The 144,179-nt window shown below is 42.1% G+C and overlaps 3 protein-coding genes across 5 annotated transcripts; 1 reads left to right on the plus strand and 2 right to left on the minus strand.

Annotated features, from left to right (window-relative positions):
- Window positions 1-3,216: 3,216 nt before the first annotated feature.
- LOC120999200 (coiled-coil domain-containing protein 162-like) lies at window positions 3,217-74,508 on the plus strand. Its single transcript, XM_040430074.1, has 23 exons — window positions 3,217-3,302; window positions 3,976-4,146; window positions 5,646-5,763; window positions 8,496-8,658; window positions 12,002-12,140; window positions 14,242-14,395; window positions 16,077-16,172; window positions 27,213-27,356; window positions 36,179-36,402; window positions 38,410-38,548; window positions 38,632-38,752; window positions 39,880-39,989; window positions 40,391-40,540; window positions 41,166-41,219; window positions 43,746-43,913; window positions 45,003-45,155; window positions 51,888-52,022; window positions 52,653-52,805; window positions 60,948-61,157; window positions 63,385-63,505; window positions 63,971-64,027; window positions 74,019-74,146; window positions 74,416-74,508. Exons 1-23 carry the CDS (start codon window positions 3,217-3,219, stop codon window positions 74,506-74,508), a joined length of 3,087 nt encoding a protein of 1,028 aa, XP_040286008.1.
- A 10,047-nt stretch (window positions 74,509-84,555) lies between these two features.
- Window positions 84,556-102,709, minus strand: CD164 (CD164 molecule). 3 transcript variants are annotated; one of them, XM_040428855.1, is made up of 8 exons: window positions 102,356-102,701; window positions 94,688-94,762; window positions 93,826-93,873; window positions 90,316-90,369; window positions 89,945-89,992; window positions 87,653-87,703; window positions 86,430-86,489; window positions 84,556-86,203 (listed from the first exon to the last, which is right to left on the minus strand). In XM_040428855.1, exons 1-8 carry the CDS (start codon window positions 102,444-102,446, stop codon window positions 86,037-86,039), a joined length of 594 nt encoding a protein of 197 aa, XP_040284789.1. In that variant the 5' UTR covers window positions 102,447-102,701; the 3' UTR covers window positions 84,556-86,036. The 3 variants fall into 3 exon arrangements, with proteins under 3 accessions (XP_040284789.1, XP_040284790.1, XP_040284791.1); XM_040428856.1 differs by lacking the exon at window positions 89,945-89,992 and having other exon boundaries at window positions 102,356-102,708; XM_040428857.1 differs by lacking the exons at window positions 89,945-89,992; window positions 90,316-90,369 and having other exon boundaries at window positions 102,356-102,709.
- Window positions 102,710-110,848: 8,139 nt separating this feature from the next.
- Window positions 110,849-143,278, minus strand: PPIL6 (peptidylprolyl isomerase like 6). Its single transcript, XM_040428859.1, has 8 exons — window positions 143,159-143,278; window positions 142,018-142,113; window positions 139,516-139,704; window positions 134,238-134,300; window positions 122,889-123,036; window positions 120,938-120,994; window positions 113,249-113,384; window positions 110,849-111,338 (listed from the first exon to the last, which is right to left on the minus strand). The coding sequence occupies exons 1-8, from the start codon at window positions 143,237-143,239 to the stop codon at window positions 111,227-111,229; spliced, it is 882 nt and encodes a 293-aa protein (XP_040284793.1). The 5' UTR covers window positions 143,240-143,278; the 3' UTR covers window positions 110,849-111,226.
- Window positions 143,279-144,179: the final 901 nt, after the last annotated feature.

A 144,179-nucleotide genomic window follows, 5' to 3' on the forward strand; every position in this document is an offset into this window, starting at 1 on the left:
AAAAAAAACTGCTGTACATGGTTTGTACTGCACTTTTACACCACAACTGACAAGGGCTTAGCAGAAAGGGATTATGGCCTCCCATGAAAGGATTGTGACTTAAAGATGACCTATCACCGGTCCTGCCATTACCATATAAATACCTGGCAGTGTAGGACATATTGACTAGACGTGATATTGCTTATTTTATTTTCTGTGGGCCGCTTCGTTCCCCCGCTGTACCCCCCGTTCTGGTTCCCATCCCGCCCCGTGTGCAAATCCACACCATCTGTACAGAGAGGAGGAGACGGCCGTGTTTCTCACGGGGCGTCTCCTTCTCACTGGCTGTGGGCTGTTCAGTCACAGCGGAGAGCGTCACAGCCAGGAAGAAAAAAAAGCTCACCTTCTCCCTGGCTGTGACGCTCTCCCCTGCAATTGGATTGCTTACAGCCAGGGAGAAGGAGACGCCCATTGAGACGTCCATTGAGAAACATGGCCGTCTCCTCCTCCACGGGAGGCAATAGAATCAATAAATAGAAAATTATCTTATGATAGGATGTATAGTGAGAGGTGTACAAAACCTTTCCCTGTGGTTATACTGTATGAAGTTACTATCCTGCCTTATACATGCCTCCAGCAGTACAACAGAGCTGTCATTAAGGCTAGTTTCTCACTAGCGGCAATGAACTCCGGCAGGCTGTTCCGGCGGGTGAACAGCCTGTCGGATCCGTGCTGCCACTAGTGCATGCGATTGTGCACATTTCGTAGTTTTATTCCGGCCGCCTCTCGGCATGTTTGCCGTGCTGCCGCCGGAACTCCGGCTCACCCCCATTATATTGAATGGGGCGGTAGTCCGGGGGCACGTGTGCACTAGCGGCAGCACAGATCCAACAGGCTGTTCACCCGCCGGAACAGCCTGCCGGAGTTTCTTGCCGCTAGTGTGAAAGTACCCTAATTTAGCGCTGTATATATGAGATGACTCTGCTCCAGATGTCTGTATCTATACAGCAAAGCTGATGAATGAGCTCCATAAAAAGAAATATTTGCTTTACTGCTCAGTGTAAACCATTATATTATTTGAATATTTTTTGTCTTATGTGGATAGTAAAAAATAATAATAAAAAAGTTCCCCAAATGTTTAAGAAAGCATGTTAACCAGATTTGAATGATTTGTAACTTACTGATGATACATTTCCCCTTTTCACATATGGTCTTTCAGAACTTGGTAAAATGGGACCTCATGAACCTGACCGTAGAAATGTGATGTAGTAAATAGTACTATATATGTGTATACCATTTCTAGAGAACTCTAAAGAGCTTTTTGAACAGACCATTCACATTATTAGATTTCACATATATGAGACATTTTCTTTAAAACTTTTAGCCATAAAACAAAGAGGGTCATTTACTATCAGATAATACGCCAGTTTTCTGGCATATATCTGTTGCAGACTGTTATTTGTGCCGCAATCTGCGACTTTTCCCCGCTCACGCCAGGTCTAAAAAAGTGAGCGTGTGCCGACCTGTCTCATTTATCATTTTCTACTCCTGCTTTAGGTGTAGAAAATGGTCTAAATTTAAGCCAGCAAGGAAGCTGTCTTACATTTAGACCAGCGTTTGATGTGCTGAAGTTATGTAGAGGCCGGCGCCGGTTCCTAATTTTGACGGCTCCGCTGCAAGCGCACGGGGTTAAGACTGGTGTCTAGAACGCCAGTCCTAATAAATGACCCCTAAAGTTTTTCTTTGACGCTGCTAAGGGTGAGTTCACATCACCATTAAGCTTCCCGTTCTTCTGGTCCATCACAAAAAAAAACCAGATCATGTATTTTAAGCATCTGTTATGCTCAGTTATGCACATTTTGCATCCGTTTCAGCCATTCCCATCTCAGATCCATTATTTTAGATGGAAAAAAGAATTTTTTTTTCCATCTAAAATAACAGAATCTGGAATAACAGGATCCGTTTCTTTGTTTATTTTTCTGTTCTTCTGGTCGATCAGAAGAATGGAAAACTAAGCGGTGATATTCACCCGGCCTGATTTTTAAGTTGCTGCATGTTTTTCTGTCTATGCAATACACTTGTCTCCACTCGGACACTGTTAGTACATGTGACAATGCTCTTCTTTTGTTCTTCCCTCTCCTATTCCAGTTACTTATTTCCCTGCCCTTGCTGTCATCCATCTAAATGCCAGAGGCTGTTAACAGCAAAAGGATCAATGTTCTCTAGACGAATATCCATCTCTGTGCTGAACCATAGTTGTCATCTTTATTGAAGTAGACAAGAACAATAAACTAAGGCCTCTTTCACACGAACGTAACGGCTCCGTGCCCGTACTGCGGACTGCAAATTGCGTTCCACAATGCACGGGCACCGACCGTAGGGCAGCCGCATGCAGATCGCAGACCCATTCAGGGCTCATTTACACGACCGTGTGCTGCCCGTCGTGCCCGTATTGCGGGCGCATACTGCGGGTCCGCAATGCATGGGGCACCGGCCGTGTGCATTCCGCATCATGGATGCGGACCCATACACCTGAATGGGTCCGGAAATCCGGTGATGTGGTAGCGGAACAAAAGCACAGAACGTAACCCCACGGAACACTACGGAGTGCTTCCGTGGGGTTCTGTTCCGTGCTTCCGTTGCTTTAGTTCTATCTTTTTGCGGAACGGACGTATCAGGGACCCCAAATGCGTTTGCGATCCGCATGCGGCTGCCCCACGGGCAGCACACACAAGTTCTATCTTTTTGCGGAACGGAAGCACAGAACATAACACCCGTGTATTGCTGGTGACCAGTGTATTGCGGAACCGCCGTATGCGGTCTGCAGCACGGGCACGGAGCCCTTACGTTCGTGTGTAAGAGGCCTAAATCTGTGTGTGTTTCCAATTGTTACCTGCTTGTATAGAGGGAGTTATTCACACTCATATGATCTCTGGGCGCTTATCATGGCACATTTCCATGTTAATTAAAAAAGGAGTAAGGTTTGCCAATCGATGTTCATGGGGCAGTTCATTTTTAAAATGTGCATCAGCAGTCAGCAAGTAGTTCCTTGACTTCATCCATACAGCTCTAGATCACCGGATATCAGTGGCCTAGAACGTGCAGAGTTTGCTCAAGGATCGTCGGTGGAGACAGCACCGCTCAGCGCTTATTTGGTGTATTTAATTCGGATGGACAATATGTATACTAACATAACACATTTCCTTTACAGATAGTTTGCTCTGTGCAAACACCGCCATGTACGCTAGTAACAGGAGCTTGTGTGTTTTGCAGGAGGAAGTGGAAAAAGTGAAAAGAGAGCTTGTAACTGATTATTGCCAGAAGTGAGTTCACCTGAAACACTGGATATAGATTTTCTTGCTACCTGACCAGTATGTCGTCATCACTGTGTATCTCCATTTATATTACATATGAAATAGTTTGGTGTTCTAGCATGTATTTGCTGTCACTATAATGTAATCCTGTGCACCTCAACAAGTGCATTTTTCTCAATTGTTGTATACACTGTATAAACCCTTAATTTAGCATAAACCACTTACTATAAAAAAAAAGAAGGAAAAAAAACAATATACAGTATATATATTTATATTTACAGTATATATTTAAATACATGCACACACACAGTACTGTGTAGATAGACATATTTATGCATGAGGCTACATGCACACGACCATATGTGTTTTGCGGTCCGCAAAAAAAAACAAAAAACTGATGACGTTTTTTGTAACAATGCCTATCCTTGTCCACAAAACAGACAAAAATAGGACATGTTCTATTTTTTTTTTGCGGGGGCTAAGGAACGGACATATTGGAGTGAATGGGTCCGCACCCGAGCCGCAAATAATGTGGCTCGGATGCGCAACCAAACCACGTTCCTGTGCATGTAGGCTAAAACATTTACTGTTGTTAGGAACTTGATAACTGTATGGATATATGTTGGCTATTTACATTGGTATAGGTAACGGTTCATAAGGATCTTCATTCTTTAATATTTAGGTTAAGCAAAAGGATTTGTACCTACTCACTCCGTGGACAGATCATCGCCTACTGCAACAGCTTGAAACAACTGCTGGAAGAGTTCCCACTCATTTGTAAAACATACTTCATCATAGGTCATCCTCAAGTGAAAAAGACTATCATTAAAGAGGCACCCCAGGCAGATCCCAGGTGTATAAAATTTTATTGCCTAATCATTACTAAAGGTACCTTTACATGAGGCGATTATTGTGTAAGTTATCGCTAAATCGAGCGAAACTACAAGAAACTGAGAACAATGAGCGACAACAGACAATCGGTATATTTCTCTTTGGTTCGATCGTTTGCGGTGGCCACAAAAATCATTGTTGGACGTTGGCGATTTCATACGAGTAAACAGGAATCGTTCACTGCAGGCACGATTACAGATGATTACACTGTGGGTGTGTTTAAGCTCACGCTTTGTGTAAATGCAACTGTCTGCTTTACGAACGATGGAATATGCGATCGAAATTACGATGTTGTGATCGATCTTAAGCACGTCTAAAGGGTCATTGTTGAAACGTTCACTTCACCAAGAAACAACATCGCTCAATCGTACCGATCATCTACTCGACTAAGGGCAAGTTCACACATTAGAGCAGATTTACTACACAATGACTAGACATGCCCTAAATTTAGCACAGGGGCTCACGCTGGATAAAAAATTTGGTGCCTGGATAGACACTTTTTTTTACATTGAATTTTTATTTATTTTTATAGAATTAAAGAAAGAATTGTAGAACAATTTTGGCACTAAACATTGTACATTTGGCCATAATCCCTAACCCATGAAGCAATGCCCTTTTACCCTTAAAGGGGCTGTCTCACTTCAGCAAATAGCATTTATTATGTAGAAAACGTTAATACAAGCCACTTACTAATGTATTGTGATTGTCCATATTGCTTCCTTTGCTACCCGGATTCATTTTTCCATCACTGCTCATTTCCATGGTTACGACCACCCTAGAATCCAGCAGTGATGGCCGTGCTTGCACACAATAAGAAAAAGGACCAGCCTCTCTGGTTGCCAGGACCGTGGGAGCACACATCGGCCAGCAATTTTTTTCCTTTAGAGTTGAAGCACAGCCACAGATGCTGGATTGCAGGGTGGTCATTACCATGGAAATGAGCAGTGTATAATGTGATAGAAAAATGAATCCAGCCAGCCAAGGAGGCAATAAGGACAAATACAATACATTAGTAAGTGTCTTGTATTCACTTTCTCTTCATGATAAATGCCATTTGCTGAAGTGAGACAACCCGTTTAAGTCAGGTTCAGCCGGCCTCCATTTATTTTCTATGGGCCGGCGAAAATTTGGCTATTTCCGTCGGCCCTATGGAAATTAATGGGAGCGGGGCTGCGCATGCGCGGTACGCCTTCATTCACTTCTATGGGGAGCCGGCTTGGTGGTGGCTGGACCGGAGTCCTCCAGCCACCACCGCGTGGGGCTCCTTTCTCGATATAGGTGCGGGTCCCAGCAGTGGGACCCGCACCTATAAGATAATGGAGGCATATCCTAGCGATATGCCCCCATTGTCCATGATGAGACAACCCCTTGAATTTATTTAGATCATCTTTATATTTCTTTGTGACGTCTGCATTAGTTTCTTTGAATTTAAATAGAAGTTTTATTTCTTCTGATCTACAGGACATTTCAAGAACGCCCACATACCTTGTTTTCAGACGATGGGCGAGTTTTTGTTAATTTGTGGTACATCCCTTACGCATCAGAAGTACTTTCTATGTTTAAGATGCTACCAGAAAAGGTATGTTCTAATAATATTTGAAATTCCTTTAAAGGGGTTATCCAAGTTCAGTTAAGGCTACTTTCACGTCAACATTTTTGCTGGATCCGTCAGGGATCATCAAAAAATGCTTACATCATGCCAATACAACCATCTGCATCCGATATGAGAGGATCCGTGCTACCGCAAGTCCACCATGCTGGCAGAAGTCCGCTCCAGCCCCATTCACTATAATGGGGCGGGCCGTAGGTCCGGCCACAGCACGGCAAACATGCCGAGAGGCGCCAGACAAAAACCGCAGCATGTTGTAGTTTTATTCTGCATCCATAGTTCTATATTCCTGCCCTGCAAAAAAGATAGAGCAAGTCCTATTCTTGTCCACAATCGGACAAGAATAGGCCTTTCTATCATAGAGCTGGCCATGTGCGGTCCGCAAAATGCGTAACGCATACGAATACCGGATTCGCAAAAATAGACATAGACATATTTAGTATTGTTGCGTCCGTAATGACCAGATCTATAAAAATATCACATGATCTACCCCATCAAGTGAACAGTGTAAAAAAAAATAGAAAAATGAAACCAAACAGCTTTTTTTGTAACTTCACCTCCCAAAAATGAGATAAAAAGCAACAAGAAAGCCAAATGTACCCCAAAATGGTGCCAAGAAAAACTACAGCTTGTCTCACACAAAATAAGCCCTCACGCAGCTCATTCAACCAAAAAATAAATAAATTTTTGCTCTTAAAAACCATGACAGAAAATTCCATGTTAGAAAATCCAGATGCCGCTCCTTCCCTTCTGAGCCCTGGCGTATCCCCAAATAACAGTTTACGACCACAATTGGGGTGTTACTGTATTCAGGAGAAAGTGGGTAGCAAATTGGGGGGGGTATTCTCCTGTTATCTTTTGTGAAAAAGCCCTAAAGCACCATTTTCTTGTAAAAAAAAAAAAATAATTTAATTTTTCATTTTCACATCCAAGTATTAAAAATTCTATGAAAGAGCTGTTGAGTGAAGTGCTCACTGCACCCCTTAAAAATTCCTTGGGTGGTATGGTTTACAAAATGTGTTCACATGCAACATGGTGCCCAAAGACCATTCCAGCAAAATCTGCCCTCCAAAAACCATATGGCGCTCCTTGTCTGTGCCCTGCCGTGTGCCCATACAGTGGTATACGACCACATATGGGGTGTTTCTGCAAACTTCAGAATCAAGGTAATGAATATTGAGGTTTGTTTTGTTGTTAACCCTTGATGTGTTCCAGGAAAAAAAAATTAAAATGGAAAATCTGCAAAAAAAAGTGACATTTTGAAATTTCACCTCTATTTAGCTTTAATTCCTGTGGAATACCTAAAGGGTTAACAACATTTCTAAAACCAGTTTTGAATTGTTTGAGGGGTGTCATTTCTAAAATGGGGTCATTTATGGGTTGGTTCTATAATGTAAGCCCCACAAAGTGACTTCAGAACTGAACTGGTATTCAAAAAAGTGTGTTTTGGAAATTGTCGTAAAAATTTTAAGAATTGCTTCTAAAATTCTAAACCTTCTAACGTCCTAAAAAATAAAATGACATTTGCAAAATGATGCCAACATAAAGTAGACATATGGGGAATGTTAAGTGATAAATATTTCATGAGGTGTCACTTTCTGTTTCAAAAGCAGTGAAATAGAAATTCAGAAAATTGAGAATTTTAATATTTTTTTGTAAATTTGGGATTTTTTTTATAAATAAAGGTGAAACATATTGACTTAAATTTATCATTATCGTGAAGTACAATGTGTCACGAGAAAACAATCTCTGAATGGCTTGGATAAATAAAAGCGTTCCAAAGTTATTACCACATAAAGTGACACATGTCAGATTTGCAAAATTAGCCCTCTTGCACATGAACGTGTTTGCCCCGTGGCCGTGCTGCGGGCCGCAATGCACGAACACCCACCGTGGGGTAGCCGAAGCGGATCGCGGACCCATTCACTTTAATGGGTCCAAGATCCGGCCGTTCCGCAAAATGATAGGACATGTTCTATCTTTTTGCGGAACGGAAGTACGGGACGAAACCCCACGGAAGCACTACGGAGTGTAGGGTTCCATTCCATGCTTCCGTTCCGCACTATTCCGCGTCTCCGGATTTGCGGACCCATTGAAGTAAATGGGTCCGCATCCGTAATGAGGAATGCACACGGAACGGTGTCCGTGTATTGTGGATCTGCAAATGCGGTCCGCAATACGGCCACGGGGCGCACACGTTCGTGTGCAATGAGCCTTAGGCCTGGTCAGGAAGGGGGTAAATGGCTTGGTCTGGAAGTGGATAATGGGGTAATTCTGGTGACAGAAACCCTTTAAGGAATGCTCCATTTATATTTAGGACTCAAGAAGAGTACATATGTATTTGATTCATTATGGTCTGTCATGTTTTCTGAATTATGGAGCTAAATATTTGTCTTGGAATTACATGTTCAGGCAGCAATCTAATTTAGATGCCAGCGCTTAACTAGACCATGTCACTTTGAAACCATCATTGTAGCAACAGTTGTTCTAGGTATGTAGATGGACAGGTATGGTTTTACATCTTGGCAGCAATTTTGCTACTGTACTGATTGCATACATTTTTTTCCTCTTATGCCATGCCATAATTTTTTTTGTTTGCACTCCGTAGTTGTGATATAGTTATACACTGCCATAACTGGTTTTCATTGCTAGTTGGTGATTTGATTATTTGTTACATATAGTTTGTTTTTGTTTTTTTGCAGGCCGCCTATCGGGCATTGTACCAGTCTCTACAAATTATAGCTGCTTTACATGATATTGTCTCATATATACTCAGTTTTGCTCAGCTGGGAAATTCGTGCAGTGGATATGTCAGTTTGATAAACAGGGAGATGACAGCTGACTGGGGAGGCACAGAAGGAATAGGTAAAACGTGTGAAATTCTGTCTTTATTGTTGAATTGATTAATCTAGTCTATGCCTTAATTAGTTCTTTTTGACATATCTATGGTGCTATGTAAGGCTAGGGCGATGTGGCAACACTGGTTGCGGGACAGCTGTGATTGGCGCTGCGATCCCGTTCATTTCTATGGGATCACCGCTACTCTGCAATCCTGGCCACAACAGCTGTCGTGTGACCAGTGTAGCCGTACCCTAAGGCCTCTTTCACACGACCGTATGCCCTCCGAGACATACGGTCCGTGAGCGGGCCATATGTCCCGGAGCGGCATTGATCGTGCGCATGGGAGCACACAGCATCATAGATTACAATGATGTTGTGCACGTCGGGCCGCCCGCGGGACAATATTGTCCCAGACTCATATGATCTTATGACAATAGTCCCACGGGCGGCCCGACGTGCACAGCATCATTGTAATCTATGATGCTGTGCGCTTCCGTGCGCACGATCAATGCCGCTCCGAGACATATGGCCCGCTCACAGATCGTATGTCTCGGAGGGCATAGGGTCGTGTGCAAGAGGCCTTATGGTAAATGCACATGTTCAGGATTCATGTGCGGACAATCCGCACTGAAATCTGCAGGTGTTCGCAGGGAAATCTGTGCGGTCAATCCGCATCGATTGGTGTGGATTTGATGCGAAGTTGGTGCGGATTTTGCACATCCGGATTTTACTGTCTCCATTGAAGTGAATGGAGAAAATCCAGACAGAATAAATAAAATAAATTGACATACTGCAGATTTTTTTAAAAATCTGTGCAAAAAATTTGCGTACAATCCTGATCGTGTACATTTAGCCTAAAGGGGAAATACACTCAAAAGAGATCTTCTACAAGGTTGCTGGGAGATGTGAGACTATAACAATCGTGGCACCCTTCATTGTCACTGGAAGAAACTTTGCATAAATCAATAGTACAGGTGAATATGTAAGAAATATTGTAATATACCTTAGAAAAATGCATCTTTCTCCCCCATCCTGTGCATCCTGTGGGACATGTGTTCTTTTGACTAAGGGCTCATTCACACGACCGTATGAATGGGTCCTTACCCATTCCGCAATTTTGCAGAACGGGTGCAGGTCCATTGATTTTAATGGTGCCACAAAAGATGCCCCGTGTGTTGTCCGCGGCCCCGCAAAAAGGGTAGAGCATGTCCTATTCTTGTCTGCAGTTGCAGACAAGAATAGGCATTTCTATCATAGGGCCGGCCATGTGCGTTCCGCAAAATGTGGAACGCACACCAGCTGGTATCCGTGTTTTGCGGATCCGCAATTTGAGGACCGCAAAACACATTCAGTCATCTGAATGCTCCTTGACGAGGACATTTTAACACTTCTGACTAGACAGGTAGTTCTTGTAAATGAGATGAGTTGTCATATACTAGCCTGTAATCTTGTAGTTGTACCGTAAATTACACTATTGGCGCATATACAGTAGAACTGCTTCTGCCTCCCAAGCATGCCAAATGACTACTGTGCATGAGCCAATGACATCATCCTCCACCCATCAGTGGAGGCGCTTGGCTTCATTTGGGTGGAGGATGATATATTAAAGGGATTCTGTCACCAAAATTTGTGCTATAGAGCTGCGGACATGCATGGCTAGATCGCCGCTAGCATGTCCGCAATATACCTGTCCCATAAAGCTGTGTGCTTTTATTGTGCTTAAAAAATGATTTTATATACAGTACAGACCAAAAGTTTGGACACACCTTCTCATTCAAAGAGTTTTCTTTATTTTTATGACTATGAAGGCATCAAAACTATGAATTAACACATGTGGAATTATATACATAACAAACAAGTGTGAAACAACTGAAAATATGTCATATTCTAGGTCCTTCAAAGTAGCCACCTTTTGCTTTGATTACTGCTTTGCACACTCTTGGCATTCTCTTGATGAGCTTCAAGAGGTAGTCCCCTGAAATGGTCTTCCAACAGTCTTGAAGGAGTTCCCAGAGAAGCTTAGCACTTGTTGGCCCTTTTGCCTTCACTCTGCGGTCCAGCTCACCCCAAACCATCTCGATTGGGTTCAGGTCCTGTGTGGAGGCCAGGTCATCTGGCGCAGCACCCCATCACTCTCCTTCATGGTCAAATAGCCCTTACTTTCAAAGTTTTCCCAATTTTTCGGCTGACTGACTGACCTTCATTTCTTAAAGTAATGATGGCCACTCATTTTTCTTTACTTAGCTGCTTTTTTCTTGCCATAATACAAATTCTAACAGTCTATTCAGTAGGACTATCAGCTGTGTATCCACCTGACTTCTCCTCAACGCAACTGATGGTCCCAACCCCATTTATAAGGCAAGAAATCCCACTTATTAAACCTGACAGGGCACACCTGTGAAGTAAAAACCATTTCAGGGGACTACCTCTTGAAGCTCATCAAGAGAATGCCAAGAGTGTGCAAAGCAGTAATCAAAGCAAAAGGTGGCTACTTTGAAGAACCTAGAATATGACATATTTTCAGTTGTTTCACACTTGTTTGTTATGTATATAATTCCACATGTGTTAATTCATAGTTTTGATGCCTTCATAGTCCTGAAAATAAAGAAAACTCTTTGAATGAGAAGGTGTGTCCAAACTTTTGGTCTGTACTGTATATGTAAATGAGTCTTGTATGTGTCCAAGGGGCTGTACGAACCTTCCTGGTGCCCAGCCACACCCGCCTGTGAAGGAGCCCAGCACCGCCTATGTCCTCCGAATCTCCTCCTTTCATCAACGATAGATTGCCGTAATCTCGCGATGCGCGAGCTCGCGCATGCACAGTTCTTTCCCTGAGGCTGATGCCAGCACAGGGAAAGAACACTATACCGGCACTGCGCATGCGTGACCTCTGTCTGTATTCCTTGGGAAGTAGAAGCAGATCTACTGTACATTCACTGACAGTGTAATCTATGGAGGAGGCACAAGACGAGATCCTGGAGGGTGTCTATCACGGCAGAGTGGAGTGCACTGAAGACCTAATTTCCATATTAATAAAAAGTGAAAGTACTCAGGAATGGTGCACAGATATGCATAATTAAGGTATTGTTTTGCTCAGCAGGATCAACGTGGTTTAATAGGATTGAACCTGCTGACAGATGTTCTTTATATGAGAGTGTGAGCAGGTAAAATGTTCTGCTCCATCTATCTTCAACTAACTCTCTCTGCACCCCACTATTGTAGATTAGTAACTATATTAATAACAGAGCTGGGCCCTATCACTATTGAATGAGCAGAACCAGTACACAGTATATACAGTATGTGCACATTTGTCTTAACTTGGATATACTAGAAAGGTTCTAATATAAAACCTCTGTATTCTTTACAGGAGCTGAACTTCGAGACCTTCAGAAGTTAATAGATGGTCTGCAGAACCCTCATGATCCAAAGGAAGTAGTTGCAATGTTACTGCTACGACGTGAGGTCATGATACTGCAGTTTGATGCTGCTGTGCGCTACTTGATCCGGTATGCAGCTTTACAATCCACTCACTGCAAATCAGTAGTATAAGAGAAGAAGGAGAACTAACCAAATGAATTATTTAACCCCTTAGTGACCAATACACCATTTTACAGTGGTTACAAAGGGGCCTTAGGCTAGTCTTCTGTCTTTTTATGGTGGTCTAATCTAAGCGCTATGCGGCTCTCCCATGCAGTGAAAAGCAGGAGATCGGATGATCTAACGTCCCAGATTGGCAGAATTGCCGATCCTGGCCGTTTAACCCCTTAGATGCCACAGTCAGAAGAGACCATGTCACCTAAATGGTTCCAGAAGACAAGGGAGTCCCCTCCGTCAGTCATCGAAACCACCATGAATGGAATCACAGGGTGCTGATGTGTGTACACGGCCTGCTTTCTGTGTATGCCTATTAGGCTGTGCCAGAGGCGCAGCCTAGGTTGCCTTATGGTTTCAAAGTCCCCTTGTGGGACTAGTAAGTGTGAAACAAAGAATTAAATACAGTTTTATTAAAAATCTCCATGTTAAAATGCACACATTTTTTCCATTTCAAAAATGCTTTTCAATAGAAAAAAATTGTAAAAAAAATAATCCCTCCACACATTTGATATCGCTACATTTGTGACAACCTGAACTATAAAATTATGAACACAAGGGGCGGATTGGCCATAGACACTATAGGGAAATTTTCAGGTGGGCCGATGATGGCTGCAGGCCAGGTACATAATGATCTGATGCTCACCGGCCGCATGTGCCCTCCTGAACTCAACTGTATTACTGTCCTCATGACGGTGATACAGTTAAATACTGTGGTGAGGGTGGCAGTATTCTGTGCTGTCCTGTGGTATTTGGTTCTGCTAGGGCGGTATTCTGTGCTGCAGTACAGTACTGCAGGCTCCACCTTGGTCAGTTGTCCCCACCTACTTGTTTTGGCCCCTCTTCTGTCAGTTTGAACCTACCTACAACATGGGGTCACTTTAAATTCCCAATCTGCCCCTGATGAACACTGTAAAAAAAATCCCAGAATTGCTGTTTTTTTTTGCTTATGTGCCACAAAAAATTTAATAAAAAGCTATTCAAACATTGTATATACCCCAAAATGACACCAATGAAAACTACATGTGGTCCTGCAAAAATCAAACCCTCAGTCCGTAGAAAGAAATATAAAAAAAGTAATGGGTCTTGGGATGCAGCAACATAAAGAAAGGGTTTTTATTCTGCTAAAGTAGTTAAAATGAAGAAAAAAAACTACAGTATATATATTTGGTATCACTATAATCATACTGACCAAGAGAGCAAAGTTATCTTGTTATTTATGCTGCAAAGTGAATGTCGCAAAATTTACAATGTAAATTGTGAAAAAGTAGTAAAACTTAAAAAAAAACTATATATTTGAAATCACTGTAAACGTATTGACCCAGACAGTAAAGTTATCTTGTTATTTATACGGTAAGGTGAATGTTGCAAAATTTACAATGTAAAAAAAATAATGCTAGTATTGCTGTTTATTTTTCCATTTCCCTCCAGAAAAGAGTTCATAAAATGTAATCAGTGAGTTATGTGTACCCAAAAATGGTGCATTGAAAACTACAACTTGTCCCACAGAAAAACCCTCTTATGGCTACAAAAGAAAAAAAATATGAAATAATTGCTTGGTCACTAGGGTGTAAAATAAGCTGATCCCTAAGGGGTTTAAAACCCTTTACTGTACATATGCGATGTAAAAAATAATTATATTTGTTACCAAATTCCTTAGTTACAAACTCTGATTCTGAATCTTCAGTTCTCTTCTTCGGTGCCCCTATGAAAACACTTTTGACCTATTTTCTGGTCACCGTCCACATCGATGCCCATGTAATGACTGTCACCATTCAAGCTGTTTTAGTACATGTAGATGTGTTATTATCCCACTCAACAGGTTACCGTGAAGCTCCAAAGCACGAGGCATTGTGGGTGCCCCAGAGCAGAGGTGCTCCAGGCCTGGAACACCATTTGTAATTTCTCGGCACAGCATTCATATAATGTATTTGGTAGTTCTCCTGTAAAGTCTCTTGCGATGTCTGTTCCTGACCTCTAATCTATGATGGATCTTTTATGTATTTTGTTTTGTAGAGAAGCATTGCTGTCCTCCGGGAACATTTCTGCTTTCAGAACCACAACAGACAATATGTATCATGGACTCACAGTGCTGAGTAACTCCGTGGTCAAAAGTGCATCTTCCTCCCAGTTGCCTGTGCCACAGCCTCATGATCCACGCAGCCACAGGGTTATTATTATACGGCCTGTAGTTTTTATGTTATTTATTACGTTACGAGCTTCTCATTGCGTCTACTTTGATATAACTCAGGCTCACATATGGTGTTTCAGTGATGCTCATTCTGGAGTTTTATGTATATGAGGTTTTTTTTAAGATGTTCTCTTCACTGAGCTGTTCTTCTTGGCAGGTTGTTTTAAGATCTGTTGGTGTGGCATTGTGTGCAGTTTTCCTTCATTGTCTTGAGTGTGAAAAATGCTACTGAAAATAATGCATGTTTTATGTGTGTTAGTGAGCATGAATTTTTACATTGAAAGGTGCCCAGCACTCTCCTATTACTTGTGTCGTCCAGTCACTATCCATTATACTCTCTGAGAGATACATAAACAGTTAAGTACACTCCATAGGCTGCTGCTGTATCTCCAAGGCATTATTCATATTGAGGTGTCTGCATCCGTATCACTCCTGGTTTTGTCCTACAAAAAATGTTAAATACTGGACCAAAATATGCCCATGTCCTACCTTAGACAACGCTTATAACATATTTATGATCACCATAGTACAGGGAAGGCATTGTCTTTAGGATTGGACATACAGTAGGTATTTTAGCAGGGGCAGACAGAGGGGTCCTTGGGCAATGAAGATCATTGGTTCTTTACCTACCACTTTAGGTAACGTTAACACATTACATTTTGTGAAGAATTTATTTGTTGGTTTCTTTTTCTTTTTTTTTACATAATCTTCTCTTAAAGGGAAGAATTTACTATTAACTGACTCACCAATTGAAAGATCCATACGTACCTGCTGTCTGCCGCTCCCGTCCTGCACGCTGGCTCCCACTTTTCCATCTTTCTGTTCTAGGCTTGTTTACATCTTTCTGGAGCATGGACATGGTCACCTGTACTGCTGCAGGCAATGACTGGCTTCAGTGTGATGTTTTCGCAAGTGGCAAGTGATGTGCTGGTTGGGGACACATCACCGCTGAAGCCAGTCATTGGCTGCAGTGAAACAGTTGGCCATATCCATACACCAGCTGGTAGTAAACAAGCCAGGGACTGGAAGATGAAGGAGTGGGAGGCAGCATGCAGGACCAGAGTAGCAGGGAGCAGGTAAGTACACATCTTTCAATAGGCAAGGCAAGCATGCAGCCTTCAGTTAATAATGAATTATTCCTGGAAAACACCTTTAAGGGGTGCACATTCAATCGCTGTTGGCCAAACGATGGGTAGAGGGGATAAAGCTGTTGCCAGACAATTCTTATACCTTATCTCCCGGGAGAACAAAAGGATCGGGCGAAAATATTCACTTCAACTGATCCTCCTCTCCCCCAATATCATCTGTCAGAGGAGAATAGGGAGCTCTCCATATACATTAGCGTGTTGGCTGAACCCGCTGGTCTCACTAATATGTAAGGGGCCTTAAGGGGCACTGGATCAACAAATGGCCATGGGCTCTTGAGTGCTTGTTCAAGTAGTCTGTTCATGAGAAAACAGATGTCCTCCTCATCCTTGTTCTTCTTGCTTACCAAGTTTTCTTTGCTTTACCCTCTCTCCTTTTGAGATCAGCAATCTGTATACCTGTCTCTTTAATACACAGCCAACACAGATAAATAACCCAACATTTATGATGTGTACTGCTGTTGTAAGAACTCATTCTAAGATGCTTTAATTGTGTCCGTTTTTTTTTTATCTAGGCATTTTTACTTTATCCTTGGAGAACCTTTTTAGCTGATGGTGGTCTGTTCCCATTGGCAATCCATGGGCTTCATGCAATTGGATACCACATGCAGGTGACATATGTACTTTCATCTTGGATATCACTTTGCATTGCTATAACCTTAGTCTGATTTCCTCTAGGATACAAAATGATGAGTATTTTTTTTGTATTGAATACATTTGCTCACACCTAAGATGGCTACATGGACAGAATTTGTGTGTAGTTGGAACTATTCAAATAGATTAAAAAAAACTATTAAAGATGATCTATCATCTCTCCTGTAGCAAGGATCCACTATTAATACACTTGCAATGAATATGAATGGGGTTTTAGTAACCTTGTTCACATGCACTTGAAAAAAAAAAAAATCTAAGATTTTTGTCCGCACTGTGGAAATTAATATGTGGAAGAAAAAATAGCCTACTACTTATAGTAGATTCTGCATAGAAAGGTCAGTGGGTTAGCCCTGCCTAGATTTACCTCACTGAATAGGACTAATCGTTTTGTGGATCCGTAGCATTTTTCTGAGTGTCAACCTCAGATTTCTACCATCTGAGGTACCTCTAGTAAATATGTGTCAAATTTGCCATGATAGATGTGAACATACCCTTACAATTTAGATACAGTACACACACATTACACATAATTATATACAAACAATAAACACATATTACACACACACATACATACACATTACACACATATATACACACATACATTCTAATTCCATACAGTTACACATATTACACATCCATACATCTTCTGTGGAGCAGTCATATTCTAGCAGTGGAAAGAAGCCGTGGAGAACTGAGCCGGATTCCTGTCTGAACTGCTCTCTGCACTCCATGCTGCTGTCTGGATCAAGTTACAACAGCCGATGGGAAGCTGTTGTAACTTAGAGCCCCTCAACATTTCCCTACCTCACTTTGCCCTCCTCACTGTTCCATCATGATATACTAATGCTGCAGTATCTCTTCTTTTTACTCTAAATTATGCAATTCATGTGTTAGTCCTTCAATAAATAAATGTATCAACTGGTTGTTACCGGTCCCTGCTGACAATGTCAGACTGTGGAGGTACACATCCCTTTGGCAAGGGGAATGGTGACACCCAGTTGTCAATTTGCATCACAGAAACAAAATACAGGCACTTACAAAATATCCATCACAAATACCTGGTTAGATAATGATTGTAGAAGAAAAAAACATCCGAAAAGATCCATTGATTATCCATATACTGAGTGTCATAGTGATACAGCTGTAATAGAGAGTAAAGCAGCTGAATACAAGGTTTACTGCACTGCCTGGTGCTAACAAATGACTCAGAAGAACCACTCCTCTTCAGACTGTTTACTTCTTCATGGCTTTATGACGTGTCTCTAAACTGATAAAACAGTTACCCACAGGGGAGTGCAAGCTCTGTCAATATGCTCTCTTAGCTCTGCTGATTATTCCTGTTACAGTAACAGTATTTATTAGCAAACACACAAACCTACTAACAACGGTGTTAAAAATGTACAGCAAGGAATTTAAAATATATATATTTAACAGCATGTTAATAGAAATGTACACAGTTATAACTTGCTTTTAGTACTCACATGAAACCAAAGTACAGTTTTATATGATTTACAGTGCCTTGAAAAAGTATTCATACCCCTTATACATTTGCATATTTTTAACTCAACATCCACAAACTTAAATGTATTTTATTGGGATTTTATGTGATAGACCAGCACAAAGTAGCAAGTATGTGTGAAGTGAAAAGAAAATGATACATGGTTTTCAACATTTTTAATAAATAAAAATCTAAAAAGTGTGACATGCATTCAGCCCCCTGTACTCTGATACCCCTACAAAAAATCTAGTGTGACCAATTGCCTTCAGAAGTCACCTAATTATTAAATAGAGTCCACCTGTGTGTAATTTCTTAGTATAACTACAGCTGTTCTGTGAAGGCCTCAGGGAACATTAGTGATCAAACAGCATCATGAAAACCAAGGAACACACCAGACAGGTCAGGGATAAAGTTGTGGGAAAATGTAAAGCGGGGTTAGATTATATTTTTAAAAAAATATCCCAATCTCTAAATATCTCATGAAGCACTGTTCAAACCATCATCTGAAAATGGAAGGAGTATAACACAACTGCAAACCTACCAAGACATAGCCATCCACCTAAACTGACAGCCCAGGCAAGGACCGCACTAATTAGAGAAGCAGCCAAGAGATCCATGGTCACTCTGGGGGAGCTGCAGAAATCCTCAGCTCAGGTGGGAGAATCTGTTCACAGGAAAACTATTAGTTGTGTACTCCACAAATCTGGTCTTTATGGAAAAGTAAAAATTTGTGGCCTAAATGCAAAACAGTGTGTGTGATGGTAAACTAACAATGCACATCACCTTGAACACACCATCCCCACCGTGAAACATGGTGGTGGCAGCATCTTGCTGTGGGGATGCTTTTCTTCAGCAGGGACCGGAAAGCTGCTCAGAGTTGATGGCAAGATGGATGGAGATAAATACAGGGCAGTCCTGCAGGAAAACCTGGTAGAGGCTGCAAAAGACTTGAGACTGGGGTGGAAGTTCACCTTCCAGCAGGATAATAACCCTAAACATAGCCAGCGCTACAATGGAATGCTTTAGATCAAAGCATATTTATGTGTTAATATGGCCCAGTCTAGACCTAAATCCCATAGAGAATTTTGGAAACTTGAAAATTGCTGTTCACAGACGCACTCCTTCCAATCTGACTGAGCTTAAGCTATTTTGCAAAGAATAGGCAAAAATTTCAGTCTCTAGATGTACGAAGCTGGCAGTTACATACCCCAAAAGATTTTCAGCTGTAATTGCAATGAAAGGTGGTCCTACAGAGTATTGACTCAGGGGGGCTGAATACAAATACACACCACACTTTCCAGATTTTTATTGATTAAAATTTATTTTGAAAACCATGTATCATTTTTATTTCACATCACACATACTTACTTTGTGTAACATGGAAAATTATGGAAAAAACTTTTTGAAGTGACTGTGTATGATATATATATATATATATATATATATATATATATACACACACACTATATATTAAAAAATTAAATATATATATATGCTTGAAAAAGGCTCAATTGTAGAGCCGAAATGTTGCACCACCTGGGTGAATAAAGGTCCACTTACTTTTATCCATTGGAGTGCCGCTCGTTTTTCCGGATTTGTACATCGGGGTAAGAAGCCTACTCCCCTTGGGACGTGCACCCTATTTTTGTATTCATTTAAACCAGTGCCGCCATTTTTCTTGAATATATATATATATTCTCCAAAACGTAAATGATGATGCAGCACTCCAATGTGAATAAAGGGTGTCAGACCCGTTTATTTCCCCAGTAGCAACGTTTCAGCCCAAATGGGGCCTTTGTCAAGCAAACAAATGATGTCAGGTACAAACTTAAATACCGACAGTGAATTAAGAAACATAATTGTATAATTAATTGCCAGTGCTTTAAATTATGTGTAAAAAAATATACATAAACATGATTCTAAATTCATAGAAATATCTCTGCAGTGTTATAGCATAATTATTTTATCACATATTTCATCCATGATTCCCTCTGATGTGTATATTAATAAAAAATAGGAAAAAAAAGTGCCACGTGCATTAATAGTAAATTTACACCTCCTGTGAAAAGTGCACTTAGTGCTAATATAAAAAGCAGCAACAGCTGTAATAATTAAAATAAACCTCAAACACCTACTACATCGTTAGTGGTTTCAGCGTGAGTCATAGCGTCCCTGACCCGCTACTGCGCATGTCCTGGTGTCAGTGTTGTGTCAATCGCACACTCGCCGGAACGAGCATCACGTGACCCAGGAGCGTCGTCACGCAGATCATGTGAGCACTCCCAAGACCGGGTCGGGGGGGGGGGGGGAGAGAAACCAACACAAGATCACCTGACTGGCGAAGTCACATGATTGGGGCACGCATACATATGAACACAACATGGAAATAAAGACAGATGTATGATGAGGAGTTGCAGAGGTGGCGCTCAGTGCGTGCTATATGTAAGGAGCAGCGGTATCGCGGCAGAACCACACAAATCCGCCGCAGAGGGAAGACAAGGTAGACAAGGTAGTATATTAAGATACTGCGCTGAAGGACAATTTTATGCTGATGATTGGTTGTCAGTTCGTTTTTTCTTTCTTCTTTATGCTTTGAATCTGATTCAAAGCATAAAGAAGAAAGAAAAAACGAACTGACAACCAAAGTAAAAAAGAAAGAAAGGAAGAAAAAAGAAAGAAAAAAGAAGAAAAGATCGCCTTACCAAAACTACAGGGACACAGACAGAAGCACGCAAACTGAAGCTCTCACTACAGGTAAGCGGTTTCTGAACCGGCTCAACACCTGTATAGTGATACATCTTCGCATGCTAGTCTGTGTTCAGTTGCAATACCTGTATAGCAATATTCATCAGCATAAAATTGTCCTTCAGCGCAGTATCTTAATATACTACAAAGACAGATGTATACTTGGAAAGGTATGGCACCAATAGGACACAAAAAGGCAGAGCAAAAGCTGAATATGAAAAATAAAAAAAATACATAAAATAGAGAAAAGAAAAAAAAAATATTCTATCCAACACACAAATTTTGAGTACATCCTATAAAGCAAGTTACTTCTTAAATATATAAACATAAGGGTTCCATTATATGTGCATAGTTAAATCCCTCCAAAAAGGAGCAAACAACATTGGAAAGAGGGAGGTGCTGACCATTGTCCACGGCCAAGCCACTCCCACTAGCAGAATGAATAGGGGATACCGGGATTGGGTGCGAAAATTTGCTACTATAAATGCCCAAATAATCAGCGCCAATTATGGTCCCATGAAGAAGAGCACAGTTTTATGTCCATCAACATGAGACCAAATTCTCATCCCATACCCCCCAAGTAAAGCCTCATATGCTCACCCACATCGAGTGATAGCACAAAATAGAACCCAATTTTCAAAAAAATGAAGTATATAACAAATGTAGCACAAAAATGCTGTAACGTGTCCTGATAATGTAGAAATTGCTCTTATGGTAGTTCCTAGAAGGCCAGACCAGCAAAGATGTGGATATCATAGTGTTAGATCACAAGAAGGAACCAACAAACTGTAGTGGTGATAAAGTGACAAAGATCGTATCATTCTAGATAAAAAGAGAAAAAAAGGTGTACGTTTACTGCATAATACAAGTAAATCAAACACATTAATAGTGACATCATTCATAATATCCTACAGATTATCACAATGAGAAATTTCAACCACAATGTGATGTAGCAGACCCCCCACTATCAATCAAAGAGGCGCCACTTGAATTCTGTATTCAGGCCCCTAGGTCTAAGGGTCTGTAATCGGTAGACCCATTGAAGCTTTCTTTGTTTGAGAATTAGTTCCCAATCACCGCCTCTTCTTAACGGTGGAACATGATCAAGGATTCTGAATTTCAGATCCTTTTTCTTAAGACCAAATTCAACAAAATGTTTGGCAACCGGTAAATCTTTTCTCTTTTGACGTATATCTGTGTTGATTTAATCTCGTCTTCAAGTCCCATGTGGTCTCTCTGACATAAGGTAGACCACATGGGCATTGAAGGAGATAAACCACAAATGTACTATCACAGGTAAAAAAAATAACGGATGTCATGGTGTGTCCCCAAAGTGGGGTGAGTAAAACTATCGCCCTTGAGCATGTATGAGCAGTTGACACAGCTCAGACAGGGATAACATCCTGATCTTTTGGAGCCAATATATGTCTGAACCTTCCTCTTCTCAAGTACATCAGCCTTGACAAGTTTATCGCGTAGGTTAGGGGGACGTCGATATGTGGAGGAACAGTGAGTTCATTGATATGTTTCAGATTACTGGTTAGAATGAGCCAGTGTTTCCTAATAATGTTACTGATGTAATTGCTCTGTTCTGAAAAGGTGGAAATAAAAGGAATACATGAGAAGGGAGTCTTATCTCTTTTCGTAACAGGACTTTGTTGTTTTAATGTATTTAACAAATGTCTGTCTATGACCTTAAAGGGATAACCTCCTTGTTTACATTTGTGTGCCATTTGCTGGTATCTAGGTCGTTGTTTGGGGTCCTGTACTATACGTTTGATTGTCAGAAATTGACTATAAGGTAAAGCATCAATTGTTGATCTCGGATGACGGCTCTCGTACCTCAATAGATTATTACAATTAGTCGGTTTAATGTATAAATCAGTACTCAACTTTTCTCCCACCACATGTACTGTAGTATCAAGGAATTGAACCTGCTCTGTTGAAAATGTTAGAGTAAGGCTACATGCACACGAACGTTGTTTGTTTCCGTGTCCGTTCCATTTTTTTTTTGCGGATAGGATGCGGACCCATTCATTTCAATGGGTCCGCAAAAAATGTGGACAGCACACCGTGTGCTGTCCAGATCAGTATGTCCGTTCCGTAGCTCCGCAAAAAAAATAGAACATGTCCTATTCTTGTCCGTTTTAGGCATTGTTACAATGAATCCGCAAAAAAAAACGGATGGCGTACGGATGTCACCCATTTTTTTTTTGCGGACCGCAAAACACATACGGTCGTATGCATGTAGCCTAAAAGTAATATCAGGATCAATCTGGTTCAAATATTTATGAAAATCGTGTAAAGAGCATGCACTCCCTGTCCAAATCAAGAAAATATCGTCAATGTATCACCACCACCCCAACACCTGGTTGAAGTGGTGGAATACATAGATGTGTTCCTCCTCCATGGCTGCTATCAAGATATTTGCATACTTGGGTGCCACGTTAGAACCCATGGCGCAACTGCAAATAAAAGTGATCCATAAACGCTAAATAGTTATATCGCAAAACTAAATTAAGCAAATCAATATTAAAATATTAACTATCTTTAGTGTAATGACTGATAACCAAGCATTTCTGAACTGCAGCAATACCCCTGTTGTGATCAATTGAGGTACAGTACAGACCAAAAGTTTGGACACACCTTCTCATTCAAAGAGTTTTCTTTATTTGCATGACTATGAAAATTGTAGATTCACACTGAAGGCATCAAAACTATGAATTAACACATGTGGAATTATATACATAACAAACAAGTGTGAAACAACTTAAAATATGTCATATTCTAGGTTCTTCAAAGTAGCCACCTTTTGCTTTGATTACTGCTTTGCACACTCTTGGCATTCTCTTGATGAGCTTAAGGAGGTAGTCCCCTGAAATGGTTTTCACTTCACAGATGTGCCCTGTCAGGTTTAATAAGAGGGATTTCTTGCCTTATAAATGGGGTTGGGACCATCAGTTGCGTTGAGGAGAAGTCAGGTGGATACACAGCTGATAGTCCTACTGAATAGACTGTTAGAATGTGTATTATGGCAATAAAAAAGCAGCTAAGTAAGGAAAAACGAGTGGCCATCATTACTTTAAGAAATGAAGGTCAGTCAGTCAGCCGAAAAATTGGGAAAACTTTGAAAGTAAGGGCTATTTGACCATAAAGGAGAGTAATGGGGTGCTGCGCCAGATAACCTGGCCTCCACAGTCACCGGACCTGAACCCAATTGAGATGGTTTGGGGTGAGCTGGACTGCAGAGTGAAGGCAAAAGGGCCAACAAGTCCTAAGCATCTCTGGGAACTCCTTCAAGACTGTTGGAAGACCATTTCAGGGGACTACCTCTTGGTGCTCATCAAGAGAATGCCAAGAGTGTGCAAAGCAGTAATCAAAGCAAAAGGTGGCTACTTTGAAGAACCTAGAATATTACATATTTTCAGTTGTTTCACACTTGTTTGTTATGTATATAATTCCACATTTGTTAATTCATGGTTTTGATGCCTTCATAGTCATGAAAATAAAGAAAACTCTTTGAATGAGAAGGTGTGTCCAAACTTTTGGTCTGTACTGTATATAAACTAGTAACATCAAAAGAGGCTACTATACACTGTGTGGGTAGGGTGATGTTGTGCCCTTCTTCATGGGACCATAATTGGCGCTGATTATTTGGCCATTTATAGTAGCAAATTTTCGCACCCAATCCCGGTATTCCCTATTCATTCTGCTAGTGGGAGTGGCTTGGCCATGGACAATGGTCAGCACCTCCCTCTTTCCAATGTTGTTTGCTCCTCTTTTGAGGGATTTAACTATGCACAAATAATGGAACTCTTATGTTTATATATTTAAGAAGTAACTTGCTTCATAGGATCTACTTAAAATAAGGTGTGCTGGATTGAAATAAAAAAATAATAATTTGTATTTTTCTCTATTTTATGTATTTTTTTTTCTTTTTTATATTCAGCTTTTGCTCTGCCTTTTTGTGTCCTATTGGTGCCATACCTTTCCAAGTATACATCTGTCTTTATTTCTATTTTGTGTTCATATGTATGCGAGTCAGTCAGGTGATCTTGTGTTGGTTTCTCTCTCCCCTCCCCCGGACGCGGCCGCATTACCTTGGGAGCGCTCACGTGATCTGCGTGACGACGCTCCTGGGTCACGTCGTGCTCGTTCCGGCGAGTGTGGGATTGACACAACACTGACTCCAGGACATGCGCAGTAGCGGGTCAGGGACACTATGACTCACGGCGGAACCACCAACGATGTAGTAGGTGTTTGAGGTTTATTTTAATTATTACAGCTGTTGCTGCTTTTTATATTAGCACTAATTGCACTTTTGACAGGGGGTGTAAATTTACTATTAATGCACGTGGCACTTTTTTTCATATTTTTTTTTATTAATATACACATCAGAGGGAATCATGGATGAAATATGTGATAAAATAATGTTATAACACTGCAGAGATATTTCTATGAATTTAGAATCATGTTTATGTATATTTTTTTACACTTAATTTACAGCACTGGCAATTAATATGTTTCTGTAATTCACTGTGGGTATTTAAGTTTGTACCTGACATCATTTGTTTGCTTGACAAAGGCCCTATTGAGTTGGGCTGAAACGTTGCTACTGGGGAAATAAACGGGTCTGACACCCTTTATTCACATTGGAGTGCTGCCTCATCATTTGCATTTTGGAGATTATCTATAGATTTGTTGCCTACAGTTCATGAGGGTTTGCAACCCACTTTCCACAACTGCTGTGCTGCTGCTTCTTTTTGTTTTTTATATATATATATATATATATATATATATATATTCTTCCAATCTTGTAGATTTTTCATTTCTGTTTTGTTTTTCTGCACTACATGGATCCTGATTTTGGTTGTTGCATAAGATCCTGGGCTGCATCTACATCAGTGCATTACAGTTCCTTGTATGTATGTAAAGTTGTATATAGAGCACTTAAATTGTGTCATTTCATTACTGGGAATGCAGGGAAGTCTCTCTCAAAGGTTATCCTTTATTCTTATGACAGCACATCCTATTTTTGTTCTTAAATACACATTTTCCACCCAGAGACATATTATGATATATTCCATATTACATGCACCATAAGCTATATCATTAAATTGATTGGATCATTTATTATAGCTCATGCTCATGGCATTATGTTCTGTTTGGGTGCCATTCCACACACCTTGACCACAGAGGGGTCATACTGATGATAATAGGTTGGGTCCTGTTCACATCATGTGGTTTGTGTCCCTTTAATGTGTATATGCCAGGAAATGTTTGCACAAACATATATGTTGAATGTAATATACTGTATATATCTCAAGCTTTTCAATAGATTTTCATGACAGATGCATGAAACCAATATCAATTTATCCTTTGGGTAAGGCCACTCTTAGGCATCTGTTTAACGCAGGCATCCTCAAACTGCGGCCCTCCAGCTGTTGTAAAACTACAACTCCCACAATGCCCTGCTGTAGGCTGATACCTGTAGGATGTTCGGGCATGCTGGGAGTTGTAGTTTTGCAACAGCTGGAGGGCCGCAGTTTGAGGATGCCTGGTTTAACGCATTCATCACCCATGGGCTATAGTGGCATCCTTTAACATATGCCTATGTCATGAAAAGTTCATGATAAATATGTTTAGTAGATTCCTGTGATGGATGGCATACAGTGGCATCCGTCACCAATTGTTTGCCATGTTAAAAAAATGTATATGTTTAAGGCTTTGTTCAAATTTGCGTTTACTACTGCATCTCCGGCAGGGGAGCAGCCTGTTGGAGATGTCCGGATCTGGCACTGCCGTAAGCTACAAGACACCTGCCAGCCCATTCAATATAATGAGGATCGGCAGAGATCCGGGCCGCAACTCGGCAAACATGTTGAGAAGCGCCTGGAAGAAAACCGATGTGGTTGCGGCCACGTTGCTGCCGATCTGCATTATAGTGAATGGAGCCAGACAGTGATGCATTTGCTTCTAGCAATTCTGGAATGCAGAGAGATGCAGCAGGCTGTTCCCTCCTTGAATAGCCTGCCCGTTTTCTTAAACGCAAATGTGAAACAGGCCTTCAGGGGTTGTCTCACTTCAGCAAGTGGCATTTATCATGTAGAGAAAATTAATACAAGGCACTAACTAATGTATTGTGATTGTCATTTTTCCATCACATTATACACTACTTGTTTCCATGGTTACGACCACCCTGCAATCCAGCAGCGGTGGCTGTGCTTGCACACTATAGGAAAAAGTGCCGGCCTCTCTGGTGGCCACCTCGTATGTGTGCTGCGGCAGTGCTCATAACCCCTGGAAACGAGCAGTGTATAATGTGATGGAAAAATGAATCCAGCCAGCAAAGGAGGCAATATGGACAATCACAGTACATTAGTAAGTGCCTTTTGTTGAAGTGAGACAACCCCTTTAACATTTGTGTATTTTTACTGGGCTTCATGGGGTAGAATAGTGTAGTCTACTATGCTAGTCCATACTTGACGCATACTGGCAAGATGGAGGACAAAAGAAAAGTCCTTTGGTCTTTGTCTGGCAATCGAAGCCTATGGATATGTTGAAGGTGTACGCCAGGGGCTTTTGTGGCGTACACACTAAACATGAACGAAAAAAACATGGTGCGAAATCTCACTTACTTGAATGCATCTAGTGACCGGCAGGTGATAATTACTCTTTAAATGCATGTATTTCAGTCTGATATTACAAAGCAGAATATTATGTTAATAAATATATATCCTTTTAATTGACGCAGCTCTGCCTCTGTGACATGACTGATCAAGAACGCAGTGTAGCTCATGGGGAGCTTGTTGGAGTTCACCTTTTAATGGAGGACATTCTTCAAGGCAAATATAACTTTAGTTCATTTACTGTAGAGGGGAACCTAGAAACAAAACAGGTAAGACAGAACAACTGTATGATGTATTACTAGTATTAATGTCATTAACACTACTTTATATGTGCAGATAAATGTAGGGCGATGTTCTCATCTGAGTCATATGCTCGAACCTCAATAGATGATGTATTATAGTATTGTGATGTTCTCCAACTTACATAAAACACTGCATATAAAAGTTTATCATTCAGATTTCTTCATTGCTTAATAAAAAGGCACAAATGTGGGAGTTAGAGACAACAACCAGACCCCGCTCAATTCTAAAGAAAGAAACTTAGATCATCATGGAGTCGTCATGTTGCAGTTGTAATAGACACTAAAATGTTACTAGAATATGGCCGGATAGGTCACGAATATCTGATTGGCGGAGGTCTGATGCCTGGCACCAGGGGCGGACTGGGAACTTAAAGTGACCCTGGAAAAAATACTAAAAGTGGCCCTGTTTTGTAGTTGGGTCCAAATTGATGGAAGGCAGGGCCAGCAATACCATATTGTGGCACATTATACCACCCCAACAGAGCCAAATACCAGAGTACATCACAAAATACTGCCAGCAGCACAAAATAAAGAACAGAATCTATTGCTATCTGCACTCACCTATCCTCTTCCAGGGCACATCTTCTCATTCCGACCCTCTCCAGCCCGAGTCGGAGCTTCGGGGCCCTTTTTAGGGCTGTGAGCTGCCTCAGCGAGGTTGTGGCCTGTGCTGCGCGAGAACCCTGTGGTCTTGAGTTCTGGGCGGCGAGTGAACCAAGGCGGCCATTGAAATCCTCTTACCACCTTGGAACCAATCGGGTCTCTGTGGACCAACTATCAGACGGAGATACAATCCCCTGGGCCAAGTGCTGGAGTCTGAACGTGCCGCTGACCGGAGCCGCACAGAACATTTCATTTCATCGCGGCCTATCTGAGGATCTCTGGGGCCTCACTGACGGACCTCTCTGCCTGCCCTTGATATACATTAGGGAAAATATAAGGTGAGGGGAGATACTCACTCCATTCCAGAGCCCCCTACAGCGCCAATAACTACCTGAGTCTCTAATTAAGAAGGGACAGACTATATCCCCCTTCACACTGCTTTGCAGTATTATAGGCCAAAGACTTGGCTAGTCACAATATAATTAATGTGAACCCAGAGGCATTATATTTTTCTCAGGAGGCTTATTATCCTCACTACCTCTAGTTTATAGGCCAAGCCTACATTTTTATTGCTGGACCCCCTCTTATGTGTTAGGGGAGGTCCGAAGATCTCAGCAGCTATTTCATTATAAACTGCTTAAAGAGTCTCCGGCACAATGTTTGCGGATCCCTAACCCAGATCTTCTGGATATGGGTTCTTCTCCATGTAATACTGCTGCTATCTAATACATATATATGACACAGCAACCTGCTATAATCATTCTTCACTCAGTGTATGCACATCACCTCCCGCAATGTTGAAATATGGGCAACCTACAGCTAAGGACTCTGTCTCGACTTCTAAAATCTCTCAAACCAAGGGAAATATGGAAAAGTTTATCAGTAAATCACCTGGGGGTTTTGAAACCCCTTCCTCAGGGACTTCACAAGCAGACAACGATACAATACTTCCTGTAGAAGATCATATATCCTTCCAATCTGATCAACCTCTATCCAGGACTTACTTTCAACAAACTCTCACTAAAGCATTATCTCCTTTGGTGCAAGACCTCCAGGAGATCAAACAAGACCTCAGACAAATAGGCCATCGGGTAGACACCCTAGAAGATACGGTGGCTGATCTCTGTTACCATACTAAAGAAATGGCTACTCATTTCAATTCTTGCCAAGACCAACTAAATCTGCTCTACACTCATGTGGAAGATCAGGATAATCATAACCGTCGTAATAATCTAAGAATCTGAGGTCTTCCGGAAACTTATGCCTCAGAGTCATTGCTGAGCACCGTTAAACAACTAGCTATTAATCTACTAGCTCCAAGAGACATAATTTGCAGATTCCTTGATTTCATAGTCAAAGAAGACATTTTGAAGAAGGCCAGGGATACACCACAATGGGACTTTGAAGGTCACCAACTAACTCTCTTCCAGGATTTAGTAATATACCAAATAGTTGTGGAGCCCCAGTTATGGGTCTTCAACACAGTGATAGCCAGATATCCCTCAAAGGAAGGAAAACCGAGCAAAGGGGTGTCCCCATTACAGAGATCACCAAATCCACCATATTAAGTGGCCCCTATGTCAAGATCCCGCTCTTTGGGGAAGACCTAAGCCAGTTATCCATCCACAGACAGCTGTTTCGGGCTGTTGCCCCTTCATCAGTGTGGAGTAGGATTCTGGCTAACCGGGAGCAATGACTTGGAGACTACTCAAACAAAACAATGGCTGATGTTAGGGAGACCAACTACAGAAAACACTGTGGAGCCTCATTTAAGAGTCTCGATACAGCAATCCAAAGTGCAAAGCTCCCTGGGAAACAGTAATATACAAAATAGTTGTGGAGCCCCAGTTATGGGTCTTCAACACAGTGATAGCCAGATATCCCTCAAAGGAAGGAAAACTGAGCAAAGGTTCCAGGATTTAGCTCCCATTAGCCTTTATAAAAGAAGATAACTAAAACCTCTGACGGATCTTCTACGCTCGAAGAAAATCCTTTATCGTTGGCTATTTTCTTTTGGACTTGCTACTACAATAGACAGAAAAAGGTTCCTAATACGCCGACACGAAGATCTAAAGGAGCTCCTGACGGCACTTGGGGACCCTATGATTTCAATTGAGGACTGGGCGACTGTTCAGGATCTAGCTGCCTTACCAGTATTACCACCCCTGTCCCCTTGGTACCTAGTGCAAATGGGTAGAAACAGGAGAACCAAGAGAATAGTTGGACAGAGCTCTTCCAAGAATCTAAATGCTTACTGTTCCTGAATAAGTATCCTTACTAATACACTGTCCGATCTGTCTCTCTCTACGGTTCTCTTTAGAGAGTTATAACTACAATGTGTATTTTTGGGCTTTTCTTTTATTGTTACATGCCTGTCGTTTCATATTTTATGAAAACTGTGAAGGTAGGGCCGTGACCCTATATATACCTGTGTATACTTGATACACTAGTGTCTTACACTATAATTATTTTGATTTTCAACTAATTTCACATTTGCTGGAGATGACCCATATTGTATATCCTTCCCTCCTATGATATTATTAGCGTCCTAAAAGTTCGGACTCATGTCGATCCTGTTGGATCATATGGTCCTTATGGCCGTCTAGTTCTTTCATGTTTCCTTTATTTTGGTAACAGTTTGTTCTCTCAAAAGGATCGTGATTTCAATGCCAGTCTGTCTAGTGCCACCCATCTCTCTCCTCCTCTATGTTTCATACATTTCAGACACTCTTATAATCCACTATGGTTTTGAAGTTGATGACTCTAAATGTGAAAGGAGTTAATTCCCCATACAAGTGCTTAGCAATGTGGTCAGACGCCAACAAAATGAGGTGTGATATATTGTTAGCTTAGGAGACGCATTTGTTGGCCTCTGATACACATAGATGCTCAAATAGGCTCTTTCCACACCTTTTCTTGCCTCTGCACCGGTCAAGAGAGTGGGGGTCCTCATAGGGATCAGACGCTCAATTTAAATTGTACCAATTAACCATTAATGACCCGGCAGGACGTTTCATTATCCTTTTATGCTCTATTAACCATATCGATTATACCATAGCCAATGTCTATGTTCCTAACTCTCAGCTCTCTTTTATTAACCATTTCTTTAAGAAGCTAATGAAGGTAACAAAGGGACCCATTGTTCTGGGTGGAGATTTCAACGTCCCTTTTAATGCATCAATCGACTGCTCCCGAGTAGCGGTGGGATATGGTCCGGAGTTGGGTAAGCTCCTTAAAACCACACCCCTACATGATATTTGGAGGTACCAACATGCGATGGAAAGGGATTTCACCTTCTCGTCTCAGGTTCATATCTCGCAATCTCGGATTGGCATCACACTCTGCAATTGGTAATATCACATGGTCCAACCATGCCCCCATTTTCCTTCATATTCATGACACATACCTTAACCCCTATCCACCACTTTGGCTTCTCAATTCCTATTTACTGAGGCATGACGACCGCTTTTGGTCCTTCTCAACTTCATTTAAGGAGTTTTTCTCGTTTAATGATACCCCTGACAATATCTCCACTTTATGGTGTTCCCATAAAAGCTACATGAGAGGTTTATTTATGCAGTCTGCTTCCAGATTTAAAAAACAAAGAGAAAAACATTTACAGGACCTACTCTCTCGTTTGGCCCTCATGGAAACACAATATAACCCCCCCCCCCCTTTAAATTCTCTTATGAAATAACTCACTGAACTGCGATTCCAACTACGTTCTTTCCTCTTACAAAAGTATGAACAAACTATATACCGCTCCAAGATTAAGCAATACCACCTGGGCGATAGTGCAGGAGCTATACTGGCCCGCAGACTCAAGAAGCGTGCTATTGCGTCTCAAATTGAATCTATGAGACAAAGAGATGGTACGACTACTACACATCCACTGGCTATTGCAGACGCGTTTGCTGATTATTATAGCTCCTAAAAGAAGACGCGACTACACCACAACTAATTTCCGCCTTCTTAGACTCTGTCTCACTACCGACACTATCTCCTCAAATACTCTCTTCTATTAACACCCTTTCACAGGACGAGAGATAGAGGCAGCGTTCAAAACCCTTAAAGCACACAAAGCTCTAGGTCCTGATGGTTTTTCTGGGGATTATTATAAAACCTTTAGTGCAGAGCTAACACCTATAATTGTCCGTCTCTTTTACTCTTTTTTTCTCCCCAATACCATCCCAAAAAAAGAAATGTTAAGCGCCCTTATTACTACTATCCCTAAACTGGGAAAAACCCAAGATGTTCCCTCTAAACTTCTGCCCTATCTCATTGTTAAACAATGATATTCAATTATTTTCTAAACTATTAGCTTTGAGGATCCAGCCCTTACTCCCACAGTTGATATCCCTAGATCAGGTAGGTTTTATTCCGGGATGTCAGTGCAGAGATGGGACCAGGAGGATGATAGACCTAATTCAGATATCAGAGTTCGCAGGTGCAGCAATGATATTTGTTTCACTTCATGCTGAAAAGCATTTGATAGAGTGCACTGCGGATTCCAAGCAGCGGTACTGGACCAGTTTGGGTTCTCTGGTTCTATACTAACAGCCATAATGAACCTCTACTCTAACCCGTCTGCGAGGGTCCTGGCGTCTGGGTTTTATTCCAAATGTTTTACTATATCCAATGGTATTCGTCAAGGTTGCCCACTCTCACCACTAGTGTTTGCACTAGTGATGGAACCTCTTTCAGCAAAAATAAGTACAGACCCAGCAGTAGTGGGCATTCCAGTTGGAAAGTTAACTCATAAGTTGGGGCTTAATGCTGATGATGTTATATTATCCCTCACAAAACCAGAAATGTCCCTCCCAGATGTTACTAGGATATTGGATGAATATGCTAAAACCTCAATGTATAAATTAAACATTGCTAAGTCACATATACTTCCCCTCTCGATTCCTGAACCCCATAAAAATCAATTGTTAGATAAATTCCCGTTTCAGTGGGCACCGGAACACATAACTTATTTAGGTATACAGTTAACATCCCACCTTAAAGATTTAGTATGTTTCAACTTTACCTCTTTGCGAGAGGAACTTATAAAGGACTATGCTAAATATTCCCAGAATTTTATGTCTTGGATAGCGAGAATTAATGCTGTCAAAATACTGATACAGTCCTGATCAAAAGTTTAAGACCACTTGAAAAATGGCAAAAAATCATATTTTACATTGTTGGATCTTAACAAGGTTCCAAGTAGAGCTTCAACATGCAACAAGAAGAAATGAGAGTGAGACAAATTTTTTTTTGAGCATTCAATTAATTGAAAATTACAATTAAACTGAAACAGGCTGTTTTTCAGCTGATCCAAATTTTAGGACCACATGCCTTTAAAAGGCCAAATCTGTGCAAAGATGTGGCTTCATTGTCATTTTCTGTCAGGTAGTCACACGTTGTGATGGCAAAGGCAAAAAAGCTCTCCCTTTTTGAACGTGGTCGGGTTGTTGAACTGCATAAGCAGGGTCTCTCACAGCGCGCCATCGCTGCTGAAGTGGGACGCAGTAAGACAGTCATATGGAATTTCCTAAATGACCCTGAGGGTTATGGAACAAAAAAGTCAAGTGGAAGACCCCAAAAAATTTCATCAGCACTGAGCCGGAGGATCCAATTGACTGTACGTCAAGACACTGGACGATCCTTGACCCAAATTAAGGCCCTTACTGGTGCTGACTTCAAAAACGAAAATCTTCTTCAAAGACCTTGTCTCCTTGAACGCCACAGAACTGCTCGTTTGGACTTTGCAAGAGAGCACCAAACATGGAACATTCAAAGGTGGAAGAAAGTTTTATTCTCTGATGAGAATTTTTTTTACCTTGATGGTCCTGATGGTTTCCAATGTTACTGGCATGACAAGCAGATCCCACCTGAGATGTTTTCTACGCGCCACAGTGGAGGGGGCGCCATAATGGTCTGGGGTGCTTTTTCCTTCAGTGGAACAATGAAGCTTCAGGAAATGCAGTGGCGTCAAACGGCCGTTGGCTATGTCCAGATGTTGCAGAGAGCATTCCTCATGACTGAGGGCCCTCGTCTGTGTGGTAACGACTGTGTTTTTCAACAGGACAATGCTACAGTACACAATGCCCGCAGAACAAGGGGCTTCTTCCAGGAGAATAACATCACTCTTTTGGCCCATCCTGCGTGTTCCCCTGATCTAAATCCAATTGAGAACCTTTGGGGATGGATGGCAAGGAAAGTTTACAAAAATGGACAACAGTTCCAGACAGTAGATGGCCTTCGTACGGCCGTCTTCACCACTTGGAGAAATGTTCCCACTCACCTCATGGAATTGCTTGCATCAAGCATGCCGAAACAAATTTTTGAAGTGATAAACAATAACGGCGGAGCTACTCATTACTGAGTTCATGTTTGGAAGTTGGATTTCTGTTTTGGGGGAAGTTTAGTTTTTTTTTGGAGGTGTGGTCCTAAACTTTTGATCAGCTGAAAAACAGCCTGTTTCAGTTTATTCGTTTTGAAAGAGAATTGGTAGGGTGGCTCACCCCCCTATAACTATGAATAGGTGCTTGAACCTGAGATTGAATCACCCTATTCAATACATATACACTGGACAAATTAATCTTATTAGGTAAGCACTCAAACCACCATGGAGCAGGCACAATATTTAATATAGGGTAGGATGCAATATAATAATAATAATAAAATGCGACACTAAAATATATAAAACACTAAAACACAATATAAAACTTGCTGGGAATAAGGTGCAAAAAAAGGGATTCCCGTCGCAACAAATGAACCAGTTAATGTCCTTATTAATACATCTGAATGTCGATGCGATATTGCTGGCAACCTGTACACTTTGGTGTAGCGTTATATCCGAAAAGTCACAAATGGCGATAATATTGCGCAAATAAATGGTTGCTTCCTGAGAACCTACCTCACCTGTTGGTAAGGGATCTTCACACTGGCTTGTGTGCGCTCAGGTGGATTGTTACCTATGTTGCTGGCAACCTTTACGTTTTGATATAACGTTGCAAGAAGTCACAAGTGATTTTCTTACCGCACTATATTAGTGTTATGCGGATAAACGGTTGCTCACTGAGCACTCACCCCACCTGATGATATGTGGTCTTCACACTGGCTGGTGTGCGCTCAGGTGTATGTTCTCGGGGCGAATTAGTACAGGTGTTCCGGTAAAGCTTTCTTGCAATTACCTTCACTGCCTCTCTGTCCCGCTCTGTACACGGTTCTTGCGAGAGTTGGAGTACAGGTTCACCGATTCAGGTCACTCCTTGCCTTTGCTTTTTCAAATTGCTGAAAGATCGTCTCCTTAGATAATCGTAGAGTTAAAATCGCATGGCCATGCTTCAGTTATTTATGGAATCATTCAGAGCATCGGTATCCAACACCAGACGCGTTTCGAGGTCTTGACCTCTTCCTCAGTGGTTATACTCTATATGCGCAGATCCCACTATTTATACTCTACTAAGTGGTCAGTAAGTTCTGGAAAACAGACCCCGAGGAGAACCAATCGGTCATAAGTAAATCCTGGAGTGATGGATTTCAAAAAAGGCAAATTTGGTTTTAATGCGTTTTTTTTTAAAGACATGCGATTTTTTCAACGGATGCGTTATTATCGCCAAAGCTGCTGAATCAAAATAATGATTAATTCTCATGTATCAGATGTTCAATTTTGGATGCGTTTTTTCAATGCGTTTTTTTCGGCAGGTGCGTTTTTGTCACCTAGGCTGCTAAATTGGACATATAATTCGTTCTGATGCACCAAAAAAGTTAAAAATGATTTCATTCTTACAATATCCATAATATACAATTTCAAATAAAAAAGTTTAAAATGCATAAAAAGACATACATTTGGGATATAGACTTGTACTTCATTTAATAAACATTTGGTGAACAGTCGATACCCGGGATCCTGCACATGTCTGTGTCCCGGGTGTATCATACGCTTATATTACTCGAATGTGTCATGGCCCAACCGCAGGTTTAACTGACCTGAACTCACATGTATCAGTATAAGGTGTAAGGATTATATGGGCCTAATTTGACCCAAGAAGTCAATAAAAATGGTTATTTTTCCTTTTACTCTTCTCCTGGGATGATTTTGCTGATTTGTCATTGATTTAATGCTGAAGTTGGATGTTGAAGCCCCATGTACATAATTTGAGCAATGTATTAAGTAGATTTTTTTTTATCTCTAGCTACAAGTCGAGTTATTTCCTATAGGAGAAAAACAGTCACTGAAAACTGAATCAAAATTGGAATCCACATCTCAGGATCCAATATCAGAATCTACATTGCTGAAAGCCTTTTTAATTTTATGGAAACAGCTGGAATTTTTTAAAGAGCAATGGGGAAAACACAAACTTGAAGTGGAAGAAATTAACACTGTGTGCCTATATAGACAGTTTTGTGAACTCTACAGGTGAGTAGACATAAATGAAGTATACAATTATGTCATTTAATTGAAATGTGTCGCACTTTTTTAAAAAAAAACAGTTAAAACCACATAGTAATACATCAAATTTTTTTCTCATCGTTTTTATTTTCTGATTACAGATTTCTTTATTCTATTTCCTAAACATGATTATGGGGGTGGCCATTTTGCCTGAGCTGTTCTTAACAGCATTTAGAAAGTATTAAGAAAATTGCTTTATTGCAGCCACATGGTCCATAGACACAATAGACAAAACGTGACATCAGTGACTTCTATGGGAGAGTTTTCTAGGCATGCTCTGTGCTCAGTGCAGAGGTCATTGTACAAGCAAAGAATAGATAAGAATTGACAATCACCTATTGTGAATGGTGGATCTTGTTTTATCTGTCATTGTAATCCTGCCTGTAATGATATCACTTCTGTGTATAGATAAGCAGATAACTGCAGTAAAGTGATCTGTATAAACCAAAAAGTGGCGCCTATTATTAGGCTTAGTGGCCAATGCGAAAACTGCAGGATTTTGTTTAAATATGTCGACATGGAAAATTACAAATAACATCATAAAAAATTATTTTAAAAATATGTTAAACATAAAAATGTGATTTAAACAATAAGTCATTTTCTGATGACACATTTCCTTTAAGTACTGAAAGCAATATCTAGAGGTTAGTGGACACCTATTTAAAATGGTTTCTGTATACCAGATTAACAATGCAAATCACATACACTGAAGGTATGGATTGATAGTTAAGGCCACTGACATGACAGGGACTTAAAGGGGTTATCCAAGAATATTAACTGCCCCTCGTATGCCTGGGCCCCTCACAATGAATATACTTACCTGGCTCCCTGCGCCGCTCCAGGTCCCCGCACCGCCGCTTTTCCTCATACGAGGATGAAGAAAACATCCGATGTTGGGAAGGGGGGAGCAGCCAATGGCAGGCAGACAAGGGGACGAGCCTCCCTAGCATCGAGGGTGACTTTAGAGAAGCTTGCCCCCGTCCCTGCCTGCCATTGGCTGCTCCCCCTACCCCGGCACCAGATGTTTTTATCCGCGCATGGGGAGGAGCAGCAGCGGAGCCGAGGGGGCACCAGGAGTGGCGGAGGGAGTGGGGGGCCAGGTAAGTATATTCATTGTGAGGGGCCCAGGCATATGGGGGGCATTTAATAGTCTTGGATAACCCATTGCTACTCACAACATGATTGTGGGTGGACCGCCCACTTCATCAGGTGAATTATTCTCCTCATGTAGTGGGCAGCTTAGTCATGATTTCCATTGGCTGGAACCAATCATTTTAGTTTCAGTTATATCATTACATGTATGAATATCATAGATAGGAGATTGGAGCCTTTTCCTCATGCGAGGATGATGAAAACATCCGATGTTGGGAAGGGGGGAGCAGCCAATGGCAGGCAGACAAGGGGATGAGCCTCCCTAGCATCGAGGGTGACTTTAGAGAAGCTTGCCCCCGTCCCTGCCTGCCATTGGCTGCTCCCCCTACCCCGGCACCAGATGTTTTCATCCGCGCATGGGGAGGAGCAGCAGCGGAGCCGAGGGGGCACCAGGAGTGGCGGAGGGAGTGGGGGGCCAGGTAAGTATATTCATTGTGAGGGGCCCAGGCATATGGGGGGCATTTAATAGTCTTGGATAACCCATTGCTACTCACAACATGATTGTGGGTGGACCGCCCACTTCATCAGGTGAATCATTCTCCTCATGTAGTGGGCAGCTTAGTCATGATTTCCATTGGCTGGAACCAATCATTTTAGTTTCAGTTATATCATTACATGTATGAATATCATAGATAGGAGATTGGAGCCTTCAAAGACCATGTGAATGGGTGTTGTGTGATACTACATTTCTAAAGCAGCTTCAAGGTCTCAGATGAACTATAGCTCTCTAGCTATAATATGCATGTTCCTTAGATTCTGCTTGGCACAAGAAAGAGATAAAACTCTGCATAATGTTTTGTACTTATGGGCTGTTTATTGTAGAGATGAAATATTTTATCCCACCATGAAAGCCATTGCTTGGCAAATGGGGAAAGAAGAGGAGTTTGAAGGGCTCACACTGAGATCTCAGGTTGTGCTTCCTCCTAAAGGAGCTTCTGAGATAGAAGTTAGAGTTCGTCAGGTAAGAATATTGCAAATCTGATTACAGGTTCTCATTAGTAAAATATCAATCCCATAATATTCATACTTCATTCTTCTGAACAGCTTCAGAAAATAATGGAAAGCTTTGAAAGTGACATGATACATGATATGCAAAGGAAAATTGCCAAGGAGATGACACTGTTGATATCTGAAAGAGCAAGAGAAGGAAGAGGAGTTCCAACAGGTACATCTATGAAGTATTTCCTAAATCCTCAAGTCCTAGCCTCCATGCATAATGATTATATTAATCTGTTTTTATTTATAAAATAACATTTAGATGAAAATAAATATGTATAATTTTTTCCGAAATGGATCAAATCTTGTATGTAGAACCATAGTCTGTGTTTAGGTTATAACCCTACAAGATGAGCTCATTAGACTATATGTGCTGGTATTTTAAAATCTAAAATAATATAATATTCATGGCTGTATTTTATGCAGCATCAACATATTCCACAGCACATGATGAAAATTCACACATTTACAGTCTAATTTTCCTATTGACTAAGGCCTTTACTAATAGGAAGACAATCTGAAATGTGGGAAGAACCTAGAGGACCCCAGCGAAACATAATGTAACATAATGAAATGCACCTTCTTCAAGATACAATCAGTCCTTAATTCGGGTACAATTTCTAAACATCATATCCTAATAAATGGCAGATTTTATGTTGAAGAAGATACAGGACTTTTGTTAAATTTATACTATTTTTGGAGCCATCAGGGCGTTCTTTGCATTTTCTTTAAGGTTATGGGATTGTGGATCACTACTTTGGAGGTGGGCACTGATCTGCATTATCTGGACCCAAGAAAGCCCATGCAAACTCAGGAAGAATACATGGAATAATATAGATACAGGCAGCAATCCAGTCTTAGGCTAGTTTCACACTAGCATTGTGAGATCCAGCAGGCTGTTCCAGCCAATTCTTGGCATATTGTCCAGGCTGGATGGGAATGCATTGGATTCTGGCAATGCCAGATCCAGAAAGACCATGTGAAACTACCCTTAGTGAGACATGCACCATGCTGTATCCCAAACTACATAAAGATGTTACCTCAGAATGAAATCCAGGAACCTAGTGCTGCAAAGCAGCGGTGCCAACCACAATGACAATGCCAACCTACATATTTACTCACTTTTGTGACTGCTATTGTTTTCGTCTGAAGTTGATTGCGAAGGAATTTATTCACAAATGCAAACACCATATCTGTGTTAATTACTCAAGAAATATCACAGCAGATAGTAGAATAAAATCCTACTATCTATTCAGTTAACATTTCAGTTTGCTTTATACATTTATTTGTATGTAGAGCTTTGGAAGAAGCCAGTTATGAAGGAGAACTTTTCACCTGGTAGGCCACAAATTATTGAAAAATTTGTGGAGCTGCTAATGAGTGAACATCGGGGCAACTCTGCTGAGGTAAGATTTATGAAGGCTATAGACTTCCGGCTGAATACTTAGGCTGACAGTAGTAGCTCCCTCATCCCCCACTACCCATCCACATGCTGCCTTCAGAGGACAGTAGGGAACACCACCATAACCGACATTCATAGCCACCTAAAGATCGGGGCTTTACAACCCACAAGCAGTCATTAGTGTTTTACCAGATGCAGCAGTCCTATATTGCATAAATCCACAGGACTGGTTATTTACGTGTCATCTTAGGCAAATATGACTTTGGGTCTTTATTTTCCTATTATTTTTTTTTTCACATTTATGGATATTTTTGATGTATAATTGGACATGAATATTATTTGTGTGCTCTAGACTAGTACAACTCTCACTTTTCCTTTGCTAAATGTTTGCTACTGTAATTATAGGTTACATTCAGCCAGGAACATTTAGAACGCTGCCTCACATCATTGGCTTGTGACGTAATGGCAAGAGAGCAGAGTAACTTTGAATCGTACTCCATGTTTTATGAAAATCTACTACAACAAGAGCACCAGTTGCTGTATCAGAAAGAGCAGGTGTGTACATTACATTACACTGCAAGCAAACATTGGACTTATCAGATTAGAAATAATGTGAGATATGGACAGGCAGGAGTATTTCACATCAGAAACCTGATCATTTATATATTTATCTTTCTCTCTATCAGCTCATTCCTGTCTTTCTTTTTCTACTTCTATATCTCTTTTATACCTGACATTTGTATGCACTTGTATGCACTCTCCTGGAAATGTAGCTTAAAGGCGTATTTCAGTCCTTTTATTTTTATCATCAGGATAGGTCATCTATATCTGTTGGGCGTGGTCCAACACTCTGCACCTCTACTGTTCTGCACTGGCTCCAGAAATCACTGGAGTGGGAGCAGAACTGCAGTAACCAGCTCTGTCCACTACACAATGGCTGGCGCTGTGTAGTTCCAGTATAGACTTCCACCAGTGAATCGGCTGATCGGTAGAGGTGCCGGGTGTCCTGAAGAGAGGTCATCAATATGAAAGGACAGGAAACCCCTTTTTTACTTGAGTAATGTGTTAAATTACATTTTTAGTAGTAACATACTGATTCTAGACTTGACCTTCTCATATGTAAACCATTGTATGAAGAATGCCTTTTGCATTTTGTATATTATCATGGTTCATCTTATAGGAGTTGCTTGGAAATAAAAGAGAACGGAAGAAAGCTGAAGCAGGCTTCGATGAGGTGGGTGAGATAAGTGAATGGGGCTGTATATCTGTACCCTAAATTCTTCACTGCCAGTCTTTTAGAGAATAATGGTGCGTCTTGCATTCTGAATGTACAAAGGTCTGTCTAGGATCCCCATCTATATAACAGGCTGTTATAGTTAATGATTTCTCACTTTAGTACACCATATTGCTTGTCTTTAAATAACATGAACTGATACTGTATATGCATGCTCCAGAGGTATGAGGTATTGCTTCACTGCTGTGTTAACATCACCTGACACTATCTTAAACTGGCTTTTCATGTATTCAGAGTTCACATTCTTTCTCTAGCAAATCCTGACCTACATCGCAGCTAATGTGGCCAGTTTTCTGGTTTGTAGCCAGCACCGTAATGTATGATTCAGCTTGTTCTAGAACTCTGACCTTTAATATTACACATAGCACACATACAAAGGGTATACATGAAAGACAGCCCTGGGATCTTTACTATGCGGTAACACATCTTAAAGGGGTTGTCCCATGTTTCATGTAAAAAATGAAAATCATACCTAATCTCGTACATGACAACCTTTTTCTAACAAAGCTAGAATCAGTTCCGTGCCTCACATGGATCCCGAGATCCCCCATTCAGTACTCCAATTGTTCTTCTAGAATATTTCAAGCTGGCAGCTTAGGGGGTGTGTCCTTTATCAGAGGGCGTGTCCTGTCTGCTGCAGCTAGTGGCAGTTGAAGGATGGAACTGAGCATGTGCTTCCATCTCAGTGAGCAGGACAGAGAAATTAGAAAAAGAGCAAACAGCAGGTGGTGCCCAGTAGCTGTATTAAATTTTTACTTACATGAAAATATAAAAATATTCATATCTAGGTGCTGGTTTGAAAACTGTAGAATATTATTCATGGGACAATCTATTTAAAGAAGAATAAGGTTGCAAGCACCAATAACTGCACTATATCCGACCATGGGTTTGGCAAACATTCATATTACATTCAGATTATTGGTTGGATTAAGGACCATTAGAAAGCACATTATTAATTTTATCATTTATATAAGTTTGCAGCACGTTTCCACTTGTGCATATGTCCTTCCAAACATTTAAATTTTAACCAAATATATACATTTATAATGTGAAGGGCCCTCATAGGTCCCTATTTAACATAGCAATTAATAAACATACTGTAGATAATTTAATTATATAAAACGCAAACCATATACAAAGTTTTAATCTGCTTAATAATATATAAAATAACAAAATAAGCTTATTACATATATTCAATGTATTTTATACAATATATGTTATTTATCCAATAAACATAGGTAACTACCGTAAGTGAATGTGGTAATACGGCAAGTATTGTCCTTGAATCTGTTGTTTATAGCCCTATAAAACAATTTCTGCTCATTAATCATTGTGCTGAAAATGAAGCCAGGCAGCAGGGTGTAATAAGTACACAAACAGGTCAAAGTCCACCAGGAGAAGGGAAGCTGTAATCAAGCAGAAGCTGGTCTAACTCCCTCAAGAAACACCCAGTCAACTAAATATATATAAAAAAAAATGCATAATTGCATAGAGTTCTCTACATTATTGACTGAAACCATACAGTTTCTTCATAGTAGAAGATCGAGGTACATTTATAAGAACTGTCATAGAAGATATGAAGCTAAAAATGGCAGATGCATGTGTACCTCAGTTATAAAACAGCATCCTGGCATTTTTTGTGCATGCTATTCTCATATACAACACTTTTTTGGGCAGTGTGATCTGATGTGCCAAATGTATATTTATCTCACTTAATGCAGACCCCACATGAGACCCCAGACCAGACCCCAGAATTAATAATGACCTCTAGACAGACTCCAAAATCAATACAGACCTCCATACCAAACCCCAAAATTAATGTAGACTACAGATCAGCCACCAAATTCATACAGACCCCAAATCAACTTAAGGGAACGCTAGCAGGCCGCAGATAACTTCCTCAGTGGCTACATACACCCCAATGGGCACGTGTTTGGGACCTTTGTTCTAGAAGAAGGCAAACAAAACCCCTATGAAGTAGTGATAAAACTGGCCAAATGAAGGGGAGATTGGGTATGTCCACAAAGAGGGATGGGTCACTATTAGTATGTAGGGGCAATGAGAGGGGCATTTAGGTTAACAGCAGGATCGGAAAACAGATGACTACAATCAAAGAAGATGTCACATGTAAGTCATTGGATGTAGCTGTATTGTATTAACTTTTTACTGTGCAGAACTGGTATCTGAACATTATTTGATGGCCGCAATATAGAGCTATACTACCATAGCTAACACAGAGTTACTGTATCTAAGCCTGCTTTGGGAGGTAGGGAGCAAACATGGGTCTTGCTCCTTGGGCTAGTGTTGCATCAATGGGTCACTTAAGAGGCCTAGCAATATAGGGCAGCAGCTGTGATGGGGAGGCCAAGTGAAATTTGTGCAGCCGGGCCCATGAGCCTTTAGTTATGCTCTTAACCCTGGTCCTATGCTTTCACATCTTTTTTTCTGAAACATTTTGTTCTCCAGAATCCAGACATGTGCCATGAACTCATCATTGAAATCACTGCACTTAGAACCAAGCTCCAAGATGCTGAAGAAGAAATGATGAATTCCAAGGAAACCATAAAAAAACAAGTGCAAGATGAATATGAGGCCTTAGTCAGGTCTCTGTTTGCGGCATGTGTATCCCTGAAGGTGAGGACAGCATTGTCTATGTCTTTGTTATGCAGTGGGTAGTTAGCTCGGAAGATGTCATTGTGGATAATGGGATGACTTTGTGTCTTTTTAGAACTTACTGAACATACTGTAGAACATACCATAGGTTAGACCCAACTCAGGTTAGAACAGTTCCAACTAAACAGCTACATCTGCTATAAAGCTAGTTCTAGATGGCAGATATCCATGGTTCAACTTAGCCAGAAAGAACAGCTCCTTTTTTGGCTACCTCAATGTGATCTTGAATTATTACATGGTCACCAATTCACACCGAGTGGTCCCAAACTACCCCCTATGGCAATCTCAACAGAGAGTCTACAAAGTCTGCTGAAAACTTAGGTATCTACATTCTGAAAAGAGCTTGCTGGAAGTGTTCATCTGTTAAAACCAAGAATATTTAACTGGAGCAAACATCCTATTGACTAATAAAGAGCTAGCAGTAAAAAGTTTTGTGATATACACCCTGCTTCTTCACTTGTTTTATCACAGTGTTCTTTCTGCATACTGTATTTTGACTCATGGAACATAGTATGGAAAGGGACAGAATCTGTGACTTATGGGAGCTCTATGCATATGATATATTGTGATGTAAAATAAGACTTGTTTCTCATTTGTGTTCGTATTTGTTTTCTGTTATATATTATATCAACTGATAAATGAATGGCATCTGGAGGACTATAAATGTATAATAGATGCAGGTCACATGTCCAGAAACCACACCTGCCTCTAGAATGGGGGTTCTGCTGACTGCCACATTCAGCCTAAGAGTTAAACAGGTTCACAGAAACAGCCAAGCTCACTATGCCACGCTGTTTCCGTAACTCCCATAGAAGTGCTACTGTTTCTGCATCTTACATGTCCTTTTGATGACTTCTTATACAACAATAATCCTAAAGTCTATCTTATCTACAATATCACATAGTTTAGTGTTCCTTGTAAGGCTGTGGAGAAGTTGGTGTTTTTTTTTATCGTATCGGTAATATCTCCAGTTCTGATTTACCCATTTTACTGCTTTTGGCATTTCATCTCCTCACATATTTCAGACAACATACTTCCTTGTTGTTTCAGTCTAGAATAGATGGATATCACATCAACATGAACAAACAAGTGACTGAAATCATCAGTGACGTTCGTAAAGAAGGTGTGGACGACATGATTCTTCTGAAGAAAAAATATTTTCCTGGACAAAATGGCAGTACTCTGGAAAAAACATTGTCTATGGTGAGTTACAGGCAATACAAGACCCAAATATGATGTCTCATACTTTATGTTATCCCGGCAGCCTGTGTCCATCCCTACTCCACTACTTCTATTAGAAATATTATTCACTGACTTACTACTACTCCCATTTTTGCCATTGTCACTTTACCCCTCCTCTCCATACTCTGTGTAGTTGCACTACTGCTTCTAATTGTTAATCAGCTTCTTTAATAAATGCTGCACTGCCCTCTCACTCCTTGCCTGAGCTTAGGTTTTCTAGTTTACCAGTGAATGTGTGCTATTCTAATTGTCTGCCCGTGTACCGAACTTCTGCCGCTAACCAATCATAGCCTTTCTACTGTTTGTTTCCTGTCCTGACCTCGGATTAGTTTCACAGAATTGCTTTAACTCTGCCTGCCCAAATCTTTGCCCGTTTACCGACTGCGAGTATAACCTGACCCTTTGATGCTTCACACTGGTGTCTCTGACCCCCTTGGGTCAGCTGCCATCTACACCGGGACTATTCCAAGAGGTAGCGGCCTGGTGGGTCCCCTGCAGCAATGACCAGATTCCTGTAAAGGGGTTAAAGGGTGAAAACCATGGGATCCCCAGGATAACACCCTTAGGACTAGACCATAGTCAAACTGGTTAGTTGGTACAGAGGGTCCACACCCACTGCCCGTTACATTTTATATGAGATTACTTACATTGATTCATTCTGAACTACAGATTTCATAACAGTTAAAGCAATAGCCATCACTATTTTTTTGGGGGGTAATTATGTTTTAGTTTTGCCTACATTCGTCTTTTAAATTATAATGGCCATTTTTATAACTTCTCATCAAATGATGTTGATAGAATAATAGTTTATTGTCAGTTTCTGTAAAGCTTACAAACGAGACAACCAATATGGCTGCTCCACCTGTTATCGATTTTGGAAAAAGAAAAAAAATGGCCACCACAAATCAGCAGAAAATTGTATTATGTCTGTAAGGGCAGATGACATAATGAACAAATGTTGGCTGCTGCTGTCATTTCTGATTCTCTGTTTTACAAGCTATACATATAGAAATGCATGCAAGAATGAAGATAAATTTGGCTTGCTATCAACTTTCATTTACATGAACTAGAACACTGTATTTTATACAAAAATATTAAATATAATAGTATTCTATCAATGTTGGAAATCCTCAATCTCAACCCTTTAGAACCTTAAAGGGATTCTGTCACCTGGATTTTAGCTATAGAGATTTTCACACCATCACATCAGTAGTTTATAATCTATTAGTCTTACTCCCATCAGTCCTGTCATTTAGGGTAAAAATCACTTTTATTAATATGAAAATTACCTCTATAAGGAGCCCAAGGGGCTGTCCCTCTGTCCGTTGGAGCCCGGCCGCGCCCATGATCTTGGAGCCTAGCACCGCCCCTCTGTTAATTATTCACTCCTCTCCTCGCTTATTTTTTCCCCCAGAGTGCTGTAATCTTGCGCAAGCGCCATGGTTACACTGGTCCGGGCCCGCGCGGTGTCCTGGCAGCAGCCTCACGTAAGCAGGTGCGCATGCTTTCCGGGTCGAACAAAGTGCGCAGACAGCTGGTGCATGCGTGCTTGCTTCCGTGAGGCTGCTGCCAGAACACCGCACGGGCCCGGACCAGTGTAACCATGGCGCATGTGAGAGATTACAGCGCTCTGGAAAAAAAAAATAAGCGAGGACAGGAGTGAATAATTAACAGAGTAGCGGTGCTGGTCTCCAAGATCATGGGCGGGGCTGGGCTCCAACGAACAGAGGGACAGCCCCTTGGGCTCCTTATAGAGGTAATTTTCATATTAATAAAAGCGATTTTTACCCTAAATGACAGGACAGATGGGAGTAAGACTAGTAGATTTTAAACTAAATCGTGGAAACTGATGTGATGGTGTGAAAATCTCTATCGCTAAAATCCAGGTGACAGAATCCTTTTAGAGGCTTTCTCAGGACAGGCCATAAGTATCTGATTGTAGAGTTCTAACAACCAGGACTGCAGCCTCTTCAAACAGCTGATCGTCAGGAGTACCAGGAGTTGGACCCCAATGTTCAGATAATGATGACCTATCCTGAGGGTAGGTCATCCATATTCTACTCCCAGAAAACCTCTAGTCTTTAATAAAAAGGAACCATATTTTTAGATACAACATAAACTATGAGTCTTATCTCTACACATGACATCCTCCACAGATAAGTATGCTGCAAGTATCATTTAAATGATCTTGAAGAGCTGTCACAAGCAACGACTACTGAGCGATCTTTCTCTCTACTTTTGTGTGCACTGGTTAAAATGGTCAGGTTTCAGTGATGTTAACTGTTTGCAATAGAACAATGAAAAGTAACATCTCACCATCTAAGTAACACCCTGTAGATGTTGGATCTTGTATTAGGTGTTTTGCTGTTCTGAAAGTAGTTTATATAAAACGTATAAACAGCAATTGTGGATTTACCAGCAGCTACAACAATAAAGAATGTCTTTTGTTTTCTTAAAAGTCTAAAAATCACTAATAATTGTTGCGCTCAACCAGTACCAAAGAGCACTTGTCAGAAGTGAAGTTCACTTCTCCTCCAAATCGAAGAAACTCTGCAGTTCTTGTTGTTCATTCATATCAGTACTTTGTCCTGCTGTTGTTGGTGTAACACACCCATCATCAAAAGCCCTATTGTTGGTGAAACTCAAGTTGGGTGACTGCCGGTTGCCATGGGTATTTTAATATGAACTACATTTGATTAAAGAACACTTGCACATGGCATTCTGCAGTCACCCAACCTGAGTTTCATCAACATTGGGTCATTCAATGCCAACAACAGTGGGACAAAGTGCTGGTGTAAATGAAAATCTAGCGGTAAGATTTGCAAACAGTTTCTGGCAAATGGAGGGAAACTGAACATCGCTGCTGTCACCTGGTCTTTTATACTGATTGAGCACAAGTATTACAGTTTTTTCCGTTCTGAATAGTGGGACATCCCAGTCTGTCCATGCTGAGCAATGTGTAGAACTCAGCACTTTATAAAAATAAAAAAAAAACACTAATCTGTGAGAACCTGGCTTTACTTAAAGTTTTTTTTGCAGATAATAAAGAGGTTTACTAGGACTTTATATTGATGGCCAATCCTGTATAGCTATATACATAATGGACATAAACTTCTGGGGTCACAGCCAGACAACAACGCATAATTCTTCTGCTTAGAACAGGGTTTCTCAACTCCGGTCCTCGGGACCCACCTACTGGTCAGGATTTGAGAATATCCCACAGAATGAATACCTGTGGAAAGTCCTGATGCATTGACACGAATTATATCATCTGCTCAATACTAAGGAAATCCTGAAAACATGACTGGTAGGTGGCTCCCGAGGATCGGCGTTGAGAAAATCTGGCTTAGAACCTTCACATTCTGAACTGTTTCTAACTAAAGTTAACTTATTTTTGAGAAATGATTTGCAAATTCATACTTTTTTTTATTTATTTTTTATAAATGTTAGTCCAGGTAATGGTCCAGTTAACTGACTGTCATATTTTAGTTATCTGATTGTGTTGTCCAAAAGGATGCTTACCATATTTTTCTGGCACACTTTTTTAGCAAGAAAAATAATTCTAGTTCAAAGTCATAGGGGGATGGGGCACAGCTACTAACGACCAATATCATGGCTGTATGATAGCTAGCACGGCAATCCCGTCTTGTTTTAAACCTTAGACTTGTTGCTTTAAAATAAGGCTTTACATCTCTAGCTGTTATACAACCTGAGATAGAGCAGGAGGAATGGAGGGGAATGGGGGCCTGCTCACAGGTTGTATGGAAGAGAGCCACAGATCTTGTACATTGTCACATATGGGGGTCTTTTTTCCAGAAAAGGAGTGAGAAGATGAGTGCTTTCTCATCTAATTACCCCTCTGTGCCAAATTAGACTGTTTATTGATGCCACGACCCAGACATTCACTAGCATCCGGATTGCGGTGTCAAATAAGTCTCAACAAGCACTTGTACCCCACACACACAAACATCAATGAAGTTTACAGTTTACACTGTCCTTATCTTTCCCTACTGAAAAATTGAAAATTGTCAGACTGCTTCACCTGATACACGCTTCAGTAATAACGATAACGATTATCACTGGAGGGGAATATCTAATATATTTCTGACAGATGGAAAAGATTTGTGCCAGTCACAAAAGACATTTTTGCTCACTATCACCACCAAACAATCAAATGTCGTATGTACCCCAAAAATGATCCCATTTTGTACAATGGAAAAATAAAAAAAGTTATAACTCTCTGAATGCGGTGATGCAAAAAGAACTTAAGTGTTTTTATTGTGAAAAAGTAGTAGAACATTAAAAATGTACATATTTTGTATTGCCATAATGATAATGACCCATAAAAAAAGGCAGCACATTATTTATGCTGAGATACAGTAATATGAAATATTTTTTCCCAATTTTTTTGTTGTCTAAAGCCTGGGTGTATCATATGGCCAGGTGCCTTTTATAAGTCAGAAAAATACGGTAATTGGTTCATATTACATATAGTTACAATTTCATATTGATAGCATTTATTCAATGTAAGACACCACAGAATAAAACTATAGACATTAGAATCTATCAGTCTTTACTGCCATATCTGTATCGAGGTTACACCCATAGCCACAAGAAAATACATGCTGTTGTAAGGCAGCTTCTAGCCACAAAGTGGTCTGACGGGGGAGAAAATATATTTTCTGGGAAAATATTGTTTGTTGAAGACATTCAGTTTTTCCACACGAATATGAGAAAATATATAGCACTAGAGATGCCTCAACCTGGAAATGCAGTTCAGTAAGGCAGGGGCTACAGTACATGGTAACATGAAGTTCGCAATGTTGCTTTGTGACTTCGCACCTTCTGATTGTCAAAGGGGTCACGATGCAGTAGTCTGTGACTTGCCTGTAACTTTTCTCCATCTCATGCCTTTTTACAGCCAGATAGCAGCTCTAAAATAGTCATGTGAGAGCAAGTTTGCAGACAAGTCACACATAGCTATATATACTGTATATCATGACTTGCTGTCATGTGACCAGTGATGGTCAGTTCGCAGTGTTCGCCAGCGGACACATGCGGGCTGCCATCTTGACTCACCTGTCTGGCGATGCACAGGTAAGCCCTTACCTGTGCCTGTGCCGGGAGCCGGTCTGAAATCAAATGCGGTCACCGGGAGCAGGCAGTTCCGAGAACAGCCGACGGGGGCCTTCATCAGGCTGTGCTCGGAACTGCCTGCTCCCGGTGACCGCATTTGATTTCAGACCGGCTCCCGACACAGGTAAGGGCTTACCTGTGCATCGCCGGACGGGTGAGTCAAGATGGCAGCCCGCATGTGTTCACTGGCGAACACTGCGAACTGACCATCACTGCATGTGACACATGTTACTGTGTAGCCCCAGTCTAATGGACATCAATTTATAAAAGTGATATGATAAAAACTTAGAAAGGGGATGGCAGCAGAAATAACAAAAGTCATGAAAGATCTCAGAAGAAGGGTTGTTTAAGTTAGCTGAGAAGACTATAGGTGGATAGGGTCACTATATATAAGCATAACGTGATCCCTCCAGCTCAACCCTGTGGATAAAATAGAGAATAGTCCTTCACATATTGCCCCAGAAATATATATGGCATATATTTATTGCATGTATATTGCAATAATATTTCATTTGAAATGTTCAGTTCATTGCAATATATTTTGTGGGACAAGCCCTTAAAGGTACCCTTCAGATCAAGAAAGAAAATTCACATTAACTGGGAATCGAACAGAACACTTACATGATAACTTCCTTTTCACCTACAAATCTGACATATCCCGGGCTCCTCTTCTGTCATCCAAGCTGGCTGCACCACTTCTTAGACCACCTGATGCATAAGTCACTTCCTGCTTGTCCAGCCCTGCTCTTGGATTTGCCAGTACTGCTCACAGCATACATAGCATGTATCAGGTAGTCTAAAAGGCAGTGAACCATCTTGAATGGCAGAAGAAAAGCCTGGGAACTGGTGGATCTACAGCTAAAAAGAGGAAAAGGAGGGCACCAAGTAATTGATCTGTTCATTTGCCAGTTAATGTTTTTTTTTTTTCTTGAACCAAAGAAAAACTTTTTAATAAATATTTTGGTAGTTTTCTACATATATAAATACATCGTCAGTTGATGATTGCCAGTAAAGATTTTTTAAGGAATTGTCTACTCTCAGGCCCGAGTCACAAACAGCCTTAACGGTGCATTTTGCTTTTCAGAAACAGCATGCTCTAGGTAATGCGTGTGCAAAAATACATCATTTAGAAAATGCTACAAAAAATGCCATTAAAAACTTTGAAGAATGCAACCCCACAGTGGGACTGGTTACATGTGGCTAGGGCATGCCCACCTATGCCAACCAATGCCTCTACAGGTTTGCATCAAACTTTTGTTGCCATTGGTTACTGCAGGTAGGCATGACTTACCACGGGGTCACTCCCTTAAAACTTTAGAAAAACTCCACAATTTCCGTGGAATCTAATGGGGGTTTTCCAACCCACAATCTATCTATCTATCTGTCTATGTATCTATCTATCTATCTATCCCTCTATCTATCTATCTCATATCTATCTCTCTATCTATCTATCTATCTATTATCTATCTATCCATCTATCTATCTATCTATCTATCTATTTTTCTCACAGAATCACGTTTGTTTTGCCGTCCATACATATTATCATTTTATTCCCAGCAAGAAAAGCTGCAGGATCTAAGAGATGAGAACAGTCAGCTCAAAGCATTAGTTTGCAAACTGAAAGCACTAAATAAGTGGAAAATCACAGCCAAGGATGGCCAGCTGCGGGAGAGGCTGAGAAAAGCTGAAAAGGTATATTTGACCCTATTGAATGTGCAAACCAAAACCACAGGAAGAGAGATTCTCCCATCTCCATTAAGTTTCTGGTATACACAGAAAAGCAACAGACGTTAAGACCATAACGCTAAACCACAGGTGTTCCCCACACTTTCTTATGCAGTGACCTGCTTTAATCCATTAGATATTATATACAAGCCTTTTCTATTTTACATCATGAGATAACCCAGAAGTGGCACCTCATATGCTGAAGCGTCTTCCATACAACTTTCATCTACGTTACTATACTGTATGCGAAGAAAAAAAAAAAACTAACAGCCTGTATATGGCTTTCATATACTGTATATCCTCCTGGAAAAACGTGATTTCTGGGTCCCCAAGAATCATGAGAATCAACGAACCACAGTGATTAGTTGACATCCTGTACAAGAACTGGAGCTATTGCCAAGACTATGTATCTATTTCAGCTCAGCCCCATTTACTCATATACAGTTGTCATGATTATTGGGTCCCAACGATCTCCACCATATCAATTCCACATTTATAGCATATGCTAGGGATACGCAATCTTTTTTAAACTTTTCCTTTAAAATGACAGTTCCTTAAAATGTATAATTGTTATGTTTTCTTGTATTTTATGACTAGGAAGCTATTCAGAACAAAAAAGAAGGCTTAAAGCTGAAACTGCTTGTGGAACAAGAGGTATCCTTGTTACGCCAACGGCTGATGGGTGCAAGGACAGCTTTGACAAAAACACAGGCTGAATCCAGCAAAGTAAAACAACAGCTGAGTAAACAGGTAGTCTTCCCGTATACTACATTGTGCATAAACTATACACTTACATGAAACATACTGCACTGTATTGTACACTGCTCACTATATTGTGAACTGTAGCACAAATACTGACTATAAGTACAGGGTTATGCACAGTAAAGCTAAGTCATATGGTTCCAGTTCTCAGTGTTCCTAAGCCAAGTACCCAGTACCCACTGCTAATTCCATCAAAATACCCCTAAAATGCGCTGCACATTAAAAGCACGAGGATAGTGCAAGTAAATACCACAGTCTGATATCTAGGATATAGTTCATTAAAGCGGCACTGAACTTTCAACAAATTTTGCATTAATCAATAGTACAATGTGTGAACATGAGGAGTAACTATTGCTGGCTATAATATGACTTGTATCTGCTGTTTACTAGCAATTTTCCTCTGTGCTTGCTGAATATCTGGTGTGCAGTTCTCTCAGACATGGTGGGTGGAGACTAGCTTCCATCCACTACACACCCAAAGTAGAGGAGAATCTCCTTCCTATCTGTCTCACAGTCACTTGGAAGCAGCCCCAGGATAATGGAGGACATTAAAGATAGCTGTATTTGTGTGATGAGTTATAAGCTTTCTACGTAGCTGTTCAGTGTGCATGTCTGTGTATATTTCCTTAGTTCATTCTCACTCCTCACCTCTCCATAGATTTGCATTGACATGTGTAATATGATCCTCCTGCAGAGATGATCCCGTCTTGAATGGGAAAAAGGCATTTCTCACAGAAAAAACATATTACAGAGTTTCTTGCGTTCTCTTGTACTATTGATTTATGCAAAGTTGTGTGAAAAGGTGTAGTGACCATTTAACAAATGCAATGTCTATTAACTTGTGCTTGGTTTCATACATCTCAAATATTGATGGGGGCGTGGCCTGCACGCTAATGGCGCCGGTCGCTTAGCTCTTCAGCTCCGGACCTCACCTGTCTAAAGCGGCTCACAGCGGCATCCAGAGAACCCGACACCCGGCATCTATCACCTCCACCAGCATGGGGAAGGTACGCAGGCGCCCGGTCCCGGTCAAATTAACCAAATTCTTCGGTAAGCAGAGTCCGGCAAGCACAGGCCTCAGAAGCGCTACTCGGCCCTCGTCCTCACCAGGCTCCAGCCCGGCCGCGCCCGCGGCCTCACCGTGTACCTCAGGGGGGGGGTCTATCAGCGACAGACACTCCAGCTCGCTCCCTACCCACCTGACCGAGGAGGTTATGAGAGCCCTGCTCGATAATCTGCGCTCCTCTATGAGAGAGGACATGATGGGCTTGCTGAAAGACCTTAAGAAAGACATTAGGGACATTGGGGAGCGCACGGCGCACATGGAAAACAAGATGGCCGAATTTGCAGCGTCTCATAACTCCCTCATAGAAGCTCATGAAGCTGTGGAGGAGGACATTAATAAAATCAGCGCAAAGCTGCAGGACCTGGAGGACCGTCATAGACGGAATAATGTGAGGATTAGAGGCATCCCAGAAACGGTGGACAACGCAGGTCTGGAACCGCTTCTCAAACAACTCCTTCAAGCGTCTTTACCCACCTGCTTAGATAGAGATCTAATCATAGACCGCATACACAGGGTGCCGAAACCGAAGGGGTTGGATGCAGCTGTACTCCGGGATGTCATCGCCCGGATTCACTTCTATACAGTGAAAGACTCTTTCCTCAGGACACTCAGCCGGGAACCACACCCATCAGCCATATTCCAAGGCATCTCCGTCTACTCTGATCTCTCTGCCGCTACACTGGCTAAAAGAAGGGAGTTTGGGCCGGTTGCCAAAGTATTAAGGGAGTGCGGTACGCCAGACCTGCAGGGTAATGCGATTGTGAGGTCACGGTCAATGGTAAGCGAGGGTCACTCACAGTTATATAGGGAAACCCCTGGGCAGGCATACAGCAGTGAAGGAGAGGCTGGCACAAAAGTCCTCTGGGGCACACTCTGTATTTAGGGACCAGGCCTGGTGGTGGTTGAGGTGCCCTGGTTGTTGCAGGTGTTTTATGTGCCTGGGGCAAGGTCCCTTTAAGGTTCGTGACGCCAGTGCCGGTAACGGTGGCACACCGGTGGAAGGTCTTAATAAGCAAGGAACACAGATGGCAGGGTGAACCAAACTTTACTTTACTGTAGTAAATTCCACTTTGTACAGTTAGCTGGCAACTCAGTTCCACATGTCAAGTACACTTCACAAGCAGGTCACACAATTATGGCAGGTATATGGTGGTTAGGCAAGATACACAGAGGGGAAACATCCACATGCGCAGAATCAGGCTGTACAGACTCCTCGGAGATTAGTGTACACTGTCCCTTTCGGACTCCTGTCTGGCTTTAATCCCAAGGCCCAGATACCTTATTGTAGGCTTTTATCCTTGGTAAATAATCCTCCTTAGGTGCTCATTCTTGCTCCATACCTCTAGTCTCTCTGCCCTTCAGCTTACTTGTATTAGCCGGACATGTTGGCTCTGCTGGACTTTGTGGGAACTACAGGGTTGCTTCCAGGAGGTACCCTCTTCCCCTGGGATAGATCTTCTGAGCTAACATGGCTCTGTGGATCAGGAGGTAGACTAGGATCCCTCTACTAGTCTCCTGGTGGCAACTAGAAGCCTGGACTGTCTAGTTGCATGTCAGGAGAAGGCCCTGACTGGTGCCTTCCAGCTTGTCTTTGCAGACTCCTGACTTTCAACAACCCTTCCCTGTCTGGGGCCTGAACACTTATACTCGGGGTACTCTAGCTCCCTCTAGCGTCTGGGATGACTAACTACAGGGACTAGGCCTGATGCTACATAAAACAGGGAAAAACATTACATATAACAACAGTATTTTATAGTTTACATAAAATATGCACAATAGAAAATGACACTCCTATACCAAGTGAAAGGAAGTAACGCACACCACAATTGACCCTCGTGTAGTGCCCACGCTTAGTCCGTGAGGCCACTACAGGAGCAGCAAGTGAAATATAGATGGGGCTTCCCAGTAAAGCTACTGGTTTCTCATGCTGATACTTTGCAAGTTCTCCACAACCCGCATGAAGCGGTACGTAAACTTATGCAATGGGGCCTCATCACAGATGAACTGCAGCTGACAAGAGGAGGCACTTCGCGTCTGGGAAAACTTGTTCCGGAATGGGACGCTGCCTGAAAAGAGACTGTGGGGTTCCTGGATCCCTCTGCGCTCAGGTTTTGGGGTGACGGTTTGGAGGGAAGATGTCTACTCCTATCCCCCACTTCCTTCCTCTTCTCTACTTTTTCTTCACCTGAAAAAGTTGAACTCAATACATGATGGCCTACTCGGCTGGTTCTTATGTTTCTATCCTTTCTGTACTCAGCACTTTTCTCTCTTTATGTTTTACTGTTCAGGTTTGGTTAAAATGTGAAGGTGATGCAGGATCCGCGAAATCTGGGCTTCATGATATTCTATACTGGGTGTTAGCTAGTAATTTTCTCAACAGTATGTGTGGGAAGAGGAGCAATGTTATGTATATAATATGGGGCTTAAGGTCTTTTCACTGAATGTGAGGGGACTGAACTCCCCATATCGCCGCAGGCAGCTGTGGGCAGATATCCTACACTCTAAAAGTGACGTAGCCTTCGTTCAAGAGTCGCACTTATTGGAGAAAGATGTACATAGGTGCGTGCACAGAAGAATATATTCCATTCCTGCGCAGTAAAAAAGTGGAAGGCTGGGGTCTTTATCTGTATAGGGGCCACTACCTCGTACTCGCTCACTGAATGTATCACAGATGCCAAAGGACGCTATGTTATTTTACTCTGCAAGATAGGTGGCAGATCCCACACTCTGGTGACAATTTATGCTCCCAATGTCAGACAACTGTCCTTTTGTAGAAAACAGTTCAAAAAAATTCAGAAAGTTGCGCAAGGTGACGTAATTATAGGTGGGGATTTTAATATCCCACTGGACTCGGACTTGGATTTCAAATCTGCGCACCGTGCGCATAGGGGAGAACTCCGAGCCACTTTGCGGGAATTTCCATACCATGATATACGGAGGTATTAACACGGGGGAGAACATAACTACACCTATATCTCCTCTGCGCACCTATCACAATCACAGATTGACTACTTTTTAGTGTCCAGTAGTTTGCTAACTAATATTGAGAGGTCTGACATTGGGAGTGCATCGTAGTCCGATCACGCGCCAATCAGTCTGGTAATGGCAGATGGCGTTCCAAATTCCCCGCCCCCACAGTGGCGGATGAATACTTGTCTTCTCAAATGTCAGGGTGCGGAATCTGTCCACTGTGCTACAAGATTTTGTGGGTAATAACGATCAACCAGACATAAGCACTGAGTTGCTCTGGTGGTCGCATAAAGCTTATATGAGGGGCATACTATTGCAAATGTCGTCTCGGCTTAAGAGAAAGAGGGAAAGCGAAATAAAAGAGGCCAGGGACAGAAAAAATCCCAAATATTGATTATACTAGGTAATTTGTTGAATAAAAACCCCTATGAGATGGTCACTGATTACCCTATATTAACAGGAGAAATTCCTTCCTGATTCCACATAGGTCAATTATAATAAATACTTAAATCAATGTTCCTTCTCTAGAAATCTAGTACCCATAACTTGTGATATTATTACCTTCAAGAAAGGCATCCAGATCCCTCTTGAATTTATTCAATTAATTAACCACCACAAAATCTTGTAGCAGAGAGTAATATAGTATTGTTTCACAAAAGGTGGCTCTTTCAATCCCAACTTAGTATAGAATTTAAAGGTTGTGTAAGGTGAATTTTTTTCTGATTGCATTTTACTCATTTGGGGCTAAAAAATTTTTTTTTCAATTGGTCTTTAATTAAAATATTGAGCTGTTCTGTCACAAAGGGTTAACAGTTTTTTTAGCTGTGTGGATCCTACTTTCACTTTGTGTTAGTCATCTCATAACCTTTACCTCTAAATTACTAAAAGAGGTCATAAACACTTATTTAGGCTACGTTCTTATCAGAAAGAGAGGAGAGGACAAATAAGGAGCGTCAGCTCCCGCCTGACGGTGCAGAGAGAGAATTCAAAATTTTAACCCCTTAGGGACCCATGACGTATCGGTACGGCATGGTTCCCGAGTCCTTAAGGACCCATGACGTACCGGTACGTCATGTGTTGTTCCGATCACCGCCGCCCGGCTGGCGGTGATTGGAACAAGGTGCCTGCTCAAATCACTGAGCAGGCACCTCGACTAAATGCGCGGGGGGGTCCCGTGACCCCCCCCGTGTCGGCGCGGGGGGGGTCAATTCAGACCTGCGGTTTGCGGCTTTTACCTGGTGCGGCGGTGGTGCCATTGGGTCCCCATGGGGCTGTGGGGGGGACCCGATGGCATAGAAAGCAGCGCGATGCCTTCGGTTGACGAGCCTGTGAGATCCAGCCCCCTGGATCTCACAGGCCGGAAGCTGTAGGAGTAATACACACAGTATTACTCATACAGCCAATGCATTCCAATACAGAATATATAGAGTATAAAGTATTGGAATGCATTGTAAAGGATTAGACTCCCAAAAGTTCAAGTCCCAAAGTGGGACAAAAAAAAAGTGAAAAAAAAGTTGAAAAAATAAAGTTTTCCCCCCAAATTTAAAGTTTCAAGTAAAAATAAACAAAAACGTCATTTTCCCCAAATAAAGTTAAAAAAATTAGGGGGGGGGAAAGGATACATATTAGGTATCGCCGCGTCCATATCGACCGGCTCTATAAAAATATCACATGACCTAACCCCTCAGATGAATACCGTAAAAAATTTAAAATAAAAACTGTGCTAAATAAACCATTTTTTGTCACCTTACATCACAAAAAGTGTAATAGCAAGCGATCAAAAAGTCACACGCACCCCAACATAGTGCCAATAAAACCGTCATCTCATCCCGCAAAAATCATACCCTACCCAAGGTAATCGCCCAAAAACTGAAAAAATTATGGCTCTCATCCTATGGAAACACTAAAACATGATTTTTTTTGCTTCAAAAATGAAATCATTTTGTAAAACTTACATAAAAACAAAAAAGTATACAAATTAGGTATCGCCGCATCCGTGACAACCTGGTCTATAAAAATATCACATGATCTAACCTGTCAGATGAATGTTGTAAATAACAAAAAATAAAAACGGTGCCAAAACAGCTATTTCTTGTTATCTTGCCTCACAAAAAGTGTAATATAGAGCAACCAAAAATCATATGTACCCTAAACTAGTACCAACAATACTGCCACCCTATTCCGTAGTTTCTAAAATGGGGCCACTTTTTTGGAGTTTCTACTCTAGGGGTGCATCAGGGGGGCTTCAAATGGGACATGGTGTCAAAAAAAACAGTCCAGCAAAATCTGCCTTCCAAAAACCATATGGCATTCCTTTCTTTCTGCGCCCTGCCGTGTGCCCGTACAGTAGTTTACGACCACATATGGGGTGTTTCTGTAAACTACAGAATCAGGGCCATAAATATTGAGTTTTGTTTGGTTGTTAACCCTTGCTTTGTTACTGGGAAAAATGGATTAAAATGGAAAATTTGCCCAAAAATTGAAATTATGAAATTTCATCTCCATTTGCCAATAACTCTTGTGGAACACCTAAAGGGTTAACGACGTTTGTAAAATCTGTTTTGAATACCTTGAGGGGTGTAGTTTCTTAGATGGGGTCACTTTTATGGAGTTTCTACTCTAGGGTTGCATCAGGGGGGCTTCAAATGGGACATGGTGTCAAAAAAAAACAGTCCAGCAAAATCTGCCTTCCAAAAACCGTATGGCATTCCTTTCCTTCTGCGCCCTGCCGTGTGCCCGTACAGTAGTTTACGACCACATATGGGCGGTTTCTGTAAACTACAGAATCAGGGCCATAAATATTGAGTTTGGTTTGGCTGTTAACCCTTGCTTTGTAACTGGAAAAAAATTATTATAATGGAAAATCTGCCAAAAAAGTGAAATTTTCAAATTGTATCTCTATTTTCCATTAATTCTTGTGGAACACCTAAAGGGTTAACAAAGTTTGTAAAATCAGTTTTGAATACCTTGAGGGGTGTAGTTTATAGAATAGGGTCATTTTTGGGTGGTTTCTATTATGTAAGCCTCACAAAGTGACTTCAGACCTGAACTGGTCCCTAAAAATTGGGTTTTTGAAAATTTCTAAGCCTTGTAACATCCCCAAAAAATAAAATATCATTCTCAAAATGATCCAAACATGAAGTAGACATATGGGGAATGTATTTTGGAGGTATTACTATGTATTATAGAAGTAGAGAAATTGAAACTTGGAAATTTGCAATTTTTTTGAAATTTTTGGTAAATTTGGTATTTTTTTATAAATAAAAATGAATTATTTTTTACTTCATTTTACCAGTGTCATGAAGTACAATATGTGACGAAAAAACAATCTCAGAATGGCCTGGATAAGTCGTTTTAAAGTTATCAGCACTTAAAGTGACACTGGTCAGATTTGCTAAAAATTGCCAAGTCCATAAGGTGGAATAGGGCCGAGTCCTTAAGGGGTTAAGCTCTGTACAGAGAAAAGGACTCTCTATTTTTAATAAAGACCAACTGAAAAAATAATTTTAGCTCATAATGAGTCCAATGCATTAATATAAAAAATGCCCCCAAAGGTGTATATAGCCTCTAAGGAATTTTCTACTTTGTAGGATATATTCCTTATTTTCCTTCATGTGATCTTAGACCCTTGACACTGCTACTGAATTGGATCTTATTTTTCAGCCAAATATATCTGAGGCTTATAAACACTGTTATAGGAAAGATATGACTCAGCGACTGTGCCAGATCTGTGGAGAGGACTGACAAGTCTGATGTTTGGCAGGGATCCCTGATTTAAATTACAATCCAACTAGAGAAGATTGTGTGGGTGCAAATAAATGGAAGGGCGGTTTTAGAAGTTGAAAACTAAAACCTTTATTTTGCTCTGTCTCCACCTTTAGTTAGATACTTGCAGTGGTTGCGCTGCAGCAAATGAACTGCACATTGTGATCCCTTCATTCTTCATTTCTTCTAGTGCTCACTCAGTTCAGCTTGATTTATTTTGTTCCGGACAAAATACCGTAAAAAATATCAGATGTTCGCCTCCTAGAATGAAATGACTGTGTGGTAGACTCAATCGATTGCCATGTGACATCTATATTATTACTTTACAGAAACAGCTGCTAAATGAGTCTGAGCACAGACACTCTCAGGAGACGAGACAGAGACAGCAGCTAGATAGTATTAAATCTGCCAGCATGGACAAGCTGCTGGAGGATATTGAGGAAAAGGAGCACAAACTGCGCTCTTTTGCCGAGGAAACAGAAAGATCATCCAAAATGGGTGTGCTGCAGCAAAGTAAGACAAAAAAAGAAGTAAAGCAGGTAATTACACACTTCAAGAACTTTAGTATTGTTAATAAATAAGCCATGTTACTTAAAGGGGTTGTCTCATCATGGACAATGGGAGCATATAGCTAGGATATGCCTCATTGTCTTATAGGTGTGGGTCCCACGGCTGGGACCCACACCTATATCGAGAACGGAGCCCTGTAAGTGAAGGAGGGTGCACTGCACATGCACAGCCACCCTCCATTCATTTTCTATGGAGCCGGCGAAAATAGCCGAGTGCTGGCTCAGCTATTTTTGTCGGCCCCATAGAAATGAATGGGAGCGGGGGCCGCGCATGCGCAGTACGCTCCCATTTACTTCTATGGGGAGCCGGCTTGATGGTGGCCGGTTTGGAGTCCTCCAGCCACCACCTTGCGGGGCTCCGTTCTCGATATAGGTGCGTGTCCCAGCGGTGGGACCTGCACCTATAAGACAATGGGGGCATATTCTAGCGATATGCCCCCAGTGTGCATGATGAGACAACCCCTTTAAGCCCCACCATCAAATTTTCTGTCCATGACACATAATCCTTGACCCGTGCTTCCATAAAACACTCACAATTTCACCATGGCAGCTACACTTAGGGCAGGCCCTTGGGATGTGTGACCTATGCTGTCATTGAAAGGGGCAGGCTCGGACTGCTGACAGAGGAATATACTGGTGGACCCCTAAGCAATGGTGAGCCCCCAGTCCCTCAACCCATGCACAAGTGGCACAGACACTGACTGCACTACTTACAGATAGGCAGAGCACAGCATCTCAATCAGCCTATGTTCATATAAAAAACTGGATAATAAACCACCCGGTTTATTATTATAGACACATCAGGTGGCTGAGATGACTTCCAGGCAAAGAGGTAGGCCATCCAGTAACCTCTGTCTCCAAGGACCTGCTGCCTCGAAGTTAAAGCAGGGACCTCCATAATGAATCATCTTGTGTCACATCTGCCACTGTGTGAGCAAGTAGTATTTGCATGTAGCTGTACCGTAGGCCCCCAGAATGAATTTTACTAGTGGACCCTAAGCACCCCAGTCCGACAGTGGAAAGGAGTGTCGCTTACCTTAATAGCCTGGGCACCTGCTCCTTGCATTGTGACCTCACACTTGGTGCTCAAACATATGGAGGACCGCTACACAACAGGCTGCTTCATTGCCTTTTCCGCCTCCCTAGACAAGGGGTGTGGCTTAAAGAGGAGTAGCTTGGCGGGAAAGGAGGGGTGGCTAAATGTAAAAACATTTGGTGCAAAGTAAGCCAACCGATCGTGAAAAAGAAACAGTTTTGTTTCTAAACGTGTAGCTAGAAGACGGTGTACCTGTTTTTTAAATATGAAATAAAGATTATTGGATTTTGTCGCTGACGTTTCTTCACATTTTGGATAAGCCAATCATGAGGTGGTGTAAATTTAGACAAAAATGTGTATAGATGCACCAAAATGATCATTCAGCCTGAACCGCTGTGATACATTCAGTATACCTTTAGACAGTCTAAATATTAAATATGACTACTAAATCTGCCCCATTAAGTTTTGGTGACACCTTAAGAGGTGGGCATCAACAGAATACACAAATATACTGCACGGGGCACCATCTAATCTAAGACCAGTCCTGGCTATAGCACCCTAATGACAGTGACAATGTATTGCGCTGATCACAAGCTAACATGGCAAGTAGGCTATTTGACCGGCAGAAGCATCCTGATGACTGACGTCTTCTGCTGGAGAGCTACAGATTGCTTGAGACTATTCTGCAGGGCGCAGTGCAATATCCCAGTGGTGTTAGTTCTGAAGCAAACCATCAGCGGATACACACACATTTCCCCCAGTATAGACAATTGCTCATATATAGGCTCATGTTTCCTAGAAGCTCTGCTTGTATAATAGACATTGGAAACCTTCTAGTTTTTTTTTCAACCTCATGGGAACATTATATGGTGATGTCATTTTGAGCTGCCACGATTCTATGATCTGTTATGCCACCAAATTGTGTCTGTTAAAGGTAGAAGACACAGAAGTAGTGCATGAAACTCTATGATCGTATCAGAGTCAGAACTTTGACCAATTATATCCTGTTTATATAGCGCTAGCATACTCCGCAGCACCCTACCATGAACGTATGATATACATAAAGACAGATAGCCATGTGTAGAATGGGGCTGCATGTTTTCTGTGACTTTTTTACATTAAAACTCATAATTTATACTTTACTTCTTTGTGTTTGTGTAGATAAAGTCTCAGCTCATACAGGAGCGCTGCTTAAAACTGGATGCTTTTCAGCGTGTAGATGAACTACAGAGCCAAGTGTATGACCTGGAAACGTCCACTTCTCTGAGATCATCACCTGGAGGTAAAGGACCATATAAGATGCATTCACGCCAAATAAAGTGTCACAGAGAGCGATATCTGGACATCTTCTGAAATCGCAGTATGCCTATTATGCACAGGGCCAAATTCTCCATAAAATGAGCATGTAATGAATAGTTTTATAAAGAGTTCAATCGTCAGCTGACCCTCACAAGCCACAGAATGAAAATCTAGATTCACGTCAGAATGTGGTAATTCCTCAATTTCTCTTAAAATGTGTTCCCTGAAAACAGTAAACTAAGCACAGAATGTGTTGCTGAATCAGAGATTGCTGCAGCCAGAGAAAGGCCTGTGCAGCATATAATCACTTCTGTCAAATCTCCTCACCAGTAAAAAGGGGGGGGGGCTCAAAGTTTGAAAAGCACAACTGTAGCGGACCTGTACCTTCTGTGGGAAAATGGCAGCAGGTCAAATTAATATCTAAAGAGATATTTATTTTTTTTCTCAGGAATGAAAAAGACATCTGCCCCCCTTGCATCCCGTGCTTCTAGGAGCCATTCAGCAGGTATTAAAGTTTTTATACAGACAAAAAACACAGAAAAGAGTGTAAACTGCAAGCACTTCTCTGAAGAACTATGATTATAGGGCTTGCAGGATGGTAGCTGTGGTATGCCGCTGTGGGTCTCATTTTACACAGTGAAATGTAAGAACATCTGAAAAACATTTCTCTAAAATTATATCTAGTATTCCTCTGTCATTTATATTTAGCCGTACCAAAATTACATACAGTACAGACCAAAAGTTTGGACACACCTTCTCATTCAAAGAGTTTTATTTATTTTCATGACTATCAAAATTGTAGATTCACACTGAAGGCATCAAAACTATGAATTAACACATGTGGAATTATATACATAACAAACAAGTGTGAAACAACTGAAAATATGTCATATTCTAGGTTCTTCAAAGTAGCCACCTTTTGCTTTGATTACTGCTTTGCACACTCTTGGCATTCTCTTTGATGAGCTTCAAGAGGTAGTCCCCTGAAATGGTTTTCACTTCACAGGTGTGCCCTGTCAGGTTTAATAAGTGGGATTTCTTGCTTTATAAATGGGGTTGGGACCATCAGTTGCGTTGAGGAGAAGTCAGGTGGATACACAGCTGATAGTCCTACTGAATAGACTGTTAGAATTTGTATTATGGCAAGAAAAAAGCAGCTAAGTAAAGAAAAACGAGTGGCCATCATTACTTTAAGAAATGAAGGTCAGTCAGTCAGCCGAAAAATTGGGAAAACTTTGAAAGTAAGGGCTATTTGACCATGAAGGAGAGTGATGGGGTGCTGCGCCAGATGACCTGGCCTCCACAGTCACCAGACCATTTCAGGGGACTACCTCTTGAAGCTCATCAAGAGAATGCCAAGAGTGTGCAAAGCAGTAATCAAAGCAAAAGGTGGCTACTTTGAAGAACCTAGAATATGACATATTTTCAGTTGTTTCACACTTGTTTGTTATGTATATAATTCCACATGTGTTAATTCATAGTTTTGATGCCTTCATAGTCATGAAAATAAAGAAAACTCTTTGAATGAGAAGGTGTGTCCAATATATATATACACTGCTCAAAAAAAAGGGAACACAAAAATAACACACCCTAGATCTGAGTTAATTAAATACTCTTCTGAAATACTTTGTTCTTTACATAGTTGAATGTGCTGACAACAAAATCACACAAAAATAAAAAAATGGAAATCTAATTTTTCAACCCATGGAGGTCTGGATTTGGAGTCACACTCAAAATTAAAGTGGAAAAACACACTACAGGCTGATCCAACTTTGATGTAATGTCCTTAAAACAAGTCAAAATGAGGCTCAGTAGTGTGTGTGGCCTCCACGTGCCTGTATGACCTCCCTACAACGCCTGTGCATGCTCCTGATGAGGTGGCAGACGGTCTCCTGAGGGATCTCCTCCCAGACCTGGACTAAAGCATCTGCCAACTCCTGATAGAGCGAGACATGATGGATAGAGCGAGATATGATGTCCCAGATGTGCTCAATTGGATTCAGGTCTGGGGAACGGGCGGGCCAGTCCATAGCATCAATGCCTTCGTCTTGCAGGAACTGCTGACACACTCCAGCCACATGAGGTCTAGCATTGTCTTGCATTAGGAGGAACCCAGGGCCAACCGCACCAGCATATGGTCTCACAAGGGGTCTGAGGATCTCATCTCGGTACCTAATGGCAGTCAGGCTACCTCTGGCGAGCACATGGAGGGCTGTGCGGCCCTCCAAAGAAATGCCACCCCACACCATTACTGACCCAATGCCAAACCGGTCATGCTGGAGGATGTTGCAGGCAGCAGAACGTTCTCCACGGCGTCTCCAGACTCTGTCACGTCTGTCACATGTGCTCAGTGTGAACCTGCTTTCATCTGTGAAGAGCACAGGGCGCCAGTGGCGAATTTGCCAATCTTGGTGTTCTCTGGCAAATGCCAAACGTCCTGCACGGTGTTGGGCTGTAAGCACAACCCCCACCTGTGGACGTCTGGCCCTCATATCACCCTCATGGAGTCTGTTTCTGACTGTTTGAGCAGACACATGCACATTTGTGACCTGCTGGAGGTCATTTTGCAGGGCTCTGGCAGTGCTCCTCCTGTTCCTCCTTGCACAAAGGCGGAGGTAGCGGTCCTGCTGCTGGGTTGTTGCCCTCCTACGGCCTCCTCCACGTCTCCTGATGTACTGGCCTGTCTCCTGGTAGCGCCTCCATGCTCTGGACACTACGCTGACAGACACAGCAAACCTTCTTGCCACAGCTCGCATTGATGTGCCATCCTGGATAAGCTGCACTACCTGAGCCACTTGTGTGGGTTGTAGACTCCGTCTCACCACTAGAGTGAAAGCACCGCCAGCATTCAAAAGTGACCAAAACATCAGCCAGGAAGCATAGGAACTGAGAAGTGGTCTGTGGTAACCACCTGCAGAACCACTCCTTTATTGGGGGTGTCTTGCTAATTGCCTATAATTTCCACCTGTTGTCTATCCCTTTTGCACAACAGCATGTGAAATTGATTGTCACTCAGTGTTGCTTCCTAAGTGGACAGTTTGATTTCACAGAAGTGTGATTGACTTGGAGTTACATTGTGTTGTTTAAGTGTTCCCTTTATTTTTTTGAGCAGTGTGTATATATATATATATATATATATATATATATATATATTTATACACTAAATTGTTTGTGCTTCAATGGGGATCCAGATACAAATCAATCTATCCAAAGCTAACAATTCACACCAGCCAATTCCGGTTTAAGGCACCACCCCTCCTGACCGTCAAGCATGTGGATGTAGTACAATCAGCTCCCAACTGGTTAAAGTATTCACATACATTTTACTAATATAACTACCAGCAATGGCAGTCAGAACATTGTGAAAGCATTATAACCATACCTTTATGTCACCTGGGTGTTTATTTCGTAGTTACATAGTTAATACGGTTGAAAAAAGACATAAGTCCATCAAGTTTAACCAAGGGATAGGTGGGGATGCGAATACCAGAAGGAAATGAGACTCAGATTTCTACACGTTTTCATAAGCATTAATGTTGTTTACTTTTAAACTGTCCACTGTTCCTGCCGTGACCACGTCCTGAGGAAGTCTATTCCACAGTTTCACAGTTCTTACAGTAAAGAAGCTTTGACGCTTCTGGAGACTGAACTTTTTCTTCTCCAGTTGGAGGCAGTGCCCCCTTGTCTTTTGCGCACATTTTACATGGAACAACCTTTTGCTGTATATTTTTTGTATGGCCCATTTATATACTTGTACAGGTTAATCATGTCCCCCCTTAGACGTCTCTTCTCAAGACTAAATAAATTCAATTATTTTAATCTTTCTTCATAACTAAGACCCTCCATGCCCCTTATCAGTTTAGTCACTCTCCTCTGTACTTTTTCCAGCTGCAAAAAAATTCCAGATGAGGCCGCACCAGCGCTTTGTATAGTGGTAATATTACATCCCTGCCCCGTGAGTCCATGCCTCGTTTAATGCATGACAATATCCTGGTGGCCTTAGAAGCAGCTGATTAACATTGTGTGCTGTAATTCAATCTATGATCTACAAGGACACCCAAATACTTCTCATAAGTGACTCCCCCAGTGTTACACCTAGGACATATGAAGCACGGAGATTATTACTACCAAGATGCATAACTTTACATTTGTCCACATTGAACCTCATTTGCCAAGTTGATGCCCAATCACTCAGTGTTCAAGTCAGCTTGTAGTTTGTGGACATCTTCCATAGACCGTACAGTTCTACACAGCTTAGTGTCATCTGCAAAAATAGATATGGTGCTATTAATCCCGTCCTCAATATCATTAATAAATAAATAAAATAATAGAGGACCCAGCACTGAACCTTGGGGTACACCCAGGACCATTCTGAATAGGAATCATTGACCACAACTCTCATGTCCAGAAAAATGAAATCAAGTCCTTTCTGCGCTCAACCTACACCACCTAACTCAAGTTTTGTCTTAACTTCAGCTTCTTCTATTACATAACTTCTAACAGCAGAGCAGCTAGTACATACGGCTTATATATAATCCCTGTTCCAACAATAGTGTTTCATCAGTGCAGAGCAGTGCAACTTTGAGTATTAAAAAACACTTTCTTATCTTTATCCAAAACAGAAAAAAATGGCGTGTTAAATTTTATCATGGAGGTGTGCTGCTCAATGCTGGAATTGGCTAGTGTGAATTGTCACCTTTGCTCATGGATCAGAAGGATGACGTTGTTCCTGGTTGATTTGTATCTGGATGCAGAGTGAAGCGCGACAATAGTTTATTTCATTTACTGACGTTAAAGGGATTGGACACCTCTTGTTCTTGTGCACCCGGCCATTTAACATGGGTAGGCTCAGCACTACCCACTGTTTGAACATCTATATTGCTACAATCAGGGACAATTGTAACATAGTAACATAGTACATATGGCCGAAAAAAGACATTTGTCCATCCAGTTCGGCCTGTTATGCTGTAGTCCTCAATAGTGATGGTAGAATATTCGTCATATATTCACAAATTCAAGATTATTTTCTTGATCACGAAAAATTGGCAATGTAATATTCGCGTAATGCACGCGCAATACAGGCGTGGGTCACTATAGCTACATTTTTCAAGCTGCTAGAAGTTTCCTGAGACTGGAGAAAATGGTTGGCACGGCAGAACATTACAATAGCTTTATATGCAGATAGAGTGCTCCAATATATTCACGATTGCGCAAATCGACAATTCATGATGCGAATATTTTTGCGCAATACGTGCAACTTCACATTTTAACAGGTCTGACTACATATTAGTGATTGGTGCACTAAGTATTGTTGTGAACTTGTGACATCACAGCACTATGTCTGTAGCATGTATGTATGGACAGCCGAACCAGCTACACTATATCCCTATCTAACCTACACTGACTATCTCCCACTAACTATCTGTATTATATATATATATATATATATATATATATATATATAAATGAGCTAACTAACTAACTATCTAATGTAATGACACAAAGCACAGAGCACAGCAATAACATTGCTCTCTCTCTCAGATCTGCAAAAAACTGCAGAAAATGGCTGCTGGGGAGGTTCTTATATAATAACTGGTAGGCAACTTTCCTATTGGTTGCTAGGGATATATTGCAGCCTTCTCATTGGCCCAATATAAGATATTGCAGCCTTCTCATTGGCCCACAAGCAAGAAGGGAGGTTACTGATGAAAAAAAAATCTAGAATATTCAAAATTACAAATATATATCACTATATTCTAAATATTCGCCAATTCTCGAAGTGCCGATATTCACGATTAATATTCGCTATTCGAATATTCGTGCTTAACACTAGTCCTCAATAGACAATGCTAAACATTTATAATGCAAATATACCCTAATCGTATTTCCCTGGATACTCTGGTTTCCTTCTACACTACAAAAAAAAACATACTGGTAAATGAATTGTCTTCATCTCAAATTTGCCTTATGTATCTAATATAGGAAAATTAGGACTGTGAGCTCTCTTGGCTACAGGTACTGATGATTAGGATGACAATCTCTGTACAGTGCTGTAGAATATGGAAATAAAGGCTTATTATGTTAGTTATGCAGCGTTCACATGCTGAACAGCATCGTATAGAAAAAGTATGAATTACATTGGTACCTGGCACTGCAGAAATTACATTTTGGGAAGAGACCATAAAACAATATATTATATGCCATAGTATAGCACAAACTATACATTTAAGAATGACAGCAATCACAAGGAAATCTGGGGCCATAAAAAACATTAGGCAACAGGCTGGGTCAAGGGTTACAAAATTATGAGGCGACTTCTAATAATTTACAGTAGATCATTTATCAGGAGTTGCCTGAACCATGTCTTTTAGCTTTCCAAACCACTGTTGAAATGCAGGAATATTGGAAAAGAGTCAGCGGTGAAGCATCAGACAAACACAAGGTTTGAATAGACAGCACAGGCCCTGCAGAACTATACATATAAAACATATACAAAATGCAGGAGTCCCAAAAAAGCCACATAATTGACAAAAACGCCAGTTCTGTTTCCTGCGTTTCTTAGTTCCCATAGACTTTCAGCTAACATTTGGAGCTGGCGTTTTTAATGCAAAAAAATGCACCAAAAATGCAGGTGAGGGGGCAAAGTATGCCACAAAAAAGTGCACATAAAAGTGCTTTTTAAAATCCTAAGTGTGAATCCACCCTCTTGGTCTATCAGCACACTTATAGGGCTGCTCATGGGAGGAGTGGCCATAGACCCTACAGGGAGATTTCCCGGGGGGCTGACCCACCCAGGCCATGCTCTTGGCCACTAGCCAGGTAATAAAGATCTGATGCCCTCAGCATTAACTAATGTAGGCATTATTTTGTTCTGCATTAGGGTATTGCTGATCCCACCCACTTATGTTATCCCGCCTTCTGTCAATTTGGAACTGCCTATAACATGGGGCCACTTTTAGTTGTTTTTTTTCCCAGGGCCACTTTAAGTTCCCAGTCCTGGGGCTGCTGCTCTTTTTAATCATTTGGTTAAGGCCTCTTTCACCCGACCAATTTTGTTTTTCCTGTTTACGGGCCGTTTTTTGCGTTCCGTATACGGTCCATATACGGAACCATTCATAAATAATGGTTCTGCAAGAAAAACGGAATGTACTCCGTATGCATTCCATTTCCGTATTTCCGTTTTTCTGTTCTGTTGAAAGATAGAACATGTCCTATTATTGCCTGCAAATCACGTTCCGTGGCCCCATTCAAGTCAATGGGTCCGCATATGGAAATGCATCTGTATTTCTTCTGTATCTGTTCCGTTTTTGCGGAACCATCAATTGAAAATTTTATGTCCAGCCCAATTTTTTCTATGTAATTACTGTATATGCCATATGGAAAAACGGAATGGAAAAACGGAACAACGGATCCGTGAAAAACCGGACCGCAAAACACTGAAAAAGCCATACGGTCGTGTGAAAGAGGCCTAAGTCTAGAGCTTAGTATGCTAGATTATAGCAATTTCACTGCATACTAGCTATATACTCTAGTGATTTAAAAAAAAATGAAATTACAATTGAAAAAAAAAAATACTCCATCATCTGACTAAAAGAGACCCCTGAAGTTCAGGCCTCTATTCACTACAGTGCATAGCGAATACGTACACCGCAGCTATGTATGCAGTGTATGGATACTGATTTGTCTTATATGCGCAGCAGTAAGCGCTGTCCTGATTGTGCCTTCCTCTGAAAGATCGATTCCTCAGAGAAGGATTCCCTACACTGCTAGATTCCATTGGAGCGCAGCGAGGTCAGGCAGGAGCAGTGATATGTTGTGCAGAGGTTTAAAGGGCTATTACGTTGAACCAAAATTTTATCATCTTATCCAATTTTAGTTCATTTCAGTTTGATTGAAAAAAATCACAGCTAGAGTTGAGCAAAGTGAGCTTCGGATGCTTAATCCGAAGTCGCTTTGTTCAAAACTTCGGAATAATACTATAGGGAGATTCGTCTCTGTACAGTATTAGAATATATGGGCTCCAAAGAGCCGAAGTTAGTTATTCGCAAAGTCGCGCGTTACTTCGTTAAATAACTTCGGTAGTTGATTTTTAAAGTGGAAAACCACTTTCAAACTTGAAACCGAACTCTGCTTCAGTTCCGAGGTACTATAGAAATAAATGGGGCCTCCAAATACAATGCATTTTTCACTTATGGTTGGCTGGGCGATATTGATCTGGACCAGGTGCAATCAGGACAGAACTATAACTGAAACACTGAACGCAATCAGACAAAACTGGTTGAACCTGCAAGAATTTTTCACTGAATAGACCGTGACACAATCTGTATCAGTCGTGTGAAAGAGTCCTTAAGGGTTGCTGACTCCTGCTCACTGATACATCCGTTGATGGGATCTCGTAGATACTGCCTAGTGTACCTACATGATCACATCTGGAGTGCGGCAGTTTAACAGCTTAGCAATAGCAATTATTCCAGAGCAGGTGTGGCATCTAAACAGTTTGACAGTCTGTTAGCCCATTGGTGCCTGCAAACCAATTTGGGAGTGCCAGTATACTGCCATGGCAGCCGGGGGCTTAAAAAAGTCTGTAATTGGTATTCACATGATAGACCATACTAGAAGCTTGGCCTAATAGTTTGCCTTTCAGTGTAAGGTTGGATTCACAAAGCACTGATCTACACTGCTCAAAAAAATAAAGGGAACACAAAAATAACACATCCTAGATCTGAATTAATTAAATATTCTTCTGAAATACTTTGTTCTTTACATAGTTGAATGTGCTGACAACAAAATCACACAAAAATTAAAAAATGGAAATAAAATGTTTTAACCCTTGGAGGTCTGGATTTGGAGTCACACTCAAAATGAAAGTGGAAAAACACACTACAGGCTGATCCAACTTTGATGTAATGTCCTTAAAACAAGTCAAAATGAGGCTCAGTAGTGTGTGTGGCCTCCACGTGCCTGTATGACCTCCCTACAACGCCTGTGCATGCTCCTGATGAGGTGGCGGACGGTCTCCTGAGGGATCTCCTCCCAGACCTGGAGTAAAGCATCTCCCATCTCCTGGACAGTCTGTGGTGCAACGTGACGTTGGTGGATAGAGCGAGACATGATGTCCCAGATGTGCTCAGCCACATGAGGTCTAGCATTGTCTTGCATTAGGAGGAACCCAGGGCCAACCGCACCAGCATATGGTCTCACAAGGGGTCTGAGGATCTCATCTCGGTACCTAATGGCAGTCAGGCTACCTCTGGCGAGCACATGGAGGGCTGTGCGGCCCTCCAAAGAAATGCCACTCCACACCATTACTGACCCAATGCCAAACCGGTCATGCTGGAGGATGTTGCAGGCAGCAGAACGTTCTCCACGGCGTCTCCAGACTGTGTCACGTCTGTCACATGTGCTCAGTGTGAACCTGCTTTCATCTGTGAAGAGCACAGGGCGCCAGTGGCGAATTTGCCAATCTTGGTGTTCTCTGGCAAATGCCAAACGTCCTGCACGGTGTTGGGCTGTAAGCACAACCCCCACCTGTGGACGTCGGGCCCTCATATCACCCTCATGGAGTCTGTTTCTGACCGTTTGAGCAGACACATGCACATTTGTGGCCTGCTGGAGGTCATTTTGCAGGGCTCTGGCAGTGCTCCTCCTGTTCTTCCTTGCACAAAGGTGGAGGTAGCGGTCCTGCTGCTGGGTTGTTGGCCTCCTCCACGTCTCCTGATGTACTGGCCTGTCTCCTGGTAGCGCCTCCATGCTCTGGACACTACGCTGACAGACACAGCAAACCTTCTTGCCACAGCTCACATTATTGTGCCATCCTGGATAAGCTGCACTACCTGAGCCACTTGTGTGGGTTGTAGACTCCGTCTCATGCTACCACTAGAGTGAAAGCACCGCCAGCATTCAAAAGTGACCAAAACATCAGCCAGGAAGCATAGGAACTGAGAAGTGGTCTGTGCTCACCACCTGCAGAACCACTCCTTTATTGGGGGTGTCTTGCTAATTGCCTATAATTTCCACCTGGTGTCTATCCCATTTGCACAACAGCATGTGAAATTGATTGTCACTCAGTGTTGCTTCCTAAGTTGACAGTTTGATTTCACAGAAGTGTGATTGACTTGGAGTTACATTGTGTTGTTTAAGTGTTCCCTTTATTTTTTTGAGCAGTGTATATTGAAGTCTGTATGGCTTTTGGGTGCATCCATTATTGCTTCGAGCCTTTGTGCGGACCGCCAGATTTCCAAGCAAAGTGCTGTATAGTGGCCGTGCTTGGTATTGCAGCTCAGCCCCATTGACTTGAATAGGGCTGAGCTGCAACTAGGCCACATGACTGATGTATGGGGATGTCACTAGCGTCCTCTAACAGCTGACTGGTGGGGGTCCCACATGTGGGACCCCCACAGATCTGATATTGATAAACTAACTCCTTTAATGGTCTGTGTGTTATGCAGATGTAGTCCATTTTATGACGGCTGTTTAAAGTTTTCCCTTTTACACAGCACCGGCATTAATGTCATATGAAACATTCCACTATAACCAAGAAATATGGGACCCCCTGGAGTATATTCCATCAGCAGAAGCAAAATCATACATCCAAGGAGAGAGGAGACTCCAGAGGCCTAAAACGGTGAGAGGCACTCCTAGTAAAAAAAAAAAAAAAAAAAAAAAAAAAGGAAGTCAGCTTCTCTCTTCATTCCTATGAGACTGAAATTGTGGCCCTCATAGGAATAAATAGAGAAACTGAAGTCTTCGTCCACTGACATATTCGATCCGTAACTATTTTAACATGCTGTCATCTGAATGGTTGACATGAATCAGTCTATAACATGTCTTGAATTTGATTTAGACTTTGGTTATGGTGCTGCGAACTGATGTTCTTTCACCTCATTTTTCCAGGTACCAAGCAGATGCCAAGGCCCTAACCGGACAGATGGCACATCACAAGCCATTCTCACCCAGCTCCATGAGCTTAGACTCAAGACTAAGTAATGCATTTGAAGCATCTTGAAGCCAACGAGCGGTCCGCTTCAGTGTTTTCACTGGTAGCCATGCCTATTGCACCAAGTATATGAGCCCACTGGTAGCAGTTATAGGCTCTAGGACAATATCTTATTGACAATTGGTTATGAAGCATTTAACAGTAGTTATGTGAGAAAAAGAATGAAAACAAAGTGAGCGTTGTCTGTGACACACCCTCTAAAACGTCATGTACTTTGTGATATCTCATACAGTAGACTATTATACAATGGACACACGCTCTGCAGCATCTCTGGCTTGCCCTACAGGAAGAAGTGAACATACTAGTCTTTCCTTTATATTATTAATACTCCTTTTGAATCCATTCCTTGTTTTGGCTTTAAAAAAAACCAAAAAACTGCATTAAAAAAGTCACAAAAATTGCAAGAAGCTTATATCAAGAGTGGATCATAAATGAAAGAATATGAGAAAGATTCGAATTAATTATGTTTTCTTCAACTTGTCTTCTAAAACTGCATTAAAATAGCACAAGTGAAAGCATCCTCACAGATATGTTTTGTTTTCCAAAAAAACATACTGTATAAAAAAGGCATTTTTATTAATATTTCATGCAGTTTTTCTTGCTTTTTTGTTTCAAAATTGAGTGTTTTAGTATCTGCATTCTGTATCGGATAAGCTTTTATTTGTTTATAATCATTTTTAGGTTTCAATTGAAATTTTAAAGGCAACAATCTGTCAGAGATCTACACAGGGGGGATGTAAATATTCAGTAACATAATGTGATGGGATACAAGAAAAATACTCCGTTTTGTATGTATTATGGGATTAAAATACACACAAACTGCTCATTTTCATTAGACCAAAACAAAATCGACACAAAACGAAGGAAAGTGCAATGTTAGGATTATAGCTGTGCATAATAATTCAATTAGGTATGTTAACATTTGTAAAAACGTGCAACTCTATGTGTACGAATAGCTGTTAATTTCTTGTAAATCATCACTGTCGCTACAAATGTACTGTAATCTGCAAGTATTAGGTTATAGAGCAGAAGGATCTGATCAGACTGATATGTGTTATGGGAAAAGATTCAGAAAAACTTGTCATTTAGATTCCTGCTCATTCTGGCCTTTGATGTTATGGAGACGGTACTATCAGTGACTGACAGCCTTCCCTCTATGGCTGTGCATACAGAGAGAGCTGTCAATCACTGATAGGACCACCTCCTTGACATCAAAGCTCAGAAAGAGCATATAAATGAGTAAATTACAAGTTCTATTGAATCTTTTCCTATAAAACTATATATAAATCTGCTTAGCTCCTCCTGCTTTATAACATGCTGACTGCAGCTCATACACCATTTTCAGTGTGACAGGTACCCTTTAATAATAATAATCTTCATTTATATAGCACCAACATATTCCGCAGCACTTTAGAGTTCCTTTAATGTGTGTGTTAGTAATTTCAGAGGGTTTTCTCACAATAATAGTACTAAAGGAGGAAGATCATTAGGAGTACTTATGACTGAAGCAAGCAACTGAATATCCTCTTTCAAAATCCCTGAAAAATGACACAATTCCACCATACATGTGCATTTCAACAAATGTATTTCAAGCATTTATTTTAATGTTGATTATGGCTTACAGCTAATGAAAACCCAACGGCCTTCAGCTCGTCTGCATTGTTGGGTTTGGCGTCTCTCATCTTCCTCGTGACAATACCCCATAGATTCTCTATGGGGTTTAGGTCAGGTGAGTTTGCTGGCCAATTAAGCACAGTGATATCATGTTATTAATCCAGGTATTGGTAATTCTGGCAGTGTGGGCAGGTGCCAAGTCCTGCTGGAAAATGAAATCAGCATCTCCATAAAGCTTGTCAGCAGAGGGAAGCATGAAGTGCTCTAACATTTTTCTGGTAGAAGGCTGCACTGACTTTGGACTTGATATAACACAGTGGACCAACACCAGAAGAGGACATGGCTCCCCAAGCCATCACTGACTGGTAACTTCACACTGGACCTCAAGCAACTTGGATTGTGTACCTCTCCATTCTTCCTCCAGACTCGGTGACCTTGATTTCCAAATGAAATGCAATTACTTTAATCTGAAAAGAGGACTTTGGGCCACTGAGCAACAGTCCAGTCCAGTCCTTTTTCTCCTTAGCCCAGGTAAACGCTTATGACATCTCTGATAAGGAATGTGAGAATTGTAGCCTATGCCCTTTATATGTCTATGTGTGGTGGCTTTTGAAGCACTGCCTCCAGTCGCTGGCCACTCCTTGTTAATCTCCCCAAAATTCTTGAATAGCATTTTCTTGACGATCCTTTCAAGGCTGCGGTTGTCCCTGTTGCTTGTGCATCTTTTTCCTCCCACTCAACTTTCCATTAATATGCTTGGATACAGCACTCACACAGTTCACACTGTGAACTGCCATCTTCTTTAGCAATGACCTTTTGTGGCTTACCCTCTCCTTGTGAAGGGTATCAATGACTAGCTTCTGGACAACTGTCAAGTCAGCAGTCTTCCCCATGATTGAGTAGCCTACTGAACCAGACTGAGGGGCCATATAAAGTAATGGGAAACCTTTGCAGGCGTTGTGTTAATTAGCTGATTAGAGTGTAACACCATGAGTCTACAATATTGAACTTTTTCACAATATTCTATTATTCTGAGATACTACATTTTGAGATTTCATTAGCTGTAAGCCATAATCATAAACCGTAAAAGAAATAAATGCTTTGAGTTTCACTTTTTAAAACATTATTTATATGTCTGTCCATTAGCATCTTACCTTTATTTTCAAAGTGATACAGAGAAAATGGGCAAATGCACGGGCAATGATGTCAAAAGAGAATTCAGAGATTCCAGGATAAATGGATAGAATCTTTATTGGCAACGCTTTCTGATATGGTCTGGTATCTTCATCAGACCAAGATTTCATATTTCAGCACTTGGGCATTTGCCCATTTTCTCTGTATCACTTTCACTGATCGTATAGGTACCCAACAACAGTTTGGGCTAAGATGCAGCAACTGGACAGAAATTCTTCTACCCTACATGCCCTAATCAGAGCTGTGCCTGGAATATGCAAAACTCATAAAAGGTGAGCATTACCTTTAGCAACTACTACTCCATTTTATTTTTTTATGTGCTACGTGGGCCAGTTTTTTTTTTTTCAAACCTACAGTTACGTATAAGGCTACTTTCACACTCACGATTTGGGCGGATCCGTCATGGATCTGCAAAAACTGATTCGTTACAAAACTACAACCGCATGCATCCGTCATGAATGGATCCGTTTGTATTAACTGTAACATAGCCAAGACGGATCCGTCATGAACTCCACTGAAAGTCAATAGGAGACGGATCCGTTTTCTATTGTGCCAGAGAAAACAGATCTGTCCCCATTGACTTACATTGTGTGCCAGGACGGAGCCATTTGGCTCAGTTTCTTCAAGCGGACAGCAAAACGCTCCAGGCAGCATTTGTGTCTGCCTCCAGAGCGGAATGGAGACTGATCGGAGGCAAACTGAGGCATTATGAGCAGATCCTTTTCCATTTAGAATGCATTAGGGCAAAACTGATCCGTTTCGGACCGCTTGTGAGAGCCCATGACGGATCTCACAAACGGAAAGCCAAAACGCCAGTGTGAAAGTAGCCTAACACTTATTTTTTACTTCTTTTCCTGCTTTAACTTTGCTTCCAGAAAGTGGCAAAGAATGAAAATTACTCTTACTGGTAATTGAATTCTCTATTAACCTCCCCAACAGAACTAATAAGAGAGTTTTTACCACCTTTTGAGACCAAGAAACAAGTGAGGAGAGATCATTCAAAAGGCTCCTTCCCTATACATGCTTCAGTTAGTGACATAATACAATACCTTTCATATCATTCTGATGTTGTAAGAGATGATCTGATGTCCTAAAATCTTTTGTTCTCTCAAAGCAAATTAGGAAACATCTGCATACATCCCAGTTATGGAATTTCTTTAGTTTCCATGAAGAATCTGCACAAAAGGATGTTAGAGAAATATCTTGTTGACAGTAAAACTTAGAAACAGCTTTAGGGTGGAAGCCAGAATGATCTTTAACACTTTCCAAACCTCTACAGAGGAAGTCCAGTCTTTAACCCCTTAAGGACACGGCCATATTTCACCTTAAGGACCAGGACCATTATTTGCAAATCTGACCAGTGTCACTTTGTGTGTGAAGAACTTTAAAATGCTTTTACTTATCCAGGCCATTCTGAGATTTTTTTTTCTCGTCACATTGTACTTCATGACACTGGTAAAATGGAGTAAAAATAAATAAATTTATTTAAAAAAAAATCCAAATTTACCAAAAATGTTGAAAAATTTGCTAAAATTACCAAATTTCAATTTCTCTACTTCTATAATACATAGTAATACCTCCAAAAATAGTTGTTACTTTACATTCCCCATATGTCTACTTCATGTTTGGATTTTTTTTATTTCTAAAATCCACTTTTTCAGGACCAGTTCAGGTCTGAAGTCACTTTGTGAGGCTTACATAATAGAAACCACCCCCCAAAAAAATTTTTTTTGACAAACTACACCCCTCAAGGTATTCAAAACTGATTTTACAAACTTTGTTAACCCTTTAGGTGTTTCACAAGAATTAATGGAAAAGAGATAAAATTTCACTTTTTTTTTAGCAGATTTTCCATTGTAATAATTTTTTTCCAGTTACAAAGCAAGGGTTCAAGGGCTTCTGTCACCCCACAAAAGTCATTATTTTTTTTTGGATAGTTACATTCCTTATAGCGCGATATAGGAGAAAATAATCTTGTCACTTACTTTCATGCGGCCGTTTCTTTAGAAAACGAAGTTTTATAATATGTAAATCCGGTCTCTACCAGCAAGTAGGGCGTCTACTTGCTGGTAGCCGCAGCAGAAAACCGCCCCCTCGCCGTGTTGATTGACAGGGCCAGCCGTGATCTCCTCCTCCGGCCGGCCCTGTCAGTATTTCAAAAATCGCGCGCCTCTGTTCATTTGGCGCAGGCGCTCTGAGATGAAGAGGCTCGTCTCCTCAGAACTCCCTCAGTGCGCCTGCACCGATGACATCACCGAAAGAGAAGACGTCATCGGCGCAGGCGCACTGAGGGAGTTCTGAGGAGACGAGCCTCCTCACCTCAGAGCGCCTGCGCCGAATGAACAGAGGCGCACGATTTTTGAAATACTGACAGGGCCGGCCGGAGGAGGAGATCACGGCTGGCCCTGTCAATCAACACGGCGAGGGGGCGGTTTTCTGCTGCGGCTACCAGCAAGTAGACGCCCTACTTGCTGGTAGAGACCGGATTTACATATTATAAAACTTCGTTTTCTAAAGAAACGGCCGTATGAAAGTAAGTGACAAGATTATATTCTCCTATATCGCGCTATAAGGAATGTAACTTTTGTGGGGTGACAGAAGCCCTTTAACAGCCAAACAAAACTCAATATTTATGGCCCCGATTCTGTAGTTTACAGAAACACCCCATATGTGGTCATAAACTGCTGTACGGGCACACGGCAGGGCGCAGAAGGAAAGGAATGCCATACGGTTTTTGGAAGGCAAATTTTGCTAGACTGGTTTTTTGACACCATGTCCCATCTGAAGCCCCCCTGATGCACCCCTAGAGTAGAAACTCCCAAAAAGTGACCCTATTTTGGAAACTACGGGATAGGGTGGCAGTTTTTTTGGTACTATTTTAGGGTACATATGATTTCTGGTTGCTCTATATTACACTTTTTGTGAGGTAAGGTAACAAGAAATAGCTGTTTTGGCACGGTTTTTATTTTTAGTTATTTACAACATTCATCTGATCATGTGGTAATTTTATAGAGCAGGTTGTCACGGACACGACAATACCAAATATGACAAAGCATTTATTTATTTTTTTATGATTCTTTAGTGTCTCCACATTCTGAAAGCCATACTTTTAATTATTTTTTGGGCGACTGTCTTGTGTAGGGGCTCATTTTTTTTCAGGATCAGATGCCTGTTTGATTGGAACTATTTTGGGGTGCGTATGACTTTTTGATCGCTTGCTATTACACTTTTTGTGATGTAAGGTGACAAAAAAAAAAGGCTTTTTTTAACACAGTTTTTAGGTATCGCCACGTCCGTAATAACCTGCTCTATAAAAATTTCACATGACCTAACCCCTCAGGTGAATACCGTAAAAATATAATAAAAACGGTGTAAAAAAGCCTTTTTTTTTTTCACCTATCACAAAAAGTGTAATAGCAAGCGATCAAAAAGTCATACGCACCCCAAAATAGTGCCAAAGTCATCTCATCCCGCAAAAATCATACTGTACCCAAGATAATCGCCCAAAAACTGAAAAAACTATGGCTCTCAGACTATAGAGACACTAAAACATGATTATTTTTGTTTCAAAAATGAAATCATTGTGTAAAACTTCCATAAATAAAAAAAGCAGACATATTAGTATGGTTTGCAGCTATCGCCGATACGGGGGCGGGGGTCACAGGACCCCCCCCCTCAGTATTATTACAGAGTGCATGCTGAATGACCGCGCAGCAGTGATCGCAAATACACATGACGCACCGGTACGTCATGTGTCCTTAAGTACTAGGGCATCATGACATACCGGTACGTCATGTGTCCCCAACAGGTTAAAGAAACCTCTGGGTTTCTACTATTTTACACAGCAGAGGGCCAGGGCTAATGTCTGTGATTGTTGACACTCATGGCATATGGGAACACTAAAACAGGGAGCTGCATGCTTCCAGGCTGGGCTGCCTTCCCCTGGCCGAGATGGTGGAAGGTGTCCCATACTAGTAATAGGCCCGAGTCTGTACAAGGCTTCCAGGCCAATTACTAGTATATTCCAATGCAGGCCTGCAGGTAGCAGTACTGCCTTGGAATATACTAAATCCTGTATTCTGTAGTGCATAGATATTCATTACAAAATACGAGAGACAATTTAATGTTTGCATGTTATAGTCACCTAGGGTAACCCTTAGAGTTCTGGAATGTATTGGATAACACTGGCACCATTATGTCAGTGTTATCCAGTACATTCCAGAACTGTAAGGGTTACATAGCATCATAAATCAGCATGTTTAAGGCTACTTTCACACTAGCGTTGTTTGAATCCGGCGTTCAATTCAGACACCGGAACTGCCCGCCGGATCTGGAAAAACGTGTGAAAACGGATTACATTTGAATCCTGATCAGGATTTTGATCACAATAAAAAAAATGCATTGGAAAAAACGGATCCGCCATTTATGGACTTTAACTTCTTTCTCACATTTTTCGGTTTTAACATGCAAAAGCCGGATCCGGTTTGACGGAACACACGGCTTTAATGCAAGTCAATGGGGAAAAGGTCGGATCCGGCGTTCAGTCAAAGTGTTCAGGATTTTTGGCCGGAGGTAAAAAATACAACATGCTACGGTTTTCTGAAAAGCCTGATCAGTCAAAAAGACTGAAGTGAAGACATCCTGAACAGATTACTCTCCATTCAGAATGCATTAGGATAAAACTGATCAGTTCTTTTCCGGATTTGAGCCCCTAGGATGGAACTCAGCGCCGGAAAAAAGAAAAACGCTAGTGTGAAAGTACCCTAAGATTTGTCTGCCCCCTGCTACATTCTGTCCATGGAATAAAACACTGCTTTGATACAACACACTGGTGAGTGCCGCTGTATATTTCCTCTCCTACATCGTGATCATATGCACTTGTACCTATTGTTATCGGCAGCGCACCACCGGCAGTGTATAGATCCTTACCAGCCGAGACAATCGTGGATACTCGCTATTACGCGGACTGTTTGTTGCAGCTGTGCCGCCCCCCTTATTTACCTATGTGAATAAATCAGTATAATGCTATGAGACCCAGCCAGTGCTGGGAGGTCAGAATGGGAGCACTTGCATACTCACACTGCGAGTCCGGAGCGTGACACTCGCTCGTCTGAAAAGGGCCTTAATGTGTGCAAAATCTACTCAAAAGGATTTTCTTCCTTTAAATATGAAAATAGAGGCAAACATCTCTCGGAAGTCTTTAAAGTATTTATTTCAACAAAATCAACTTTATTTGCAGTTAAACAGCTTAGAGTATTAGGATATTGTTACATTTCTCAAGGCATCTTGATTTGTTATGGAGCTCATTCTAGTACTGTAAACTACACGGTTTATCATGTTCCAGATTAATTACTTATCAGAATATTGTTCATTCCTGCCATTTGGCTTCTGATTCACTTTGATATCTGTGTGGAAACTGACTAGGTGCCATCAATATTGCTAGATTCAGGAGCTTTCTTTACTGGGGAGCAGTTCACAGCACTGGATTGTATTAGGACTCACTGGGTTGCAGAACCAGCATCCATTTGAACCCCAAACTGTTCAGAACAGCATGTATTGACTCGCATGCATATTACCTCATGAATCCTATTGGATAACTCAGAAGTGTAAGTCAAGTACCAGTCCTGGTACTCTAACATTATGTATGGTGGCACATGCTGGCAAGCAGCTGATCAGCCATGGTCCTGTATGGATTAGAAACACTGTCCATACCATGATCAGCAGATGGCAATTACCGGTGAAACGTTGAAGACGACTGGCACTATTTGCTGGAGGAGAACTGCTTACAGAAAATCCTCTCTTGGCTCATGCACAAAAGGTTTGTCAAATTCCATTTACACTGGTATATAGTATTTCTCATTAGTAAGGCAGTCTACAGTAAACATTCTTTCCAAGCTGTAGGTAATGTGCAATCTCCACTTTAGTGTTAATGACATGTACATCATTATGAGCAGAGATACTGGTATGCATGCTACTCCCAGCATACATGCATCTGGAACAATCTGGTCATCCTCAGGATTTAAAAGGAAAAAAACTGTACTGAAGGCAAACAACTTTAAGGCACTTAGAAGTGACAACCACAAGTAGGAGTAGCAAATTCCTCTGGTTCGTTAATTTCTGAATCCTTCCAGATTAAAACCACCATGTTTATAGCCACAGGTAGAAAGCTGGCTGTTAATTGCATTAAAATAGCCAAGCAAACAAAACAACAATTTTAGGAGTGGAGTATTAAAGGAGGGATTACAAAAACATGGCTTTTTGGATTTTTTTCTAACAGTGCCACACCTGTAGTATTGCAGCTCAATCACATTTACTTTGTCGAAGCAGAGCTGCAATATCATCCCATCGATCAGGACCAGCGTCCATGACAGGTGCTTATGATGAATTGGGTCATTAAAGGGGCTGTCCAGGATTAGTAAATACGGCTGCTTTCTTTCAAAAACAGCCCAACATCTGTGCACAGGTTGTGTGTCTAGTACTGACAGATCAACCCTTCACTTCAAGGAGCTGAGCTTGACAACCAATGGACAAGTATAGGTTTGGGCAATATACTGATATCTACGATATACTGCCGTATTAAGAAACGGTGATATCACCGCTTCTTAATTGCCGTGGTATTTTAGTGATGTCATAGGGGCGGTCGCACTTGACAGCACTAACCACTACTAAAACAGGCTCGTTGTATGTCAGTCCTGGATTCACATCTCGTTCATTCCACAACTTTTTCTCAAATTTGGCGTCAGAGTCTATGACCCGCAAGTAACCATGGCGATGGTCAGTCAATGACTTCTACGTCATAACCCTCCTGGGTGACCTCAGCTGCTCACGTGATTTGTCCTCACATGTTGTAAAATAATGGCCGTCATTCAGCTATTTATCGGATGGTGGGTTCGTTCATAAGAACGATCCAGGCATCCACAGTATCAACTAAATTGCCCGTTCATGCAGGCAATTTAGATGATGTACAACATTTCTAGCGCACTGAGCCTGTGCAAGTAGTCAGGTGGGATATTTTCTGCTTGACGTCAGCCAAAAATTATCCAACCTGACTGATTAACCACAGACCAGACTTTAGTCGCCGACCACTGTCTGTTTTGGGTGATGAAAATCTAATGTCATGTTTGTTACATTGAATTTAACTTATTACTATTACTATTATCCAGCATAGGATATGTCAATATAGTTTTTCTTTAAATCCTAATACTACTTGTAATAGGGGTAATTGTAAAAGGTTTTATATTTTATAATTAAAAGACCAGAAACACTAGTACATGTTTTGAGTGTTTTTTCTTCTAAATGGGTATTTATCAGGATATATCGTTATCGCGGGGATTTTTTTTGTTGGATTACCCAACCCTAGACAAGCGCAGTGCTGTTTTTGAAAGAAAGGAACCATGCTTTCCAATCTGGCACAAACTATTTTAGGAAGCTGCCCTGCAGTGACAGACGTCAGTTGTTCAGCCTCTTCTGAATCAGAGCCCCAACGTGACCCAAGGTTTAAAGTCTATTCTTATAAGTTTCCTAGTAAACCTACCAATTCAAATTAAGAAGAGAACAGCCTTTGGCACATAACCTGTGGTTTCAAAACATTTATTGCTGCAGCAACAGGTTTCATTCACCCACCTGCCTATTATACAATTCGTAGATCACGTCTGTACACCTCATGCAATGGGGAATAGGTTTGAATGCTCTTTATACACTAATGGGCAAGCGGGAATCAGGAATGCAATTGGAATCAATAGTGAAAACATGCTGTACAACAAGGCCACGAAGATTAATTCTGGAAGGTACAATAACCAGCAAATGCCACCTCAAAGCCAGCAATTTAAAGCAAAGTCATATATTTTCCTTCATTAATGGAATGATCCACAGAAAGGATCATTATAAATATTTTAAAAAAAAATTAAAAAATAAACTTGAGTAAGCCCCATTATCAATAATCATCTCTAAAATTCAGATCTAGAATTAGACAGAGAAGGAAAGATGCATTGAAGATGACCGACAGCTAAACTTGTTTGTTACTTTTAATTACTTGCCAAACTGAATCAACATGAAATTTGCCTTTCTGGAGGCTGTAGATACAGGACATTGATTACTATTGGTCAGTCATGCCGGCACAGCTACAAAGAGGCCAATGCAATACTAGAGAACTAAAATATGTGATACTTTCAATATGTCTTTTAAGGCACAATTCTCAAAATATCACCTTATTTTAGGAGTAAGGTGCACTTAAGAAGATGTGAGGAATAATATACCTTCAAAAATTATAATCAACTTCAATTAAAAGACTCAACAATAGAACTGAAAAGGGACAAGATCATAGAAAGATATACCACACCTAAAGGCAGCACTGCCCAGAACACCACTCACATTAACCTGATCGTTTTCATAATCATCCAAAACTATTCCCTGCAATGGAATTGTAATCTTAATTTTTATTCTTAATTACCCATGGAAAAAAATTTCCCCTTGGAGGCTCTGTATTCTGAAATATAGGACATGGCTGTTTAACCTGTTTGAAAAACTTTAGGAAGCTGATGGGATGTATGCAGTCCACAGCATTGTTAAGCTGCACTTTCTTCTCAATAGCAGTGGTATAGATACAATTTGTAGAGACGGAAAGGGCCTAATTCCACAGCTTTCCAATGAGTAATCTCCAAGTTGACATTTGGCTAGAGCGATGTAGGTGAGCAGTGCAGAACAACTGGGCTTAAAGGGTATGGTAATTCCTGTCTTTGGCCTTGCAGAATTTGTACAAGAAAAATACCACCGCTTGAACACCCAGTACTAGGACAATTCCTCCAATGAAACTTGCGGCATCAAAGGTGTTCTTCTTGATAGGTGACGGTGTTGTCACAGGGCTTGGTTTTAAGGAGGCTGCAAACAAAGAACATAGAAAGGTGACTCAGCTTCCATTTCCACAGGTACCTCGATAGCTGCATTTGTCATGCTTTTGAGAAAAAGGCCACACACAAAACCAGAAAAAAAAAAAAACATTCAAAGAGTTTCTTTGTACAAACAACGGAAATATCACAAGCCAGTAAGCACAAGGAGAAACAGCAGATTTTGAGCTATGCACAATTTCCACCTCGAAAGAACGTACTGGTTGCAGAGCTTTGGGCAGTGGATGAAGCAGGAGCTGCAGAGCTGTTGGTTGTTGCCGCTAGTAGAAAAACAATATGAAAGCAAATCAGTAAAACTTGCAAGACACAAACACATATTTCCACAGTGAAGCTTCTTAATTTTTTTTTTTTAACAAACAGCTAACAGGGCTAAAAAAAATAACAGAAGGGATAATACTTACCAATCCCCTGCTGCTTCCACACTGACACTTCCTTGGTCTCTGATCTCTGCTTACCGGGCTCCAGTGTCTGTGGCGCGTAAAATGTGACTGCTGCAGCCAATCACTGTATATAGCAGTGATGAATCGATACCACTGGAATCACCTCTGTGGCCAGTGATTGGCAGCAGTGGTAACAAGCTATGTCGGCACAACATTGCTAGAGGTTTGTAAACAGAGACTGGCAGGGGATTGGAAAGGTGAGTATTGTTTCTTTTGTTATGTATAGCGTTGTAAACGCTTTATAAAAAAAAATAATTCAGACCTCTGGAAAACCCCTTAATGCTCTATGGCAGGGCTGGCCAACCTGCGGCTCTCCAGCTGTTGCAAAACTACAACTCCCAGCATGCAAAGACTGCCTACAGCTATCAGCCTACAGCGGGGCATGGTGGGAATTGTAGTTTTACTACAGCTGGAGAGCCGCAGGTTGGCCACCCCTGCTCTATGGCATACTAATTATGTCAAGGCAGCAGGGTAGTTACCTCTCTGTGCTATAATAATAGGTCATGGAAATGGTGCAGGCTCAGGAGCGGGGCCCACACCATCACTTGTGGGTGCAAAGTGTATTATACAGCAGGCATCTGGCTCTCACTGCCAGGATCAGAGATAACTTCAATATGGGCAATTTAACCCCTCAGATGCCTCCGTCCATAACATCTGCAGCATCTGAGCCTTTAGACTGGCAACCCGTGAATGCAGTCATGGGGTGCCAAGTACTCGGCACAGCAGCCAGGGGCCGTCCAAAGCGCCCCAGGCCTGCCATGTCCCCACTGCTTCATGAAAAAAGTGTAAACTGTACCATAAAATCGCTAATAAAATAACCTACTGCAGCAAAATGTTAATGGGTGTTCCCACCATTAGAAGTGATGGCATATCAGCAGTTTTTCCCTGCACAGTGGCGCTCCACTGGGTCACGTTTTCATTTTTTATTGTATAAAAGAGGCACAGTAGAAAATATTGTCTTCTAACCCACTTTCATGACTTACCTGGGGTTGAGGTAGATGTAGTAGTATTGGTTACATTTGTTGTTGCTGCACCTGTACAAAGAGAGAAAAGCAGCTAGTACAGCAAGCCATTTATACATAGAGATCAACAACTGAACAGGTTGGCTTCATATTATACAATGTGTAGTAGAGCATAACACGGCAATCACCCGGGAGTAAAAAGCTTCTTGCTTTATTGCTTTCTACGGGTTACATAAACATGGACATGAACATCTAGGCGACGGCCGTTTTGTGAATACCTGCACTTCGTCTGGCCTTCCCAAACAAACTGTGGCACGCCCCTTAAAGGCACTTCATTAACCACATGATACAAATCATAGCACTAAAAACAAGGATAAAGTACCTGAGAGACCGGGAATTTCACCCTAACCTTACAATATTGCGCTTCTTTAGGAGATATTTCATAAAAACACACTAAGGTCATACAGGAGTCATACAAAAGGGATCGAGGTCAGGATCAATATAGGTTACTACAAACTTATAAAAATAAAAAGAAAGAAAAAGATTTATTTTTCCTTTCCAGCTTAGTCCTATGGCGGATGCAATCAAGGCCTCTGTAATGAAGAATTGGCACATAATAGCAAGTGATCCCCAGCTAAAAGAGGTAGCTAATCAGTGTCCACTGGTTCGTTTTAGATGCAGTAAGAACCTGCGAGATGTGCTAGTGAACGGTAGGTTTGAGAGACAGTCTGAACAGGGACTGGCTCTGACGCATGATACCAGAGGTGTCGTTGTTGGAACAATTTATTGAAAGGGATCATATGTAAAATTGGGCAATAGGGAATTCTTTTTAAAGGAGTTTTTTTACCTGTAAGACTAACTATGTAGTGTATGCCATTATATGCACATGTGGTTTATATTATATAGGGAAAACAATCAGGGCGATGCAGGCTCACTTTGGCGAGCACGCACGCTTACTTAGAACTAAGGTGGGAGCACCAAGATTAATTGACCACATGCACGAGCAACATGGAGGCGATATTGGCCAAATGCGCTTTTGTGGTTTGTAACAAAAGGAGGAGATAGAGAAAACATTTTATTGCAAAAGGAGGCAGAGGGTTAGACGACAGGAATGACGACAGGAATGACCTTAGTGTGTGTTTATGAAATATCTCCTAAAGGAGCGCAATATTGTAAGGTTAGGGTGAAATTCCCGGTCTCTCAGGTACTTTATCCTTGTTTTTAGTGCTATGATTTGTATCATGTGGTTAATGAAGTGCCTTTAAGGGGCGTGCCACAGTTTGTTTGGGAAGGCCAGACGAAGTGCAGGTATTCACAAAACGGCCGTCGCCTAGATGTTCATGTCCATGTTTATGTAACCCGTAGAAAGCAATAAAGCAAGAAGCTTTTTACTCCCGGGTGATTGCCGTGTTATGCTCTACTACACAATGTATATGGACTCTTTAAAGTGTAACGGTCATTAATTTTTTTTATTTTTTAAAGGTATAGGGGCAGCGATGCAGACCTTTTTTGTAATATGCTTTAATTACGGAAATCGTACATTTCTATTAGAAAAATAGCTCTAAAGTGGCCCATTTCGAGCCTTAGCAACGCTCCTCTGTCTTCTGTCTAATAGGCTAGTGTGTATGGTGGCCATAAAAGTGTAGTCAAATCGTGAGGATGGAGGTAGTTAAAGCTCCAAAGTTCTGCTGCGATTTAGCATTTTTTAAGGGAAAACTTAAAAGTGTTTCACCTCCATTAAAGGGATTCTGTCATCAGAAATGAGCCCTATAAGCTAAACATATGGCGATGTCCCTTGTAAAACACTGAATCCTAAAGTGAGTTTATCAAATGCCCCTGTGGCTCTATATTCATAAAAAAGCGGTTTATATCAACTGTCAATCACTTAATAATGTGTCCAAGGGGACGTCTCATGGTGAAAGGTGCCCGGCCGTTTAGGTGCCCAGCGCCCCTTCTGAGCTGAAATCGCCGCCCTCCCTTTCATTGGATCCGCCTACCTCAGATAACTAACCTTTCTTGTGCCCAGCCACGCCCGCCTGTGAAGGAGCCCACCACCGCCTACGTCTCCTCCTTTCATCAACGATAGATAGCCGTCAATCTCGCGATGCGCGAGCTCGCGCATGCGCAGTGCCGGTATAGTGTTCCTTCCCTGTGCTGGCATCAGCCTCAGGGAAAGAACTGCGCATGCAAAAAGGTGTGAGTTTTTAATGTGGTTTCAACAGCACTATGTGAATACACCCTGATGCTGCAACAGGTCAAGTTCAATGCAATATCTTCTATATAAAAAAAAGTCAATAGCAGATTGCGTTTTACCTGCTGAAGTAATTGTGGTTGGTGCTTCTGTACTTGGAGGCGCAGTGGCTACAAAAAGTGAAAGAAAAAAAAAACCAGTTATTTATGTTTTTACATTAGAAACATGAAAAAAAAACCTGAATCTTGTCCAAATACACATCTTTTTAATGATTAAAACGATGCAGATTATAAACAAAGCATATCATTTCTCAGCAATAGTCACGAGTGCTCAAACGTGTTTTTTTTTCTTTTTTAATTGATCCAGATTCCATTCATTCAGTGTCTTATAACCTGCCAATAATAGTGGAATAATAATAGGGCCACAAACAGTTATATAGTTGCTGTCCTGGACCGACAATTACACAATTATGTAGTCAATAGAAAGGATTTACCTTCACATAGTTCCTTGGTGCAGTCGGCTATAGATGAATTGACACATTTTGGTGCTGCAAATAAGAAGGTAAATAAATGATTACATGTTAAGAACCCTCCAGAATAGAGAGAAAAACACAGGAACCGATGGAAGACTTAACAGAATCCGTGCAAAGGAAAGGTGGAGGAGATGCCCAAAGCAACTGCTGGACTTTCTGTCTGTGCTAATTTTTATAAACCTTCCTCATTGGGGGTCATTTATTAAAGACTGGTATTTCACAAAAAGTCCATTGGCAAAAGATGCAACAAAAATTAAGAGACACAGGCCTCTTAATAAATTTGTTGCATCTGTGATGTCCAGCTTGGCATGGATATCAGTTAAAATGTACGCCAGTTTTCTTGCATATTTTATAATAAATGTGTCTGGCTGTGGTAGCTCTTAGGCCCCTTTCACAAGGGCGAGTATTCTGCGCGGATGCGATGCGCGAGTTGAACGCATTGCACCCGCACTGTATCCTGACCCATTCATTTCTATGGGGCTGTGCACACGAGCGGTGATTTTCACGCATCACTTGTGCGTTGCGTGAAAATCGCAGCATGCTCCTCTTTGTGCGTTTTTCACGTAACGCAGGCCCCATAGAAATGAATGGGGTTGCGTGAAAATCGCAAGCAAGTGCGGATGCGGTGTGATTTTCACGCACGGTTGCTAGGAGACGATCGGGATGGGGACCCGATCATTATTATTTCCCCTTATACCATGGTTATAAGGGAAAATAATAGCATTCTGAATACATAGTACAATAGGGCTGGAGGGGTTAAAAAAATTAAAATTAGATTTAACTCACCTTAATCCACTTGTTCGCGCAGCCGGCATCTCTTCTGTCTTCATCTGTGAGCAATAGGACCTTTGATGACGTCACTACGCTCATCACATGATCCATCACTATGGTGATGGATCATGTGATGGACCATGTGATGAACGCAGTGACGTCAAAGGTCCTATTGCTCACAGATAAAGACAGAAGAGAAGCCGGCTGCGCGAACAAGTGGATTAAGGAGAGTTAAAAAAAAAATTTGTACTATGCATTCTGTATTCAGAATGCTATTATTTTCCCTTATAACCATGTTATAAGGGGAAATAATACAATCTACACTACAACTAACCCAAACCTGAACTTCTGTAAAGAAGTTCAGGTCTGGGTACCACAGTCGGTTTTTTATGACGCGCGTGCAAAACACATTGCACCCGCGCGATAAAAACTGAACATCGGAACGCAATCGCAGTCAAAACTGACTGCAATTGAGTACCTACTCGCGCGTGTTTGCCGCAATGCACCGGGACGCATCCGGACACGCCCGTGTGAAAGAGGCCTTAGGGCTTTCTTACCTCCCCTGGGCCAGATCATGTCTTCAGCTACGTCCCCGGTTAGGTGTGTCTATTAAGACACTGCCATGTTACAGTATCCATATTAGGCCTATGATATAGACTAGGCTGTAAGTATACCATTACTATGCTATCTATATACATGTTGTTCATGGTTACCAGGGGCGCAGGCTGTGGATCTCACAAATGTCCAGGGACTACTTCCTGGTACAACTGTACCACGGTGTGTAATCCCCTTTTGGGGTGTGTGACACATTGTATCACCATTTTTTGTGGTGCATAACTTGGGCTGTTGTGAGACACAGCGCATGGCCTGGTACCCGATAAGTGCTTACTAGCTCTGTGGGGGTACATGGTTGTCCAGTTGAGGGAATGCCCTTCGCTTCTCTGTATACCCTTTCCATCTTGCCTTTTTTCCTTCATATTTTAATACATATCATGTAATAAAGTTGATATTATTTTTGATACATTATTTCCACTGGCTTTTTTGTTATGACAATGTGGTGGCGCTGCCCCATCTGCTAAGCTCCATCCACCTTTCTAAAAAAGTGGGGAGAGTGGCATAAAACATAAAAAGTCACAAAATAAAAATTCTGCCAAATTTTAAGACTTTTTATGCCAAAAACTAGGCGTAAAGGCTTTGTAACTTTGGGACACAGAGCACGCTGTGTTTTTATTCTGCGGATTTACTTGCATTGTACACACAGTACAGTATAATACAAGTAAATCAGAATAAAAACACAGCATGCTCTTTTTGTCCCAAATTTGCTGCTAAATTTTGTAGCACATGATTTTGCAGTTGATTCACGTAGGCTAATAGCAAAAGATAACTTTTACGACAAGAAAGCCCATGTGACCATGGTCTTCAGTTCTGAAAATGTAAAACTGGGGGTTATGAACAGCTGTAAAATAAACAGTACATATATCCTATATATCTTAGGTTTCATTTATATACCAAAAAACTAGCTTGAGAAGAAGCAATGTCAAATTACCATACCGTACAGGGTTCCCCAGGAGCCTAAGGCAATTGGCGGCCGCACAAAATGCCCAGTAATATTTCTGGGCTTCTTCAGGAGAAAACATCTGAGGCTTGGGTCCCAGTTGTGCGGCCCAGTGCCCTGTGTTTGAATACTGCTCAATCTCATGGGCCACTAGGCCTGAAGCCTATGAGGCCATAGAGCAGCACAGGCGGTGGCGATGTGATGACATCATCGCTACCGCCTGTGATGGGATTCAAGCAGTACGATTTCATTGCAACTGCCTGCGTCAGGACACAGGCGGCACAATGACATCGGGGCGACTGCATGAATACTAGTGGCATTACTGGGGGACATAGTATAATGGCACATATTAAAACTACTGTGGGTACATAACTACTGGAGGTGCTGTAGGGGGCATTATAACTGCTGGGGACACTATAGGGAAGGGGGGAAAGAGTATAACTACTAGGAGTGCTAAAGCAGGCATTACAACTTCTGGGGCCACTACAGCAGTCATTAATACTACTGTGTCCATAAAGGGGGATTCATAGGAATGCCTCAAAGAGGGGCTTTATTACTACTGGGGGCACAATGGGTGCATCGTTACTACTGGGAGTACTGTGGGAAAGTTATTATTGGGCACAATAAGGAGGGCACTACCACTAATGGGAAGAATTATTACTATTGGGGTCAATGTAGGGGGGAATATTACTAATGAATGCACTCTGATAGAGAATTACTATTGGTGGGACAGAATCTGTATTCAGAACGTGTATTCAATGGAGAGAAAGCCACTGCTAGATACCTCTGGAGAACAAAAGGATCAGGAGCTCCCCATACACTTTAAGCTGTTTGGTTGATAATAGGCTATTGTATTGGTGGCCTTAAAGGTGTAGTCAAATTGCAAGGATGGATGTAGTTAAAGCTCCAAAGTTCTGCTGCGATTTAGCATTTTTTAAGGGAAAACGTTAAATAATAGTGTTTCACCTCCATTTAAAATCAATGCAAAAAGGTGTGTGTTTAATGTGGTTTCAACAGCACTATTTGAATACACCCTGATGCTGCAACAGGTCAAGGTCAATGCAATATCATATATATATATATATATATATATATATATATATATATATATAAATATAAAAAGTCAATAGCAGATTGCGTTTTACCTGCTGAAGTAATTGTGGTTGGGGCTTCTGTACTTGGAGCTGCAGTGGCTACAAAAAGTGAAGAAAAAAAACACCAGTTATTAATGTTTTTACATTAGAAACATGGAGGGGAAAAGATATGAAACTTGTCCAAATACACATCTTTTTAATGATTATAATTTCTCAGCAATAGTCACGAGTGCTCAAACGTGTTTTTTTTTTTCTCTTTTTTAATTGATCCAGATTCCAATTGTTCAGTATCTTATAATCTGCCAATAATAGTGTAAAAATAATAGGGCCACAAACGTTTACATTAGAGGAGACTTCATGTGACCCTATATTCTCCAATATGAATGATAGCGCTGAATAGGGCTTAGAGGAGAATATACTTTATGCGTGCTATCCAAGCTTGAGGAACAGCCCAGGGCCTTAATCCACCCCTCAACAAGACATCAAAATCCAATTTCAGAAGCAGGAAAGATGCACAAGATGATCCATCATGCTGAGGGACGAGGACAGATCCTTCAGCAAAACCACTTAGGTCACCCCCCATATTAGTGTCTCAGCTAAGCATCCAGTCACACCATTGCTCCACTGTCATCATTGTTTATTAGTTCTATGACAGTCGCTCTGTGTTCTCTCTGCCTGTCTGGAGCTGCGTTGGTCCAATCTTAATGCATAAAGGGGTAGGAGGAAAATTCAGGTCAGCAGGGCCGATTTGCTAATGGCCAGGTTTTGTCCAGCAACAATGTACTTATATTTATGTGCAAACTTTAAAACTGTGCAAGTGGATATCAGAGCTAGTCTGGGAAAAAGGAGATGTTTCCCAGTTACTGAAATATTACAAGGCAAGAAAACCTCATCAAAACATATTGTAACTTACCATTAATACATTTAGCCCACATACAGCCTGAGATGATATTACACGCACTACAGTTCACTGCTCCTTCACAGACTTCTGCAAGAAAAACAGACAGAATCAGCAGGAAATTGGATACCACAAAATGACAAGAAAACTAAAGGGGTTGTCCGGCCTGCAGACACTGATGGCCTACCCTCAGGACAGGTAATCAACCAGCGATTGAGAGCCTCCACAGACAGAAGGTATAATAGAAAGATTTAAAAAATAATAATAATCCCCCCTTTTTATTATGCCATATATGTTATATGTTTATCCCTTTATCTTCATGGTACTTGCTTTCTTTTTATTCTTTGTATTTATTTGATCTCTTTTATATTATGCTAGATTGCTGAGATATCCATCTGGTTCTTTTTTATTCAAAATTTAGTGTTTTTATGTATAGTATTAGTGCCAGACAGGTGCTGTGTCTCCGCTCCCCCCCCCGCCTATGTCTAATGTCACACTTATATGCTTGCTCCGCCCCCCTATGTCTAATGTCACACTTATATGCTTGCTCCGCCCCCCTATGTCTAATGTCACACTTATATGCTTGCTCCGAACGCACTGACACTTAAGTGTCATGGAGCGCAGCATGTTAATAGTGTATTGTCCTGAAGAAGAGGGTCCAACTCCCTTGAAACGCGTAGACAAATAAAATACTACTTTTTACTCTACCACCTGCGTGATATATCCAGCCTAGCAGCGCCAAAAAAGGAATAAGCAGTTCCAGTTTTTTCTCTTTTTATCTACCCCACAAGAGATCTGCCACCTCTGAAAGTGGCCAAAGGTTTGAATCACAAAGTTCTTCATACCAGCAATCCTCCACAGATCGTGGCTAAAGCCTTGAGGCATCCCAGTAAAGGCTCATTGCTGTGTTTGCGGTCCGCAAAACACGGATCCCGGCTGTGTGCGTTCCGCATTTTGCAGAATGTCCCGTCCTCTATAGAACAGTCCTATCCTCGTCATGAAATGGACAAGAATAGGACATGTTCTATTTTTTAAGGGTCTGTGGAACGGACGTACAGATGCAGACGGCACACAGTGTGCGGTCCGTATCTTTTGCGGCCCCATTGAAGTGAATGGGTGCGGATGAAGACAAAAACCACGGTCGTGTGCATAAGCTCCTACATATGCAATTGGTAACATGCATGCATTAATAACCTGCAAAGTACCATTGATGACGATGTTTGGGTGAAAATTGAGTGAGAATCGTGCGAATAAAATAAAAATCACGGGTCTAAACGATTCAAACCAAACCTCACAAATAATAATGTCTGAACATGCAAAGCTGACATCTGAAAAAAGCTTTTCTGATATTATGTGAATATTGATTTATCACTATGTAAGCGAATCGTTTTACAACTTTCTGGGTAGTGGAGCAAGCGCAGAGGCTCAGCTTACTCTCCCGCTGCAGCAACGCAGGAGTGAGACTGTCAGGGCGGGCAGACTGTCCTTCCTTGTCAATCAAGAGGCCGGGGGGCATTCTTCACCATCAGGCACAGCACCTTGTGGGTTAAGAACTCTCATTGATGAGGCGGATTGATTCCCTCACTTCTACTGTTGATTCTTCTCTCCCCGAACATCATCTGTCAGGGGAGAGTCGGGAAATCCCAATACCCATTAGACTGATGGCGGGATTGGCTCACAATGCTGTAATGTGTATGGGGGGTCTTAAAAGAGTTGTCTAATTAGAAATATTCCAGCTCCTAGATGTAAATACTTTTGAAATTGCATACAATTAAAAATGTAGTACAGCCACTAAGTTTTTAAATAAAATGTATCTGTATAGCGCCACCTGCTGTTTGTTCTTTTCCATATTTCTCTGTCAACCTTGCTGAGGTGGTCGCACATGCTCAGTTAAATTCTACAACTGCCACCAGCCCTATCTTCTGGTAGAAGCTGTGACATTTAAAAGGAGAGAGAGCTGCACCGCAAAGGGCACGCCCCCAGAGCTGCCAACCTGAAATAATTCTAGAAGGACAATAGGAATAATGAATGGGGGGGATCCCTGGGTCCATGTGAGGTACAGGGCTGGTTGTAGCTTTGTTAGAAATAAATGTCCGATTTACATCAATCATGCGATAATCCCTTTAAGGTCAAGTTACACATTGCTGTAGTTGAAAGGTTTACTGGGTCATTATTATTATTTTTTAAATGTGCAGCAATCACTCTTTAACTACATTGAGATGACATGAGAGGAGTCATACAGCATGTTACTGTTGGCTCCTCTCTGCTGTTTTGTCCAGGCCTCTTATAAGTAAGGCTACTTTCACACTAGCATTTTTAGTGGATCCGTCATGGATCTGCAAAAACGCTTCCGTTACAATAATACAACCGCATGCATCCGTGATGGATCGGCAAAAACGCTTCCGTTACAATAATACAACCGCATGCATCCGTCATGGATCTGCAAAAACGCTTCCGTTACAATAATACAACCGCATGCATCCGTCATGAACTGATCCGGTTGTATTATGTCTTATATAGCCATGACGGATCCGTAATAAACACCACTGAAAGTCAATGGGGAACAAATCAGTTTTCTATTGTGCCATAGAAAACGGATCCGTCCCTATTGACTTACATTGTGAGTCATGACAGATCCGTCTTGCTCCACACCACATCGCGGACAGAAAAACGCTGCTTGCAGCGTTATTCTGTCCGCAATGGGAGCACAACCAAACGGAACAGAAGGCATTCTGGTGCACTCCATTTAGTTCAGTCTTGTCCCCATTGACAATGAATGGGGACAAAACGGAAGCATTTTCCCCCGCTATTGACATCCTATGACACTGCCATTTTTCACCTTAAGGACCAGGCCGTTTTTTGGAAATTCGACGTGTCACTTTATGTGGTAATAACTTTGGAACGCTTTTATTTATCCAAGCCATTCTGAGATTGTTCATCATGTTATTGGTACATTTCAGTCAATATTTTTCATTTTTATAAAAAAAAAAAAAATCAAATTTACAAAAAAAAAATGGAAAAATTTGCTAATTCCAATTTCTCTGCTTTTAAAACAGATAGTGATACCTCATAATAGTTATTACTTCACATTTCCCATATGTCTACTTTATGTTTGGATCATTTTGTGAATGCCATTTTATTTTTTGGGTACGTTAGCAGGCTTAGAAGCAAATCTTAAAATTTTTCAGAAAATTTCCAAAACTCATTTTACGTCTGAAGTCACTGTGGGGCTTACATAGTGGACCCATAAATGACCCCATTTTAGAAACTACACCCCTCAAGGTATTCAAAACAGATTTTACAAACGTTGTTAACCCTTTAGGTGTTCCACAAGAATTAAAGGAAAATGTAGAAGAAATTTCAGGATTTCACTTTTTTGGCAGATTTTCCATTTTAATCCATTTTTTGCCAGTAACAAAGCAAGGGTTAACAGCTAAACAAAACTCAATATTACCCTGATTCTGTAGTTTACAGAAACACCCTATTTGTGATCGTAAACTGCTGTCCAGGCGCAGAAAGAACAGAACGCCATGTGGTTTTTGGAGGGCAGATTTCACTGGGATAATTTTAAGTTGCCATGTCACATTTTAAGATCCTCTGATGAACCCATAGAGTAGAAACTCCAAAAAAGTGACCCCATTTTGGAAACTACGGGATAGGGTGGCAGTATTGTTGGTACTAGTTTAGGGTACATATGATTTTTGGTTGCTCTATATTACACTTTTTGTGAGGCAAGTTAACAAAAAATAGCTGTTTTGGCACAGTTTTTATTTTTTGTTATTTACAATTTTCATCTGACAGGTTAGATCATGTGATATTTTTATAGAGCAGGTTGTTACGGACGCGACATTACCAAATCATGTTTTAGTGTCTCCATTTTCTGTGAGACAGTTTTTTTTTTGTTTTTTTTAGTCGACTGTCTAAGGCTACTTTCACACCTGCGTTTAGGTCGGATCCGTCTGGTATCTGCCCAGACGGATCCGCACCTATAATGCAAACATTTAGATCCATTCAGAACGGATCCGTTTGCATTACCATGAACAAAAAAAAAAAAAAAAAAATTTTTTTTTTTTTGTTCATGATAATGCAAACGGATCCGTTTTGACTTTACATAGAAAGTCAATGGGAGACGGATCCGTTTAAAAATTGAGCCATACTGTGTCAACTTCAAACGGATCCGTCCCCATTGACTTACATTGTAAGTCTGGACGGATCCGTTTGCCTCCGCACGGCCAGGCGGACACCTGAACGCTGCAAGCTGCGTTCAGGTGTCCGCCTGCTGAGCGGAGCGGAGGACAAACGGAGCCAGACTGATGCATTCTGAGCGGATCCGCATCCATTCAGAATGCATTAGGGCTGGACGGATCCGTTCGGGGCCGCTTGTGAGAGCCTTCAAACGGAACTCACAAGCGGATCCCCGAACGCTAGTGTGAAAGTAGCCTTATGTAGGGTCTCAATTTTTGCGGGATGAGATGACGGTTTGGTTGGTACTATTTTAGGGTGCATATGACTTTTTGATAGATTGGTATTACTTTTTGTGATATAAGGTGACCAAAAAAAAGTCTTTTCTTGACACTTTTTTTTTTTTTTTTTAAAGGGTTTCTGTCACCCCGCAAAACTCATTTTTTTTTTTTTGGATAGTTAGATTCCTCATAGTGCGATATAGGAGAATATAATGCTCTTACTTTCATGCGGCCGATTCTTTATAAAACGAACTTTTATAATATGTAAATGAGGGCTCTACCAGCAAGTAGGGCGTCTACTTGCTGGTAGCTGCTGCAGAAATCCACCCCCTCGCCGTGTTGATTGACAGGGCCAGCCGTGATCTTCTCCTCCTCCGGCCGGCCCTGTCAGTAATTCAAAAATCGCGCGCCTCTGGTCATTCGGCGCAGGCGCTCTGAGATGAGGAGGCTCGTATCCTCAGCACTCCCTCAGTGCGCCTGCGCCGATGACATCACCGAAAGAGAAGACGTCATCGGCGCAGGCGCACTGAGGGAGTGCTGAGGAGACGAGCCTCCTCATCTCAGAGCGCCTGCGCCGAATGACGCGAGGCGCGCGATTTTTGAATTACTGACAGGGCCGGCCGGAGGAGGAGATCACGGCTGGCCCTGTCAATCAACACGGCGAGGGGGCGGATTTCTGCAGCAGCTACCAGCAAGTAGACGCCCTACTTGCTGGTAGACCCCTCATTTACATATTATAAAAGTTCGTTTTATAAAGAATCGGCCGCATGAAAGTAAGTAAGAGCATTATATTCTCCTATATCGCACTATGAGGAATCTAACTATCCAAAAAAAAAAAAATGAGTTTTGCGGGGTGACAGAAACCCTTTAAGATGTCCACCTGAGGGGTTAGTTCATGTGATATTTTTATACAGCAGGTTGTTATGGACGCGGCGATACCCAATATGTATACTTTTTTCATTTATTTAAGTTTTACACAATAAAAGCATTTTTTAAACAAAAAAAAATCATGTTTTAGTGTCTCCATATTCAGAGAAACAGTTTATTTTTATTTAATTTGCTCGATTGTTTTATGTAGGGGCCCATTTTTTGCAGGATGAGGTGACGGTTTGATTGGTACTATTTTGGGGGACATATGCCTTTTTGATCACTTGGTGTTGCACTTTTTGTGCTGTAAGGTGACAAAAAAAAACAACGATTGTTTTAGGGTAGTTTCACACTAGTGTTTTTCTTTTCTGGCATAGAGTTTCTTCTAGGGCTCTATACCGGAAAAGAACTGATCAGTTTCTTCCCCATGCATTCTGAATGGAGAGCATTCCGTTCAGGATGCATCAGGATTAGTGTTGAGCGAACTTGTGTTTTAAGTTCGGAGTCTAAAGTTCAGGTTATCGAAGAATCGCGTTAAGGATTCCGCTACCACGGACCATAACGGAATTTAGAATCCATAACGCGATTCTTTGATAACCCGAACCCAAACTTTAGACGACAAACTTAAAACACAAGTTCGCTCAACACTAATCAGGATATCTTCAGTTCTGTCACTGAACGGCATTTTGGACGGAGGAAATACCGTAGCATGCTGCGGTATTCTCTCCGTCCAAAATTCCGGATCAGTCCTTCCTTAAAAATGTAAAAAAAAAAAAAAGGAAACGGATCAGTTTGTCCTAATGACAAACAGAGAGACGGATCCGTTCTTGCAATGCATTTGTAAGACGCATCCGGATCAGTCTACAAATGCTGTCCGTTTGCATGTAGATTGCTGGATCCGGCAGGCAGTACCGGCGACGGAACTGCTTGCCGGATCACTCTGCCGCAAGTGTGAAAGTAGCCTTAGCACAGCTTTTATTTAATTTTTTCTACGGCGTTCAGTTGAGGGGGTGGGTGGAGCATGTGATATTTTTATAGAGACGGTCGTTACAGACGCGGCAATATCAAATATGTCTGGGTTTCTTCTTTACAATTTTATGTGTTTTATTTTGGGAAATGTTATTTTTGTTTATTATGGAAAAACACTTTTTTTACATCCCACTCTGGGACTTCAACTTCTGGGGTCTGATCCCCTCTGCAATGCATTACAATACAACCTGTATTGTAATACATTGCATGTCAGCTTGTATGCTGACAGCATGCATGTCAAACCCAGCCAGATCTCACAGGCTTCCGTAGAAGGCAAGCCCCGTTATCATTGGGCTTGCCATCTCTGCCATTGGGTCCCTGCTACTGCAGCACGGGGCCCCGTTAGAGACGCGGAGGGCACCTGTACCCTGCACAAACACTCCGCATGCCGTGGTCAGCTTTGACCGCGGCATACAGGGGGTTAATACACCAGCATCTGTGTTTTTACTGATGCAGGGGCCCAGCTGTCAGTGACTGCAGGGTCCGTGCCACAGATTGGGCGGGCGCAGCTCCTGCAATCGCCTGATCAGCGCCATACTTGGACGGCGCTGGTCCTTAAGTCACGTCCACTAGCGCCGTACATGTACGGCGAGGGTCTTCTACGGGTTAAAGGGGTTGTCCAATGACAAAACAAAAAAAAACAAAAAACGGTGCAGTAGTTTGCAGATGTAAATAAATGAAACTTGCCAATACACTTTGAGTAAAAACCTTAGATTTGGCCCGATTGGAGACCCCATCGTGGTCCCAGAAATGGAGGTACTATTGCGGGGTCTGACACAGCTGGGGGCTGGCTTTCTGCTTGAGTTCATTAGTTAAGCCGCCCCGCTCTCCATCTCCGTATTCGCCACTGGCAGAGGAGGAGGCTGGCTTTCATAGTGAGCCAAGTAGCCCCTTCATACACGTCACTGGCCCAGAGAGGGGGAGGAAGCTCTGTGTCGGAACGTCAGTACCGCTTCTGGGACCACAAGGCCAATTGGTCCAATCTGTAAAGATTTCACAAATAAAGTCGATTATTTCCAAACCACTGGCGAACCCTTGGGCAACCCGCCAACAATTCTACGTGTACCAGCGGCTCGAGAAGGCTGGCTGCTATCAGATCCTACGGTTATCCGCGTATTACTATAAACTGAGAGCGGGGGATGAATATACAAATATGTACCACCACCTGGGATGTAGCAGAGCTAGGAGTGCACACCTTGCAGAGCAGGAAGCCTGAAACTAGGTGTGTGCCCCGTGCCCTGTGACGTCACCGCCGTGATGTAGCGCCCGCACTATGACTGTGCACAATGGAGTGCCATACTGCGGTACCTGAGGAGCTCCTTACCTGCAGAGGCGGCGCCCGTCACCCCCCACAGCAGCAGGAGCAGTGCGGGCAGGAGGAGCAGGTGTGGCGGGGCGCCCCGCACCGTCTTCATCCCGGCTCTCGTGTCGTGCTCTCACGCAGCTGTCAGCCACCAGTCCTTCCTCGCTGGATCACTCCGGGACTCTCCTTGTTCACGTGCTTCAGCCAGGCGTGGCTCTCCGGGCAGCGTCCGCAGTCCTCCACCGAGCAGCCTTCCGTCCACTGCTTCTACCGGGAATTAGGAACCGGTCTGGGAAGACTTTCGCACCTCCTGCTGTGACGTCACTACGAACGTGGCACTAGAAAGGGGCTCACCTCGTCACCGTTCGCCACCTTCTATCTCGCGGGTTATCGCGCCACCTGGAGCCTGTTTTGTGGAACTGCAGGCTCAACTCGTAGTCGCAATTTTGTCGCTATCCAATTCTGCCGTTTTAAGGGGATATGGAATTATGACGATTGTTTTTGTAATTAAACTCAATGCTTCCTGTTTGTAAGTATAATGATTCAATGCTTTCAAGCGAATTCATATTTATATGGACGTCAGCTTGGGAGAGTCCTTCATAGGGCGATACTGGAGTAACAGGTTCCGGTAAATACGGTAGCAGTCCTTTCGAGGGGTCTGGTTTATATTAAAAGGGTGTGGCTAAATAGATTCACCTCCTTATGTTAATATCATACCCCCATATTAAAGGGGTTGTAAGCTAATAAAAAAGTATTTAAAAGGATGAGACTAATATAAAAATCGTTCACCTCACCAGGCCCTGCTGGTGCCTCTCAACACACAAAAAATGACCACTCAGTCGGTGGCAGCGGGGACTTGGTGGTCATCTTCTGTTACCATGAACCATCAGAACTGTAGCTAAAGCGGATCAGTCAGGTATGGCCCTAGAGGAGACACCGAAATCTAGTAATATCAGACCCCAGAATAAGCCCTAAATTCATTTCAGACCCTATATTCCATAAAGACAGACTGCTTACATTAATACCAGACCCGAGACTAGAATCCCAGACCCTCTAACTCAGGGGTGCACAACCTTTTCTGGTTGGGGGCCACATTGTCAGCCTAAAGCAATTCCAAGGGCCGAAAATAAAACTTGAAGAGGTATTACAAACTGAAATACTATATTTTTGGAATATTGAACATACAGTATGTATCATATATGTCTAGTTACACTTCTAGTATTCCCATCTAATGGGACAATACATGAAAGATACATGTGAGCAGCTGTAAGACATAGACATACATGTCTGTTACCAGATGGTTGGGGGCCGCACAGAATGGTATCGAGGGCCGCATGTGGCCCCCGGGCCGCAGGTTGTGCACCCCTGCTCTAACTACATTAAAGGGTTGTCTCACTTCAGTAAGTGGCATTTATCATGTAGAGGAAGTTAATACAAGACACTTACTAATGTATTGTGATTGTACATATTGCTTCATTTGCTGGCTGGACTCATTTTTCCATCACATTATACACTGCTCGTTTCCATGGTTACAGACCACCACGCAATCCATCAGTGGTGGTCGTGCTTGCACAATATATGAAAAAGCACTAACCTACGTGCACTCCCATGGTCCCGGCCACCTGAGAGGCTTCCCCTTTTTCCTATAGTATGCAAGCACGACCACCACTGATGGATTGCGTGGTGGTCTGTAACCATGGAAAAGAGAAGTGTATAATGTGATGGAAAAAGGAACCCAGATAATCGTATGAACACTATGTCAATGGTAGACGTGCAGAGGTATATGATCACAACCCAAACATAATCAGAATATCATGTGAACTGGGTATCTTAAAACATAACTTTTACTATGTCGTTTTTAAAATCGGTTTTGAGTGAACCACATTGTGAGGCAAGATACAAATAAATAAGAACGCCACCTACTCATTCCATGAGATGAAATGGAGAAAAAGAAAAAAAGGGTGGATCTTACTAAATTCAGTAGAGAGATCCACACCTGATGGCGTGATGGTCCTTTTGTGGATGACAGAAGGACAGTTGTGACCGGCACTCAGGTGGTAAATGGCAGTGATTGAATCTCCTGTTATGCCCTGGAATAGTGGCCCTACTTAGATAGAGGGTTAGGGACTAAACAGTACACCTGCCTACCAAACACAGAGCACCGGCCCCGATAGGGGCGACCCCATACGGAACCTGTCCCTGTATTGGGGCCTATTCCCTATTATACCCTATTGTACAAAAGCCCTACATGCCATGTTTTGTCCCGAATTACCAGAACTCATCAGGGGACTTCAATGAACTTAAGGGAATGCTAAAGAAAACGGAAACAAAAAGTACACAAAACAATGGTCACTATCAGTCCTATGTGACGGACAATATATATAGAACTAGCTAATAGATCATAAATGTCAGAATCTACTTACTATAATTGACTAAGGCAGGTTCCCCGTCGTATTCGCTGTATGGACTTTTAATAACAAGCGTCCAAATGCAGGTGTCCCCTGTCCACCTGTGTCTCACCTCCAATTGTGGTAGTTTGGGAGAGCACTGGGTTGCGCTAACTCCCCCATTTAAATACACTAGGTGTCCGGTTAATCTAACCCCTAATTGCCTGCCTCACCTGGCTTTCAAAATGCCACACTCATGGTTCGCAATTGAAAAGCACGCTGTCCGCGTGCGTTCCATGGCACCGGAAGCAAGCATCACGTCATCGCGGGTTGCCGGAAATGGGGTGGGAACCAGTGTGTGAGCGTCACCCGCAGCTTAGCAACCAAGCGATGCACACACACATTGCCCACAAATGCTGCCAATGATGTATGACAACTGGTAAGCGCTAGCAGAATCGCCATTTCTTTTGTTATGATGGATTTAAAAGGCAAAATCGCTGAGTACATTACAAGATACCGGTATTATATATTACAAAAGGGATGGTAGACCTAGGGGGTGGGTGGTCTTCAAGTAGAAGATCCATTTAGCCTCACACTGGAGGATTCTTTTCTCAAAGTCGCTACGTCTTGCCCCTGGTTAGATTTTTTTCTATACCCATAAATGAGAGGCAATCTGTCCTCCCTCCATGCTCAGTTCATACATGGCGCGAGACAGAGGTGTCCCTGGCATTTTTCACTTCACCAATATGTTCGCCAATCCTCCTCCTAAATTCCCTTGTTGTCTTACCGACATACTCTTTACCACATTCACAGGTGATTTTGTATATCACCCCTGTGGATTTACAATTGATCAGATCCCTGATTACGTACGTCTTGTGGGTGTTATTGCTCCTAAACGTTTTGGCACACTTCATGTACCTGCACGCTACACAACCCCCACATCTGTAGTTGCCATGAACGCCTATCTCTAGCCACGTTTTATTGGTGGGTGCTGGTGTAAAATGACTATTTACCATCCAGACACGGACACTCCTTCCTCTCCTGTATGTGATGCTAGGGTGCTCCTTTATCACTTTACAGATCTCAGGGTCCATCCTGAGTATATGACAGTGTTTTGAAATTATCTCCCTAACTGCAGAAGAGGACCCATTAAAGGTGCTAATGAGACATATTTCCCGTGTGTTGCCTTTGCAATTACTCCCCACAGGTTGTCTCTTTTTAGGAGTAAGTAGGGAGGTACGTTCACAGTTTAGGGTTGCCTGATAAGCCGGTGTTAAAATGCCAACGGGATAGCCACGATCAATGAATCTGTTTTTTAAATCGTCAGCCTGTCTCAAGAAATAAGAACGTCTAGAGCAATTTCTCCTTAGCCGTAAGTATTGGCCTCGGGGGATCCCTTTTTTTTTTAAAGGGAACAGATGGCTACTCTCCCACCTTAAAAGGGAATTAGTGGAGGTTGGCTTTAGAAAAATCGAAGTATCAAGTGTACCATTGGGATTTTGGATGACACAGATGTCAAGGAAAGGAAGTTGAGTTGAATCACATTCTGATGTAAAGCGCAGACCAATGACATTGTTGTTCAGACTATTGGCCCATGCTGAGAACGACTCTGGACATCCCTTCCAAATGACAAATATGTCATCGATAAAGCGTGGCCACATTTGGACCCGCTGTGATTGCAATGTTAGTTCATCCTTAAATACCAGGGTATTCTCCCACCAGCCCAGGAACAAATTTGCATACGACGGGGCACAAGGACTCCCCATCGCGGTGCCCCTGAGCTGGTGGTAGAAACGGCCATTAAATAAAAAATAGTTCCTCTTCAGAGAGAACTCAATCAGTTTGAGAACCAATTGGTTATGGGCGATAAATTGACGTCCCCGTGTAGATAGAAACTGTGCCACTGCGTGTAGGCCCCAATCATGTGGGATGGATGAGTATAGGGCCTCCACATCCACACTTCCTAGTATACATCCTGCTTCCAATTGGATCCCTTCCAGTTGCTTAAGAAGGTCACCAGTGTCCCTTACATGTGAGGGAAGGGATAAAACGAAGGGTGCCAGGATTTTATCCACATATATGCCAACATTTTGGCTAAGGCTATCAACACCTGAGACAATCTGACGCCCCTTGAGTTGGTTGCATCATTTGTGCACCTTGGGAAGGCTGTGGGAGGAGGAAATCATATTCGTCTTGATTAATGAGTTTATTGTTTTTGGTCACTTCCAGAATGTTTTTTAATTCCATTTTATACGTAACAGTTGGATCGCTCTCTAAAATTTCATAACAATCTCGTGGAGCCAGTAATGTCTCACACATCGACTGATAGTTAGTAGTATTAAGGATAACGGTGTTTCGGGCCTGGTCATTTAGTGCACTCAATTCTTCTTGTGTGTAATTTGGCGACGTATAGTGTAGGTATGTGGTTTCCAACTCTGTGCTCACCAAATTTAAAAACACATTGATACAATTAGTTTCACCAACTGGTGGTGTTTTTTTGCTCTTTGTTTTAAGGGTCGTAAATGGCCCTTCGCCCACTGACAGCAACCCAGCGCTCTCCCAAACTACCACAATTGGAGGTGAGACACAGGTGGACAGGGGACACTTCCCTACACCTGCATTTGGACGCTTGTTATTAAAAGTCCATACAGCGAATACAACGGGGAACCTGCCTTAGTCGATTATAGTAAGTAGATTCTGACATTTATAATCTATTAGCTAGTTCTATATATATTGTCCGTCACATAGGACTGATAGTGACCATTGTTTTGTGTACTTTTTGTTTCCGTTTTCTTTAGCATTCCCTTAACCCCTTAAGGACTCGGCCCTATTTCACCTTAAGGACTTGGCCATTTTTTGCAAATCTGACCAGTGTCACTTTTAGTGCTGATAACTTTAAAACGCTTTGACTTATCCAGGCCATTCTGAGATAGTTTTTTCGTCACATATTGTACTTCATGACACTGGTAACATGGAGTAAAAAAAAATCATTTTTATTTATAAAAAAATACCAAATTTACCCAAAATTTGTAAAAAAATTGCAAAATTCCAAGTTTCAATTTCTCTACTTCTATAATACATAGTAATACCTCCAAAAATAGTTATTACTTTACATTCCCCATATGTCTACTTCATGTTTGGATCATGTTGGGAATGATATTTTATTTTTTGGGGATGTTACAAGGCTTAGAAGTTTAGAAGCAAATCTTGAAATTCTTCAGAAATTTTCAAAAAAACAATTTTTAGGGACCAGTTCAGGTCTGAAGTCACTTTGCAAGGCTTACATAATAGAAACCACCCAAAAATGACCCCATTCTATAAACTACACCCCTCGAGGTATTCAAAACTGATTTTACAAACTTTGTTAACCCTTTAGGTGTTCCACAAGAATTAATGGAAAATAGAGATACAATTTCAAAATTTCACTTTTTTGGCAGATTCTCCATTTTAATAATTTTTTTCCAGTTACAAAGCAAGGGTTAACAGCCAAACCAAACTCAATATTTATGGCCTTGATTCTGTAGTTTACAGAAACACCCCATATGTGGTCGTAAACTACTGTATGGGCACATGGCAGGGCGCAGAAGGAAAGGAATGCCATACGGTTTTTGGAAGGCAGATTTTGCTGGACTGTTTTTTTTTACACCATGTCCCTTTTGAAGCCCCCCTGATGCACTACTAGAGTAGAAACTCCGTAAAAGTGACCCCATCTAAGAAACTACACCCCTCAAGGTATTCAAAACTGATTTTACAAACGTTGTTAACCCTTTAGGTGTTCCACAAGAGTTATTGGCAAATGGAGATGAAATTTCTAAATTTTAATTTTTTGGCAAATTTTCCATTTTAATCCATTTTTCCCAGTAACAAAGTAAGGGTTAACAGCCAAACAAAACTTAATATTTATGGCCCCGATTCTGTAGTTTACAGAAACACCCCATATGTGGTCGTAAACAGCTGTACGGTCACACGGCAGGGCACAGAAGGAAAGGAATGCCATACGGTTTTTGGAAGGCAGATTTTGCTGGACTGTTTTTTTTGACACCATGTCCCATTTGAAGCCCTCCTGATGCACCCCTAGAGTAGAAACTCCATAAAAGTGACCCCATTTTAGAAACTTCGGGATAGGGTGGCAGTATTGTTGGTACTAGTTTAGGGTACATATGATTTTTTGTTGCTCTATATTACACTTTTTGTGAGTCAAGATAACAAGAAATAGCTGTTTTGGCACCGTTTTTATTTTTTATAATTTACAACATTCATCTGACAGGTTAGATCATGTGGTATTTTTATAGACCAGGTTGTCACGGATGCGGCGATACCTAATATGTATACTTTTTTTTATTTATGTAAGTTTTACAGAAGGATTTCTTTTTTGAAGCAAAAAAAATCATGTTTTAGTGTTTCCATAGTCTGAGAGCCATAATTTTTTCAGTTTTTGGGCGATTACCTTGGGTAGGGTATGATTTTTGCGGGATGAGATGACGGTTTTATTGGCACTATTTTGGGATGCATGTGACTTTTTGATCGCTTGCTATTACACTTTTTGTGATGTAAGATGAAAAAAAATTGTTTATTTAGCACAGTTTTTATTTAAAAATGTTTGCGGTGTTCATCTGAGGGGTTAGATCATGTGATCTTTTTATAGAGCCGGTCGATACCATGATCTTTTACCATGGTGATGTATCATGTAATGACCGGAGTGACGTCACCACAGGTCCTTTTCCTGCACACAGCTAAGATGAAGACAGAAGAGATGCCGGGCTGCGCGAGCAAGTGGATTAAGGTGAGTTAAAAAAAATTTAACCCCTCCAGCGCTATTGTACTATGCATTCTGTATTCAGAATGCTATTATTTTCCCTTATAACCATGTTATAAGGGAAAATAATAATGATCGGGTCTCCATCCCGATCGTCTCCTAGCAACCGTGCGTGAAAATCGCACCGCATCTGCACTTGCTTGCGGATGCTTGCGATTTTCACGCAGCCCCATTCACTTCTATGGGGGCCTGCGTTGCGTGGAAAATGCACAATATAGAGCATGCTGCGATTTTCATGCAACGCATAAGTGATGCGTGAAAATCACAGCTCATGTGCACAACCCCATAGAAATGAATGGGTCGGTATTCAGTGCGGGTGCAATGCGTTCACCTCACGCATGGCACCCGCGCGGAATACTCGCCCGTGTGAACTCAGCCTAAATGATCACGTGAATGGGGGTCCTATTCCCTGTTCTTTTTTTTGTAAACACAGCTTTATTAGTTTCAACATAACTAAAAGCCAGTATAACAATCTCCAATATTACATACATTCAGAGTTATTGTTACAGAATGCGTGAAGAAGCGTGAATCATGACCTGTAGCAATGTACAACTCTCATCATATGACATTACAATTACATTTCAATGAACTTTTTTCCTCCCTAATGTCTTTTATCCTATTGATCACATTCTCATAACCATTCGTTCTCTTCTCTTGAATCGCCTATATTCATCCTGACCTTCCGTACTCGACTCCGGCTCCTTTTCCCTGTTCTGGTGGAGTAGCAGGTCACACATGCGTAATGCCGCTCCATTTATTTTCTATGGGAGTGCCAGAGATATCCGAGTACAGTGTCATAGTGAATGCTCATGCAAGACCTGCCACTCCATAAGAACGGGGGAACGAGACCTCCATTCTTGTGATCGTGGGTGTCCCAGCGTTCAGACCCACAGCTATCAGCTAGTTATCCCCCACCATGTAGATAGGGGATAACTTGAAAACTTTGGCACAAGTCTTGAGGCCTCCTGTTCTCAAACTATGGCCCTGGTTTTCTATTGGTGCCCTATATGTAAATAGGGCTGTGGTTTGCCAAAGGGACATCTACAGGCATTTCTTGTTCAATGCTCTGGCGCTGTCCAGTAGGTGTGGGCAGCCTCTTGATGTATGCTCATGGGGAACTGGTTTGTATGTTGCTTGTTGCCAAACATTACGAGGGTTTGATTGGGTCTTGTAAAAAAAATGTCCTTCACTATGTGGATTGGACACTGTTACCTGGCTGCTGTGCTGGAATAGATCATTATCACTATCCACATCCACGCTGGATCCTCTTCTACTTTGGTCTGCTGAGTACCGCTGGTCTCACTGCCTGATATGTAAGATATGCCTTATTTAGCGAAACCACAGTCATTGCAGAATGACTCTAGTTAGGCTTCACTGGCTGACCATTTAGGGGAGGTGTGTGGTTCACTTTTTTCAAAACCAGTGATGGGTCCTCTTTACCTACCACACTCTGAAATATAACCTCAATCCCACTGCAAATCGACTAAACAATCCAGGGATTAAGGGCATTTTTTAATAGTTTATCAGCTCTTTATCAAAGGTTTTGCTGAAATCCAGATATGCGAAATCAAGGGCACCTTCTTCATCCAACACTTTTGTGACAAAAAAATCAGACAGATTAATGTGTTTACTATGTAACATAATGTTAGTGTAGAGTTTGTCTTTTAAGTCATAGCAAATATTTAATCGTCAAGGGGTGAAAATGCCACAGTCCACAATCGTGCAGTCCACTTTTGGTCTCTCATTGTATGTTGGGATGTCCTCCATTTTCTGTAGCACTTCACTACCTTCAATCAGTTGTCTAAAAGGTAAAAAAACAAACAATTCCATTGCTCCATTGTTCTGAAACATAAATGCTGACAAAAAGTCATGGTTGTCAGAGTTGGCCTTTATATGGATCAGATTTGCAGTAAAAAAAAAAGTGGGAAACTACACTGCCTGTCCAAAAAAAAAAAGTCACCTGGATTTAACTAAGCAAATAGTTATGAGCCTCCTATTGGATAATTACTGCATGGGCGATTATTTTTCAGCTGGCAATAAGTTATTTAACCCCAACTGGTGCAATGAGTTGCTTCTCATTTCTTAAACAACCATGTCGAAAGACACATCTCGTGGTCGTGGAAAAGATGTTAGTCTGTTTGAGAAGGGTCAAATCATTGGCATGCATCGAGCAGAGAAAACATCTAAGGAGATTGCAGAAACTGCAAAAATTGGGTTAAGAACTGTCCAACGCATTAGGCTACTTTCACACTTGCGTTGTTCTTTTCCGGCATAGAGTTCCGTCACAGGGGCTCTATACCGGAAAAGAACTGATCAGGTATGTCCCCATGCATTCTGAATGGAGAGTAATCCGTTCAGTTTGCATCAGTATGTCTTCAGTTCAGTCGTTTTGACTGATCAGGCAAAAGAGAAAACCGTAGCATGCTACGGTTTTATCTCCGGCTAAAAAAACTGAAGACTTGCCTTAATGCCGGATCAGGCATTTTTTCCCATAGGAATGTATTAGTGCCGGATCCGGCATTCAGAATACCGGAATGCCGGATCCGTCCTTCCGGTATGCGCATGCGCAGACTGAAAAAAAGGTGAAAAAATAAATGCCGGATCCGTTTTTGCCGGATGACACCGGAAAGACGGATCCGGCATTTCAATGCATTTTTTCGACTGATCAGGCATTTTTAAGACTGATCAGGATCCTGATCAGTCTTACTAATGCCATCAGTTAGCATATATTTTGCCTGATCCGGCAGGCAGTTCCGGCGACGGAACTGCTTGCCGGATCTCTCTGCCGCAAGTGTGAAAGTAGCCTTATTAGAAACTGGAAGGATAGTGTGGACCCATTGTCTTCGAGGAAGAAATGTGGCAGGAAAAAAATCCTGAATGATCGTGAACGGCGATCACTTAAATGTTTGGTGAAATCAAATCGAAGAAAAAAAACACTAGAACTCAGGGCTATGTTTAATAGTGAAAGTAAGAGCATTTCAACACGCACAATGCGAAGGGAACTCAAGGGATTGGGACTGAACAGCTGTGTAGCCGTAAGAAAACCACTAATCAGTGAGGCAAACCAGAAAAAAAGGCTAGGGAGCATAAAGATTAGACTCTTGAGCAATGGAAGAAGGTCATGTGGTCTGATGAGTCCAGATTTACCCTGTTCCAGAGTGATGGGCGCATCAGGGTAAGAAGAGAGGCAGATGAAGTGATGCACCCAGAGTCCAGACCTTAACCCCATTGAGAATCTTTGGGATGTGCTGGAGAAGGCTTTGCGCAGCAGTCAGACTCTACCATCATTCAATGCAAGATCTTGGTGAAAAATGAATGCAACACTGGATGGAAATAAATCTTGTGACATCGCAGAAGCTTAGTGAAACAATGCCACAGCGAATGCGTGCCGTAATCAAAGCTAAAGGCGGTCCAACTAAATATTAGAGTGTGTGAGCTTTTTTTTTTGGGTGGCGACTTTTTTTTTTGGACAGGCAGTATATATATGTCAGTAAATCATTGGTGACAATTAAGGAAATAAACCAGTCATTTACGACTATGATAAGCAGCAAATTCCAAAACCTCCTATCCTGGGTTGAGAACTGTGAAATAATGATAATTATTCATTTGTCAGATGAATATATACATATGGCAGCAGGTTTGTACAGGAAATCTAGCAATTACCCGTGTTGCTGCTTGCAGACCAGAATATTTTCCGGTTGGGATACTCACCCAAATGCAACAAGTTTTGTATCCATGTATGGAGTAGCCTGTAGAGTGATATAGAATTGGGAACCATTGGAATGTCTTCCCTTGTTGGCCATACCAAGAATTCCCCGCTTATTGTGAGGAACTGCATAATTTTCGTCTGCAAAATAATGGTCCAGTAAATAAAGGTTAGGAGCAAGCAATTGACGTCTATATGACCTGAGTAACGGAAAGTACTGTCAAAACGTAATAGCTCCACCTCAAGACGCCAGTACCATGGGAAAACAAATGCTAACCTCTACAACCCATACTGAGACATGGTTTACACACATCAGTAATAGCTTCATTGCATTTTCAAATGATGGTTCTGCGTTAACCCTTACAGCATAATAGCATTGCCTGTAATTGATTCCAAATTGTTTAGTCAAGACAACTAAGCCAACTGGCAATGTCTTCAGACCACACTGTACACAAAAGGTGGAGTGTAGCAGAAAGTATTTTCTTAGGTGTTGTGCGCAGCATGGCATGTATGAATAATATTTAAAGGCTATGGACACCTTCTGGGGACATTCTTTTATCATTACATTGTACTCATTTTGAGCTAAAAATCTTTTTTTAAATTTGTTTTTATAAAAAATTAGAGATCAGCGAATTTCATATTTTGAAATTCGTTCACACTTCGTTTGGTGGTAAATGGTGAATTGCATTATGGATTCTGTTACCACGGACCATAACGCAATTCTATGACGGAATGCATAACGGAATTCCTTTAGAGGCATTTTGTCATTATAGAAGTCTATGGGCTGCAAAACGGATCCGTCCTGTTTCCGTTATGCAGGAGAGGACTCCCCTGCATAAGGGAAACGGGAGGGATCCGTTTTGCAGCCCATAAACTTCTATTATGACGGAATGAATAATGGAATGACTTTAGAGGTATTCCGTTATTCATTCCGTCATAATAGAAGTCTATGGGCTGCAAAGCGGTTATACAGGGAAGGACTCTAAAGGCATTCCGTTATGCATTCCGTCATAGAATTGCGTTATGATCCGTGGTAACGGAATCCATAACGTAATTCGCCTTTAACCAACAAACGAAGTGTGAACGAATTTCATAAGCGGAAATTCGCTCATCTCTATTAAAAATGTACAGCCATTTCTGAGATAGCTCAATTCTTAGCAAACTGATAAGAATATGGCTTAAATACGTGTTTATGAGGTCAAGAGATAAGCGCTCTACTGGGTCATCAGCTGAGAAAGTCATAGCTTTGCAAACAGACAGATTTTCTAACCTTTGTATCAAAGAAACAGCTGAACATTTTTAATAAAGACTAATGGAAACAATGTTTTGTAGCCCAAAATGAGTAAAATGCAATCATAAGAATGCCCTTGAAGGTGAACATAGCCTTCAAGTTCAACCTACCAGCCGTAGCAGATGCCCTGTCTATTGTATGCATGGTAACAGACAGGCAGAAGAGTATACACACTTCATTTTGTTGAACACTGTCATACACAAAGGTCTCTTACAGAAAAGGTGGGAGTCATTTTCTGTGATCTATGGAATATGGAGAACACAAGCAAAAGGGGATATATTAGCCTTCCATACATCTATGTTGTGATCCATTAAAATAGCCATGTTCCCAGGAAGAGTATGAATGCTAATTTGGGGGGAAATTGTTGGACATTCATAATCATCAGTATAAAAGAAGAAAGACACCATCTCATTGAGCCTCTCCTGCACAGACCAAAGCGTGCCCAGGGTATCACTTTGCAGTTGCTTGGCCAGAAGTCTAGTTGGAATACTAGACATGGGGTTTTCTTTCCGGGTCATAAGCATAGGATGTGGACAGTAAGAACCTTTATATCATTGCATTTGTTGTTTACATACACTATATAAAAAGACACATATGCATGTTTTTCCTCAATATTTAACATGAAATCTGAATAAACCTTTCCTGTTTTTGGTCAATTAGGATTACCATAATTATTATTATTTGCCAAATGCCAGAATAGTGCACGAGACAGAATGTTTTAAGGCCTTTTTATTACTTTCTGCAAAGTCAAAAGTTTACATACATTTCATTAATATTTGGTACCATTGCACCTAAACTGTATGACTTGGGTCAAACGTTTTGAATATCCTTCCACAAGCTTCTCACAATAGTTGGTCGGAATTTGGGCCCATTTCTCCTGACACAACTGGTGTAACTGAGCCACGTTTGTTGGTCGCCTTGCTCGCACCTGCCTTTTCAGCTTTCCCCATAAATGTTCAATAGTATTGAGACCAGGGCTTTGTGATGGCCACTCCAAAACACTGACTTTATTATCCTTAAGCCACTTTGTAACCAGTTTGGCAGTATGCTTCGGGTCATTGTCTATTTGGAAGACCTAATCTTCTTTAATCATGATGCCATCTATTTTGTGAAGTGCACCAGTCCCTTCTGCAGCAAAACAAGCCCACGACATGATGCTGCCACCCCCGTGTTTCACAGTTGGGATGGTGTTCTTAGGCTTCCAAACTTCTCCCTTTTTGTTCCAAACGTAACGATGGTCATTATGGCCAAAAAGTTCAATTTTAGTTTCGTCAGACCACAGGACATGTGTCCAAAAATGTAGGTCTTTGTTTCTGTGTGCATTTGCAAACAATCTGGCTTTTTTATGTTTCTTTTGGAGTAATAGCTTCTTCCTGGCAGAGTGGCCTTTCAGCCCATGTTGATACAGTACTCGTTTCACTGTGGGTATTGACACAATCTTACCAGCTTCCGCCATCATCTTCACAAGGTCTTTTGCTTTTGTTCTTGGGTTGATATGCACATGTCGGACCAAAGCGCGTTCATCTCTGGGACACAGAACCCGTCTCCTTCCTGAACGGTATGATGGCTGGACATCTTGTTTGTACTTGCATGTAATTGTTTGTACAGATGAACGAGGCACCTTCAGGTATCTTGAAATTGCACCTAAGGTTGAGCCAGACTTGAGCAAGTCCATAATTCTCTTCCTGATATCTTGGCTGTTTCTTTAGACTGTCCCATGATGCTACACAAAGAAGCAGTGTGTTTCAGGTGTGCATTTAAATGCATCCACAGGTGTCTTTAATTAACTCAGATGTTACCAACTAACCTAACAGAAGCTTCCAAACACATGACACCATCATATGGGCAGTCCAGCATTGTTTAAAGGCAAAGTAATCTTAGTGTATGTAAACTTTTGACATTGCAGAAAGTAATAAAAATGCCTTAAAACATTCTCTCTCATTATTCTGGCATTTGGCAAATAATAGCAACAGTTATGGTAATCCTAATTGACCAAAAACAGGAAAGGTTTATTCTGACTTCATGTCAGATATTGAGAAAAACATGAATATGTGTCTTTTTATATGGTGTATGTAAACTTCTGGTTTCAACTGTATATACCGTATTTTCCGGCGTATAAGACGACCCCCAACTTTTCCAGTTAAAATATAGGTTTGGGGTATACTCGCCGTATAAGACTACCCCTCCAATGCTATTTACCTTGGCATCAAGATCTGCAGCTAATTGTTGTGCAATTTTTGTTTTTTGCCTCAGCACCATGTTATGCCTTTCCAAGAATCTAGTACACCAGGATACAGTGGCTTTAAATCTGTTGCTGTGATCTGGGTTAGATTTGGCCCACTGAAGAGCAAACAAACGTATTTTATTTCCTGTCACTACATAACCGTTTTGGCGATGCTCATTCACCATGTCTGCTACATGTTTTTCGAGTTCTGGCCAATGTGGGGTGCCTCTTCTTAATGCACACTTACCCCTTGGCATACTCTTTAATGCTTTTTCATTTGCTTTCCAGTCCCGAACCATCTTTTCTGTTACTCCGTATTGTCTTGCAACAGCACAGTTATTATGTTCCATGGCAAAGTTTACAACTTTAAGTTTGAAACTGGCTTCATATTTCTTTCTTCTTGCTGGTAGAGCCATGATGGGGTCTTGACTGTTAGCCATTTGCATACTGTACTGTATGTACTGGTGCTGTACTGTATGATCCAGTACAGATACTGGTGCTGTACTGTATGTACAGATACTGGTGCTGTAATGTATTCACCACCACAAGTATCTGCTCCCCAGATAGACTCTGTTTTTTCACCACAGATAAGATGCACACCAAACTTCATTAGAGATCTGCCGTTCCAACATTAGAATTGGCTGAAGTGCAGATGCTCCTGCTTCCTCCTGCCTTCCCTCAGAATTGCCAATCCAACCCAGTATACAACAACCAGCCAATCACGGCAAGTGATGTACCGGTATTTTCTGTGCACACTGTATACAAAGCCTGCTTGGATTGGGTGGGTCAGCTCTCCCTGCCTGCCCAGCCCTCCCTGTCTCCAAGACGATCTGAGCGGTAGTACGCAATGTGATACTGCCGGCATGAGAAAACCACTGAGAGCAGGGAGAGGGGGCTGCTTCAGGGGCAGCTGGCCGGGATGCAGCGCACGGTGGCTCAGCTAGCCTCTAGTCCGGCTAGGAAGTAAGTTTCAGCACGCCGTATACTGGCATATAAGACGACACCCGGCGTATAAGACGACACCCGACTTTTGAGAAGATTTTCATGTGTTAAAAAGTAGTCTTATACGCAGGAAAATACAGTATATTCAATGTTTTAATATATTTCATTATATTAAAGTCATCTTTAATTTGTAAGGTTGTATTAGTCTGTGATTGTTGCATCCTCATCACTAGCATAGAACATTCAGAGGTGAGGTTATAGTTAGGTGTTAGTTATGGGTCCATAATGATTCCCCATTGCCAGTGACTGGATGATGTGGCTATGTGATATGTCAATAGTGATGCAGCCTCACTGAGCCTTACTGTGTACACAAGCCTGGTGATAACACAGCACACTGCCAGATATCACTGTGTAGCCTTTATGATTTTATTGGTATGTGATTAAAGCAATATGTTGTTTGCACCTCACTTCACAGACTATGCCCTGGGCATTCTGACTGCTTTTTATTTTATTTTCCATTTATCTATTCTGATAGAATAACATTTAAAGGGGTTATGCCATGATTAGGGATGAGCGAATCGACTTCAGAAGTCGATTCGCATAAAACTTTGTTAGAATACTGTACGGAGCAAGCGCTCCGTACAGTATTAGAATGTATTGGCTCTGATGAGCCGAAGTTATTACTTCGGGTAAAAAAATAATTTCTACTTTAAAAAAACATTTCCTGAACTCGGGTTCAGTTCCAATGTACCACTTGGATCCGAACCCGAGTACGCTCACTCCGTACAGTATTCTAACAAAGTTTTATGCAAATCGACTTCGGATGTTTCATCCGAAGTCGATTCGCTCATCCCTAGCCATGATTAATGTAAAAAGAGGAAAATCAGACACCATATAATACATGACAATCTCTTTCTAAGAATGCTAGAACCAGCGATGTACCAAACATGGATCCAAAGGATTCCCTATTCCTTGATCCAGTGGCGTAGGGATCGCCATAGCAGCCATAGCAATGGCTATGGGGCCCTACGCCACGGGGGGCCCGGGCCGCCGGCTGAGGATTAAAAAAAATAAAAAAATTCATGTGGCGAGTGGCGGTGCGATAGGGGGCGGCCCCCCCCCCATCATTGGTGACAGCAGCAGTTCCGATCGGAGTCCCAGCAGTGTAATGCTGGGGCTCCGATCGGTTACCATGGCAGCCAGGACGCTACTGAAGTCCTGTCTGCCATGGCCAGTTACTCTGCAGCACTATACTGACATGCGCTGTGGTCGCCCGGCGCTCCTTCTTCTTGTAACTTGTCACAGGTCTGTGTGGCGCATTGCTATAAGCATAAGCAATGCGTCGCACAGACCTTTGAGTTACAAGAAGAAGGAGCGCCGGGCGGCCACAGCGCATGTAAGTATGATACTGACTAACTGACCATGGCAGACAGGACTTCAGTAGCATCCTGGCTGCCATGGTAACCGATCGGAGCCCCAGCATCAGCATTACACTGCTGGGACTCCGATCGGAACTGCCGCTGCCACCAATGATGGGGGGGGAGGGATTGGAGGGCGCACTGCCCACCAACGATTTTAATACTGGGGAGGGTGCACTGCCCACCAATGATTTTAATACTGGGGAGGGGGGGGCGCACTGCCCACCAATGATTTTAATACCGGGGAGGGTGCATTGCCCACCAATGATTTTAATACCGGGGAGGGGGGGGGGTGCACTGCCCACCAATGATTTTAATACCGGGGAGGGGGGGGGCGCACTGGCGGCTGATGGAGAGGCACTGTGGGCTGATGGAGAAGGTACTGGGGGCTGGTGAGAGGCACTGGAAGCTGATGGAGATTCACTGACTGGGGGCCGATGGAGAGACACTGGGGGACCGCTGGTGAGAGGCACTGGGAGCTGATGGAGAGGCACTGGGAGCTGATGGAGAGGCACTGGGAGCTGATGGAGAGGCACTGGGAGCTGATGGAGAGGCACTGGGGGCTGATAGAGAGGGTACTGGGGGCTGATAGAGAGGCTACTGGGGGCTGCTATGAGGCTACTGGGGGCTGCTATGAGGCTACTGGGGGCTGCTATGAGGCTACTGGGGGCTGCTATGAGGCTACTGGGGGCTGCTATGAGGCTACTGGGGGCTGCTATGAGGCCACTGGGGGCTGCTATGAGGCATGGGGCTCTTATCTGAGGTCTGATTGGGGGTCATTCATATTGGGGCTGGCCCCTGCCTTGATCCAATTGTTCTGTTAGATTGTCTTCAGGCTGGCAGAACAGGGAGTGTGTCCTTTCTCAGGGGCATGTCCTTTCTGCTACAGCTCATTCTCTATCACAGCTGATGGGGTCTGTACTTTCTGCAGCAACTGTCTCCCTGTAAACGTCACAGCTTTTAACAGTAGACAGGGCTGGAGGTAGTTAAATGATGGAACTGAGCATGTGGGACTACCTCAGCAGGTGGATGTGCACATTACTATACAGATTAAACACCAGGGGGCACCAATATAACATTTAAGGCTACTTTCACACTCGCGTTTTGTGCGGATCCGTCTGCATCCACTCAGAACGGATCCGTTTGTATTATCTTTAACATTGCCAAGACTGATCCGTCTTGAACACTATTGAAAGTCAATGGAGGACGGATCCGTTTTCTATTGTGCCAGATTGTGTCAGTGAAAACGGATCCGTCCCCATTGACTTACATTGTGTGTCAGAACGGATTCGTTTGGCTCAGTTTCATTAGTCTGTCTCCAAAGCGGAATAGAGACTGATCGGAGGCAAACTGATGCATTCTGAGCGGATCCTTTTCCATTCATAATGCATTAGGGCAAAACTAATCAGCTCTCACAAGCGGTCCAAAACTGATCAGTTTTGCCCTAATGCATTCTGAATGGAAAAGGATCCGCTCAGAATGCATCAGTTTGCCTCTGATCAGTCTCCATTCTGCTCTGGAGGCGGACACCAAAATGCTGCTTGCAGCGTTTTTGTGTCCGTCTGACGAAACTGAGCCAAACTGATCCGTTCTGACACACAATGTAAGTCAATGGGGATCCATCCTCTATTGACTTTCAATGGTGTTCAAGACGGATCTGTCTTGGCTATGTTAAAGATAATACAAACTGATCCGTTCTAAACGGATGCAGACATTTGTATTATTTGAACCGATCCCTCTGTGCAGATCCATGACGGATCCGCACCAAACGCCAGTGTGAAAGTAGCCTCAAACAAACCGACTGAAATACACAAGTTACCTTCAAATGTATTTCCAAAAATAGATTCTCCTCCATTTCCTTTTCCAGATGCTATATCTTTTTAAAAAATATGAAAAACATCAATAGCACTAAATTACTTTTTTTTTTTTACATTTTAATGAAAGGGTAGTAAACGAGTTTCAAAATTGTGTTACATATTAGGCATACATTTAAAGGGCTTTTCTGGGATTTTTATATTGAAGGCCGGTCCTCAGATTAGATCATCAAAATCAGACTGGCAGAGGACTGACACCCCACCAGGGCCGTCTTTAACAAGGGGCAAAAAGGCAGCTGCCCCGGGCCCAGTTGCTCCTGGGGGGCCCAAGGCAGCTGCCTCTTGAGCCCTGCTAGCCACTGCCCCGGGTGTCAGGCTGTCAGCTACACAGGGGGTGCTGCCATGCCTGCCGGCACTCCAGGCAGCGTACTGTGAGAGCTGTGATTCTCTAGGACCTTAGATGACATCATCACCATGTGACCAGTAACCTAGCAATATTACTGGTCACATGGCTATGAGGTCATCAAGGTCCTGTAGAAGTTTGCCTTAACTGTGGAGCTTTTTTTGTGAAGATTACATTAGAAAAAGGTGACAGGGGCTGTTATGCTAATATACTGTAAACTACTGTATAGTGGGGTGCTGTATAGTGTGGGGGCCTGTATACTGTGGGGGGCTGTATACTGTGGGGGGCTGTATACTGTAGGGGCCTGTATATTCTGGAGTGCTATACTGCTGTACTGTATAGTGTGGGGGGCTGTATACTGTGGGTGCTGTATATTGTGGAGTGCTATACTGCTGTACTGTATACTGTGGGGGGCTGTATACTGTGGGTGCTGTATATTGTGGAGTGCTATACTGCTGTACTGTATAGTGTGGGGGGCTGCATACTGTATACTGTGGGTGCTGTATATTGTGGAGTGCTATACTGCTGTACTGTATACTGTGGGGGGCTGTATACTGTAGGTGCTGTATATTGTGGAGTGCTATACTGCTGTACTGTATAGTGTGGGGTGCTGTATCGTGTATAGTTTGGGGTACTGTATACAGTGAGGTGCTATACTGCTCTACTGTATACTGTGAGGTGTTGTATACTGTAGGGTGCTGTATACTGTGGGCTACTATACTGCTCTACTATATACTGTGGGGTACTATACTGCATACTGTGTGGTGCTGTATACTATAGGGTGCTATACTGCATACTGTGGGTTGCTGTATACTATAGGGTGCTATACTGCATACTGTGGGGTGCACAGTAACACTAGGGTAAGCCGAGCCCTGGTCTCCTTCCTGCAGAGCGGTGCCCATTTCCAGCCTGAGCCCAGATGCCCAGAGCACTGATCCTGAGCCGCTGGAGTCTTCAGAACTGGAAGTATTTACAGTCATTCACTGTACTCTACCAGATGTGTGGATTTTTTGTGTGTGTGTTGTGGTGGAGGGCGTGATTGCCTGCTAAGGTGTGGGAAGGCGGGATCCAGGGGGCCCAAGTAAATTTTTGCCCGGGGTCCAATTAATATTAAAGACGGCCCTGCACCCCACACTGCAGATGGTCAGCTTGGAGCAGCTCCGGCACTAGAAATAGGCAACGGAACTACACAGCCCCATCTATTGTGTAGTGGAGGGGATAGGCCATCAATATTAAAATCTTGGAATACCCCTTTAAAGAGGTTGTTTGAGGTTAGAAAAACTATTTTTGTCTGGTTTTTTTTCTATACAGAAATAGTTTCACTCCGTGGGGCTGAATAACAATTCCAGACTTAGCTGATGGACAAGAGTGCTGCTGATTCTGTGACAAAAAGGCCTGTATGTCTATTGCCAAAATGTACAAAAAAAGCTGGTTTTCATATGGCTCCCCAGGACAGCAGGAACTATTGAGTAATAATGCATACGGATATTATTCTGTATTATTAGAACATGTAAGCCTGCAAAAACACAGCTTAGTACTTAAAATATTTTTACCTCCCCCTTGTATCCAGCCATTTTTCACTATGCGGTGGAATAGAGAACCTTTGTAATGCAATTTCAAGCCATTCTGAGAATCTCCAGATTCACCAGAGCACAAGTACTGGAAGTTTTTGCATGTTTTTGGGCATATATCTGAAAATAACTTAAATATAAAATGTTATTGCAGACAAGGAATATATAGCATATTAACAATATTAAAAGTGCATTAAACTTAAAGGGGTTTTCTGAGAATTAAGAAAATGAAAATATAAATATATTTACCAAATACATTTCATTATTTATAATGGTTCATTTTGTCTGGGGAGCAATTATTAGGAGAAATAAAATGGCTGCCGTCCACACAAAACCTGTCCTAATCACACAGGAGGACAAGTTACTTTACAACACTGAGGTAAAGACCTGCCTCATTCTCCTCTCTGCTCTGCTTGTCAGGAATTATGATCCTGAATACAGATGATAAGATTTTCAGCTGAATCTCTGTAGACACGGAGTTCATGAAGAGACATGAAGTACAGAGAGGATGGACAGGACAGGTAATGTGGGGCTGTGGTAATAGAGACTGCATACAAGTGCTGCTGCTCATTATCTACACCCTAACCCTCCTCTCTGTACTTCATGTCTCCACATGGACTCAATTCTTACAGAGATTGAGCAGAAGATCATATTAAACTGTATTCAGGATCATAATCCTTGACAAGTAAGAAAGGAAGATGGCGCAGCTCTTTAAAGGGGTTCTGCACTTTGTTTAAACTGATGATCTATCCTCTGGATAGATCATCAGCATCTGATCGGCGGGGGTCCGACAGCCGGGACCCCCGCCAATCAGTTGTTTGAGAAGGCAGCGGCGCTCCAGCAGCGCCGCGGCCTTCTCACTGTTTACCGCCGGCCCAGTGACATCACAACTAGTATCAACTTGCCTGGGCAGGGCTAAGCTCCGTTCACTTGTCAAACAGCTGATCAGATGCTGATGATCTATCCAGAGGATAGATCATCAGTTTAAACAAAGTGCAGAACCCCTTTAACTTGTTCTCCTGTGTAATTAGGGCAGGTTTTGTGTGGACTAGTAGGATTGCAGCCATTTTATCTTTTTTAATGATTGCTGGACAAAACGAGCCATTATAAATAATGAAAGGTATTTGGTAATATATTTATAATAATGAATAATATTTAAGTATTTTCATTTTCTTAATTCCCAGAGAACCCCTTTAAACAGTTTTTACTTGCATGTCAGTTAGGCTCTGCTCAGATCACCATTATGGCCTCCGCTTAGCATCTGCCCTGGGAAAAGTACTCAATGTACCCACTAAGCGTTTCCATTAGGTTCCATTCCAATGGAGGCCAAAAAAAGTGTCCTTATGGCCAGTATACTTTGGTATACTGCAAAAAATGTACAGAATACCATGCTAAACTATGCAATTTTATACAACAGTACTAAGTGGTATAAAGTTTTTTTGTTTGCCAGTGGGGCTCTATTGGCAACATAGCCCAATGTACAGTACATCTATGCAGGGTGATATGTCACAGGCCTCCACTAGAGTTTGATGTCAGGCGCTTTTTCCAAGTGTATATAAAACGGAGGCCATTATCATTATGAGAGCAGGTCCAGTACCAATATACATGTATTCTCTATTGCTGCACTGGTTTATCCATTACTGAAATGTAAACTGCATGAAATCAGTGAGCAGTTTGCTAATTTAGCTGCTGCGTTTGTTTTATGGCATATTTATGATATGGTACTCATATACTTCTACCACTGTATCACTGACTGTAGGAAATTATATTACTGCAAAAAGGTGCTGATTCTGAAGGTTCTGATAACATTCCAGAAATGTTAAAATAATTATGTTAAATTTTCCTCTCAAGTTAAACTTCTTGTGTCCATTTCATATATACCATGAAAAACACTTTGAACCATGGGCGGACATATTGTCATTATAGTATATATTATACAAGGAGCAGAAAAGAAATCAGACGGAAAAAGAAAAAGAAGACAGTGGTGAGTGCCGCAAATCTTTTCATCTACCATTATATACATATTGCCATTATAGTTTGATCAGCTGCACAGAGTCCGTTACAAAACTTAACAAGATAGTAGAACCTCTAAATCAAGATGCAGAGTCTAAAGGAGTCTTCCTAAGCTTAACTGGAGGCAAATCCGATAGTCTGCTCTGGCAGAGGAGCAGACTACTGGAGATACCGTTTATGGCATAGCCGAACACTGCCAGGCACTGGGGGATGGGGATCTAGCGGTGCCCAGCTATGTGTCCAGCTATGCCAGATATGGTAACTCCGGTAGTCTGCTCCTCTGCCAGAACAGACTACCGGATTTGCCTACAGAAGATATATACGCAGCCTAAGGCTACTTTCACACTAGCGGCAACCTTCTCTGGCAGGCTGTTCCGGAGGGTGAACAGCCTGATGGATCCGTGCTGCCGCTAGTGCACACGTGCCGCCTGAGGTTCACTCCGGCCCCATTGACTATAATAGGGGAGGGTCAGAGTTCTGGCGCAGCACGGCAAACATGCTGAGAGGCGGCCAGAATAAAACTATGACATGTCGTAGTATTATTCCGACCGCCTCTCGAAATGACAATTGTAATTATAATATGTAATTAGGGTTGCAACATAAATACAAAATATAGATAGAAGCACACTAACCTGAGGTTCAGGCACAGCATCGAAGGCAATGTACCTTTAGATATGGCCCGAGCTGCAACACCATTGTGCTGCCCCTTTTACCATACTTGTCACGACCGCTATCCCAGCAGCAGTCGTGTCGCACCAGACAGAGGGGAAGGGGGACCCTTATCTACGGATGGGAAATAGAATGGCCACCCCTGAGTAACCCTAAGCTGGCACCTGTCTGCCCTGATACCCTAGACGGGGTGTGAACCCGTGCGGTGAGCTGGATGCCTAAACCCTCAGTCGCCCTAACACTGGACTGGGGAAAGGCCGATGGGAGCGCTAGTCACCATCACTCACGTCTAGGAGAACAACAGGGGAAGACAACAACAAACAATCTACAGCAGATAGACTTATCCAGTCACGAGCAGAGAAGGCGATCCCAAACACGACAGTCCACGCCGGACAAGAGCTCCACAGCAACACCATCAATCGATCTCCTTCCAAGGTCAGAGTAGCACTGGAAGTAAGGACTATATCTGGCAATGACTGCAAGTGAAACTGAAACTAATATAGTAGCTGGGAGTGGCAGACAGGACTCACCTGAGAAGGATGCCTACAAACTCCCAGTCAGGACAAAAAGGTTCACAAGGCAAAACCCAGATGACATACCCTGAACCACGGAGCAAACTCACAAGCTATCGCGAGTAGCAAGTCGCTGCGACCTTCTCCTCCCAGACCTGTCTGGATCAGTCACAGTCGTGACAGTACCCCCCTTTCTACGAGGGGCCCCTGGACCCTCAAGACCAGGCCTCTCCGGATGGGAGCTATGAAAAGCCCGAATGAGTCTGTCCGCTTTTATCTCTGATGCTGGAACCCACATTCTCTCTTCGGAACCATAACCTGTCCAGTGCACCAGGTACTGAAGAGAGCGGCGAACATATCGTGAATCAACAATCTTTTCTACCTGAAACTCAAGACTGCCATCAACAACCACCGGTGGAGGCGGTAGTGCAATGGTTCAGGAGGTTCTACATATCTCTTAAGCAGAGATCTGTGGAAGACATTATGGATCCTTAGAGTCTGAGGTAGCTCCAGACGAAAAGCCACCGGGTTAATAATCTTAATTACCCTATAAGGACCAATAAATCTCGGACCCAATTTCCACGAGGGAACCTTCAACTTGATATTTCTGGTAGACAACCACACCAAGTCATTCACCCCAAGGTCCGGACCTTCAGAGCGCTTCCTATCAGCCGCACGTTTGTATCTACCACCAATTCTCTTCAAACTTTCTTGCACACTCTGCCACACTGAAGAAAGTGAAGACGCAAATCGTTCCTCCTCGGGAATCCCAGACGGCCCCCCCTCACTAAACGTACAAAACTGAGGATGGAAACCATACGCACCAAAAAATGGTGACTTATCAGTGGATTCTTGACGACGATTATTAATGGCGAACTCAGCTAACGGTAAATAAGATGACCATTCCTCCTGATTTTCGGAAACAAAGCATCTCAAATATGTCTCTAAGTTTTGATTGGTACGTTCAGTCTGACCGTTGGACTGTGGATGGAAAGATGAAGAAAACGACAGATGAACCCCTAAACGAGAACAAAAAGCTTTCCAAAATTTAGAAACGAATTGGGTACCACGATCCGAAACAATATCGGAAGGGACCCCGTGAAGCTTCACGATGTGGTCAATAAAAACCTGAGCCAGTATGTTAGCATTAGGCAATGCGGCAAGAGCAATAAAGTGCACCATTTTACTGAATCTGTCAACAACTACCAGAATAACAGTCTTCCCCGCTGATACTGGTAGATCCGTAATGAAATCCATTGACAGGTGCGTCCAAGGCCTGTTGGGGATGGCCAGAGGTAAAAGACGCCCTGCCGGACGAGTATGATCTACCTTAGAACGAGCACAGGTAGCACATGCAGACACAAAATTCAACACCTCCTGGCGCCATTTAGGCCACCAGAACCGACGAGACACTAACTCAGAGGTTGCCCTACTACCTGGGTGTCCTGCCAGTGTGGAGTTATGGTGTTCTTTTAGTATCTCCAGTCGTAAATTTTCTGGCACAAACAGTTTACCCGAGGGGCAGGAGGCCGGGGCTTCCCCCTGGGCTTCCAACACCCTCGCCTCCAACCTGAGTGTAATGCAGAGACCACACCCCCTTTTGCAAAATGGGCTCTGGTACCTCAACATCACCCCCTCCAGGAAAACTACGAGACAATGCATCCGCCTTAGTATTTTTGCCCCCGGGCGATAGGTTATTACAAAATTAAACCTAGTAAAAAATAACGACCACCGAGCCTGTCTAGGGGTAAGACGTTTAGCAGACTCCAGATATAATAAGTTTTTGTGATCAGTAATCACCGTGACGGGATGAACCGCCCCCTCCAAAAAAGACCGCCACTCCTCAAAGGCCAACTTAATAGCCAAAAGTTCCCTGTTGCCATATCATAGTTCCTTTCTGCAGTAGACAATTTCTTCGAAAAGAAAGCACACGGACGCCATTCACCAGGGGACGGGCCCTGAGATAGTACCGCTCCCACCCCCACCTCTGATGCGTCAACCTCTACAATAAAAGGAAGCGAGACATCTGGCTGTACGAGAATAGGGGCCGAGGTGAACCTTTCCTTCAGAGACGCAAAGGCAGTTTTGGCTGCATGTGACCATTTGGAAAAATCGGATCCCTTTCGGGTCATGTCCGTCAGTGGTTTGACCACCAAGGAATAGTTCTTTATAAACTTTCTATAAAAATTGGCAAACCCCAGGAAGCGTTGCAATGCCTTCAGGTTCTCAGGCAGATCCCAGTCTATAATCGCCCGGACTTTCTCTGGATCCATGCGGAAACCTGAATCTGACAACACATACCCCAGAAATGGCAGTTCTTTTACGGCGAACACACATTTTTCTAACTTAGCAAACAATTTGTTGGCCCTTAATATCTGCAGCACTTGTCTCACATGGATCTTATGTGTATCCAGATCCGGGGAATAGACCAGGATGTCATCAAGATATATCACAACAAATCTCCCGATAAGGTGACCAAAAATATCGTTGACAAAATGTTGGAATACCGCAGGCGCATTAGTAAGACCAAATGGCATGACCAGATTTTCATAATGCCCTTCCGGAGTATTAAAAGCCGTCTTCCACTCATCCCCCTCTTTGATGCGAACCAGGTTATAGGCTCCTCTGAGATCCATTTTGGAGAACCATTTAGCACCAGCAACCTGATTAAAGAGGTCGGGAATGAGAGGAAGAGGATAGGGATCTCGGATAGTTATCCGGTTTAATTCCCGGAAATCCAGGCAAGGACGTAGGCCCCCATCTTTCTTTTTAACGAAAAAGAACCCTGCAGCCACAGGTGAAGAAGAGGGTCTGATGTGTCCCTTAGCCAAACTCTCCGAAATATAATCTTTCATAGCCTTCCTCTCCGGGCCGGAAAGATTGTATAACCGGGTTTTAGGTAGTTTTGCCCCAGGTAATAGATTAATCGGGCAATCATATGGACGATGAGGTGGTAACCCCTGACAACCCTTCTCAGAGAACACATCTATAAAATCTGACAGAAAGGCAGGTAAAGATGTTACAGAGAGTGTAGAGCACCTACTACTCAAGCAGTTGTCCTTACAACGTTTACTCCACTCCACAATCTCCCCGGCCTGCCAATCCACCACTGGATTGTGAGTCACCAGCCAGGGAAGCCCCAATACTATAGGAGCCGGAAGACCGTCCAGGACATAACAAGAGATATGCTCTTTATGGAGGTCCCCTACCTGCAGATGGATATTATGGATGATCTGAGTTAACTCTCTCTGAGTAAGAGGGGAGGAGTCGATGGCAAAAACAGGAATAGTTCTGCATACCGGTTCCGGAGTAAAACCCAGAGCCTGAGCAAACCGTGAATCCACCAAGTTAACCCCCGCCCCACTGTCCAAAAAGACGGAACAGATCTCAGTTTTATTGCCAGCCTCAACGGTAGCGGACAACAAAAACTGAGACATGCGTATGGAGGAAACGAATACGCCCAGACTGTTCTCCTCCGCACAGTCTGGAGACTCTAGTTTTCCGGCGGCTCCTTTGTTTGTGGTCTCTTGGGTTCTGAGGGACAAACTTTTACAAAATGACCCCTCCCCCCACAACGAAAACAAACCTCTGACCTACGGCGGAATTTAGGAGGATTCACCCGTCTAGTGGCGCCCCCTATTTGCATTGGTTCGACTGGACCATAACAGACCGATCCCTGCCCTATAGAGGCCTCCGTAAAATTTAATAGTCTCTCCCTGAGTCGTCTGTCGATTCTTATGGACAGAGACATAGCCGCCTCAAGAGACCCAGGGACCTCGTATATCGCCAGCGCATCTTTTAATTTTTCAGACAACCCCTGGCAGAACTGACTCCTAAGGGCCGAGTCGTTCCATAACGTATCAGTAGCCCACCTACGGAATTCGGAACAATATAGTTCAGCAGACCGGTTCTCTTGCCGAAGTCTACGTAGCTTAGACTCAGCCAGTGAGACCCTGTCCGGGTCATCATATACGAGACCCAGGGCTTCAAAAAACTCCTCCACTGATCGTAAGGCCAGAGAGTCTGATGGTAGGGAGAAAGCCCAAGCCTGCGGATCTCCTTGCAGGAGAGAAATTACAATGCCCACCCGTTGTTCCTCACCGCCGGAGGATCTAGGGCGTAACCTGAAGAACAACTTGCAAGCTTCTCTGAAGGTTACAAATTGGTCTCTCCCTCCTGAGAACCTATCAGGTAAAGCTACTTTTGGCTCAGGAGTACCTTGGTTTCCCGTAGCAACGGTGGAACCCAAGGATTGCTGCTGCAGCACTGTTGCTTTTAATCCTGCCACTTCAAGGGATAACCCCTGTAATTGTTTCGCCAAAACCGAAACCGGATCCATAGTGGAACAGACAACATTTTTTTTTTTTTAAAGGCCAGATATACTGTCACGACCGCTATCCCAGCAGCAGTCGTGTCGCACCAGACGGAGGGGAAGGGGGACCCTTATCTACGGATGGGAAATAGAATGGCCACCCCTGAGTAACCCTAAGCTGGCACCTGTCTGCCCTGATACCCTAGACGGGGTGTGAACCCGTGCGGCGAGCTGGATGCCTAAACCCTCAGTCGCCCTAACACTGGACTGGGGAAAGGCCGATGGGAGCGCTAGTCACCATCACTCACGTCTAGGAGAACAACAGGGGAAGACAACAACAAACAATCTACAGCAGATAGACTTATCCAGTCACGAGCAGAGAAGGCGATCCCAAACACGACAGTCCACGCCGGACAAGAGCTCCACAGCAACACCATCAATCGATCTCCTTCCAAGGTCAGAGTAGCACTGGAAGTAAGGACTATATCTGGCAATGACTGCAAGTGAAACTGAAACTAATATAGTAGCTGGGAGTGGCAGACAGGACTCACCTGAGAAGGATGCCTACAAACTCCCAGTCAGGACAAAAAGGTTCACAAGGCAAAACCCAGATGACATACCCTGAACCACGGAGCAAACTCACAAGCTATCGCGAGTAGCAAGTCGCTGCGACCTTCTCCTCCCAGACCTGTCTGGATCAGTCACAGTCGTGACAATACTGACCAAATGTGGCCAAGTTCCATTTTGCGTGTTCTATTTTTTTTTTATGGGACTGCGGAACGGACATATGGAGGCAGATAACACACAATGTGCTGTTCAAATTTTTGTGGCCCCATTGAACCAGGCAATGCTTATCACCTGCCCAACACCATCCCTACAGTAAAGCATGATAGAGGTAGCATCATACTGTGGGGGTCTTCTTCAGCGGTTAGGGAGACTGATCTGTGCTATGGGAAAGCTAAATGGAGCAGAAATATTCTTAATGCAAACCTGATCCAAAGTGTTCTGGACCTCAGACTGGGCCAAAGGTTTATCTTCTAAAAAGACAATGACTATACGCACATAGCCAAGACAATTCTGTGAATGTCTTTGTGTGGCCCAGCCAGAGCCCTGACTTGAACCAAATCGAACATCTCTGGAGAGACCTGAAAATGGCTGTCCACCAACAGGATCTGCACAGAAAAATTGCAGAAAATCCCCAAATCCGGTGTGCAAACCTTGTGACATCATACCCAAAAAGACTGGAGGTTGTAATCTTTGCCAAAGTAAAGGGTCTGAATACTTATGTCGATGCAAAATTTTTGTTTTTCCATTTCAATAAAATAGCAAAGATTTTGAACATTCTGTTTTCACTTTGTCATTATGGAGTGCAGAATAATGGGAGAAAACTAGATTTTTTTTTTCAATTTTTAGCACAAAGCCGCAGCATAACAAAATGTGAAAAAAGTGAAAGGGTCTGAAGACTTTCTGAATGCAATATATATATATATATATATATAAAAATGTCCATATAAAGAAAAACGCAGTCGGCACTGCCTAATGTGGTTAATGTCCAACAGGATCCGCACCATAAACATGCGTCAGTTCGGTGGTGCTCTGCCAAGTAGACATATATTCAAATAGTTGAAATTAGAAAAAACGCAGCACTCACCATTAACTTCCTTTTTGCAGCTTCATTGTAAGTAAAATCACGGTAGATGCGGGGCGCCGCACAGATACATCAGACAACAGCAGTTTTGCGCTGGATTGCGCTTTATCAAGCCCCCCATGACGTGGTGGGGAGGTGGACTATATACATCACTCCCACGTCATGATCGAACAGGTGAAGTGATCACTTCAGTCTACAACTTGATGTCCTTATAAAAACATATAGATAAACATCAATCTAATCTAAAACCGTTTCATACAAACACAGCGAAGTCATTTTTGTCATGTAATCCCAGAGGACCCATGGCATCAGTTAATAATCCATGCGGCCTCCCTCCGTAATAATCTGCGCTTCCTATCTACCTCTATCCCTGCACACTTCAGCACATCATCTCTGCCTCCATCTACATCATGGATGTGTTCAATAGGTCGAGTAGCTCCAATTCTACTTTCTATAGATTTGCTGTCAGGTACGGCGATGAGGACACCAGTCTCCTGCACCTTTGCCAATTTATTTCTTGCATCCTTTGAGGAGAAATATATATTTACGACGAGGAATCCTTTTGTGCAGTATATCAGATTATTTTTGAGATATATCGATGACGTGTAAATAATTTGGACGAGTGACATAATGTTATTCAACGCATTCGTGGAATATCACAATAATGCAAATGATATGAACATGCAATATACTAGCAGAATAGAAAAAGAAGAACTTGAGTGCCTGGATGTTAAAGTAATGATCAGGGATGGGAGTCTACATACCACTATATATAGAAAACCTACTTCCACGAATGCATTGTTACATTATGAAGGTTTTCACCCGCCCCACGTTAAGACGGCAGTCCCTTACGGTCAATTTATGCGCTTGACGAGAATAGTGAGGAACCAAATAGAGTTTGAGGAGCAATGTAAGGAGCTGAAGAGACGTTTTCTCCAGAGAGGATATCCTGAATATATCATAGATAGAGCTTATGTGAAGGCATGTCAACTGAAGCAAAACATTGAAGAAAAGGGAAAAACAAAGGAACAGTGAAAACGCTAGGACAGTGTTCACATTTGACTATTCCCCCATGGCCCCAGGAATTAGGAAGGTGATCCTCAACAACTGGCATATGCTGGGATGAGATGATAATTTGAAAGATAAGACACACGCTAGTCCCATTATTAGATTCAGAAGGAGTAGAACTATAGGGGATGTCATCACCAGGAGCAACCTACCAAGAACTGATTTAAATTGGTTGGGGAAATGTACACCGAGAGGGAATTTCATATGTGGACACTGTTCTATGTGTAATTACATGTATAGACGTAAGTATCTACAAATAGGAGGAGTGGGGCATACAGTGAAAAACTTCATATACTGCAAGACACAGTTTGTAGTATATGTGATTTTCTGCCCATGTGGGTAAGACCTTTAGACCTCTCTACGTGCAATTCAGGGAACACCAAAAAAATCTAGAGAAAGTAGAATTGGAGCTACTCGACCTATTAAACACATCCATGATGTAGATGGAGGCAGATATGATGTGCTGAAGTGTGCAGGGATAGAGGTAGATAGAAAGCGCAGATTATTACGGAGGGAGGCCGCATGGATTATTAACTGATGTCATGGGTCCTCTGGGATTACATGACAAAAATGACTTTGCTGTGTTTGTATGAAACGGTTTTAGATTAGATTGATGTTTATCTATATGTTTTTATAAGGACATCAAGTTCACTTCACCTGTTCGATCATGACGTGGGAGTGATGTATATAGTCCACCTCCCCACCACGTCATGGGAGGCTTGACAAAGCGCAATCCAGCGCAAAACAGCTGTTGTCTGATGTATCTGTGCGGCGCCCCGCATCTACCGTGATTTTACTTACAATAAAGCTGCAAAAAGGAAGTTGATGGTGAGTGCTGCGTTTTTTCTTATTTCGACTATTTCAATATATAAGATCAGCATGCAGCGCTATTTTGCCGTCAAAGCGACAGAAGGAGGAGCCTGACGTTACCTCCACTGTAGCACAATCACCGTGTTAGCCTGCATATTTTTACTACTCTAATATACAGCATAGTTTAGTTGCTTTTAAAACAATTTACTGTATGAACAAGGTTGTAAAAAAAAAGTAATTAGACCTGGGTATGAGATGCCAAATACTCACAAGATGAAAACAGTGGCTAGATGACTTACCTCAAAGAGTAATCTCCCTATTGGTTTATCCTGAATTGCAATGTCAAGGTATACCAACAAATGCTGTAAGTAGAAGTTACACATAGTTAGACATCTAAAACAAATTAGTGTGTGTGCACAGATCATAGCAGCTTAATGTGTGCCTGTTCTTAAAATTCCAAACACATCTTCCACCTTTAAAAGGCTATGGACACCTTTGTGCACTAAAAACCAATAACCCCATATCTTACCGTAATGCAGCACATAATAAAATTGCACTTGCTAGTTTACTGGTATCAGCTTTGCTTCACATGCTCTCAGAAATGCTCTTCTATGAGTTTTGCTCAGTGCTGTCATCTCCTGTGAGCCTCTGTGGGCGTTCCTGTTAATTTCACATACACCAGCACAAGCTCTGCTGCCCCGCCCCCACATCCTGTTACACAGCACAGCTCTGCTGCCCCGCCCCCACATCCTGTTACACAGCACAAGCTCTGCTTCCCCGCCCCCACATCCTGTTGCACAGCTCTGCTGCCCTGCCCCCACGTCCTGTTACACAGCACAGCTCTGCTGCCCCGCCCCCACATCCTGTTACACTGATAGCGACACCGCAGGAGAAATGCTAGCACAGGCTTCCAGTATCCGTAGTTTCAGGTGCTGCACATCTCGTATCATCTGAAGGCAATCGTCTATGCTGTGAAGATACGAGATGTGCAGCACCTGAAACTACGGAAACTGGAAGCCTGTGCTAGCATTTCTCATGCAGTGTTGCTATCAGTGTGTGAAGAGTGGGAGAAGAGGGTTGCATTGACAATCCAACACAATGGGCAGCACATTGAACACATTTTATAAGTGGTTAGAAATTTGTAAATAACTCATGAAAGAATAAAGTTACGTTAAAACCAAGCACACCATTGTTTTTCTTGTGAAATTCCCAATAAGTTTGATATGTCACATGACCTCTTCCTATTGAAAAAACAAAAGTTGGATTCAAAATGGCCGACTTCAAAATGGCCGCTATGGTCACCACCCATCTTGAAAAGTTTCCGCCCTCACATATACTAATGTGCCACAAACAGGAAGTTAATATTACCAACCATTCCCATTTTATTAAGGTGTATCCATATAAATGGCCCACCCTGTATACTCTATTTAGATACTGATTATTGTCTATTCTCTATTGATTTGCCACAAATGTGATTATTGAAATCTTTAATAAAAAGACAATTGAAAAGAAAAGATAGATAGATAGATAGATAGGATAGACAGACACGAGGTGCAATGAATGGCCACTTTAATACAGATGCCCATCTAGCATCTCTTTTCATATCCACAGGTTCCAATGGGTGGAAAGTTTTCAGTCTGAGAGGCATCCATAGGCATCGCTACAGGAAAGGGGGGGCAAGGGGTTATTTCTTGCACCTCCGTGTGCCCCCCCACTGATTCCCCTTTAACCCCTTAGCACTCCATGACAAGTATACATGTCATGGCATTAAACTGTCACCATGTCTGCGCAGGGATCTCAGCTGACCAGCCCGGGACCAATGAGGGTGGTCCCGGGCCAGCGATGCCTCTGATTGGCAATCGGATCTGTACAGACTAGCCAATCAGACGATCCTAATGCCAGTTCTCATCCCCGCAGTATCAGAACCTTCTAAAATGTATATATAATATTCCCCCCCTCCCCCCCAGCCCTCAATGTGCCCCCCCCTCATTTTTTGGATGGCCGAGCGGGGTGGGCGCGGCGAACCACTTCGCACGATCCCCCCACACTTTCCCCCATTTTCAGGATGGCCGAGCGGTTTCGCAGAGTGTACACTGGCACCGATGTCAGCCGTTTAAACCCCTTCCATGCCGCGGTCCATAGGGACCACAGTATGGAAGGGGTTAACAGAAAGGGAGCTCCCTTCCCTATCGGGGGCTGCTGTGCCGTTGCAGCCACCCGATACTTGACGGGATCACAGAGGGAGGGAACGTCTGATTGTTACCATGGCAACCGGATGCCTTCACAGGCTTCCGGCTTGCATGTATAGCTAAGCAGCAGCCTGATCAGGCTAAGTGTAAAGTCACAATACACTACAGTACACTATATAGTGTACTGTAGTGTATTATATAGGCATCAGACCCACTGGATCTTCAAGAACCAAGTGGGTCTGGGTACAAAAAAAGTGAAAAAAGTAAAAAAAAAAAAATGTATTTCTTCTTATAGCAGCACATTTATCACTGCTCTATAAAAATATCACATGACTTAACCCCTCAGGTGAACACCATAAAAAAAAAAATGTGCCAAAAAAGCAATTTTTTTGTCACTTTACATCACAAAAAGTGTAATACCAAGCGATCAAAAAGTCATATGCACCCTAAAATAGTACCAATCAAACCGTCATCTCATACCAAAAAAAATGTATTAGGTTAGTACAATAAAAAGGTATCCCTGCATACCGCAATACTCTCGTATTTTGTAATCTTATTTATATATACTTATTTTGTTTTTTTCAGTAGTATGAATAAGTGGTGAAAATTATTAGTGCCCCCCCCCCATTTTTCACTGTGGTATCTTATGTGCCCCCCCCTATATATTGTTCCTAGAGTCGCCACTGGAGGCATCTAAATGGGTTTTCCACAGTTTAAAAAACAGCAAATTGGTAGCTGCATATACAAATGGGCACATGGTATCACAGCATTGATGGCCCTTGCATAAGAATACCAAACACTATTGGGGCTACTGATTCCTTTGCAGTTTACTCTGGATATAAGCTGGTGGTCATAATAATATGACGCGACTGTATAGATATGTATGAGAGATATATAGACAGACAGAAAAACAGAAATACATATAAATAGACAGATAGATTAATGTGAGATGCAGATAGATAGACAGACAGACAGATCGATAGATATTCTTGGAGTCCAAACCCAAGGTGCTATTTTACAGCTATTTTTTTTTATTACATTTTACTCATTTTGGGCTAAAATCATTTTATCAATTGATCTTTATAAAAAAATATTCAGCAGTTCTGTCACAAAGGGTTAACTGTGTGAATCATATTTTTTCCTCTGTGCATCATCTAATAAACCTTATCTCTAAATTACTAGAAGGTCATAAACACTTATTCAAGCCATATTCTTATCAGTAAAATAAGAACTGAGCTATAATGAATGTATAGGAGGTCTGAAATCAGAGATAAGAAGCACTCAGCTGAGCTTCCTGAGTACAGAGCATGCCAATTGAAAAAAAGGATTTTTAGCTCAAAATGAGTACAATACAATAATTAAAAAATGCCCCCAAACGTGTACATAGCCTTTCAGTGTAATAGATTTTCATTCAAAGAAATAGACCCTAGTGGCAAGTTATTGTCTCCAAAGGCAGCTTCAACTGTTTTTTTTTCTCCTGCACCTTTGGGTCCCATTATGGTATGAGAGCCTTGGCCCACCAGTAGATCCTCTAGTATTCTGGTGGGCCATTCTGATGCTGGATCAGAATACCTTGTACCAGTATGAAGTATATACACTGCCTATCCCCAAAAAGTCACCACCAAAAAAAAAAAGGTCACACACTCTAATATTTTGTTGGACCGCCTTAAGCTTTGATTACGGCACGCATTGTGTCGATAAGCTTCTGCAATGTCACAAGATTTATTTCCATCCACTGTTGCATTAATTTTTCGCCAAGATCTTGCATTGATGATGATAGAGTCTGACTGCTGCCAAAGCCTTCTCCAGCACATCCCAAAGATTCTCAATGGGGTTAAGTTTTGGACTCCGTGGTGGCCAATCCATGTGTGAAAATGATGTCTCATGCTCCCTGAACCACTCTTTCACAATTTGAGCCCGATGAATCCTGGCATTGTCATCTTGGAATATGCCCGTGCCATCAGGGAAGAAAAAATCCATTGATGGAATAACCTGGTCATTCAGTATGTTCAGGTAGTCAGCTGACCTCATTCTTGGAGCACATACTGTTGCTGAACCTAGACCTGACCAACTGCAGCAACCCCAGATCATAGCACTGCCCCCACAGGGTTGTACAGTAGGCACTAGGCATGATGGGTGCATCACTTCATCTGCCTCTCTTCTTACCCTGATGCGCCCATCACTCTGGAACAGGGTAAATCTGGACTCATCAGACCACATGACCTTCTTCCATTGCTCCAGAGTCCAATCTTTATGCTCCCTAGCAAATTGAAGCCTTTTTTTCTGGTTTCCCTCACTGATTAGTGGTTTTCTTATGGCTACACAGCTGTTCAGTCCCAATCCATTGAGTTGCCTTCGCATTGTGCGTGTGGAAATGCTCTTACTTTCACTATTAAACATAGCCCTGAGTTCTACTGTTGTTTTACTTCGATTTGATTTCACCAAACGTTTAAGTGATCGCCGATCACGATCATTTAGGATTTTTTTCCTGCCACATTTCTTCTTCGAATACGATGGGTCCCCACTTTCAGTTTTAAATAATGCGTTGGTCAGTTCTTAACCCAATTTTAGTAGTTTCTGCAATCTCCTTAGATGTTTTCTCTGCTTGATGCATGCCAATGATTTGACCCTTCTCAAACAGACTAACATCTTTTGCACGACCACGAGATGTGTCTTTCGACATGGTTGTTTAAGAAATGAGAAGCAACTCATTGCACCAGTTGGGGTTAAATAACTTATTGCCAGCTGAAAGATAATCGCCCATGCAGTAATTATCCAATAGGAGGCTCATACCTATTTGCTTAGTTAAATCCAGGTGGCGACTTTTTTTTTGGACAGGCAGTGTATAATGAATGTGATTAAGTATACAAAATACCAATAGGAAAGCTTTGTATATGTCATCGCTCTCTGAGGTCACCATAGTGATAGGCAAGCCAATTTCAGCGGTTTATCACTAATCTGCCATGTAAAGTGGTTTCTGAGAACTTACTGTATAAAGCTGGCAGAGGAAGAAAAGTCATGCAGTGCCAAAGAAGAGTCGAAGGAGAGCATACAGCACAAGTATTGTCCCCTCTATGGGTGTTCAAAAAAATTGCTGGTGTGCTCTCCATTCACCTCTATGGGAAATCCCAAAATAGTCGAACGCGTTTACTATGCTAGATTTAAAATTCCCACAGAAGTAAATGGAGAGCAAGCTGCACATGCACAATGCACTCTCACTTTGGGGCCCTGAGATAGGAGCTGATCTCAGAGGTGGAAACTGAACCTATCGGACACTGATGGCATATCCTAGCAACATACCATCAGTGTCTGAGATAGGCAAACCCCTTAACAGCTGAGTATCTGTAAGGTGCACTTTCTTGGTGAATACTGGTAAATATCTACTTACCTTAGTACTTATCAGGTACTTGGTGTAAAAGTCCTCGGCCAAAGCCTTGTACAGTGGCACGGGTCTGTAGTCTTTGTAGCCCCACGTTTCATTAGCCCACATCTTGAGGGCATTTTCATCACCTATAAACTGTCCATTAGCAAAGCACAAGACAGGGGATGTAAATTCCCAAGCTTCACCTTTAATTTCCTAAAATAATAATAAAAAATAATATATATAAAAAAGAAATAATCACACTTATAATGTTAACCTCTTTATGTCTACAACATGTACATACATTTTCATACCCATGCTCATAGGTTCTCCGGGCGTTTAAAATTGATGACCTATCCCAGTGATGGCTAACCTCCGGCACTCCAGCTTTGGTGAAACTACGACTCCCAGCATGCTCCATTCATTTCTATGGAGTTCTGAGAACATGGCTACTCTTCTTCTGCGCAGCCATGCTGTTGTGATGGATGAAATATGTGGTTTAGCATTGTCTGGCCTTCCCTGAAAGGGACGTTGTCTGGATGGGAGCATATGTTTTTTTTAAACCTCTATAGACTATTCAGCATTGATAGTTCCTTTCCAAATGTATAAGATGCCCACGTCGTAGGCAGTAATGTAAGCCCATACCATCAGTGATCATACCATCTAATTTTACGTTGAAGAACATTTTTCTGAATTTGTTCCACAATTATTAGATACAGTTTTTCACAGATTGATGAACATCTGCCATTCCTTTCTTCTGGGAGACTCTGCCTCTCTAAGGCTACTTTCACACCAGCGTTTTTACTGGATCCGGCAGGGTTCAGCAAAAACGCTTCCGTTACTGATAATACAACCGTCTGCATCCGTTATGTACGGATCTGGTTGTATTATCTGTAACATTGCCAAGACGGATCCATCTTTAACTCCATTGAAAGTCAAGGGGGGACAGATCCGTTTTCTATTGACCACTGAGGAAGGGGCCAGGAAAGGACCCCGAAACGCGTTTGGTTTCTGTATACCTTGGACATCAGCTGATGAACACCCACGAGACCCCAACATCCCGACAATTGGATTTTAACTTTGCCGGAATTACAACTTTTTGCTAATGTGGAGGAAACACCTCGCTAATCATTAACCAGGTCCAGGCTTGCAGCATCGGTGAACATCACCAGGAGATTCCGTATGTTGAGAACTACATGATCATCTGAACTACCTCAAGCAAGCGACTAGACCCAGGTACTGCCGAATCTGATACAGTGAGCCTCGTGGGACGCCACGGCTATACTCACATCAGACGGCAAATAACAGGTGTATTATACCCACTGACTTTATGTTCATCTGGCCATATCGATCAAAGTATTTTACATAAAGTGAACTGATCTTTCCAAACACAGAGACATTTACCCGCTCTGAGTATCGGACATTATATCTGGCACATTCATTGAACTGATCAGTGGTTTACCGAATATCCACCGAATATCTTAACTCTGATCATCGGACATTATATCTGATGCATACACTGAACTGACCAGAAGTTTACTGAATATTCAGCGAATATTCACCGAATATTTTAACCATTTATATTCATGCTTTTTTATCTTGCTAATACCTGCCCCTTTTTAAGGTCTTTTTAGTATTGCTCTAGCCATATTTATATATATAATATAGGTGTATTTATGACATTTGATTATTAATTGTTTTTTAGGTATTATATTGTCATCTATTGTATTATAGATTTAGGGGTATATATAAATAATAAATTATTATATATCATCTGCATCTGTTTCTTGGTCTCCAATTGGTCCAGCTGGCGAGTGCTCAGTCTTCCTATACATTTACGTTTTCTATTGTGCCAGATTGTGTCATAGAAAACGGATCCGTCCCCATTGACTTGCATTGGTGGTCATGACGGATCCGTCTGGCTCCGCATCCCAGGAACGCAACTCTTCGGTCTGGGAACGCAACTAAACGGAACGGAGTGCATTTTGAAGCATTCCGTTCTGTTCAGTTTAGTTTTGTCCCCATTGACAATGAATGGGAACAAAACTGAAGCGTTTTTTCCGGTATTGAGCCCCTTTGACGGATCTCAATGCAATGCGGCCCTGTGAAAGAGGCCTAAAAGTATCAATTTGCTCCTCCATTTGTTTTATTAGTACCACTTCCTTTTCCAGCCTTTTGCAACCCTTGTCTCAAATTTTTTTTTGAGATGCGTTGCTGCCACCAAGTTCTAAATGAGTTATTTTTTTCATGAAATGGTAAAATTCTGCTATGTGTTCTATGATCTACTGCAAATCATTGCCTGTTTTTTTTTTAACATTTTACACAGCGCCCCATCTTTTTTGGAAACGGGATTGTATATGATATATTCATTTGAAATTCATTATTGAAAAATTAAATTCAGAAATATTGAAATATAAAATTAATTGATTATATATTAATTAATATCACAATAATCAATACATTTGAGAATATACTAGATTACTTTGTCAAATAGGACTTTCCAGAAAGAGGGGGGAAAGAAGGGAATACCTTTTTCTTAGTACATAAATATTCATGCCATGCAAACTGAAGAAGTGGTTTCAAGACTGGGTCTTCAAAATCAGCATCAAATGAGTGTTTCAGCGCCTAGGAATAAAACTTGGAATACTAATTAGCAAGAACATATCAAAGCTGCTGCGATCATATCACTGCTCATCTCCAGATTATATTCATTGGCTCGCCCGGCGCTTCATGAAAAACAAGTATAGACAGCGCCGCACAGCACCCACAATCAGGCCGGCGGCCCCTCATACATTCGTATGCGGTATTTTTACAGTGGTTCTGCTCCTATAGGAAATCAGTGCAGTTTCTGGATTTGTCCATGCAGTCAGCGGGACTTTAGATTTTACAGGCATCCTCAAACTGCGGCCCTCCAGCTGTTGTAAAACTACAACTCCCACAATGCCCTGCTGTAGGCTGTTCGGGCATGCTGGGAGTTGTAGTTTTGCAACAGCTGGAGGGCCGCAGGTTGAGCATGCCTGGAAATCCTATCCACATGATGCACCTGAAAACACATTAAAGACAAACTGACGCCTGCAGCATTTATAATACCATCGCATGCAGAGTTTTCCATAGAATCACCAGACCTATAGGAAGCTGCATTACTATGGTCACAGTGGTGATGTGTCCCCAAGTGGCATAAGACCATGCAGTGTCATGCCTTTTGGAGAGACATCACTGCTGAGGGCAATCATTGGCTGCAGCAGCACATGTGACCCTGTCCACCTGGGAGGACAAGATGGGGACCAGATTAAGGAGGTAGGTATAGAGCTCCTCACAGGTAACTGCTGGCTGTGTGTGGAAGGAGGGTTTAAAAAAATTCTAATGTCTGCTAGATGACCACCATATTGGCTGGCTGATCATTAAATAAAGGGGATGTGTAACTGCAGGGACTCCCTTTCTCAAGATCAGTTGGGATCCCGCATAGATCTAGCAGTGATCAGCCAACCCCTTTAAGTCTGGAGATTTCTGGTCAGTGCAGAAAGCAAGTGCCTGTGGAAATCAGTTGTTTGGGTGGCACAGATGCTCCTGTGCTCGATCACTGCCCTGGTGATCACCCCACCAGCAGCACCCTCCCTGCTGCTCAGTAACTTTTGGAGTGTCCTCCATGCCCTCACACCCCTTCCTTTACCTCGGCCGCACATTTGGCAACGTGGAAAGAGGGTTCACTGAGGAGCCCGACAACCTCCAGCTGTAACCGCTCCGATGCCATGATGTGACCGACGACTACTACTCCTTTCCGCGTCCTGCACGCCCCTGTTACCCTGGCAACGAGGAGGCGTCCTCACTTCTCACTAGGGACGCTCTGCAAGCTGTGACGTCACAGAAGGAGAAATCCCGCTGACATCACTGCTCGAGGGTAGCAGTGATCATTGCAAACCAATATCATTGCAAACTGTGGCCCCAAATTTGATTGTCTCCCCCCCCCAAAGTTTGAAAATGATGGTAAGATGATTGGGGTAGGCAAAGGAAAAAATTATCAACTAATTACATTATAACTCAGATTTTTTTAAAAGGCTCTTTTGAAAATAGAAGAAGCAATGTTATTGGCTGCCATGGCTCAATTTCCCGTGATTTATTTCTACCAGTTTTGTTAACCAGTTCCTGCCTGGGCCATACACCCCCCATCACCACCTTTCTAGGACATGCAACTTTGAAAGCAGTGACTTTTTTTTCTGTTCGGTTATGTAAATCATTTTTTATGTGTGTGCAGCACTTGGTGGGCATTCTTTTTATTATTTTGTCAAAAATTTTTTTTTATATTTTACACTTTGAGCCCCTGTTACAAGTCCTTTGGGTGACATTTAACATTACATTATTTTGTTATTGCTGATTTCTCTTGTAACTTGGGCAGACAGTAGCTCTTTAGAGAGGTTGGACATCACTGTATGACCTTGCTACAGAGCTGATCTGGATGTGAGAAGACCCAGCAGCTCACACAGACTCCTGGCCCCTGGTGACATGACTGATGGGATCAGAGCTGATCTCTGTACATAGGGTTTGCTCAGAGATGTGTATACAGCGCTGCGTACTCTTGCAGCTGCAGAGATATATGCTGTCTGCCCAACAGACAACCAGTTAGGTCTCTCTGAATATGTTTGAGCCTCGCTTGGATGTCTGTAACGTGGTGACATTTTAGCATTCATATCGGC

This window comes from Bufo bufo, chromosome 4 (genome assembly GCF_905171765.1).
Source record: "Bufo bufo chromosome 4, aBufBuf1.1, whole genome shotgun sequence".
NCBI lineage: Eukaryota > Metazoa > Chordata > Amphibia > Anura > Bufonidae > Bufo > Bufo bufo.

Excerpts from the sequence above, each read along its gene's own strand:
- LOC120999200 (XM_040430074.1), top strand. The coding sequence starts at position 3,217 with ATGTACGCTAGTAACAGGAGCTTGTGTGTTTTGCAGGAGGAAGTGGAA. Across the intron at positions 14,396-16,076 it reads ATGATCCACGCAGCCACAGG|GCATTTTTACTTTATCCTTG; the intron begins GTTATTATTATA and ends TTTTTTATCTAG. Across the intron at positions 39,990-40,390 it reads ATCGGGGCAACTCTGCTGAG|GTTACATTCAGCCAGGAACA; the intron begins GTAAGATTTATG and ends CTGTAATTATAG.
- CD164 (XM_040428855.1), bottom strand. The coding sequence starts at position 102,446 with ATGAAGACGGTGCGGGGCGCCCCGCCACACCTGCTCCTCCTGCCCGCA. Across the intron at positions 89,993-90,315 it reads CACCAAGGAACTATGTGAAG|CCACTGCGCCTCCAAGTACA; the intron begins GTAAATCCTTTC and ends CACTTTTTGTAG. Across the intron at positions 87,704-89,944 it reads AACCACAATTACTTCAGCAG|GTGCAGCAACAACAAATGTA; the intron begins GTAAAACGCAAT and ends CTCTTTGTACAG.
- PPIL6 (XM_040428859.1), bottom strand. The coding sequence starts at position 143,239 with ATGGCATCGGAGCGGTTACAGCTGGAGGTTGTCGGGCTCCTCAGTGAA. Across the intron at positions 123,037-134,237 it reads TAGGGAGATTACTCTTTGAG|TTATTTTCAGATATATGCCC; the intron begins GTAAGTCATCTA and ends TTTATATTTAAG. Across the intron at positions 111,339-113,248 it reads ACAAAACTTGTTGCATTTGG|ACAACTGATTGAAGGTAGTG; the intron begins GTGAGTATCCCA and ends TTTACCTTTTAG.